The sequence below is a fragment of the Nycticebus coucang genome, chromosome 4 (assembly GCF_027406575.1).
Source record: "Nycticebus coucang isolate mNycCou1 chromosome 4, mNycCou1.pri, whole genome shotgun sequence".
NCBI classification, from domain to species: Eukaryota; Metazoa; Chordata; class Mammalia; order Primates; family Lorisidae; genus Nycticebus; species Nycticebus coucang.
Window position 1 is genome coordinate 103018367 of NC_069783.1, and position 111472 is coordinate 103129838.

At 38.6% G+C, this 111472-nt stretch overlaps 3 protein-coding genes and 1 pseudogene across 4 annotated transcripts in view; 3 read left to right on the top strand and 1 right to left on the bottom strand.

Annotated features, from left to right (window-relative positions):
- The window catches only part of SULT1C4 (sulfotransferase family 1C member 4), a 14773-nt gene extending 10499 nt beyond the window's left edge, over positions 1-4274 (top strand). Inside the window, exons 6-7 of the mRNA XM_053589078.1 lie at positions 1510-1690; positions 2918-4274. Coding sequence (XP_053445053.1) covers positions 1510-1690; positions 2918-3030 — 294 coding nt within the window. The 3' untranslated portion in view covers positions 3031-4274. The remainder of the gene's footprint in view (positions 1-1509; positions 1691-2917) is intronic.
- Positions 4275-32450: 28176 nt separating this feature from the next.
- On the top strand, positions 32451-82114 carry GCC2 (GRIP and coiled-coil domain containing 2). Of its 2 annotated transcripts, XM_053588173.1 has the most exons (23): positions 32451-32550; positions 32910-32966; positions 34041-34125; positions 35206-35273; positions 38712-38816; positions 39645-42119; positions 42919-42991; positions 47060-47160; positions 47262-47360; positions 50033-50152; positions 50922-51086; positions 51406-51510; positions 52109-52271; positions 52725-52825; positions 52923-53000; positions 53621-53758; positions 54742-54863; positions 56454-56630; positions 59289-59506; positions 61219-61413; positions 63152-63291; positions 65355-65556; positions 80476-82114. In XM_053588173.1, exons 1-23 carry the CDS (start codon positions 32545-32547, stop codon positions 80544-80546), a joined length of 5064 nt encoding a protein of 1687 aa, XP_053444148.1. In that variant the 5' UTR covers positions 32451-32544; the 3' UTR covers positions 80547-82114. The 2 variants fall into 2 exon arrangements, with proteins under 2 accessions (XP_053444148.1, XP_053444149.1); XM_053588174.1 differs by lacking the exons at positions 32451-32550; positions 32910-32966 and having other exon boundaries at positions 34041-34117.
- LOC128583704 (nuclear inhibitor of protein phosphatase 1-like) lies at positions 72914-75000 on the top strand. Its single transcript, XM_053588175.1, has one exon. The coding sequence runs from the start codon at positions 73434-73436 to the stop codon at positions 74061-74063; it is 630 nt and encodes a 209-aa protein (XP_053444150.1). The 5' UTR covers positions 72914-73433; the 3' UTR covers positions 74064-75000.
- Positions 82115-92495: 10381 nt separating the features above from the next.
- On the bottom strand, positions 92496-102274 carry LOC128584376 (beta-citrylglutamate synthase B-like; annotated as a pseudogene).
- Between the last annotated feature and the right edge of the window lie 9198 nt (positions 102275-111472).

A 111472-nucleotide genomic window follows, 5' to 3' on the forward strand; every position in this document is an offset into this window, starting at 1 on the left:
AAGCCTTGGTACTTAACAAGAACGTCACAGACTAGCCGTGTGGGCTCTCAGACTCTAAGTCTGGAGTTTTATAAAATTCTCAGGGGATTCAAGCACACATAACAATTTAGACACACTTCTCTAAGGCTCAATCACTGCTGGACCTTATTCTACTATTCCTACAAAATATCAAAGGAGTGAAACACACAGACTTGTTTTCAAATGTTTTTTTAAACAGATAAATTACTAAATCTTTAGGATTCTCAGAACCATAATTAAAGAGCCATCAGAATAACCTATGAAGTTATCAGTATAAAATTCCCTCCTTTGTGTTGACTGTTTTTTACTTGGTACAAAAGTGTTGTACCTTCATAAGAAGGCCCGTGCAGATGACATTCACCTACAACATGAATCACAGCAGTGTCGGAGAAAGGGTATGGTCCTGAGCATGGGGCCCTTTTGTTCAATTAGACCCCAGTGTGTTATGAATACCAGGAAGAAATCTCACTGGAAGGCAGTCTAACCTCAGAGTCCCTAACATCTTTTTTTTTTTTTTTTTAATATATATATATATTTTTTATTGTTGGGGATTCATTGAGGGTACAATAAGCCAGGTTACACTGATTGCAATGTCCCTAACATCTTTTTAAATATTTCTATGATCATGCTCTAGAATGTCCTCTGATTTATAGTTCGCACAGAGCTCATGATTATCAGCATTCTTTCTGATTCCCAGTCTGTGTAAAGCCAATAAAATTAAGCACTTTTGACACTCAAAGCTTTTAAATCAGAAGCTATAGTGATCAGAGCAGGCCCTTCCACTTTCCCTCCCCCGCCGCCCCCAGGCCTTAGCAATAGGGGATTCTCACAGTCACAGGAGTTTCATAGGGTGGTAAGTCCTTCTGATGAGGAATCCGTGGCTACTGCAGAACTGTGCTCCTCTCAGTCCTACCTGAGTCCATGCTGGGCACCAAGCCAATGGCCATGAGAGCTTCTTAGAGCATGCAAAAAATCCTTTCCTTTCCACGGCATTGAGTGGGGACTTGTATGTCAATGTCAGAAGCAGGATGCATTCACCTTTGAGTCAGGTCTTAAATCATCAGCCCCTGTGCTTTTGGAATGTCTTTGTTCTCACTATTCGTCTATGGACTCTCTCTGTTAGACATTTAGTTGACCAAGACCCCTCCCATAACTGACTTGAGCAGGACTTGTGGATATAACCTCGGCATATTCCCCTAGTGAAACATTAACCAGGCGCTATACACCATTGTCTGGGGAATGTCTCCAACCCTACCCAGTTGATGCTTATAATTAAGAGGAATAAAAGATTAGTAATTTCAACTGATGAAAAATAGAACAGTATGGGGCACCATGTTAAAATTACTCATTTCTGAAAAGTTGAGCATCTGTAAGATAATTTTTTAAATTTTAACTCATGGCATGTTACTGGTGACTGTCATTAATCCATTTCAATATTCTTTTTAAACTAATTATATTAACTCTTCACTTTTCTTTTCACTCTAATCATAGAACCCAAAGCGTGAAATTCAGAAGCTGGCAGAATTTATGGGAAAGACACTAGATGATAAATTTCTAGAACAAATTGTCCATCACACTTCATTTGATGTTATGAAGCAGAATCCGATGGCAAACTATTCCTCAATTCCTACTGAAGTCATGAACCACTCCGTTTCTCCATTCATGAGAAAAGGTTATTATATTTCATTTTGGTCATAATCTTAAAAGTATTGTCAAATATTTCAGAGCATTTCAGGAGTTTTCTATAGTTAGGAAAAATAACTATCTTTAATGAATGATTTGGGGGAAAGTAGTATTTAAGAAACTACTGATGAAATGAAAACAATATTTAATTAGCCACTGTGGGAGAGTGAGATTTGGTGTCTAAATCCAACCACCTAGTCCCACCTTCCCTCTAGAGTTCTGGCTGATAAGGTGAAAATACACAGAATTAAGTCAGATGGGACAAAAAATTCATTTTATAGGAAGCCCCACATTATCGGTTAAAGTCATTAATTCAAAAGTGCTAATTAAGGGGTTTCTATGTGCCAGGTGTTATTATATGCACGGTTTGGAGAGGTGAACAAAATAAAAAAAATTCTTTCTCTCATGGAAATTATAGTCTAATAATGAGAAAATATAAACAATAAGAATACACAAGATGATAGATGATGGTAAGAGAAATAAAACTGGGAAAGTTAACCCAGACAACAATTGCAAAATCTGAGGACTCTTTTTTTCCTCCTCAAAACTGTACCTTAAAACCTCCCAGAAACAGGTCCTTCTTGATCAGCTTATAGCATGGGAGCCCCGCTATGCTTAAAGGTGCAGAAGGGCACAGAGAAAGACGGGAAAGCTCCTCGGGCCTAATATTATAACACAGGGTCTCATTCCCCCACGCATGTGGCTAGGAGGTGGGTAACAGGCTCTCCCTGTCTCACCAAATCAGACAGTAAATTCCTCCCTACAGGATAAGAAAGTCACAGGTTTCTTATGCAGTGGCTCACACCTGTAATCCTAGCACTCTGGGAGGCTGAGGTGGGTGAATTGCTTGAGTTCAGGAGTTCGAGACCAGCCTGAGTAAGAGCAAGACCCCCATCTCTACTAAAAATAAAAAATAAAAAAAAAAAACTAGCCAGGTGCAGAGGCACACACCTATAGTCCCAGCTACATAGGAGGCTGAGACAAGAGGATCAATGACTCAAGCCCAAGAATTTGAGGTTACTGTGAGCTACACCATAGCACTCTACCCAGGGTGAGACTCTGCTTGGGGGGATTTTTTAATTAAAAAAAAAAAAAGTCTCGGGTTAGCAAGAGAAGTGCTTTGTCCAATACTGACCTTCCTGGAAGGTGGAGGAGAAATCATCACACAGAGGTGGGAGGCGGGAGAAGCACTGACTTTCCCACATGACTGTTTCAGGGACCGTGGGAGACTGGAAGAAACACTTCACTGTGGCTCAGAACGAGAGATTTGATGAAGACTACAAGAAGAAAATGGCTGATACCAGCCTAACTTTCCACTTCCAACTCTAGGAAAGAAGAAAAAAAACTAAAAATTTCTTAGTTATTACCAAGTATATTGGGTAAATAGTAACCGTTTAAGACTCAGACCAACTGATATTGAATTCAGGTTCTCAGACTAGTTGTGGATTATGTTTGCTGTCATTCACTCTACTAAAAAAATAAAATAAAAAGACAAGTGATGGAGCCAGTCTAGGTTAGGGGCAAGGAGGAAAGTGGGAACAGGGTGACAATGTGGAGGCAGGGAAACTCAGTAAATTACCAACTACGATCCAGCTTATCACTACATGTAAGTTTTCTACAATCATGTGTTAACATATTTTAAATGCTTCAGTCCTCATACGAGTATACAGTCACATTTTCAGACTAAGTTCTGGTTCAAGTTACTTTTAAATGTATCACTAAAATGTGTAATATAAACAGGGACGATTTCTTCCAGCAATTTCTTGGTAGCCAACTATCACATGCCTCAGTTTCCTCTTGGAACCTTCTAGTTCACTTCAGGGCTCTCATCTGTCCCCGTCTCCCACCAGCCTACATATTACATTGAACTCACTCTCCCACCCCCAGCTAATGTTACAGTCCACTCTGGAGTCATTTCTTGGCTCACTTTTCCCAGTGCCTCCAGAATCACATCCCAATTCATCAGCAACATCTGCCAGCTTTAACCTCTGAAGTCTCTTACAGGATTTTCATCTAACCATCATTGTTTTCCTTCTATTTCTGTGGCCATCCTCCTGGTTCAGAAACCTCATACCGCTTGCCTAGATTAGTTTAATAGCTTTCTAACTCATTTCTCTGTTTTTCACACATTTAGGAAAGTAATTTTTTAAAACAAGATACCAATTGTTTTGCTTTTTAGCTCAAAGCCCGTTAGTGATTGCATTTTCATTATGTGAAAGATAAATCCAAAGATTTTACCCATGAATTCAAAGACAGCTATAACCGTGCAACTCCAATCTTCCTTTCCAATTTGATGTTGCCTTCTACCCTACCTCCATATTCCAACAAATTAGCTTACTCACTGGGCCTTGATCATATCTCCCAGGTTCCTACCCTCCTGTTTTATTTCCACCGTGTTTCCACCTGAAATTTCCCTTGCTGTCTTTCTACCTATCCAACATGTCTAACACACATCAATAACCAGCTTCATTAGTCTTGCCATCTAAAAAGTGTGCTTACTTCTCTGAAGTCCTCTACACTTGGTGTAATTCTTTTGTAATTAAAATTAAAGTGTATTATGGAATTCTCCTGTATTTCTGTATTTAAATTTTCATTTTTTTCCCTCCAAGATAGGGACATTGCTGTATAATTCACTGCATATCACAAGGCATATAACATGCTCAAATATAAGGGACTGAGAAAGCATATCAGTAGAGGAAATTATAAAAAGTTAACTTTCATATTCTAAGTAGATAGTTTTTAATAACTGCTGTCATCTCTAGCTATGCTGTCCAATAGACTAGATACTAGCTCTATATGACTATCTAAATTTAAATTAATCAAAATCAAAATTAAAATTAAAATTCAGTTTCTCATTTTTACCAGCCAGATTTCAACTGCTCAGTAGCCCCATGTGGCTAGACGCTATTATACTGGACAGTGCAGATTCTAAAACATATCTACCATGAGAGAAAGTTCTATTAAATAAGGCTCTTCATTTCTATAACGATCATTTTAGTTTGGTATCATTATTCTCATTGTATAGCTAAGAAAACTAAAACTAAAGTTCAGAGATATTAGGCAAGCTGCGCAAATGAGAAATGTTAGACCCCAGTTTCAAACACAGCTCCCTGGCACCAAGCTTGAGCTTTTCTGGCTACAGTCTCATCATGACCACCATTCACTAAAGGCTGCCCACCATCCCTGAGTCAATGAGAGAACATATGGGCAAGATGCTGGCTCCTGCCTACTCGTGATCAAGTGAAGTTTAGTGATAGTCTACTCAAAGATTACTCCGTTCCCATGTTCTAAATACTCTGACGTAGAGCCCTAAGTCCACAGCAGCCTCCCACTTAGCACCTATTGCATGTGCCCAGTTTTGAAATCTGTCCTTTAAACCTTTATATCTCTAAGGTTCTGCCCTGGAACTGGGCACAGCAAGGATCTGCAGAGCCTGATCTCAACGTAGCAGCTTCTGTGGCTGTGTGCCAGTTCTTTCCTCTCATCTCATTACTTTCTAGGACTTCAAAGTCCATGACCTGACCTGCTGCCTTTGATAGACAACTCAGGGGGAGTAAGTGTGAGTTCTACCAATGGCTCTTAGGCCTTTGACCTTAATCTCTAGCTACTACTTCCTACTTTCCTGAAAATTCTTTCCATATTCCCAGCAGGCAAACTGATCTCTACATGGTAGTTGCTTAGCCCCAGCCCCAGAAAACCAAATCAAACTGACTTTCACTTAGCCTGTCACTCAAGTCTTGTGAAACCAGTGATTAGCAAATTATATTCTAGATCAGTGGTTCTCAACCTTCCTAATGCCGCGACCCTTTAATACAGTTCCTCATGTTGTTGTGACCCCCAACCATAAAATTATTTTCGTTGCTACTTCATAACTGTAATTTTGCTACTGTTATGAATGGTAATGTAAATATCTGGTATGCAGGATATATTTAGGCAACCCCCATGAAAGGGTCGTTTGACCCCCAAAGGAGTCGCGACCCACAGGTTGAGAACTGCTGTTCTAGATCTAGTCAATATTATTTCCATTTCATCTGAGAATTAAAAAAATGCATTTAGACTCTGGAGCCCTCCCAATAACACTGAGTCTATAATACAGGGTGCACAGTCAGTATTTTGTCACATCTGAATAAAATAACCTTTGACCCCTGTGGAAAAAGTCTGAACTTGAACCAAGAAAATATTAATGAAAATCAAAGCTGATATGTAGAAATGCAAGAATTATGATTCTATGTAAAACATTTTTTTAAACTCATATTCTTTAACAATGTCAAGAGGAGATTTAGTGTAACTGACAGGCCTCACAAGGTCACCTGACTCTTGTCTGTTGGTGGATAATCAATGATAATATAATGAAGAATAAATATTTGTCTTACTAATTCAAACTTAAATCCAACATTAAAGGTTAAAATCTCATCTGAAATAAATAAAAAAGTAAATATAAAAACTAAAAAAAAAAAAAAACAGGGTGGCACCTATGGCTCAAGGAGCAGGGCGCTAGACCCATATACCTGGGGTGGTGGGTTCAAACCCAGCACTGGCCAAACAAAAAAAAAAAACTTAACAAAATAAAAATTGGACGGCAACTTACCAAAAAAAGTTAACTGTATTAAGCAAGGTGTCCAAGCTTTATAAAAAAAAATAAATAAGTAAAACCTCACCCTAGGATTAGAAATACCACAATGAAACAGATAATTAGGAAGTAGATGGATTCTGTATCACCAAACTTAAAGTGCTAACAGAAACAGTTGCACACTTTGGAAGACAGGTTGGATGTCACTGAGAACAAAGGAGGCTGTTACAGTTGCCAAAGAGATGATAGTATTGGAAACACAAGGGGAACAAAGAAATTAAGAGCTCCTGATTTAAAAAAAAAAAAAAAAGTGCCTGTTGTCCCAGCTACTTGGGAAGCTGAGGCAAGAGAATCGCTTAAGCCCAAGAGTTTGAGGTTGCTGTGAGCTGTGACACCATAGCACTCTACCGAAGGCAGCATAATAAAACGATTAAAAAAAAAAAGGACAAATCACTTTAACTGGGAAATTTGGGAAATTAGAGTCTGTAATGACTTGGAGAGGTAACAGTTGTTTTGTGTGTTTGTTTGCTTTGCTTTGCTTTTTAATGTCCTAACCTTAACAAAAGATCACAAAGCATACAAAGACTCAGGAAACAATACATCAATCAAAAGAATAAAATAAATCTCTAGAAAATAACCGTACAGAAATGGAGATCTATTAATTACCTAAGAGAATTCAAAATAACCATCTTAAATATGCAAAATGAGCTAAAAGATAACACAGAAAGACAAGTAAATAAGATCAGGAAAATGATGCATGAAAAATAAGAACGTCAACAAGCAAATAGGAACTATTATGAGGACCAAATATAAATTCTGGAGCTGAAGAATAGAATAATTGAATTTAAAAATTCAGTTAGAAGGGCTCAAAAGCAGACATGATCAGATAAAAAAGAATCAGTGTGGTATATAAAGTATGTAACATATTACACATACTCATGGGTACTATGATGTTTTAATATCTTTAAAAAATCTTCCTGGCTGGGGAGAGATCGCCCCTCCTGGAGTTATCAAATTCTTAGAGGCAACAGGGCCTAGCCAGGAGAGTACCTCTGAAATACAAAGCCATACCTTCTCTATCCGGCCCATATACCATGGAAGGCCATATTCCTCTGCTTTAATCATCCAGGGCAAGGTACCAAACAACTAGATATCGTCAAGTAAGTTAGATGTCACCAAAAGTATTAAAACTCACCGACCTTAAGCTGCTTATTCTACCTGCCTTTGTCTTTCTCAGGTAAACCCCAATAAAGGTTCTGGCCTAAACCTTCCCCTCATCCCTACCTTTTACCTCCTGACCACCTATGTGTCTCTGTATAGCATGCTGTGCCCCTCTTCTAGGAGCTGTGAATAAAATGAGTCTCTCTTGCATCTACTCTTGTAACCACATCTGACTAACCATCACATAAAAGAATACAGAACAGTGAACCTGAAGACAAATCATTTGAAATGATTTAGTCAGAGTTGCAAAAAGAAAAAGAACGAAGTAAGGACAGCCTAAGAAATTTGTGGAACTTCATTAAGCAAAACAACTATGCACTATGAAGTCACAGAAGTAGAAGATAGAGGGAAAGGGGAAGAGAGATAATTTGAAGAAAAAAGAGATGCACACCAATCTGAGAAAAGAAATGGACATTCAAATTCAAAAGGCTTGATGAACTCCAACTAGGATAAACCCAAAGACATCTACCCAGAGACATATTATGATAAAACTATCAAAAGTCCCAGACAAAAACAATCCTGAAAACAGAAAAAGGGAAGCAACCCATCAGATACAATGAAGCCTCTATCAGATTATCAGTAGATTATTCAGCAGAAACCTTGCAGGCCAGAAAGAAGTAAGATGATGTATTAAAAGAACGGAATTCTTTTGAAAAACTACCAACTAGTAATACTCTACCAGCAAACTGCCCTTCAAAAATGGAGAAATTCAGACTTACTCAGAGAAGACAGCTGACTAGAGACACAGCTTGCCAGACCCTCCTGGCAGAGAGTGGATGGCTAGACTGTGGAGTAGAGAAGGGCAGAGCATGAGGAGTGATGACAGTGGGGTCTGGGGACCCCACTAGGAGAAACTGTAAAGCTGAATGAGCTGAGATTGGAGAAAAGGGAGTGGCACCAATGCCAGGGAGGCCCAGAGCCCAGTGAAAAGGTCAGGGGTCCCCTGCCCCCAACTGGGAACCTCCAGCCAGCAGTGAGACATAGGGTTCTCCTCCTATAGGAGAGTACCACCGATGGAACAGAGAGAACATTCTGGCATCTGTATGTCTACTCCCCCATCCCTGTCCCAGAAAATTTTAGCCTAAGTCAGCTTGCAGCCATTCCCCCCCACCCCCACCCATAGCAATAATGACAGTGCTCCGCACTGACAGACTTGCCTATCCACAAGGGGAACACATTCCCAGTACAAGGCCCCTAAGAGAACATAGCTGCAGCTGTGATAATTCAGCCAAGCAAGTAGATCCCCATGTCAAGCTGAGACTGCAGCTCCTCCCCCTGACTATAGCTGCAGCAGAGAACCCTGTACAGAGAAGGCAGCCTCTCAGTGGGGGGCAGGGGTGAGTTTGCTGCAGACAGTGGCAGTGTGCGATCTTCCTGCCCACAGGAGTCTGGCACATTTCCCTCCTTGTGCAAAGTCAGAAGGCTGAATCTGGGGCTTCCCTGGTCTCAAGAACAGGGTGGAAGCCATAGTGAAAGGACCAAGCTAACTCCATTTTGTTAAAACTAACTCCATTTTGTCTCACAGCCTTCACTGACCCCACTTGGCCCCACAGCCTTCAATTTGCAGCTGCATACCAAAAGTGATAGGCAACCTGCTTCCTCCTCCACCCCACCCCGGCTCCAGTATGTCTGCCCCGAGCAATAATGGCACTCACCCTCCACCCCAGTAGTAGTAAATCCTTCCCCCAGGCTAATTAGCCCAGATCAAACACTGACAACAAACATTGTCCAGTTCCCTAAGCCCTTATCCCCCCTCCCTTTTCCTTTCTGTATCCTTAAAACTGCTCTTCCCTCTGCGGTAGGGGCTTCTCTGCTCTCCTGCTGTGTCAGGAATGGAGAAGCCCAAGGTGAGCTTGTGAATAAACTACCTCTTGCTTTTGCATTGGACTTAGTCTTCGGGCCCTCAACATGGGCACAACAATAGGGGTGAGGTTACAGGTTCAGGCACAGGTGGCAAAAGAGCCAAGGCTAGGGTCTGGAGGAACATAGAGGAGCAGTTGTCTGCGAATGCACCCCAACTCTCAACCCCCACTGAAGATCTGCCTTATTGGAGAGGTGTGATTCTTGGGCTGAATTAGCACAGCCCTAGATCCCATGGCAACCCCGAGCCTTGGGCCCCTCTGGCCAGCTGTTATCCAAGTCTCCTCAGCTGCCAGAGAGGTCTGTGATAGGGAGGCCTACGACGCTGCCTACTAGCCTAGTGGTAGAAAAGGGGTGCTCAACTGGCAATCTCCCTACTCGCCAGTGCCATGTGGAGACGCAGCCAGTGGGTCGCACACGCCAACTGAGCGTAGCTGGAGAGGCGGACATGGGCAGAGAGGGAACACGCATGGACTGAACAGCGGGGTGAGCCGTGTGAAGGAGGGCTAGGTAGACAGAGAGGTCACACGTCCCACCCTGCAAAAACCAGGCTAGTGAGCAAAGACAGAAAGCCTGGCTCAGGGACAAAGTCATCACACAATAGGCCCCTCGCATCCGGAGCAGTGACTCCCCCTAGTGGCCAGACAAAAAACCTTCGTACCTTGATGAGGTTCAGAGAGAAATGAAAGTAATAAGCAGTTCATCTAAGAATGATACTCTCTCTCATCAAATGATATTAATACAACAGACACTGCTAAAAATCTGTAAAGCACCAACAAAACATGCAATAACATGACCAAGAAAAGAAAAAACAAATTCCTAAAGGACCTCAGTGAAGTTGCCTAATGACCTGTGTGAACTGCACCGCCCAGTACCATAAATCACTTGACATGCAGTGTCTCCATCCCAGGGATCATACATTTTGATAACAAATTTGGACCGTGCTGGCTGGCCTCGCTGGAATTAAAACTTCATTAACTTTCTCACCCATTTGAAAAATATAGATCCAGAACCTAGAACTTTAAATGCCCTTCATCACAAGTTCAGACTGAAAGTCAATGTCACTCGGACCATTAAGGAACTGGATGTCTGATGCTGCCTCCCAAGTGATCTCATCCTGCCCAGTCCATCAGCCACAGCAAAACTGACAGAGACTCCACGTTAAAGAAAAAGTCAACATAATGCTAACTTCTAAATCCAGCTCGCTCTGTCATTTCTCAACTCAACCATAAAAATCAAACACTATTTTTCCACCCATGCAACAATTTGTTTCTGCTGCCAGAGATGCCATGCACCATCCATACATCATCTTGCCTCATGGTTTGCATCAGAAAGAATGACTCAGTACTTCCAGGTGATGATGAAGAAGATGGAGAAGAAGAGGAAAATGCATCGTGTTCTTAGAGAAGGTGATGTGGCCGATCACTGAATTGCACATGCTAGAATTCTACCTGTGTTTCATTAGTATTAACTGGTATAATTTTACATATTTGCAAAACACAATTTTTCATAAAATGGGATGAATATGATTTCACAAATAGACAAAGGAGAAGAAAACTGCCTTCTGATCCTGTACTTTGAAAGATTGATGTCTGCATTTTATTTTACTAAACAATTGCTAAAGACATCAAAAAAAAAAAAAAAAGGCCACAGGGAGTTCCCCACCCCACCCCCGAAGCCCTGCTGTGACTCAGCAAATTTCCTCACTTAGGCTATTGTATACCAGCCACTATTTATCCTGCTCCTCCCCCATCTCAGGAGGAGCAGGGACCAAATAACTCCCTGGGAGCAATAGGGCCCCTCCTAAACTTTGGGGCATTTGTGTACCTCACCTAAGGGAGTTGAGCCTACCACAGGCACAAAGACTCCCTCAGAAGCTGACTCCTCCACGTGAATTACAACAACATGAGCAACCCAATAGTTCAATCTAGTGCTTTCCAATTAAGTCAGTTAAGGAGCAGAGTATACATACCCACAAATACAATCCACCATCTTAGGCTGGGGGACCAAATTCACTACATTCCATCAGAAAGAGGTAAAGACAATAGGGAAGAAGTAACCCAAGAGGCCCCTCGAACCTGATTATATACCCAAAGGCATCTCAGCACCAATGCTCCTCGTCTCAGCATGTGAAAGGCCCAGTCTCAGAGACAGGGCCATAAGCCAGCCCTAATACCCTCTGCTCTCCATGAAGAGGACAAATAAGAAAGAATTGGCAAAAGAACTCCAGAAACATGAAGAATCAGAATGAAAGGACACCCACAAAAGCAATCAACAACCCTCTTCCAATGAATACTAACTTAAATGAATGATTAAAATGACAGATGAAGAGTTTAGAATATGGATTGCACCCTCGTTGAAGGAAATACAAGAGAAAACAGAAACCCAGCACAAAGAAACCACAAATGGATACAAGAAGTGAAATCAAGAATTCCCTAAATAAATCAAAATATTAAAGAAAAAACAAACATAGGCGTTGTGGCGGGTGCCTGTAGTCCCAGCTGCTCGGGAGGCTGAGACAAGAGAATCGCGTAAGCCCAAGAGTTAGAGGTTGCTGTGAGCCATGTGATGCCAGGGCACTCTACCCGAGGGCGGTACAGTGAGACTCTGTCTCTTAAAAAAAAAAAAGTTTATAAAGAAAAAACAAACAATTCCGGAAATGAAAGACTCATTTAAAGAACTACAAAACAGAGTGGAAAGCCTTAAGAGTAGACTCAGGCAGAAAAAAAGACTCTCAAAAATTGAATGTAATACGTCTGTGCTAAACAAATCAGTTGAAGAGAAATAAAGAGAAACAAGAAGAACAAAGCCTACAAGAAATGTGGGATTATGTAAAGAGGCCAAGCATAAGAATTATAGGCATCCCTGAAGACAAAGAAGAAAATACTCAAGGATCAGATAATTTATTTGAAGAAATTATTGAGGAAAATTTACCTAGCCTTGCTAGAAATCTAAATATTCAGGTATAAGAAACACAAAGGATTCTTGGGAGATTCAACATAAAGAGGCATTCACCATAACATATTATCATTAGGCTGACCAAAGTAAACATGAAAGAGACCCTTCTATGAGTATCAAGGCAAAAACAGCAGGTAACTCACAAAGGAAAACCAATTAAACTAACTACAGATTTCTCAATTGAAACACTACAAGGCAGAAGGGATTTGGGTCCTATTCTCAGGCTTCTAAAACAGAACAACGACCAAACTAGACTCTTGTATCCTGCAAAACTAAGTTTCCTATATGAGAGAAAGCAAAGACTTTCTCAGACAAGCAATCACTGGAAGAATTTGTAAAAGACCAAACCTACCCTGCAGGAAGTACCCAGACCTGCATTATATATAGACAAACACAATAGACACCCACCAATGTAAAACCATTCAAAACCTAAAGTTCAGAACCCTAATACCACAGTGACTCATACTAATGTAACAAGGGTCTATCCAGCATGATCAATAGAAATCTGCCATATGGATTGATGCTTTTAATAAATATGAATGGCTTAAACTTCCCACTGAAGAGACATAGCCTGGCTGAATGTATTAAAAAATACATATAAACCAAGCATGTGCTATCTTCAGGAAACAAGGACTCATTTGGACTCATGATGAAAGGATGAAAAACAAAATTACATACAAATGGAAATCAAAAGAAAGCTGGTACAGCCATTCTCATATCAGATAGCATAGTCTTTAAAGTGTTAAAAGTTAAGAAAGAAAGAGATAGCCACTATATTATGGTAAAGGGGACAACAAGAAGATTCGACAGTTCTAAATATGATACAACCAACACAGGAGCAAATATGTATACAACTGTATACATAATATGTCGAGTCTAAATATGTATACTCCATATTTAAACTCGACAATTCTAAATATGTATACAACCAACACAGAATATTCTTAAAGCAAATTATACTCAATCTACACAAAACAATAAGTAGCAGCACCATCATTGTTGGGGACTTAATACGCCACTGACAGAATTGAACAGCTCCCCCAAATATAAATAAACAATGGACCAAAACAGAACCCTAGAACAAATGAGCCTACATGACATTTATAGAACATTCTACCCCAAACTATTAAATATATGCTCTTCTCATCAGCTCATGGGACATTCTCTAAGATTGATCACATCCTAGGCAACAAATCATGTCACAAAAAATTTTTAGAAAATAGAAGTTACACCATGTTTGTCTCAGACCACAGTGGAATAAAATTAGAAATTAATTCCAACAAAAACACTCATCCCTGCACAAAGTCATAGAAACTAAACAATGTATTGCTGAATGACAACTGGGTCTGTGAGGAGATAAAGATGGACATCAAAGGACTCTTTGAACTAAAAGACAGTGGGGTCATGGTTATCAAAACCTATGGGACACAGCAAAAGCAGTCCTGAGAGGAAAAACTCACAGTTTTAAATGCCACATCAAAAAGACAAAAAGGCCAGGAAAGGACACAACAAAAAAAGAAACTTCAGACCAATATCTCTAATGAATATAGAAGCAAAAAATTGAAACAAAATATTAGCACACCAAATCCAGTGGCAAATAAAAGAAAAAAATCCATCACAACCAGGTGTGCCTCATCCCAGAGATGCAAGGATGGTTCAACACACAAATCTATTAATGTAATTCACCATATAAACAGGAGCAAAAACAAAGACCATTATGATCCTCTCAGTAAATGCAGAAAAAGATTTTCACAAAATTCAGCACCCTTTATAATGAGAACATTGAGCAAAATAGGCATAAACAGAATATAGCTCAATATTATAAAAGCCATATATGACAAACCCACAATTAACATCATATAAAATGGAGAAAAATTGAAAGCATTCAAACTAAGGACTGGAACCAGACAAAGATGTTAAGCATCACCACTTCTATTCAATATAATACTAGAAGTCCTAGCTAGAGCAATTAGACAAGAAAAGGAAATCAAGGTAGCCAAATAGAGAAGAAGAGTCCACATTATTGCTCTTTGCTGATGATATGATCTTAAACCCAGAAAACCCCAAATATTTTGCCAAGAGAATACTGGAATTGATAAATAATTTCAGCAAAGTCTCAGACTGCAAAATCAATGTGCACAAATTAGCATTCATATATGCCAACAACAGTCAAGCTGAGAAACAAATCAAAGACTCAACGCTCTTCACAGTTGTAACAAAGAAAATAAAATACTTAGAAATATATTTAACCAAGGATGTGCAAGACCTCTACAGAAAGAACTGCCACCAATGAGGAAGGAAATTACAGTGGATGTAAACAAGTAGAAAAACATAACATGCTCATGGACAGCAAAATCAACCTAGTTAAAATGTCTATACTGCCCAAAGTGATCTACAAATTTAAAGCAATCCCCATCAAAATATCAACATGATTTTTGTAGATCTAAAAAAAATAATTCTATGCTTCATATAGAACCAGAAAAGACCTCAAATAGCCAATGCAACCTTACACAATAAGAACTAGGGCGGCGCCTGTGGCTCAAAGGGGTAGGGTGCCAGCCCCATATGCTGGAGGTGGTGGGTTCAAACCCAGACCCGGCCAAAAACTACAAAAAAAAAAAGAAAGAAAAGAAAAAAGAAATAAGAACAAAATGGGAGGCTCAGCACCTGTAGCTCAGCAGCTAGGGCGCCAGCCACATATACCAGAGCTGGTGGGTTTGAACCCAGCCCAGGGCTGCCAAACAACGACAACTACAACCAAAATATATATATATATCTGCATTGTGGTGGGCGCCTATAGTCCCAGCTACTTGGGAGGCTGAGGCAAGAGAATTGCTTAAGCCCAAGAGTTTGAGGTTGCCATGATGCCACAGCACTCTACCAAGGGTGACATAGTCAGACTCTGTCTTGAAAAAAAAGAACAAAGTGGGAAGCATCACATTACCAGACTTCAAGCCATACTACAAGGCTATGGTAACCAAAACAACACAGTATTGGCACAAAACAGAGACATAGATCTATGGATCATAACAAAGAACTTAGATATGGTTATGCTTATATTGCCACCTAATCTTTGACAAAGCAGACAAAGCATAGACTAGGGGAAAGAATCCTTATTCAATAAATGGTACTGGGAAAATTAGACAACCCCATGTAGGAAACTGAAACAAGATCCACACCTCTTACCACTCACAAAAATTAATTCATGGATGGATAATAGACTTAAACTTTATGCATGAAACCAGAAGAATTCTAGAAGAGGTAGGAAAAACTCTTATAAATATCAGTCTAGGCAAAGAATTTGTGGAGAAGACCCCAAAGGAAATCTCAGTGACAACTAAAATAAATAAATAAGACCTGAGTAAATTAAAAAACTGGGGGTGGGGCCTTGGTCTGTGTCACACTTTATGGGGGCAAAACATGATTGCAAGAAGGACTTTACCTAACAATTGCAATCAGTGTAACCTGGCTTATTGTACCCTCAATGAATCCCCAACAATAAAAAAAAAAAAATTTTACTTAATAAAAAAAAAAATTAAAAAAAAGGGTGGGACTAGGGCTATATGTGAGAAGTATCACTTCTACCCCACTCCTTTTGGTAGAACTAGGCGTAGTGTTATACCTAAATACAGGGATGATGAGAATTGTAGTCTTACCATATGTCCAAGAGAAAGCTGAACTGGTTTGTTAAAAACAGAGCAATTTGAGTGGTGATAATGGATAAAAATAGATATATTATACTTCTGTAGTATTTTACGCAACCTAATTAAAAACTCCTTTTTATTTTCTAAAAAAAACTGCACAGCCAAGGAAACAATTGAGTTAAATAGACAACATATAGAATGAGAGAAAATATCATATCCACATGCCATATATCCAATAAAGGGCTAATGACCAAAATCTATAATGAACTCAAGCAAATTAGCAAGAAAAAAACAAAAACCCCATTTAAAAAGTGGGCAAAACACATGAACAACAGCTTTTCAGAAAAGATAGACCAATGGCTGGGCACCCATAGCTCAGTGGTTATGTTGCTAGCCACATACACCGGGGCCAGTGGGTTCAAACCTGGCCAGGGGCCTGCCAAACAACGATGACAACTACAACAACAACAAAAAATAGCTGGGCGTTGTGGTAGGTGTCTGTAGTCCCAGCTACTCAGGAGGCTGAGGCAAGAGAATTGCGTAAGCCCAAGAGTTTGAGGTTACTGTGAGCTGTGACACCATAGCACTCTACAAAGGGCGACATAGTGAGACTCGGTCTCAAAAAAAAAAAAAGATAAACTAATGACAAATAAGGATATGAAAAAATGCTCCACATGTCTAATTACCAAGGAAATGCAAATCAAAACCACAATGAGATATTACCTAACTCCAGTGAGAATGGTTCTTACCAAAAAGATCCAAAACCATAGAAGCTGGTGAGGATGCAGAGAAAAAGGAACTCTTACATACTGTTGGTGGGACTGAAAGCTAGTACAATCTCCCCGGCAAGTAGTATGGAGACACCGCAAAGAACTAAAAATAGACCTAACATTTGATCCATCAATCCTACCACTAGATATTTACCCAAACTAAAAAAGGCATTCTATCACAAGGACACTTGCACTCAAATGTTTATAGCACAATTCACTGTCACAAACTTGTGGAAGTAACCAAGTGCCCACCAAAATATGAGTAGATTAATAAAATACGGTATATGTATACCATGGAGTTATGGAGTACTACTCGGCCATTTAAAAAAAATGGTAGTCTAGTATCTTTTGTAACAATTTGGATGGATCTGCAGAACATTTTTCTGAGTGAAATATCATGAGAATAGAAAAATAAACACCACATGTACTCAATACTAAATTGGAACTAATGGATCAACACCTATGTGCCCATATGAAAGTATAAACTCACTGGAAATTAAGCAGCTGGGAGGGAGATGAGGAGAATGGGTAAACTCACATCTAATAGGTATAATGCATACTTTCTTTGCATTATAAAAGAATAAAAGGGTGAAGGGCACACTTTGATCTTTGACTTAAAGTGTACAGAAGCAAACTATGTAACTAAAACTTGCATATCCTCATAATATTCTGAAATTTAAAAAAAAAGACTTTCCCAGAAAATCAAAAGCTGAGGAAGTTCATCACCATTAGACTTTCCCTGAAGGCACTATTAAGGAAGTCCTTCAAGTTGAAATAAAAAGTGCTATTCAGCAAGACAAAGCCACATGAGAATACAGAGCTCTTGGTTAAAGTAAATATATAGGCAAATATACAATCCTATAGCACTGTAATGTTGGTATTCAATGCACTTTTAATTCTGGTATGTTATTTAAAAGACAAAAGGATAAAACAGTATAAATCATTATTATTGGATAAGAAACATAAAAAGATATAATTTTTGACATCAATAAGTAAAGTTGGAAGGGGCAGAGATGTAAAGGAGTAGACGTCTTTTATGTAATTACACTTAAGTTTTGTATCAGCTTAAAATAACAGACTGATATTGTTAGCTAGCTATACTATTGTATCTCCAAGACATTTTATGTAATCCCCATAGTAAACTCAAAGAAAATAAGTGTAGAAGATACATGGAAGAAAATTAGAAAGGAATCAAAGAATGGCACAAAAACAACAACAACAAAGTACAATAGAAAGCAGCAAAGGTGGAAAAGAGGGAAAAACATACCTGAAAATAACAAAACAATAGTCAGCACTTCCATATCAGTAATTATCTTAAATGTAAAGGAAGTAAACTCCCCCATCAAAAGACATGCACTGCTCACGTTCGTTTTGGCTACACATATACTAAAAAGACATACATTGCTGAATAGATTAAAAAAAAAAAAAAAGATTACACTACATGTCCTATCACACCTACCCCCATACCACATCTAGTTTTCTTTGTTGCTTATTCTGGCCCCTTTCAAACCAGTCCAACTGAGGGGCCAGTGAAGAAGAGAGCCCTTGAGGGTTCTGGATTGTAGGATGCATTTGTTGCATTGCAGGAATCAGGTTTATAGTGTAGTTTAGGTCAGGCATTTCTGGAGGACTTGTTGACCAGAGTACAAGTTCTTGAAACCCCTCAAGGCTAGTGACAGCCTGGTGGTCTGCACGGGATGTCTGACACCTGGTGGGCTCAGGGCTAGAATTCTGCAGGTTTTATTGACCACAATCAGCTGAGAACAGAATGCTTAGCAACCAAAGATTACTATCCCCTGAGTCCTGTCTAGGCATAGACAGAAATCACTGAAGTGAGCTAGGAAAGTTTATCCCCAATTTGTAAACTTTAAATCGTAATCACCTGGTGTGCTTGCATGATTTTTTTTTTTGTTTGTTTTCCCTTCATTTCCTTTCTTGTGATTATTAATGATTACTTGAGGCACCTTGCTTTGAATAACTTGAATTAAGTTGTCAAATTGATTTGATTTTTGATTGAATAAACAGACCTGTGGGAGAATGGCCCAGTGCTGCACTTTCTGGCTGCACTTGAGATACTGCTGGCTTAGTGTATGCCTCTCACAGGCTCCCATCAGTTATTTCACCTGGGATAACTGAGTCTGAGTTTTTTCACACGTCAACTGCCCTCGGTGCAGATCTGAGCAAAGATTGTGGGGACCCAGGCCCCCACATCACGTGGTGGACACAACTGCTCAGGCTTCCAAGTTTATGGATGGAGGAGTGTTATGAAATGAACATTGGTTGCCAGTCTCAGTGAGTAGGTGGTTTGACTGAGCTCAAGTGCGAATGGCTGGGATTTAGGTGTTGCTTTTAGAAGCAATACCTACCTGTCTCATTCCAGTTTGCATTGGGAAGAATTCAAAAGCCTACCTAGCTCCGTTCACAAAGCCCTCTCCTTTGTGCTCATTCTTACTGAAATCCTGACTCCTCACCTCAGAAATGGAATTCCCATGGGGGAAAAAAGCATTTTCTGTTATGGTAAGTCTAGGCCTTGGGACAGAGGGGAACAAATAAATGCCTGGTGAATTTGCTCAAAAACAATCACCTTCTTCTTCCCCCCCCCCCCATCACTGTATAGTGTAAAACTTGACTAAAGTGGCATCTGAGAACCATTTAAAAGAAAAGAGAGAGAGAGGCCAAAAGAAGTTCATGACTTGCCTTCCCAGACCCTGGGTCACCTCCTCAAGGCTAGACCAGTGACACAGATGTACAGAACTCTGGTCTAGATTACAACAATTAACAACCTAAATATTCCTCTACAAGGAGGAAAAACCACCAAAATTTGTAAGGAAACAAAGCTAAATGAGCCAGTTCAATTTAAGAATAAACAAGAGAAATTCAACTAGTCAGTAAAACATAGGAAAGAAAAAGATTAAACTGAATTACTCTGAACTTACCAGATAATAAAACCAACTGTACCTGTCTTATAGAAGTGGATACAATGATATTCATTATAATACAATTTATCTTCAGAAGAACAAGAATGACCTGGCCTTTTTTTGTTGTGTCAAACATATCTCTACAATGTATAAGTGGGTCAGTGATAATTAAACACATACCTGGATATGGCTTACATAGTAAACAATCTGAACTTTGTCTTTATTGAGAATGTGGTGGCCTGCACAGACTAACAAAAACCTGAACAGCAGGTTCTTGTGAGAGCCAGGTGTCCAGAGTTGGACAAAAGAGTAATCATGTATGTTATATTTTAGCCTAGATTAGGACAAAATCCTGGACCAAAAGATTGAAAAGACGGTTTGAGTACTTGAACAAGTGTCCTGAAACCAGAAGAAACTGAATTGGAATTTTTTGATTAAAAAGTCAAAACCAAATCAGTAACAGTGGATTCTAACATCAGTCTTTTCCATGTATGTGTGATTACCTAATAGGTCTGGAGTCTTCACCAGTAGACTAGAACTATCATTGCCTCTAGAATTGTATTTAATACTAAACTCTAGAAGGCTGTATTCAGCCTGTGCTGATACAATCACATAAAATGAGAATGGCAAGTCTGGGGCAGCGCCTGTGGCTCAAAGGAGTAGGGCACTGGCCCCATATGCTGGAGGTGGTGGGTTCAAACCCAGCCCTGGCCAAAAACTACAAAAAAAAAAAAAAAAAAGGAAAGAGAATGGCAAGTCTGAATGGGATGAGTTAGGGAGCCTACTCCTGCTTACGACGTGCTGCATGCCATATTGTATGCATCCTTCATAATGTTGGATTGAAATCAATACAAGCATGCAAACAAGACACCCTCCAGTTCTTCCCACAAGAAACATCCAAGTTCTTCTCATGATCTGAATGAAGGTGATGAAGGAAGTAAATCATCTGGCAACCATCCAGAAGACAGGGTGCTGTTTATAATTAAGGACACTCTTTCTTCTTTAAAGTCCTACATACACACTCCAAAAAATCTTGCATTGTTTATACCATATTGTTTGTAACTATTATTCCAGTATTACTCCAGTTCTTTAAAAATGTCGTTTTTTTACCTACTGAGTTTTATAAATCACACACACATATCACATGCAATTTTAGATCAGATGTGTTGTAAGAATTACAAAAGTGTCTTGTTAAGAATAAATAAAGTACATTTAATGGACTTTACTGAGTTTACTGAGAATCACCTATGTGCAAAAAAGAGTGTGGGGCTATTCCAGGTGTGAAGAAATATCAATGAGACAGACATGGTCTTTACCTTCATGGCCCTAAGTGCCACCTACCTGGGGAAGTTCTTGATATTATTAGAAATTATTATAATTGGGAAATGAAACCAAGATTTTAAAAATACAAGATCTGACATTAAAGTTCATAAACTCATCCTAGAAAAAGTGCCATATACCTCATTGCTGAATATCACTACAGTCACCTTCAAAATACTACACCTGGGAAGCTATGCACCAGTGCTAGTGCCCAGTCCACCCTTCAGAGCAATATTGGAACTCTTTTTCTGAAATTGCCATCAGAGCTGTCATTGTACAAGGAGCTCACCAATGAACAAAAGCAAAGGAGAGTCAGAGTTTGCCAAGAACTTTTGGAGAGGCAAGATGATGTTTTGGGCCACATCATCCCTGGTCATCAAACATGGGCGTACCGATACAGCCCTAAAACAAAGCGTCAGAGTGCCTGGTGGAATTCGCCAATTTTCCATCACCAAAAAATTTCTGTCAGTCCAACTCAAAAGGCAAAATAATGTTGCTAATCTTTTGTGATATCAGAGGGATTGTTCATTATGAATTTGTACCAACTGGACAAACAGTTAACCAAGTTTACTATTTGGAAGTGCTGAAAGCTTCATGAAAAAGGTAGACAAAAGCCGGGCGTTGTTGTAGCCTGTAGTCCCAGCTACTCGGGAGGCTGAGGCAAGAGAATCGCTTAAGCCCAGGAGTTGGAGGTTGCTGTGAGCTGTGTGAGGCCACGGCACTCTACCAAGGGCCATAAAGTGAGACTCTGTCTCTACAATAAAAAAGAAAAAGGTAGACAAAAATGACCTGGGGCGGCGCCTGTGGCTCAAGGAGTAGGGCGCTGGTCCCATATGCTGGAGGTGGCAGGTGGTTCAAACCCAGCCCCGGCCAAAGAATCACCAAAAAAAAAAAAAAAAAATGACCTGAACTTTTCACCAACTCATGGCTCTTGCATCATGACAATGCACCAGCTCACACACCATCTGTGAAGGAGTTTTTAGCCAGTAAACAACTGTACAGGAACACTCTTGTTATTCACCTGATCTGGCCCCCAGTGACTTTTCTTTACCCAAAGATAATGGAAATATTGAAAGGAAGACATTATGATGACATTCAGGACATCAAGGGTAATACAATGACAGCTCTGAGAGCTATTCCAGTAAAAGAGTTCCAAAATTGCTTTGAGGGGTAGACTAGGACTGGGGTTAGGGCATTGCTTCCCAAAGGGAGTACTTTGAAGGTGACTGTAGTGAGGTATGAAGTATGTAGCAATGAGGTATGCAGCACTTTTTCTAGGACGAGTTCATGAACTTAATTGTCTGACCTCCTGTATTGGAGCCCAACATGGATGCAGTTTGTTTCATACTAAAATTACATGAATCAGGGCAATAAGTTGTCCTGCTATAATGAAGACAGGATAAAACAAGGCAATAGTATTTTAAAAATTTGAATCTCGTGCTCTTAACATTTAAAATTTTGAAAGTATTAAAAGTTGAAGTTCATGCATTTTTCCTTTACTTTGAGCCAGTGCACATAAATGTTAATCTTAGCTGAAGCATTGCATGTGCAAGTCTTGCTTTTCCAGGCCATAACAGCTAGCAGTGGCAATACAGGTTGTAACTAAACTAATTGTGTCTCTGAACCACTTTATTATTCTGTAGCTTTGGGCAATTAATCTTCTCTGAGCCTGTTTTCTCATCTATAAAATAGGAACAGTACCAGGGACTAAGAGTACAGGCCCTGACATATACTCAAGTATTTAAGAGTGAAATGACCATATCTACAATTTACTATAAAATATTGCAGGGGAACAAAAGACATACATAGGTAGAGGGGTTACAATAGCCACTATTAAAACGGGGTCATTGAGTACATGGGTAATCAAGCTTTGTGTATATTTTAATTTTTCTATAATATGAATACATGACACTTAATAATAATACTGGTTTAGGGATTGGACAGGGTTTTAATTCTAGCTCTTCTATTTGCAAGCTTTTGTGACTTCAGGCAAGTTACATGACATCTCTAAATTTAAGTTTCTTTGTCTGTAAAAAGAGTATAACAGTAATGCCTACCTGGGTTTTTATATCTATTAAACTAAATGAAATAATCTATTTGGAGTTCAAACCACAGTTCCTAGAAAGAAATGTCACTTTTCCCCACCAATACTAAGATTATTTTGCTAGAGTTGATTGTATTTACTGGGTTTAAGAAGATTCTTTGACTAGAGACCCTACTTTCCTAGGTTTGGTGGTAGAATGGGATGTGGGCTGTGAAATATAGAAAGGACCCTGATTCCCCAAATACAAATGGAGAGCTTGGACAAGACAACATGCAGTGTCCTTCCAACTCGTATGTTTTGCAGCTCTCTGTCCACATGACCTTTACAATTCCTTCCAGTTTAAGCCCACACGTTCTATTATTTGTATAGTATTTATGGGAAGCAACTTCTTTTTAATCTCCTTGTATTTATGTCCAGCATCCATTATAACACCAATCATATTTAATCACTTGTTGAATAAATGAATGAACAAATTAGCATCCTTGTGAAGGTCGCTTGTTCTGGAAGTCTCCCACTGAATCAGCAGAGTCTAAAAACCATGAATACATAAATATTAGTTGTAGTTGTCAGTTACAGGGTGAATTTTGACATCCAAAATTCATATGTTTAATTTGTAACCCCTAACACCTCTGAAGGTGACTCTATTTGGAGATAGAGGTAAGCACACAGTGGCAAGTTCGCTAATTGTCAGACCTTATAAATTCATAGTTTTTACTACATAAATAACATACAAACACATATAAACATATATTTTCCACTTCTGTACTAGTTTCCTATTGCCGCTGTAACGAATTAGCACAAAGTAGTTTCAAACAACACAAATTTATTCTGGAGGTCAGAAGTCTAAAATCCAGGTGTTTGGCAGTGCCTTCTGCAGACTTCAGAGGAGAATCTGTTTCTTCATCTTTTCCAGCTTCTAGAGGTCACTTGTATTCCTTAGCTTGTGGACCTCTTTCTCCATCTTCAAAGTGAGCACTACAGCATCTCCTTTCTAACCTCTTCCCGTCTGCTTATAAGGATGCCATGCCTACACGAGGCCCACCAAATAAGCCAGGGTAAGTTTGCAACTTCAAGATCCTTAAACCTCATCTGCAAAGTTCCTTTTGAATGTATGGTAACATGTTCACATGTCCCAGGGTTAGGAGATAGGAACCATTTTTTTCTATGTATCACAATGTGTGTACACATACACATACCTGTATATACATACACATATACACGTGCATACATACATTCCCTGGTTGTTACTCTTCTAGGCTGTGAGGGACTAGAAGCAATGATGCCCATTAAAAGAACCCAAGTTCCTCAAATAAATGGTTGATTCCAGGCCTGGGGTAGGGAAAGCATAAGGTGAACCTAGAATATCTTTTTATGTCAGAAAATGAGAAAAGGCTCTAGCAATGATGGGGCATGTTAGAAGGATATGGAATCTTGCTAAGGTCTGCCAGGGATCAAATCTGGTACAATTTGAACACTAAAATAAATAGCATTAATAATAAATCATAACTCATAGAATAAAATAAGAATCCATGAGTTTATATTATTATAAATAAATGAATAAATAAGGAAATAAATAAATGGGGGAGAGGAAAAGCTCTTTCTTACAGCAGAATGACTAAAATAAGTGTAGAAAGAATAATGAAACTAGAAACTCACCATAAAAATAATAAGTATTTCGGTTAGGAATTGTCAAGAGGTGTTAAAACTAGTGGACGAAAGTTTAATGAGACACAGAATATCTCTATAGTGTCAGAGCATGCCCCACAAGATACTTATTAATTTCAAAGGAAGGCAGGATATGGTGGCTCACACTTAACAATCCCAGCACTTTGGGAGGCTACGGTAGGAAGATCATTTGGGACCAGAAGCTTGAGATCAGCCTGAGCAACATAGTAAGACCCCAACTCTACAAAAAATGTAAATTAATGAGGCATGGTGGCACATGCCTATGGTGTCAGCTATTCAGAAGGCTGGAGTTTGACCTCAAACTGGAGTCAAACTCCAGCCTTCTGAATAGCTGACACCATAGGCATGTGCCACCATGCCTCATTAATTTACATTTCATTTCATTCATTTATGATGACACCACTGTACTCTAACCTGTGAGATAGAGCAAGACCTTGTCACAAACAAACAACAACAAAAAAAACTCAAAGGGAAAAAAAGTAACTTTATAGTGAAGAAACCTGGTAGACCCTGGTAGACACTACCTTAACCAAACAATCAGTTAACATTCAGCAATAATGAGCCCTACTAGCATAGGTCTCCTGATAAGACAAAACATGGCTTTTCACTGGTATCCCTGCCAAAAGTGCATAACCTGCAAACTCTGTGAGACTCTATAAAATTACTGGCCTGAAATCTTCAAAAACATCAAAATCATGAAAGACAAAAAGTAAGCTTTCCAGATTTGAAGAGATTAAAGAGCATGACAACTAAATGCATTGGACCCTGCAGCTTAACGACTTTTTTTTCCTCTTCCTTTTGCTATAAAGAACATTGGTGGGCAATGGGCAGAATTTAAACAAGATCTGTAAAATAGATAGCAGTATCAATGCTGACTTTCTGATTTTGGTTATTGTATTGTGATAATGGCAAGTATTGTCTCCTTGAGGGGAAATATACTGAAGTACTTAGGAATAAAAGAACATCACGTCTGCAATTTACTCTCAATGGTTTAGAAAAAATGAATTATGTATATACCCAGAGAATAATAAAGCAAATGTAGTAAAGCGTTAATCTAGGTGAAGGGTATATGGTGATTCTTTATTATTTTTGCTACTTTTCTTTTAAGTCTGAAGGACTAAGTAAAATAGTGGATTATGGAGAAGAAAGAAAGTCTTCCATGCTTGAGTGTCAGCCAGCAGCTGCCAGGGGCCTGTCTCTGCCTGCCCCGCACTCTGCTCACAACCATCAAGGTGCTGTCAGCACTGATCTTTGACTTTAAGGTTTCTGTCTCCCCTGTTTCCTTAGAGACATAATTTTCTTGAACCTCACAGGCTTAAAGTAAGTGAGAGACATAATTTTCTTGAATCTCAAAGGCTTATGTGCCTTTTTAAGACAGTAATTGCTATGGACTAAATTGTATCCCACCTCAAAATTCTTATGTTAAAGTCCTAACTCCCATTAACTTCAGAATCTGACCTTATTTGGAGATAGGGTCTTTACAAAGGTAATCAAGTTAAAATGAGTCATTAGGGCATATCCTAAGCCAATACAACTGGGGTCCTTACAAAAAGGGAAAATTGGCCACAAAGATACGGCTAGAAAGAAGACAGCCATCTACAGGCCAAGAAGTCAGGCCAGGGACAGATCCTTCCCACATAGCCTCAGAAGGACCCAACCCTGCCAACATCTTTGGGCTCCTAGCCCCCATTACTGTGAGACAATACACTTCTGTTGTTTAAGCCACCAAGTCTATGCTGTAGTCATTTGTTTAAAAGCCCTTAAATCTAGTAAAATAATTACATATCTGATATGCTATTAATAAATTCATAGAGGCTCAGGTGGAATCCAGAATTCACCAGTGTCAACATCTAAGAATCATGGATATTTATTTTCAAATTTGTTATAAAAATTTACTTAATAAATTAAAATGCACTGTAGGCTATCTAGAGCAGTCTTTTTAAACCTTTTTTTTATCTCATGGCTTACTTGAACCTATAATTAAACTCCCACAGAACACTTAAATTATGTTGATAAAAAAAAAATTTTTAAAGAATACCTTTTTTTGTTTGTTTGTTTGTAGTTTTTGGCCGGGGTTGGGTTTGAACCACCACCTCCAGTATATGGGGCTGGCACCCTACTCCTGTGAGCCACGGGTACCACCCAGAAGAATACCTTTTTTGACTTTTTTATTTTTATTTTTATTATTTTTTTTGAGACAGAGTCTCATTTCTTGCCCTCTGCACAGTGCTGTGCCATCACAGCTCACAGCAACCTCAAACTCTTGGGCTTAAGCAATTCTCTTGCCTCAGCCTCCCAAGTAGCTGGGACTACAAGAGCCCACCACAACACCTGGCTATTTTTTTTTTTTTATTGTAGTTGTCGTTGTTTAGCAGGCCCAGGCCAGGCTTCAACCTGCCAGACCCAATGTATGTAGCTGGCGCCATAACCTCTGAGCTATAGGCACTGAGCCTTTTGATTTATTTATTAACAAACGAAATGCACCATTATGGCCAAAAAATAAAATAATTTATTATAATTTGCAATAAAAAGATAGCAACTAAAATTCTTAAAAAATTTTGGTCCCAGTGTATGGTGCCCCATGATTGCATTAATGTGCACAGCTATGATTTAATTAAAATAAATAAACAAATAAAAATTTTGGTCTCAGCTCCTTGGGAGGCAGAGGCAGGAGAATCACTTGAGCCCAGGAGTTGGAGGTTGCTGTGAGCTGTGATGCCACAGCACTCTACCCAGGGCGTGGGCTTAAGGCTCTGTCTCAGGAAAAAAAAAATTATATTTATTTTTCCATTTATTATAATTTAACATTTAATGAGGTATCTGAGCTTGATTTTTTTTTCTTTTTTTGGAATATTTTCTTTGCGAGGTCACATTTTGGACAAGCATACCCTTAAATCTTCTTTCAGGGATTCTAGCCATAATCAGTTTTGTTTTTAATATTATTCATTGCAGAAAATCTTGCTTCACACAAATATGACATTGAGAATGGAGAAAGTATTTTTATTGCTTTTTTGGTAGTATTTGGAAATTTACCCTTGAGAGATAACCAAAAGGCTGTAATATCTGTCGTTGAATATTTTAATTGCCATCCTCTGTCATTTCTCATTTATGTGAGTTCTTCCTCTTCTGTAATATTTAAATTTTCTGACATACATGCACTTAAAACAAAGGGATTTCTCACCCAATCCAAAGATGTTATGTCAAATGTAGGTGCAGGAAAAAAATCAAGATTTTTGCTTGTCTCCCTCTTCTCATGGTCTGTGTGTAACCTTACTTAGTCAGTCGGCCACTAAATACAACTGTCTCCAGAAAAAGATCATCTCCTCACATTATTCTGAGTAACAATCAGGATGAACAGTCTGGCAATTTCCTTAAAAAGTTAAATATATACTCACTACACAATCTAGCAAATCCTAGTCCTAGGTATTTACCCCAGAGAAATAAAAACTTATGTTTGCACAAGAACCTGTACATTAATGTTTATAGTGGCTCTATTCATAAACACCCCAAACTGAAAACAAACTCAAATGTCTTATAGTTAGTGAATGGATAAAGAAATTGTAATACATTCATACAATGAATATTACTTAGCAATTAAAAGAAACAAATTATTGATAAATGCAACAACTTGGATGAATTTCAAAGGCATTATGCTGAGTGAAAGCAGATTCACTCAGCAGACTACAGATTTCTATCAACTAAAAAGAAATTCCTAAGTTCCTTCCCGACACTGACTGAACATACCCCCTCTTAGTCAAGGGAACCCCAAGGAAAACCTTAAAACTGAGTTCTCAGCCATGAAGGGAAGGGCGGTAACACATGCCTCCTTATACAGACTCCCTTTTAGAGCTTAGACACAAAAGCATTAATTGAAAACAGAGATCACAAGAATAACAAAACAGATTCTTCATGGCAATAAAATACTAAATTACAAACATGACCTAAGGCCCTCCAAGGAAAGGTATAAGTCAGGCCCTCCAAACCACAAAACCTCATTACACAGGTCTTTTTTTATTAGCCTGGTATAATGTTCCTTACTTTCCAAACTTACTCCAGCATAGCAATCACATGACAGATAGGAGACCATCTTGTCTTAAATCAAGCATTTCTTTCTACTAATTCTATGCTTTAGGCAAAGCTTTATTTCTTTAACCAATTACACATAAAAGAATCCCTGAATCCACCTACAGCCTGTAAAGCCTCCCACTTTGAGATGTCCCACCTTTTTGGCTGAACCAATGTATACTTTCCACATACTAATTTATGATTTTACCTGCAATTCCTGTCTCCATGAATGTATAAATCCAAACTGTAACCTGACCACCAGATGCAAATACTTTCTCAGGAACTTTTGGGATTGTGCAGTTCGGGGCCATGGTCACTCTTATTTGGCTCAGAATAAATCTCTTTAAATTATTTAGCAGTTTGTTTTTTTCTTATTAAAACTTCCTTTTTTTTTTTTTTTTTTTTTGTAGAGACAGAGTTTCACTTTATGGCCCTTGGTAGAGTGCCATGGCATCATACAGCTCACAGCAACCTCCAACTCCTGGGCTTAAGCGATTCTCTTGCCTCTGCCTCCCGAGTAGCTGGGACTACAGGCGCCTGCCACAACGCCCAGCTATTTTTTGGTTTGCAGTTCAGCCGGGCCCGGGTTTGAACCTGCCTCCCTCGGTATATGGGGCCGGCGCCTTACCGACTGAGCCACAGGCGCCGCCCAAAACTTCCATTTTTTTATGATACTCTTAAATTTAAAAGACCAAACTGTAGGGAGGAAGTATATAGTTCATGGTTGCCAAGAATTAGATATAAAAGGACAGTATGGCTATAATGGACTAATGAGTGGGATTTGAGGGCATAAAAGAGCTTTTCTGTAACCTGATTGTGCTGGTGGTTACATGAATCTATATATGTACTAAAATTCAGAGAATTCCATGCCAAAAGGAATGTCCACTTTACTATATGTTAATTGAAAAAGTAAAATAAAAGGCAGGGAGAACTACAGTCTTCATAAATGTTAATTTTATAAAATACCAAGAAAGTGTGTGGACATGCTCCAGATTAAAGGAGACTGAAGAGATATGACAATTAAATGCAACATTTAATCCTAGACTGAATTCTATATTGAAAGGGAAACACTGCTATAATCTCCTTTATATCAACAGGTAGAACAAATATCCCTTAAGTTTCCACACTAATTTGACACCTGGAAAAAAAGTTGAGACTACTGATCTTAAGTTCTTTTCTACCACAATTAATAGATTCAATTAAGTATTCATAGAGCACATGCTATATAAAAGGTAACATACTTGACGGAGAAGAGACACCAGAAAAAGTCCTTTTTCCTCTAACATTGCTCAAAGTCCTGAGGTTTTCCAATACTAGCTCCCAAACCATTAGTCCACTTTTCTTTAATAGTACTTGCTGCCACAAAATCATTACAATTTTTGGTGGCTCTTAAAAGTTACTTTTCTAAAATGTTGTCTGAGATTGTTTTACTAGTCCAGTAGGAAAGTTATCCATTTTACAACGTTGCACTGTCCAGATTTACAGATATTTTTTCAAGCCATCTCTTTATACAGATAATTTGTTTTCAAGTTAGAAAACTCTTCCTCCCAAAATATGTATACACTATTACAAGTAACAGCAAACCCCAATGCTAACTGGCTCACTTAATGAAAGGAATTTTTTGATTCAGTGACCATTGATCAGGACTGCAGTTTCATTCCTCTGCAGCTACTTTGGCTCCGGCTTTTTCTGCTTATCATTTGTTCTCCAGCTGCCTTCTACTATAGTGCCAAATACCTGCCAACAGCAATTAGGGCCATTTCTTCCATCTTATCCAAAGAAAGAAAACATTATCACTAAGCCAAAATATCAAACAGAATTCCAAACCTCCTGCCTACAGATACCTCTTAATTCACATGCACCATCCCTGAACCAATCCCACCCAAACACCAGGGGTGTTATGTACTGTCAAAGAGATGTTTAGGAGGCTAACACCAAATTCAAAATAACTGCCCTTTCTCATTTGATTCTATAACACTTCCTTTACCTAGTGATAATGGCTGCCACGTACTTGACACACACTACATGCTGCCTCTTCATCCTTTTGGCCATTTCACACTAAGGGGAAGTGAGTTCTACATTCAGGTTACTTTATGGGAGTGTATGGAAAACATCAATGAGAAGGTAAGGTTGACAGCAAACCATTTCAGCAGTTACACAGAAAGGCTTCTCAGAGAACTTGACTGCCAATCCAATCTAACAGTGTGCCCTCTGCACTGAAGGTTCTTGCTCTTTGGAGTGTACATCTCGTCCCATCACCGTCCCAATGAAGGGTTAGACCTTAGTGCCCTATAACGTGGAGCTAGGAATGGCCAAAGTTAGTCCATTTTGGCAACATTTGTTCCTTGTACGAACTGGGCAGCATAGCATAGCATAAATACAGGCTACAACTCTAATTTATCTGTTTTAAGTTCTTGTTTCCTGCATAATTATTATATTAATAACATGACCACCGGGGCAGTTTCAACATACATTCCGTGCTTTTTGACATCAACGGTCAGCCTTGTGTGATCCTGAGGGAACAGGCTGTAATCAGGTAATGGTCTGAGAATTAAGGATCCCAGTGGTTAGTTGGTTAAAGAATGACAGAAAGGGTCCAGTACATGATTGGTGGACAAGGTGGACGCTGCCAAAGAGTTTTAAAGAATATATGTAAGTGTTAAGAAGTTTTAGTAGGCGGTGCATTGTTTCAGCCACCCCTCCATGCTGGAACTGTTTTCTGTCTTTCAATAAACGCTTCCTCTGCTATTTATTATTTGTGTCGTTGAGATCAAGGACTCACGAGTAAACCACCATTTGCCTGTGTTTCACCAACTCCCTGACAGACTATTTCGCCTGCACCGCATCCCTGTCAACACAGGCGGCTCCGGGCAGGGCTCTCCCGGGGACCCCTCACAGCCTCCAGAGCCAAGAAACGCCTGCTTCAGGGACGACCCTAGCCCTGACCTGGACCGCAGGTGAGCTCACCGGCAGCGCTCGACTATGGCGCCCCCTAGAAGCAGCTATCTGCCCAGCCGGCACTCGCATGCTTACCCTGTAGTGCAAGGAGACTGCTAAACACCTTTTGGGGGAGACCTGTCCTCCAATGCAATGCATTCATCAACCTCCCAAGATTTTACAGATGTCGGCGGCGCCCATAACTCAGTGGGTAGGGCGCCAGCCACATACACCGAGTCTGCCAGGTTCCAGCCCGGCCGGGTCAGCTTAAAAAAAAGAAAACAATGACAACTGCAACGACAACAAATAGATAGATTAGATAGATAGATAGATGATAGATAGATAGATAGATAGATATAGCCGGGCGTTGTAGTGGGCGCCTATAGTCCCAGCTACTTGGGAAGCTGAAGCAAGAGAACAGCTTACCCCAAGAGTTGGAGGTTACTGTGAGCTGTGACGCCACAGTACTCTACCGAGGGTAACATAGTGAGATTCTGTCTCAAATAAATAAAAGATTTTACAGATGTGGAAACGGCCCTCTGACCGCTCCGGCCCAGTGGCCGCGGGGCACCGACACCACGCCGACCCCGACAACATTCTGGCCCCGAGTGCTGGCGGAGAAGGGTAGGAGGGGTGCGAGCAGGGAGTTCCACCCGGACACAGAGGCGGAAGCGGAAGCGTGGCCCAGACGTAGCCATGGAGACGCGGGGGGGCGGGACCGCCCCGGAGAACGCGCCCTTTGACCTGCAGCCGAGGCTGCGTCAGAGGCGGTGCAGACAGCGGTGCTAGGACTGTGGCGGCGGCGGCGGCGGCCGGGCTGCGGAGTACCGGCCGCACCGGGTGGGCGGCGATGGAGGTAAGGAGGGCGGGCGTCTGGGCTGAGGCTAGGGCTGGGGCTAGCCAACTAGCGACCCCCTGCCAACTCTCGCGCCGTGATGTGGGAGTGGGCCCCGAGGGAGAGTACGTCACCTTCCCCCTCAGTGCTCGGCTGCGGTCGCCTCGCCACCTTCCCCACACTCTGTCCCGCGCGATCGCCTTAGAAGCCACTGGGTACGATCTTCCACAGCGACAGCCACTGTCTTCCCTAATCCTCCTCCTCACTTAGAAAGCTTTCTTTTTCATTCCACAGAGGTTTTTACCTGTAAGGTTCCTCCCGTTCTGTCTGGAGTTAGGAAGAGAGTTCTTCTGACACCTGGGTTTGATTTGGTTTTGCAGGATCCTGTTCAAGATGGGGTCGCTTCACCAGCCACCCCTGGGACCGGGAAATCTAAGGTGAAGAGGATATTTGACTTGCAGACTCTCTGAAGAGTGGAAGGGTGATGAATTGGAAAACTTTGGCATGGGCAGAGGGGTGGCCCATTTTTAAAAAAATAGCCCTGCTTCAAGGGGTCTCAGCTTTAATTTGCACAATCACCCATCTATTTCTTTCTCTTTTCTTTTCTTTTTCTTTCTTTCAAGTTTCCTGATATGGAAAAGAATTGACTTTTTGTTTACTTCCTGCTCCTGATTGGCACTGCTGAGAGATCCGGCAATTTTTCAAATATTAAAAAACAAAGTCTCATTTATCAAGGTTTATATAGTGCTGTAGTGGAAAGAGCAGTGACATGGGGTAGAAATCAAGGGACGGTTCTGTAGTCTTCATTTCCTGAATTGCGAAAGAAAACCCAGTTAGCCAATTTTTATGGCCCTGTACAATGTTTAATATTTAATGATTCTGAAAGATGGTGGCTTATTGATAAGGTTTAATATTTGAGTTTCAGGCATTTACCTAAGCACTAAGTTACTTCATTTAAGCTTCATGATACCTGTGAGATACTCTTATTACACTCATTTTCCAGATGAGAAAACTGAGACCGCAGGGGTTAAGTAATTTTCCCAAGTGGTAAACCTTAATTTTTTAGTTAAATCCTAAACATTACCTGGTACATCTTGCTGCTGTGATTATGCTTAAATTTTTATGTGACTTTTAGCCTTGAGTAAAATGAAATAATTTTACAGCTCTGAGGAACTTTAAATAGCTTTAGTTCTAACCTCCTAACTTTATAAATAAGTCAAAACCTAGAAATTATTAGCTTATAACGTTATTTATAAAGATATGTGCTGGGTTTTATATTTCATAGTAGTTGCATAACTAATTTTTACATTTTTAGTAGTTGTATGACTAATAATTATTTAAGTTGATTTTCTAATTTTTAAAAAATGTGGAACAAAGAGAATGGTGTTTGGTTGGCATAAAGATATATTCAGTAGAATGTTTTTATTTTTAGGCAGCTATTATGTTTCTTTTTTGAGGTATACTAGAAACACAAGTTATATACAAGATGGTAACATGACCACATCTTTCAGCTGGAAACATTGCCCAAGGAAGATCTCATCAAGTTTGCCAAGAAGCAGATGATGCTAATACAGAAAGCTAAATCAAGGTGTACAGGTATTGGGTTGAAAATGCTCATCTTGATCAGTCTTATTTAATCACAGTTAAAGATGGTAATTTAAAAAGTTAAAATCTGTTATTAAATTAGAACTATATATGACTGAGGTTTTAATTATCCCACATCACTAAACAGCAGTTACCTTTGGGTAATTAAAATAAAGTCAAAGAGGAGGATTTTAAACATTTTTAAAATATTTTTCTAGATTCTTCTGAGTAAAATGTTTCTTAGAGGAGTCAGTTGAAGTGTTACAAACACAAGGTTGTAAGCCCAGCAGTTGGGGGGGGGGTGAGTTGCAAGTAAAGTAATAAGAATTTTTCATTCATGGAAATTTGAAGTATATTTATCTGATAAGGTTGATTGATTCCCTGTTCAGTTTCCTTTGCTTTTCATTCAAAAAGGAAAAATATGTTAGTATCCTTTTTACTATACATGTGTGAGCTCTTGAATTTCATGTGACTTAGAAAATGTTAACTGTTTAACTTAAGAGCCAAGACTTTTTTTCTACTTAAAAAGTACAAATGATGTTTTGAGAGGTTGGATCACCTTGCAATAAAGAGAATAATTTATTTGGAAAGGTATTCTAGGTTCAAGATATAGTCATGTGTTGATGAAATATTTAAATTAACATTTATGCTTAAGAGTTAGTGGTTGCTCTAAAATTTTACAGTATGAAGTATTTATAGCTGAAATACTATGATGTCTGGGATATGCTTCAAAATTATCAGGATAGATAAGAAAAGCAGAGAAGAAGAACATGAATACAGGCTGGGAGAAAACAAAATTGGCCATGTAATAATGCCAAAGCATAGTGATGAGTACATAGAGATTAATCATACTATTCTCTCTACTTTTCTATTTGCTTGAAGTTTTCCATAATAAAAAGGAAGAGAAAAGGTAATACTATTCTGTGGATGAAGTTAAAAATTTCCTCAAAGTATCTGCTTCTTAAATATATTCTAATTTGCAGGTTTGGGTGGGTTTTTTTGTTTGGTTTGGGGTTTTTTTAGAATGTACTAATCACTTCCTCGGTAATTATTTCCTTCATTTCTGAACTGGACTCATTTATAATTGTTTAGAATTAGAGAAAGAAATCGAAGAATTCAAATCAAAGCCTGTTGCTGGAGGAACTGATGATATTATTAAGGTAACAAAACAGTTGTGAATTTTTTTTAATTTTTATGTATTTACTTAGAGGAAATGTCTAATGCTGAAGCAGAATTTCCTTGAAAATTGCCAGCCTTCCAGAGGCTAACTGGCTTTCTGTTTCTGTTCTACTTCTTGCTTTCTGGCCCTGGTTATTTTTTACCTCCCTCATTCGTAGTAAAAACGGAGTGTTCATAATCTCTCAGTTCCTTTCTTTTCTGAAATGATTATTATTCTCTTCTTCCCACATACTCTCTAATTATGGTTGTTTTCTGTCATACTCTTCCCCACCCTCCTCAGAGAAACTGGCCAGGCTTAGGACTTCAGTGATTTTTAAGTATGCTGTATATAACGTATAGATCTATATCTCTAGACATGGCTACTGACCTAGATCTCACAGTTGTCTGTCTAGCTGCCTGGGGAAAAAATTCCTCACGCATTTCACCTATCATCTTCTCAGACTCGGTATGACCATAATATCTACCCTGTCCAAGTCAGTGGCACTGCAGTTTTTCCTGCCTTTTGACATTAGAGTCACTTTAACTTTCCTATGTCTGTTATCCTCTACATGTGTTAGTACTAGAAACCTATTTGCTTCAAGAAATATCTGCAATTTATCTTTTTCTCTCAATTGTGTGGCTATATGTTAAGCATATTGTGTCTTACTTGACCTATTTCAATAACCATCTAAATAGTCGTTTCTTTCTCTTTTAAGTCTTCAGAACCTTGCCAGATCACAAAATACCTATTTTATTCCCTGTTCAGAAACACAAGTTGCTTATTCTTATTTCCATTCGCTTAATGCTAACTAAAATGCTTTTTCATTCCTCTTCTTTTGCCTAATCTTAAAGTTCCTTTTGCTTCTTAGTATTGTTTTTCTCTGCTTTTGCATAATATCCTTTGATCATATTATCTTATTTTCTCATGAGGTGTCTCACAAGATGTGAGCAGTGACCACTGAAGGGCTGACTCTCAGAGAGTTGCTACAAAGAGTCTTTGACTCCATATGTATATTACACACTATCATTTTGTTCTTTATTTTGTCAAAACAACGTATGAAGCCTGAATGATGTGCACAAGTGCCATTTCAATTCATAATATATGGTTTCATTTACATATTACTAAGTTCAGAGTTTTGTTTCTATATTTGGCTATTCTATGTTTTCTTTTCTTTTCTTTTCTTTTTTTTTTTTTGAGACAGTCTCACTTTGTTGCCTTGGGTAGAGTGCCGTGGCATCACAGCTACAGCAACCTCAGACTCTTGGGCTCAAATGATTCTCTTCCCTCTGCCTCCCAAGTAGCCAGGACTACAGGCACCCACCACGAGGTCCAGCTGTTTTTAGAGACAGGGTGTCACTGTTGCCCAGGCTCATCTCAAACTCCTGAGCTCATCCAATCCACCAGCCTCAGCTCCCAGAATGCTAGGATTATAGGCCTGAGCCACCATGCCTAGTCCATTATATGTTTTCTTAATCGATGATAGCCAATATATGTAACTATATGTTAGCTGAGGAAGGACAGTGACTCCACCCAGACTGAGTCAGGTCTTTAATTCCTTGCTCCTCCACCAACCAGCTGTGCGACCTTGACTTAGTTTCTTAAGTTCTTTCTCTATGACTCAGTTTCTTCATCTGTATAATAGAGATAATAATACCTACTATTTATAGGGTTATCGTATTAAATGAGTTAATACATATACAGCACTTAGAACTGTGTCTGTCATGTAATTGCTCAATAATTGTTAATTATCTCTTTATAGTTATGTATTATGTCTAGGGGACATTTTTTATACACACACACACACACACACACACACACACATACACATATATAAGCCCACACGCTAAAGAGGGTCCTTTATATTTTAAAAAAGAACCAGCGTCTCTTCTGACTTTCTTGGTCTGTTAACTTTAAACCCTTAAATTACTTTTTAGAATAAGGACATCTAAATAACTGCCTTGTTTGCTTCTTACCACCAATCAATGCATTCTCATTGACAGAGGGGCTCTGTCAAAACTACTCTTAAAGACAGGACAAGAAAATTTCTCCAAGCTAGCAAACTTTACCTTTCAGGGTTTGTTTTTTTGTTGTTGTTCTTTGTTTTTCATTTTTAATATGCATAGTGTCCCAAAAGTCACCAAAATTTTATAAAATATTTACAAAATATTCTTTATTTGTTGGCCACCTCTTTGTAAAATTTTACAGTGAATATTTTGTAAATAAAGGTACATTTAGCTACAGTTTCCCATTTCCCTCTGTATGGAGACTTTTGGGACATCCTGTGTTTGTATACATTTTGGGGATACGTGTGAAATTTACATATGTATAGAATGTGTAATGATCATGTCAGGGTATTTAAGGTATCCATCACCCAAATCTTTTTTTTTGAGACAGTCTCACTCTGTTACTCTGGGTGCCATGGCATCATCATAGCTCATAGCAACCTCAGTCTCTTGGGCTCAAGAGATCCTCTTGCCTCAAGAGGCAGTTTCCCAAGTATCTGGGACTACAGGTGCCCACCATGATGCACAGCTAATTTTGTTTGTTAGGATTTTTTGTATAAATGGTCATATCATCTGCAAAAAAAAAAAATTCTTTTTTAATGCCGTGTGTCTTTTTTAAGCTTTATTTAACTGGGTTGGATTTTTAACACAGTGTTGATTAGAAAAATGGTAGTGGACTAACATTTTATTTCAGATTTTTGTATCTAGATTTGTGGTAAAATAGGTCTTTGATTTTTTTTCCTTTCTGTAAAGTACTTGGATATTGGTTTCAAGTTACGTTGATTTTGTATCATAACCAAGGAATTGTTTTAATATTTTGTCTGGATGAGTTTTATGAAATTGGGATAGTCTGTTCTTAACTAGAGCATATCTATTTTGTTAGCTTTTTTCAAGAATTGACTTTTGGCTTTTTAGTCTTTTCTATCTCATTAACTACTTCTATTTAATTTCAGTAGAGAATAAACATGTCTCTACTGAAAGGAACATAGGTTATTTCCTGCCTGTTCTTCAGATTGTTGACCAATCTCCAGTTTTTGAGCCCCACACATTATACCATGTTACACCTCCCTTAACAAAAGTTAATATTTATTTAATAAATCAATACCTGGTGCCTCCACTTCCCAAGCATTTCCTTTCTGAAGTGTATTTGACAGCTTCTGATACATGTTTTTCTGTGTAGACCCTTAGGGTATAGCTTTCTTCCTCTTTCTGATCCCATTCCTTTTCCTTCACTTTTAATTTTCTAAAACTATGTTGAAATTTCTCCTATTTTCATATCTTTTTTTCCTCTTTTTTTTCTTCTTATGTTTATACCTTTTAAAATCTTTCATTCTCACTTTAGCATGGTTTGGAAAAGGTCAGGCAATAATTATGCATTTGGTTAATCCACCATTATTTTTAACCTCAGTCACGTAAATCATCCTATTCCAAAACAGGCATTGACTGAACGTCTAGATGCTATTCTTCTGGAAAAAGCAGAGACTGAGCAACAGTGTCTTTCTTTGAAGAAGGAAAATATTAAAATGAAGCAAGAAGTTGAAGTAAGGCAACATTTTAATGTTCTTTTTTACTAACTTTTATAGTGTAGTTATGAATTTTAGAGCTAAGAAAGAATTTAAAAAGCATCTAGTCAATTTTAACGTTTTGTGAACAAAGAAACAGAGATTAAGAATTGAAAAGAAAAGTAACAAATCAACCAATTATACAGAGATAGAGAAAACATCTACTTGTTGCACATTGTTAATATTCCTTACAGCTATAGTGTCATTCTTTAATAAAAATGGGGCTCGGTGCCTGTAGCTCACACGGCTAAGGTGCCAGTCACATACACCAGAGCTGGCGGGTTTAAATCCAGCCCAGGCCTTCCAAACAACAATGACAGCTACAACCAAAGAAAAATAGCCAGGCGTGTGGCAGGCACCTTGGTCTCAGCTACTTAGGAGGCTGAGGCAAGAGAATCGCCTAAGCCCAGGAGTTAGAGGTTGCTGTGAGCTGTGATGCCACAGCACTGTACCCAGGGCAACAGCTTGAGGCTCTGTCTCAAAAAAAAAAAAGAAATGGAAAAAGGAAATTAATTTTCACATTTGACCCTAAATACCATTATGCTATATTTAGGTCTAGGATATTCAGAGGCATATTTCTATTTTCTTGCCTATTAGATCTGGGCTAATATGAGTAATAGATTTAGTATTGCTGATAAATATTGTTACACTTAGGGTAGACAGAGCCTAACCAGAATTTTTGGAATCTAGGTACATTTCTGCTAATTTAATTTACTCTCTAGTTAGTCTGTGGCTAATATTTTTCCTGAGGGCAGGGGTTTCTTTTGACACTCCTAAAGAATTTATGTGTGCTTATTTTTATTATAGGATTCTGTAACTAAGATGGAAGATATGCACCAGGAATTTGAACAATCTCATAGAAAATATGTGAAAGAAATTGAAAATTTGAAAAATGAATTGATGGCAATACATTCCAAACACAGTGAAGATAAAGCTAGCTTACAAAAGGAACTGGAAGAAGCAATGAATAAACAATTTGAGCTTTCAGAACAACTTAAATTTCAAAGTAGCTCTGAAGATAATGTTAAAAAACTACAAGAAGAGATTGAGAAAATTAAGTCAGCCTTTGAAGATGAAATTTTATATCTTCAGAAGCAATTAGAAGCTACTACGGATGAAAAGAAGCAAACAATTACTGATCTCCAAAAAGTCATTGAGGCTAATTCTCAGCATTATCAGAAAGATATTAATAATTTGCAGGAAGAGCTTTTGCAGTTGAAAGCTACACACCAAGAAGAAGTGAAAGAATTGGTGTGCCAAATAGAAGCATCAGCTAAGGAACACAAAGCAGAAATAAATAAATTAAACCAGATAAAAGAGAATTTAGTAAAACAATGTGAGGCAAATGAGAAGAACATTCAGGAGAAATATGAACATGAATTAGAAAACTTAAGGAAAGCCACCTTAAATGCAAACCAAGACAATCAGATGTGTTCTGTTTTCTCACAAGAAAATGCTTTTATAGAACAAGTAGTAAGTGAAAAAGTCAAACACTTAGAAGATGCCTTAAAGGAACTGGAATCTCAACATAGTATCTTAAAAGATGAGGTAACTTACATGAATAATCTTAAATTAAAACTTGAAATGGATGCTCAACATGTAAAGGATGAGTTTTTTCATGAACGGGAAGACCTAGAATTTAAAATTAATGAACTGTTACTAGCTAAGGAAGAACAGAGCTGTGTGATTGAAAAATTAAAATCTGAGCTACAGGATTTAAATGAACAGTTTAGTCGTACTATAGAACAACATAATAAAGAAGTACAGAATCTTAAGGAACAACATCAAAAAGAAATGTCAGAACTAAATGAGACGTTCTTGTCTGATTCAGAAAAAGAAAAATTAGCACTGATGTTTGAAATCCAGGGTCTTAAGGAACAATGTGAAAACCTACAGCAAGAAAAGCAAGAAGCAATCTTAAATTATGAAAGTTTGCGAGAGATTATGGAAATTTTACAGACAGAACTGGGGGAATCTGCTGGGAAAATAAGTCAAGAGTTTGAATCAATGAAGCAGCAGCAAGCCTCTGATGTTCATGAACTTCAGCAGAAGCTCAGAACTGCTTTTACTGAAAAAGATGCTCTTCTTGAAACTGTGAATCATCTCCAGAGAGAAAATGAAAAGTTACTGTCTCAACAGAAATCAGTACCAGAATATGAAAATACCATAAAGAATCTTCAAGAAAAGAATGAAGTATGTTTACTTAGCCTCAGTCAGAGAGATATCATGTTACAAGAATTAGAAGCAAAGATAAATTCTCTTACTGAGGAAAAAGATGATTTCATAAATAAACTAAAAAATTCTCATGAGGAAATGGATAATCTTCATAAAAAATGTGAAGGGGAAGAAAGATTAATTACAGAATTTAAGGAGAAAGTGAAGCAAACTACCAAGTACAACAGTGAACTAGAACAAAAGGTAAATGAATTAATGGGCGAACTCAAAGAGACTTTAAAAGAAAAGGATCAAAATGACCAAAAACTAGAAAAACTTGTGGTTCAAATGCAAACCCTGTCTGAAGACAAGGAAGCATTGTCATCTGAAGTGAAGTCTCTTTATGAGGAAAATAATAGATTAAGTTCAGAGAAGAACCAATTGGGTAAGGATTTGGAAGTTCTGCGTCAAAAAGAAGGAGAGGCTATCCTTAAAGAACATATTACTGAATTAGAAAAGAAACTTCAGTTAACTGTTGAAGAGAAAGATAATTTTAAAAAACTGTCTGAAAATGAGCAAGTTCAGAAGTCATTTGTCAAAACTCAGTTGTATGATTTTCTTAAACAAATGGGGTCAAAAGTTTCAGAAGAAACTGAAGAACAAGATGTTGTAAATGTCCTACGTGCTGTAGGTGAATCCTTAGCAAAAATAAATGAGGAAAAACACAACTTAGTTTTTCAGCATGACAAAAGGGTATCTGAATTAGAAAAAGAAATAAAGTGCCTTCAAGAAGAGAGTGTAGTTCAGTGTGAAGAACTTAGGTCTTTGCTAAGAGACTATGACCAAGAAAAAGTTCTCCTAAGGAAAGAGTTAGAAGAAATACAGTCAGAAAAAGAGGCCCTACAATTTGACCTTCTAGAAATGAAGAATGCTAATGAAAAAATAAGGCTTGAAAATCAAAATCTTTTAGTTCAAGCTGAAGAAGCATCTCAAACATTATATAACAAAAATGAAATCCATAATGAAAAAGAAGAATGTTTTATAAAGGAACATGAAAACCTAAGGCCAGTACTAGAACAAAAAGAATCTGAATTGCAAGATTTGAGAGCAGAGTTGATACTTTTAAAGGTACTATTAATTTAAACTATGTTCATTCAAATGCTTAGTTCCAGTCATGGACTAGAACATATATATATATATATATACACACATATATATATACATACACATACATTTTGACATTTTGGTGTCAGAAGTAATTTTTAGTGTTTAAGCTTGAATGATAAATTTCTGAAAAGTGCATTAAACATTTTCATGTTCTATATCCTATTTATACATTGATTCATTTTTTGGTTTTAAGTCATTTTAAAATCTTGAACTTACATAAGATTAAATGATTCAGGGTTTAAATGTCTTGGTCAAAAGTGAACTTACATAAGATTAGGTGATTCAGGGTTTAAATGTCTTAGTCAAACATAATATTTTGTCACTAGCAAAATTACACTTAAACACAAAAAAGTTCCAGTTTCAATTCTTATGTGATATATACAATATCTTTCTTAAATAGCACAAAAAAGTGGGCTGTAGTGGTATTTTACTTTGGATAAAATTTTAGTATTTCTCAGTCATGTTTGAACCTATGATAAAGTATAATCTTTTAACCTTTTACTTATTACATATGTATTTGATGTATATCAGGTTTATTGTGGCTTTGGGTACTACTGTTTTTTATAGTAAATGCTATGTTTGATAAGGTCAGTATTACCTGGTCTATTAAGAGAAGAAAAAAACTGTTGACCAAATTACTTTTAGAAATTCTCTTTGGTAGTGATTTTCTCATGCTTAACATGACAGATAATTCATCATGGGAAATGAAATGAATTCTGGTTTTGGTCTTTGTTTTGTGTTTTTTTCCTATAAAATTTAGGATTCCTTAGGGAAATCGCCTTCTGTAAAAAATGATCAACTCTCTTCAGTAAAAGAGCTGGAAGAAAAAATAGGTAACTATAGTTTTATATATGTCATCACAATTAATTAGACAAATTCTTGTTTGTACTAGATTGGGAAGTATAGTAGCTAAAATGCAGTAAGTGGCTGTCTTTTCTTTATGCCCCATCTTGTCCCTCTGCCATCTGTTTGTCTTCTCTTTCAAAAGTGTCACTATTGTGCTAAGACATTTACATTCCACATTTACCAAGTTTCACATATACCCTTGTAAGATGCACCGCTTAGCACGATAACTAAGAAAATGCCAGGAAGGCTATGTTAACCAGTGTGATGAAAATGTGTCAAATGGTCTATGAAACTAGTGTATGGTGCCCCATGATCACATTAATGTACACAGCTGCGATTTAATAAAAAAAAAAAAAGATAAAGTATTAAAAAGAAAAAAAAAGTGTCACTATTGTTTGATCCAAACAAAAAACTAGTGTGATTCCATTTAAAAATGGTTCCCTGGCTCAACGCCCGTTGCTCAGTGGTTAGGGCGCCAGCCACATACATCGAGGCGGGCGGGTTCAAACCCAGCCCAGGCCTGCTAAACAACAATAACAACTACAACAAAAAAATAGCCGAGCATTGGGGTACCTGTAGTCCCAGCTACTTGGGAGGCTGAGGCAAGAGAATCACTTAAGCCCAAGAGTTTGAGGTTGCTATAAGCTGTGACACCAGGGCACTCTACGCAGGGTGACATAGTGAGACTCTGTCTCAAAAAAAAATAAAATTGTTCCCTGATTTGGAATTGTTCATTCATTTAGCAAAGTTTATTGGTATACCCAACTATTCTAGACACTAATTAAGGTACAGACCACGTGCTCAAAGAGTTCACTGTTAGATGCGGCTTTAATTATAGTAGTTTGAGGTGTGGACAAGAAGTGTGCTCACAGCACAGGAAGTTGCCTGTTTTGAGTTAGGAAAAACATTCTTATTCTTCTTGGGTTGTGAAGAATAAGACATTTAATACAGGAAGAAAGGTATTCTAGCAAGAAGAAACAGTAGGTGCTCAACTGTTGACAAATGTAACATCAAGGAGCATATTAGGGAATTTCCTGGAGTGGAAGAAGCATGATCATAAATACATTCTAGTGACCTATATGCAGAGGAGTTGGGAATTTATCTTATCTATTCATTCCTCATAGTAACATTATGGGTAGCTGTTTCATTCCCATTTAAAGACGAGGAAATGTAGACCAGAAGTGTTATGTAATGTGATGATTTCCTCAATTTAGTGCTCATTATTAGTGTCAGAGTAGGAGAAATTGAAATGTGCCAGTTTTCTATAATGGATGATTGGGGCAAATTAGAATGCTCAGTTTTTGACAAATTAAGTTCAAATACCAATCCAAGTGGAAATGTCATGTAGAATTCTATGCATATTTGAAGTTAAGAGGACAGAGCTAAGCTAGAGATAAAAAATGGTAGTTAAACAGTGGGCATTAAAAGCCAAGAGATTGAAATGACCGAGGGAGTATAGAAAAAAATGAGGAGCAGAAACAGTTCTCCATCATTTGAAGATGGAGAAGATAAAAACAGCAGAGGAGATTGAAGAATAGTCAGTGAGGGAGGAAAACCTGGAGAATAAAATGCCTTGAAGACTAAGTCAAGTGAAATGCAAATAGAAGAAGGAAAAAATGGTAAGCCAACACTAAAGCTGCTGTGTCAAGTAAGGTGACTGCTGAGAACTAACCATTAGCTCAAACAACAGACGTCGGTTTCCATGAAGTGCTGGAGCCGCAACGTGATTACAGAGGTTCTAGGAAAAAAATGAGAGATACGAAATTTGAGAGCATGTATAGACAACTCTTTCAAGAGGTTTTGATATAAAAAGAAATGTGACAATATCTAGAGGAGCAGTATGGTTCTTTTTTTTCTTTATAGGAAGAAAAACAGCATGTTTGAGCTGTTGAACCTCTCCAATTGTGATCTCTCCCTACCCCTTTTCACTGCTTTCACTATTTGTTCCTGATCTTAATTGTTTGATGATATTCTTCTTGTGTGTTTAAAAACTGTTGGGAAAAATCTGCTAGAAAGTGGGAAATTGCTGCAGAAAAAGAGGAGAAAATTGCTGCTCTGATTTCTGAGTAGATGAGGAGGTGTGGGATGAAATGCAGGTGTGGAACAGTTGGTCTTTGCTACACACACAAACACTTCACCACAGCAGTCACATGGAATGTACAGTGTGAGTAAATAAGCAGGAACAGTAATTTAGATAATCCCTCAAGCAAAGATATCAAGAAGGCATCTTTCCTCCTTTTGGAAAGATGTTTGAAGATCACGTAGGGATCTAAAAATAGACCTGCCATTCGATCCTTCAATTTCTCTACTAAGTATATATCCAGAAGACCAAAAATCACTTTATAACAAAGTTATTTGCACCAGAATGTTTATTGCAGCCCAATTCATAATTGCTAAGTCATGGAAGAAGCTTAAGAGCCCATCGACCCATGAATGGATTAATAAATTGTGGCATATGTACACCATGGAATATTATGCAGCCTTTAAAAAAGATGGAGACTTTACGTCTTTCATGTTTACATGGATGGAGCTGGAACATATTCTTCTTAGCAGAGTATCTCAAGAATGAAAGAAAAAGTATCAAATGCACTCAACCCTACTATGAAACCAATTTATAGCTTTCATATGAAAGCTATAACCCAACTATAGCCCAAGAAGAAAGGGAAAGAGGAGAGAGAGGGGAGGGGACACCTACAGTGCATTTCACAAGTATAGATGTTAAATTTATTAAGTGTAGAATATAAATGTCTTAACACAATAACTAGGAAAATGTGGTGAAGGCTATGTTAACCAGTTTGATGAAATTATTTCAAATGGTATATAAAACCAGCACATTGTACCCCATTATTGCATTAATGTACACAGCTATGATTTTTTTTTTTTTTTTTTTTTTTGTAGAGACAGAGTCTCACTTTATCGCCCTCAGTAGAGTGCCATGACATCACACAGCTCACAGCAACCTCCAACTCCTGAGCTGAAGCAATTCTCTTGCCTCAGCCTCCCGAGTAGCTGGGACTACAGGCGCCCGCCACAACGCCCAGCTATTTTTTGGTTTGCAATTCAGCCGGGGCCGGGTTATGATTTAATAAAAAATAATAATAAAAATAACAAAGAAAAAGTCACATCTCAACAACAGAGTTTGGATAGGGGAGCTGCCTAAACAGGTTACAGGAGAGATCAAAATTGGATACATAAAACATATTACAGATTTAGTCGTAAAAATCAGACCCACTATCTAAGAGAAGGAGTGTTCCCATGGAGCATAAAGGGGTCATCAGCATTTGGGTATCCTACTTGATCCTGATTTGCAAAATAATCACCTAAAATCCTAGCATACCTGCATTTCTAGAAAATCTAACGTTAAAGGTTTCCTAAAAGCCTGTCCAATTCCTAGAAATTCATGAAATGGCTAAAAATAGTATACTATTTTGGAAGATTAAAGAAAATGGAAAGAGGCAGGAAAATCACTTGAGTCTAGGAGTTCAAGGCTATGGTGAGCTATGATTGTGTCATTGCATTCCAGCCTGGGTGACAGTGAGATACTGTCTCTAAAAAAAAAAAAAAAAAAAAAAAATTGGAAAATTTGTACATTGTTTGCCTCACATAATGAATAATATTTACTTAGTGTTGGGCGGTGCCTGTGGCTCAGTCGGTAAGGCGCCGGCCTCATATACCGAGGGTGGCGGGTTCAAACCCGGCCCCGGCTGAACTGCAACCAAAAAATAGCCGGGCGTTGTGGCAGGCACCTGTAGTCCCAGCTACTCGGGAGGCTGAGGCAGGAGAATCACTGAAGCCCAGGACTAGGAGGTTGCTGTGAGCTGTGTGATGCCACGGCACTCTGCCGAGGGCTATAATTATGTAAGACTCTGTCTCTACAAAAATAAAATAAAATAAAATATTTACTTAGTGTTTCTGCTAGTTATTTTAATTTCAAGTGGCTGAATTTGTTGTGTTCCAGAATAAAAATCAATTTCTGGGGCTAAAATAAGTAATTTGAATATTTTCCCTTTTTTTCTTTTGTGTTTATATATAATCCTTTCATTTTCTATTTTTAGGAAATCTGGAAAAAGAATGCAAAGAGAAGGAGGAGAAAATAAATAAGATAAAATTAGTTGCCGTGAAGGCCAAGAAAGAACTAGATTCCAGCAGAAAAGAGGTAAGCTGCCTTAAAAATGCAAGATTCAAGAATCTCACATTAGGAGACCAAGAGTTTTCTATCCCTAAAAAATTCTTAACTTTACTGCATATTTGAAATAGGCCCAGACTATAAGGGAAGAACTTGAGTCCGTTCGGTCAGAAAAGGACCAGTTGTCTGCTTCTATGAGAGAGCTCATTCAAGGAGCGGAGAGCTATAAGGTAAAAATAGTCATTTTAATAACAACCATGTTCACAACATTTAAATCAAGAAATGTACTGGAAATGTAAAACTCTTATCCAAAAAACAATTTATATTTTTCTAGTAAATCTTTATTTTTTCTATTTTTTGTTTAATGTAGTAGAGTCCTACTATCATATTTTGTGACAAATATTTTTTTAAAACCTAGAATAAAATACTTGATGCTTTCACTACTTCTAAATAGAAAAGGCTTTTCCAAACTTAAAAGGAATTTAAGTAATTAAAAAGGAAAAGTAAAGAAGTGTTTCTTAAAAATGGATTTGTAAAATTTCTCTACATATTCGGCATACTAATGTTTTATCATATTTTCACATAAATTTAAATTTACATTTCTACATGTTCATTGCCATATTTTTACATGAAATTTATAAATGTAAATATGACAAGGGATTTACGGTAGAATCAGAAGTGCTGAAATGTTTAAGAATGTTGACCACTTGTTAAAAAATACAAATAACTAAGTTCTATTAGGTTTCTCAAGGAGCATCATTATAAAGATAAAGAGTAATTTTATAATTCTTTTGTCTAGTTTTTTCATTGTTTATATCACTTATAATTATTACCAGTTTATTAAAGGTCCTTATTATTAAAAGGGCTTTGAACACACAAGAGTCCATAGGGACGGGAAATTTGTAAGTATTCAGAGATTTAGAAGCATCTACCCTACAAAGCATCAAGGAAAGTAGACCATTAATGAGTAGCATTCATTTTTTTGTCCCAAGCCTCTCCTCAGGAATAATACTTGATTAAAGTTAGAATTTCCTGAAGAGAGCCATTACTTACAAGAATCAGCCTTGGCACAAATAATTCAATTTTATAGCAACTGCCAACTATTAGAACCATAATGAGTAAAAATAAAGGTGGCTAGATGAGAGTCTGAGATGATAAAGATTTCTGATCTTTAGAAGAATCCACGCAAATACAAATCCAGCACAAAATCTTGTCTCTATGGAAAAGGAAAGATACTAATGATTTCTCAACCCTGTATTCATGTGTGCCCAGAAGTAACAAAATCCTAAAAAATAGCCAGGCATTATAGCATCCACCTCTAGTCCCAGCTTCTCCAGAGGCTTGAGGCAAGGGGAATCACTGGAACCCAAGAATTTGAGGTTTCCGTGAGCTATGATGGCATGGCACTCTACCAAGGGCAGCAAAGTAAGACTAAGTCTCAAAAAAAAAAAGAAAGAAAGAAAGAAAATATAAGCCACATTTTAGATTGCCACTTCCTGTGTTCTGCCACTCAAGTCACTAAATAGCCGGACCATAAAATCAAAATTCAGAATCTAACACTAGGCCACCAGCTGAATCAAATAATTGGCTATTTGTAAGTCAGATTTAGAAAAAGGCTGGGCATGGTGGCTCATGTCTGTAATTCCAGCACTTTGGGAGGCCAAGGCAGGAGGATGTCTTGAGGCCAGGAGTACAAGACCAGCCTAGACACCATAGCAAGACCTCCATCTCTCAAAAAAATTTTAAAACTAGCTGTATGTGTTGGTGTGTGCCTATAGTCCCAACTACTCAGGAGGCTGAGGCAAGAAGATCACTTGAGCCCAGGAGTTCAAAAGGTTGCTGTGAGCTGTGATCCTTCCACTGCACTCTAGCCTGGTGATAGGAGACTCTGTCTCTAAAAAAGAAAACGACAAAAATACGTTGGCTAAGAATCAGATTTGGCAAGCAAGATCCAGAAAGAACATAAATGCTACACTAGACCAAGAGAGATGCCTGGGAAGGTAAGCCAACGCTGTAGGCGCAGATACAGGCTACTTCCAGGCTTCATGAACTCTTGGTTCATGTAGTTTCTTATGTTTACACATAGTACATAGTATCTCAGTGGGACTTCCATCTCTAAAACAAAATTTAAATAAATTGAGTAAACTTTCCAAGAAAACACAAACATTTTCTAGTTATTTTGCATGCACATTCATTTATGAGAACAGTCAGAAGTTGTCCAGAAACAAAGGCAAAAACAGGACTTACAAGAGAATAGGGAGAAAAAAAAAAACTACAGGCAGTCAGGAAACCATGAACTTCTTTTACATAATTTGAAGGTTAACCTAATTAGCTAGTGTGTAGTAAAAAAGTCTGGGCAGTCTGTCCTTGAATAGGCCAAGTAGGAATATCAAAGAGAAAAAATAAGCTGGTTTTCCATTCCTCAGAAAATCGTGAAAAGTCTTGTTGCAAACTGTGAAAGAATAAATTTATGTACTATCTTCCAGTGTTCTTCCATTAGCACCTACACCTTATGGTAGACCAGGCCTGGAACAGTTCCCTCATCAGAATTCTTCAGGTGGCGTTAATAGATGTTTAGATTAAACTTTTTGTCCTCCTTAAATTTGGTTTCCATTTTGGAAGTTTATTTTTGCCAATAAGTAGAATATTTAACCTTGGAGCTATTGTATACATTTAAAATTTTCTTCTCTCCCACCCCTCAATACCAAAAGTCATCTGAATTATGATAATTTTATTATCTCATGCCAACTATGTATTCTATCAAATGTTGAACGTGGGTAAATATTTTAAGTATCTAGGATAGACTCCTAAACCTTATATCAAGGTGGCTTATTGATAACAGTCTGACCTGTTGAATGCATAAAAATATCCCAAATTTAAATCCTTATGTCTTTTGTTGCAGAATCTTTTATTAGAATATGATAAGCAGTCAGAGCAGTTGGATATGGAAAAAGAACGTGCTAACAACTTTGAGCACCATATTGAAGATCTTACAAGACAATTAAAAAATTCAACTTTTCAGGTAATTTTAAATTGAGTAATTCACAAATGAAAATTGCAATAAGTATATTTTAGGCCGGGCACGGTGGCTTATGCCTGTAATCCTAGTACTCTAGGAGGCCGAGGGAGGTAGGATCGCCGGAGCTCAAGAATTTGAGACAAGCTTGAGCAAGAGTGAGACCAGAAAAAAACTAGCTGGGCATTGTGGTGTGCACTTGTAGTCCCAGCTACTCAGGAGGCTGAGGCAAGAGGATCACTGGAGCCCAAGGGTTTGAGGTTACTATAATGCCACATTACTCTAACAGAGTGAGACCTGTCTCAAAAAGAAGGAAAAGAAAAGGAAATTATAATAAGTGCATTGTAATATCAGTACTTTTTGCATAAAAGATTAATAAATAGCCACAAACAGAATTTCTTCCTCTGCCCCCAGTCCCCTGTTGAGAAAAGAATATAACAAAATAACTAGCAACTATCCTGTGTTATTACTCTAATCTCACTTCCCCTGGGTTTTTTGCTTGCTTTTTCGTTTATACTCTTTGCTGGTGCATCTAGTCTCTTATAAGGTTTGCCATATCAATATCACAGTGATAGTTTTTTAAACTCATTTTTAATTTGACATTCTGTGGAACTGATTTTGAAATCTTTATTGTACATTCTGTGCCAAATTATGCTGATTTTGAAATCTTTATTATACATACTATGCCAAATTATGATTACTGTATCTTTTTAGTTTTTTCTCCTGTATTTATAGTAATGAATGTTTATAGTAATGAACCATTTGTCATTTCCAGTATGAAAAATTGAATTCTGATAATGAAGATCTCCTGGCTCGTATTGAGACATTACAGTCTAATGCCAAGTTATTAGAAGTACAGATTTTAGAAGTCCAGAGGGCCAAAGCAATGGTAGACAAAGAATTGGAAGCTGAAAAACTTCAGAAAGAGCAGAAGATAAAGGTAAAAAGGATCGATCCTGTGTGGGGTTGATTCACATATAGTGGTGTGTTTATCAAATTACTATTTAAATGAAGAAAATACTTACTAAAAAGCAACATTTGTGAATACAAAAGAGTTCATTAACTCTTTACATATGCCAAGCTATGGTTTTGGTGGACATTTATTTTAAACATAGAAATACTACCATTTTAGTAGTATTTTAATGTGTTCGATTTTATAGCCCCTTACAAATACCTTTTTAGTATATGTGCTGCTGAAGCAAGCACAACCTTTTTAATGTTGATTGAGTTGTAGAAATTGTTTTTATTTTTAATTTTAGGAACATGCTAGTACCATAAGTGAACTTGAAGAACTTCAGGTACAACTTCAAAAGGAAAAGAAACAGCTTCAGAAAACCATGCAAGAATTAGAGCTGGTTAAAAAGGTAAAGTAAAACCCCCAGAATCAAAACTGGTATCAGTTTTTACAGGTTAAACTATTCTGTACACATTGAAAAGAAACATTTTAAAATGTTATTTGTGGTATTAAAATAATTCTTTATAAATTGTTAGCCTCAAAAAATTGGAAATTTTACTTATTTATGTAAGTACCTGTCTATTCAGAAGAAACTAGGCTCACAAATTACAAGATTTTGATTTGATATTTTGTCTTCTGTCCATTGTTGTCAAAGTTGAAATTTGTATGATACTTAGAACTTTGGCAACTTTTCTCTGTTTTTTCAAAGATTCGGCTAAAAAAGAACCACTTAAGATACTAGTATTTTATAAATATCAAAGTTAATGAAAATTATAATGAAATACAACAAAGCTAAGAAACTTAAGTTAAAAGATTAGAAAATATTTTATGAAATTAAAAACTAGGAAGTATCCAGCTTCTCATTTCTTTGTTACCATGTAAACTATTTTTATGTTACAGAGAAGCATAATAGAACCTGTTTATTCCTGTGGCATCATTTTAGCAGTTTTATAAATGAAATTAAATGAAATGGCATTATGTAAATCTTTTATTTATGAAATGTGCAGGATGCCCAACAAACCACATTGATGAATATGGAAATAGCTGATTATGAACGTTTGATGAAAGAACTAAATCAAAAGTTAACTAATAAAAATAGCAAGATAGAAGACTTGGAGCAAGAAATAAAAATTCAAAAACAGAAACAAGAAACCTTACAAGAAGAAATAAGTAAGTTAAACAAAATTCACTTGATCTTCTGTTTATTTCATCATAACAGAATTTTAGTGGGGAGGGTATTATTTATTTCACCAGTCTTTGCCAGTCAGATGTTTAACACAATCCTAAATGTTAAGGTCCAGAAGGGGTATGAAACCATTTGCCATTAAGATGGTACAGTTCACATTCATTGACTTAAACATTTCTTAAATATTTTGGTGATTCCTTGTCTAGGTGAGGTAGGATTGCCTATGTGTTGGTAATTGTTAAAGTTAGGGGACGGGTATAGTACAGTTTGTTGTGCTAGTATCAGTACTGTCGTATATGTTTGAAATAGTCCATAACAAAAAGCTAAACAGTTTTCCTTAAAGGTAAATTGACGCAGAAAGACTCATCATTCATATATTTAAATTCACTCATAAAAATTGTTTCATCTCTTTCTTCTGAAACTATTTCTTACACTAGCTTCACTACAGTCTTCAGTACAACAATATGAAGAAAAAAACACCAAAATCAAGCAGTTGCTTGTGAAAACCAAAAAAGAACTGGCAGATTCAAAGCAAGCAGTATGTTAATTTCCCAGTTTCATATTTTAGTACTTATTTCATAGTTTATTTATGAATAACTTTTTTTTTTAACTTAACCAAGACTCCCATTCTGTAGGAAACTGATCACTTAATACTTCAGGCGTCTTTAAAGGGTGAGCTGGAGGCAAGCCAGCAGCAAGTAGAACTCCATAAGGTAAGTTTCTTTTTACTTTTTAAGATTTAAAGAAATTTTCCATGTAGAAGTAAGGTAAGGTACCACTTGGGGATTTTTCTAATTATCCTATGAATATTTATCTTATAAGGATATTTAGAAAATTTCCTCAACCTGTTGAGGAAGTAGAATAAATCAAGTGTGGCATATAACTGAAATCTACCATTTAGCTCAAGCTAGATTATTTTCATTTATTCGAAAATCTGTAATATGCTATACTATAGTACAAAATAAAATAAATATGCATCAGAACTTAATATTACAGTCATAAGAAGTTTATAAAATGATTTTATAAATTTGCTATAAGTATATTTTACATGTAATATCTTGAATTATTTAAATAAATGTTAAATATGTAATCTAAAATATTCTTCATGATTTTTTTTGATGTTGGTTTACAAAAAGGTAAACTTGTTTTAGTGAGAAAATGTTCTACTCATACTGTCTTTACTCTTTCAATAATTACATTAAAAATTCCACTATTTAATTATGTCCCTTACATACACTTATGTTTCAAACCTCAAGTTTGAGTTTTAAGGAAAATCTTTTTAACCTGTATTAACTGATTTGCTAAAGCTAAATTTAAAGATTTTTCCCCCCAGATTCAGCTGGCTGAAATTACATCTGAGAAACACAAAATCCATGAGCACCTGAAGATCTCTGCAGAACAGTACCAGCGCACTCTGAGCATCTACAAGCAGAGAGTGACTGTGCTGCAGGAAGAGAACTGTACTGCCAAGGTGCGTTCTTCATCAGCATCTTCAGGAATTTTCCTACTGGCCTTTTATTCTCCACTTTTAGTGGTTTGTGGTTAAGAGTACTTACTTACTCTTAGATGAAAGCCTGGTTCGGCTCATCTGACTCTAACCCTAACCCCATGCTGACCCAAACCATCACTTGGATCACTTTTTTGCTGAAAAGTAAACCATGAGCACATGTTTCCATTTCAACCTCATTTTTCAATTTATTTGTGTAAGAAATCACTTATTTGTAAAACCTAATTTTTAATCAGAAAAGTGTTATAGATCTTTCTGAGGGCTAAGTGATTATAAAATGATGTCATAATAGCATGGCTAGAGGCCTGCAGAACAGTGAGGTATTGTCTAAAGAGCAATCTTGGCAAAAGTGTCGTGGGAATCTATAGATCACTCAGAAAAGTGGGAAACCTAAAACTTAACTTTTACCATCCTATCTTGAAAACCCAAGTTCAAGTAACTTAATTTCTTTGAATTAATTTTTTCTTCTTTATAACAAGAGGGAGAGTATCATAAGTTAAAATCTTTATATATTTCCAAAAGCACATAATGCCATTATAAAATTTATGGGCAGTAAATTTGTATCAGGGTAGAAAACATGATAATATATCACTTTTCAGAAAAAAATTCCATCATTTGAAGGTTTTTAAAAAGTGAAAGACCTCCTGACATAAATGGTAAATGTTCAAGGTGATGTCTGTTCTGATTACCCTGATTGTTCATTACCTATGTTGTGCACGAATCAGAATATCACATGTACACAGTAAATATGTACAATTATACGTCAAGAAAAAAACTTTTTAAGTGCAAGGCAAACAGAATTATACTTTTCAGCAAAATTAATTAGGGGACTAAAAAGAATGTCAGTCATTTTCAAAAACAGATTTTCATCGCAATCTGTTAATCTCTGAGAGAAAACAGGAGAATTGTGTTAATAGAAAAATGTTTTTCTCTTTTAATTGTTACAGGCAGAACAAGCCGCTATAACCTCTGAATTTGAAAGCTACAAAGTCCGAGTTCATAATGTTCTAAAACAACAGAAAAAGAAATCTGTGTCTCAGGCTGAAACCGAAGGAGCCAAACAAGAAAGGTAAAAATCTAAATTAAAAAAAATATGGAGAGTTTTCTCCCTGCAGTGCAGATTCTCCACCCAGTAGACTGAATATCCTATTTTGATTTCTTTTAACTGTGGAATTTGATATATAATTAGCAATGAGAACAGACTTTGTTTTCACCATGTCTCCAGGCAGTAGCAGAGAACACTACAAAAGGTACTGCTGCAAACTCTAAAGGATGCTAAAAGATATTAAAGTGAACAGTAAGCCAGGATTTGGTGCTCTCTGAGATACAGGCTTAAAGGTCAATTTTGTCTTAGCAGGATCTTGTCATAGTAGAAATACAGGCATTAAAATTACATTATGACTAGTTTTCCCAATTTTGAAAATTTAGAAGTAAAAAAATAAAAATACTTCTTTAATATACTTAACTCACCGTTTATTAGGTTACACAGAAATTGTTTTAAAATATTTATTTCAAAAAGTTTTAAGTACTAACTTGGTTTCGAATCAAACTTTTCTTAAATTTAGGACTATCTCAATTCTATTTGAATAGTATACATTCTTGTGCTGCTTTAAAACTAGCATACAGTATTTCTTTTGTAAATTAATAAAAAAAATATGGAGAACAAAAAATAGAGCATTCCATGGTATTTGTGTTATTTTTACAAGTTAGAGGTTTGGTATTCAGCATTCTTATTGTTCTACGTAAGATTCATTTATTCTGCAGTGTTTGTATGTTTCTGCTACTTTTTGTTAAGGAATCTGTTAACTATGAGTACTGTACACTGAAATATTATGAGATTATTTGCTTTCCAGTAGCTCATTATAAAGCTAACGTTAAATGTTGATACATTGAATAAATAGTGTTATCATTTGCAAGAGCCATTTTTGATCATGCCTGAATTTGGGGTTTGAATTATTTGAATTGTAAATGTCTTTATGTTCCTTCTACTTTCTTATAAATTAAATGTATCTTTTTAAAAAGAAGCTGATAGTGTATTGTACTAATTGTGGCAGATTATTGGATTTTAACTGTTTCCACTTAGTTTTTATTCTGTGCCTAAAAAGACTTCCTGATATTTTTCAGGGATTATCCTTCACTGTAACTTGGTCTAACATATCATTCTCAAAACAGTTAGCTTAGAAGTATATGATTTTTTATAGTCTAATGGCATAGTCCTGTAACATAAAATAAGCTATTTCAATGCCACTTAATGGTCTACTCCATCCAAATATGAAATTTTTTTTTTTTTTTTTTTTTTTTTACAGTTTCTTTTTTTTTGGTTTTTGGCCGGGGCTGGGTTTGAACCCGCCACCTCCGGCATATGGGACTGGTGCCCTACCCCTTGAGCCACAGGTGCCACCCCAAATATGAAATTTTTTAACTTAAAGAAATTTTTTATAGATCTGTGGTACCAGAGATTTAAAATCTGTCTATAACATCTCTTGTATTATATTTAATCCTAGCCTCTGAATTCTTCTGGTTAGAAGTTCCTTGAGATTTATCCCTAATGATAGCAAGAATATAAAATTGAAATACTAAATGATTAAAATATATTTGAAACTGCAAAATCAGGTTAATGTCTTTCAAAAAAAATTTAAAGTGTTTATTTCTGTTTTAGGGAACATCTGAAAATGATGATTGACCAACTAAAAATCAAATTACAAGATAGCCAAAATAACTTACAGATTAATGTCTCTGAACTTCAAACATTACAGTCTGAACATGATACTCTGCTAGAAAGGCACAACAAGATGCTACAAGAAACTGTGTCAAAAGAGGCAGAACTCCGGGAAAAGTAAGGTTGCTAGCAGCACTAACTGTACCAGGCAGCAAAGTATTTCTTACTTGGAACTTTTAATGCTTTGCTATTTGAAATAAGAAATAGACACTTCTGCAGGCTTGGTAACTTTGCTATCTGTACCTTAAAGCTTCCCCTTTGGATTGCTTTTGTTATTTGCACTTTTAAGAACAATGTTTATCTGCTCATCCAATATTCTACCTTCATGGCCATGATGTTTCTTTTATAAAACAAACAACAACAACAACAACGACGAAACCTCACTACTTTACAACCCAGCTGTCATATTATAAGCACTTTTTTCTCTTTAGGAAAGCATTCAGTTATCTGCTGACTGAAAAAGAATATGAAACTTATCTTTGCAACTCTATCTTCAACTTGTCATATTTTGTTAATCACTATAATACCAAAAATAGATATTAGGAGAATTAGCAGAATAAGTAAATTATTGTGAACAATAATCTTTGAACTCCTACGATAAAGAAAGTGGATAGTAGTATTCATTGTATCTTAGACTGAAGAAAAGAATTCTTCATTGAGCATTTTTCAAGGATGTTAAAATACTTTTCATATCACAGATATGCTTGTAATAATATACCTAATCTGATGCTAATCTGAAAAGGGAAGCATTTGGGTTTTCTTGGCTTATGCTATCTGGTTTTCTTTGTTTGTTTTTTGTTTTTTTTTTAGAAACAGAGTTTCACTTTATTGCCCTCGGTAGAATGCTGTGGCGTCACAGCTCACAGCAATCTCCAACTCCTGGGCTTAGGCAATTCTCTTGCCTCAGCCTCTTGAGTAGCTGGGACTACAGATGCCTGCCACAACGCCCAGCTATTTTTTGTTGCAGTTTGACCCGGGCCAGGTTCGAACCCACCACCTTAGTATATGGGGCCTGCGCCCTACTCACTGAGCCACAGGCGCCACCCAAGCTTATGCTATCTGTTAGAAGTGTGATTTATATGTTAATTATGTAAACCAAAACTTCAGGGAAGCTCTACTAATTTTCTATTACCAAGATTTACCATGAGATTAACTTATACATAGTGATGCTCATATGATACTTACATAAGAAATTTCCAACACTTATTTTTCACACTAGAAAAATTACTGCAAATTACATTTCTAACACAAAGTACAATGGGTGCCTTTAAAGTAATTCCATCATTCAATAAATATACTTTGGGCACCTAATTGTCAGTCCTTCCACTAAATACTGGAAACTTTTCACAGCATTTTAAGGTATCTTTAGGAGTCTTTTTTCTTCCTTTTTGGAAATATTAAAAACTAATAGTATTATTACTATCTGTGCGCTTAGACTTTTCATTTATACTCTCCACTTTTTAAAATGTTTTAATGTTTATGCTTTTTCTATGTGAGATTGTAAAAATGACTCCAGGGGGAATGTGCTAATTAAGCCAATCAGGTAATGTCTGCATTACCCAGAGGCCACAGTTAAACACCCAGTATCAACTGGGACCGAGCAGTGACTTGTCATCAGCATAGTCGTTCTGATTTCAGATGGCATTTTCAGGCATCTGGCTCTCAAGTAGGTAAATTCAGAAATGTCATTGCTACTGCCTGAAAACTACAAACTACCTTACCTCTAAAATGTAACTTTTCCTCCCTTAGAAAACTTTTGTGACTGCCAGTGATCCATCGTTTACTTTCTTTGTAGATATTGTTTGAACAAAATGCTTATGAGTTCTCTAGGCTCATTAATTAATATGAACTTGGCAGTTAGAATACCTTTTCTAAAATATCTGGTATTTTTATTCATTTCTCCCTTCAGCCACTAAATCCTGTTTTAAACCATATGTGATTTGCATATGTGTAGTAGGTAGGAAAAACTAACTTGGAAAGGCACACACTATACTGTTAACAGTGTTTACCCTGGACTGGGGATGAGAGTGAGTAAAGAAAGGCTTTCACATTTTTCTCTACTTCTGAATTGCTTAGGTTTTTATGAGAGAATAGTTATGGATTCCTTATGTAAAAAGGAGGTATCTACACCAAACATGTAAAACACGAAAACTACAAATAAGCCAATAAAAGTAGTGGTCCCTCAATAGCAGATCCACTGGCTAATTTCAGGCTGGCCACATAAAAATCACATTGAAAACTGCTGGCAGTAAATTCTAGGACCACACTGGAGGTTCTGATTCATTGGCTATAGCATCAAAGCTAGATGTATGTATTTTCAACAAGGTACTCCAGCAATTCTGATATATAGCCACAGAAAACCAAGTCATCATGTTTGTTTCATGTTTAGTTACAAAATTCGTTTTTTCCTTTAAGGTATTTTTTTGTGAATCAAAATAAAATGATTTTTTTCATATTTTCAAAGTAAAATTAATTTATACTGTAAATATAGTCCTATTTTCTTATGAACCACAAAGTCTGAAAAACACAATTGTTTCTCAGCTGAGGTTCTTCATCTGAACTGTGAGACACAGAAAATGATTTAAACTAAATGATAACTGGAGTCAGTTCTCCCTAAGTTGTTACACAACTAGTACATTATAGATATTTAGGAGAGAAATGATTCATACGTTCAGTAGATACCTTCTCATTCTCTTGCCGAACCCAATTGAGAAAGCCTAGTCAACATGTAAAGCTGAAAGATCTTATGTGAACTCAGTTCCTCTCACCTTTCAGGTTGTGTTCAGTACAGTCAGAAAACATGATGTTGAAGTCTGAACATGCACAGACTGTGAGTCAACTAATGTCACAGAACGAGGTCCTTCAGAACGGCTTCCGAGATCAAGTGCGGCATCTGCAGGAAGAGCACAGAAAGACGGTGGAGACTTTACAGCAGCAGCTCTCCAAGGTGGAGGCACAGCTCTTCCAGCTGAAGAATGAACCTCCCACAAGAAGTATGTATGTACCCAAGGAAGTATAGCCGTTCATGTTTTCGTGTATTTGTGTCACTTAAATCCATTCTTCACAAATTCTTAAGGAGAAAATTGGGTGGCGCCTGTGGCTCAAGGAGTAGGGCGCCGGTCCCATATGCCGGAGGTGGCGGGTTCAAACCCAGCCCTGGCCAAAAACCAAAAAAAAAAAAAAAAAGAAAATTTACTAGGTGACAGCCAATGTCAATTCTGTGATAATGAATTTTGGATTCGCCTTCTGGGAAGATAATGAACCATTTCAACCCTTCTTTATTATGCTTAGAGAAGCCTATACATGTATAACCTCTGAAAATACTAATTTTCATTTATTTATTACCTTTCATGGAAAGGAGTATTTCTTTTTCTCTTAACTAAACATACTCTGTCATTTTCATCACATATGTCCAAATTCTACACCTGTTTGGTGTTCTTCATTGTTAATCATCAAATGTATCTTTTTTTTAATTAGAAACATTAGAGATTGAGCAAAGGACTTTAGAAACACTCAAGCAGTACTAAACTTGTAGACACAGCTTCGGCTTTTTCTCTTTCAAATGTCTAACTAGTTGAAATTTAGTTCAACTGCACCCAATATCTTCCATTCTACTTCCAGGAAAAGATAGGAAAGTGTCAGCCATGGCAGTGCTGTATTTTAGTTGTAATTCGATAGTGTTTTGTTTCACATGAACAATATTGTCACTAGAGCATTGGCAGCTGCAGGTCACTTGTTAGGGTCAGAAACCAACTTCAGAAAAATTTAATATATGCGGAGAGTCAATAAAGTAATTAATCAGCCAAGGACAAACAGGTTACACAAGAGATTGTAATCTAGGAATCAATAGTGAAATAAGCATTTAGGAAAGTATCAGAAACCCAGCAAAATGCTCCAGAGAGAGCAGGTAAGGCTAATAAGATTTGAAAGAACAGAGGAAGCAACTTCGTGGAATGAAAAATAAATGAAATTTGAAGTTAAAAAAACTTGGTTGGAATTCTGGTATATAACTCAACTCATGACTTTGGGTAAAGTCATTATATGTCTCTGAATTTCAGATTTCTTGGAGTCAATAAACTAATGTATCTGAAAGTATCTTACCAACTTTACAGTTCTGTGCAAGTGTTCAGTATGAGTATACAGGAAAGCCATCCCCAGGCAATATAATTGATTAGTTCCCTGCATTGGATTTTGTGTCTCAGTGCTAGGTGTGAGTGGCAACCTTAGGAACAGCAGAGACGAGGGTGTAAGGTCAATGATGAGAATGTGTGCAAGCAGACTTTATTTAGCAAGTGTGCTGTGTCTGAATGTATGCAGCAATCTGAAGTACTGAATCCACAAAAATAGCTAGAATCTAGTTTTTGAATTTCTACCAGTATTTAGCAGTATCATGACCCACTACCCTATATTAATAAAAATAAGCGGTGTTCTCATGAGCTTTGTGTTTATTTAGCAGTTTATCTTAGATAGCTAGTAGCAATTTATAGCTTCTACTGAAATGACTAATGTGGTTAAAAGTTCAATGACTGATTATAAGAACTGTTTTAGCAATTCTTTATATATGATTTATTTACTGGTCTTCTAATTATTTAAGTTCCCTACGTATCATTTGACATTGTAATTTTACTGTATATCTCTGTTAAGCAGGAATCCATCAGTTTTGAACTATCTCACACCTATCCATTAAAAAAAAAAAATTTAACAGGCCCAGCTTCTTCCCACCAACCTCTGAAGAACCTTCGAGACAGAAGAAATGCAGACCTCCCTCTTCTTGATATGCATGCTGTGACCCGGGAGGAGGGGGAAGGGATGGAGACAACTGACACTGAGTCTGTGTCTTCTGCCAGCACACACACGCAGTCTTTAGAGCAGCTGCTTAACTCTTCAGAGACTAAGCTTGGTATGTTACTCTGCCTAAATGTGTTGTTTCTTTTTACAAGGCTTTTTCATGAAACACAAAATGTTTCTTTTATTTTCTTTTTTTTTTTTGTTGAGACAGGGTCCCACCCTATGCCCCTGAGCAGAGTGCAGTGGGCGTGGTAGCTCACGACAACCTCAGATTTGGGCTGCAGGCACCCCGCTGCCTCAGCCTCCGGAAGCCGCTGGGATTACGGGCGCTTGCCGCAGCGCCCGGCTGGGGTTTTCCATTTTTTTCATGAGTCGGGGTCTCACTGTCGCTCAGGCAAGTCTCGAACTCCTGAGCTCAAGCGATTCTCCCTCCTCAGCCTCCCACAGTGCTGGGATTACAGGCTCAGCCTCCCACAGTGCTGGGATTACAGGCGTGAGCCACCACGCCCAGCTTAATTTTATTTTCTTAATTGAGAGAAATTTCCAAGTTATATATGCTTTTATTAGCCACTCCAGTAAAATTTGTTTCACTATCCTATCACCTTTTGAAATAGAAAGATTGTGAAACAAATCATTTTTGAAATAAAATGTTGGCTGTACTCCAGTCTTGAATGAGAAACAGGTGGTTGGAAGATCTATGGTGGTATAGAGCGTAGGATAAACTATTCTCTCACCCTTTGAAGAAACTGGCTATTTCTATTTATTCCTCTTGATGAAGTAATGCTAAATTTGCCTTTATAAATATGGTAAAGTTTTGGCATATTTTATTCTTACCTATAATGACTATTACTGGTCATGATTCAGAGAGAATCTACCTGATGGCTTCGTGAAGTTTCAGGATCACCTGGAATAATGACTATCTGTGTTCATGGTCACTGACCATGTGGGGTGGAGACTGCAAGCTGTGGCTCCTTCAGGCAAAGTTAATGGTGATGACAAAGAGGCATCATGATAGAGTGATGGTAGACTCCAGAATCAGACTTGGCTTTGTGATTTTTGCCAAAATTTTGTGACCACTCAGCCTGTTCCTTCATCTATAAATTTTGAATAATGATACTTGCCCCACCAGATAAAAGATTCTTAAGAGGGTCCATGATATGTGACCAGTAAATGTTAATACTTCTCTCATGTACAAGTGAAATAACATGAATTCTTAGAATATTAACAGATGGGAAGAGGATGTATAAAATGAATCCAACGAAATGGTATAAAAATGGAGTCATGATGTATGTCAGAAATGGGGCTTGTATTTGGTTAGAGTATGTGCTTTACAACAGAGATACTGTCTGTTTTTTTGTTTTGTTTTGTTTTTTGAGACAGACTCTCACTCTGTTGCCCAGGCTAGAGTGCCCTGGCTTTAGCCTAGCTCACAGCAACCTCAGACTCCTGGGCTCAAGCAACTCTCCTGCCTCAGCCTCCAGAGTAGCTGGGACAACAGGTGTCTGCCACAACAGCCAGCTAATTGTTGTATTTTTTTGTAGAGATGGGGGCTCACTCTTGTTTAGGCTGGTCTCAAACTCCTTTGCTCAAGTGACTCTCCCACCTCAGCCTCTTAGAGTGCTAGGATTCCAGGCATAAGCCACCATGCCTGACCCAGATACTGTCTCATTTGAGTTACATTCAACACGTAACCCTTTGAGGCATGTTGAATGGATGAATTGCAAAGCGATTTGAAGAAACCTATATAATACCATAGAGTAAGATATTTGTATTTAGATGTTTTTCTTATTTAGAATCTTTATATGTAATCTCTGATTTTGAAAATCACTTCTTGGAAAAACATCTTGCAGAGGCTCCTTTATGGCATGCCGAATTTACCAAAGAAGAATTGGTTCAAAAGCTCAGTTCCACCACAAAAAGTGCAGATCACGTAAACAGCCTGCTGAGGGAAACGGAAGCAACCAATGCAATCCTTATGGAGCAAATTAAGGTGAGGCCAAAAACTCTGGTCACCTTAGAGACTACCAGTTGGTTTTCTTTTCTTTTCTTTTTTTAGACAAAATCTCCATCTGTCACCCTGAGTAGACTGCCATGGCATCCGCCTAGCTCACAGCAATATCAAACTCCTGGCCTCAAGCAATCCTTTTGCCTTAGCCTCCTAAGTAGCTGGGAATACAAGCACCTGCCACAACACCCAGCTAGTTTTTCTATTTTTAATAGAGATGGGGGTCTCACTCTTGCTCAGGCTGGTCTTGAACTCCTGAGCTCTAGCAGTTCCCCACCTCAGCCTTCCAGAATGCTAAGGTTATAGGCATGAGTCACTGCACCCAGCCCTAGTTGGTTTTTTTGTTTGTTTATTTGTTTTTTGAGACAGAGTCTCACAATGTCACCCTCAGTAGAGTGCGGTGGCATCACAGCTCACAGCAGCCTCAAACTCTTGGGCTTATTAAGCCATTCTCTCACCTCAGCCTCCCAAGTAGCTAGGATTATAGACACCCACCACAACACCTGGCTCTTTTTTTTGTTGGCGTTGTCATTGTTGTCTAGCCCCAAGCGCCAGCCCCACGCTGGGTTCGAACCTGCCTGCCTTGGTATATGTGGCTGGCATCCTAACTACTGAGCATGGGCACCGAGCCCCCAGTTGGTTTTCTTGACCCCCCCCATACATATGCACTGAAGTTTAAAAATTCACATTTCCAATGCATCTATAACATCTTGATTCTTTATATTAGATTCCTGGCAGTGAGAAATATTGCTTTTATGTAAATATTCCATTATGTAAATATTATTTAATTCTCACTTTTTCTAAGAAACCATAATAGATTTAGAAATTAGAGAGATGTTCACAGGTCATCATTCTGTATACACTTAAATAGAACTTAAATGGGTCCTTCAGTTCTCAAGATGAACAGTGGAGCATTACTAATTCAAACCATTCATCTGATGTTTATGCTACTGAACCATTTAACACAGTTCATAGGTAGAGACAGCAAAGTGGACGGACACCAGCAGCATCTAGGAATATTGTGGAGCAGTTGAGCATTAGTCAAGTGAGACATTTCCACCGTGGCTCACTGATATTTCTCCTGCTGAATTATTCAGTTATTTACAGTAACTTGTGTATATCATGACATCCCACCACTTGAGCATGCATCCTGTAAAATTATATTTTCCCACTAGTCAAAACATTGTAACATCTAACAAATCACTAAGTAGTCCAGTGAACCTAAGTGACTTATTTAAATGTTATATTTCCACAAATACATAGTCTCTTACATATAACTTCTTAGTCTTTTTTTAATTGACGTTTTTTAAATAACCCTAGGTTTTTAGGACAAAGTTGGCTAACTTTCCTGGGCTAACCTGAAATAATGAAAATAAACCAAAAGCCATAGCTCTGTTTAGACTCAGAAATCTTCCTCAAAGACTTTAATGTGCTATTACCTTTTTCATGTCATCCTTTGTCCCATTTTTCTCATAATATTGTATATTGTCTTACATTTCTGAATTTTAACTGTATTCTGAACTCACCTTTTGTTTTTTTGTTTTGCATAAGTGCTGTTCATTGTGGACATCTTAACTGCCTGGGCTCTGGGCATAGGGGCTAATGGAGGCTGCAGATGTTCACTTCAGCCATTTTCAGGTTTATTCCTGCTCCTCACAGTGTATCTGTTATCCCAGAGACCCCGAACCCCACTGGCTCAGTTTCTATAGCGAGTAGAAGGCAGAGGGAGCACTATGGTACCAACCTATAGCCCCAGTTGCTCCTTATGTCAATTTTCCATCAGTCCTGGACCTTTCAACCCCAGTTTCCACCCTGCCCTTTGCTTCTGAGTCAGGAACTAATTGGCATTTACATAGCATGGATCCTCTTCACTTGTCAACGGTACTTGGTAAGATGCTGGATTGAGTCATTTCCACTTCTTCATCTGCTTCCCAGCTTCTTTATTGTCATTTGCACGGGGAGAGAGCCTTCCAGGAGAAAGAGGGGGAAAAGGCATGTGTTCAGTAAGCTCTTAAAACCTATTTTTAATTGATTTTTCCTAACACCAGCTTCTCAAAAGTGAAATAAGAAGATTGGAAAGAAATCAAGAGCGAGAAAAGTCTGTAGCTAGCCTGGAATATTTGAAGAATGTCTTGCTACAGTTCATCTTCCTGAAACCAGGTAGTGAAAGAGAGAGGCTTCTTCCTGTAATTGATACAATGTTGCAGCTCAGCCCTGAAGAAAAGGGAAAACTTGCTGCAATTGCTCAAGGTGGGTGAAAGAGTCTTACAACTTCCTCTTTTATAAATTTAACTGAATGTTGGCCTTGTGGCTGAGAATTTGTGTGTGTGCTTACAATCTTTTCTCTGACACTATGGCTTTTAAAATTACAACTTTTAAATTTTATTCATTTAGCTTGGTTCTGTTGTATATGTAAGCTGTGACTAGATTTGAAAAGCTGACTTTTTAACATCTGGAGGCAACTATCATACATTTATATAATTTTAATGTTCAGCAAAAACAATACAATGCTTAATTTGATCTTCCAGCTCTTTAAAAGTCGGATTTGTATTCTGGTATGAAGTACTGGTATTGAGCTGAATATGGTTTAGTTTTACATCATACTTTTAACATGTATTGGCTTGTTCCTTTCCTACCTCGCCCCTTTCACCGCTTCACAGACGATCTAGGTATAATGGAGTCATGTAGCACAACACATAGCCTGTATATAGCAGTCCAGTATCCAGACAAATAATGCTCTCCTGTTTTTAGAGCTTATATTTTCATGTCAAATAGATTTCATGCAGTGACACCATAAACTCCTTTGAAATGCTTCACATATAGCTGCTGTAGTTCCCTGATTTTGGATTATATCTTAAGAATTGTGGTTTCATTTTTGTTTTAGTTTTAAACATTTTTATTGTAGACATTTTTAAGCATACAGGGAAAGTACTGCAGTGTCCCTTGTAGCTAACAGCTATCATCTTTACTAGTTTTCAATTCATGAGCAATCTTTTGGCAGGGGTAGAGGAGAGCTAGAGATTTTAAAGCAAATCCCATACATCAGTTCATTTTCTTAGTGAATATCAGCATTTATTGGATTTCTCTGTCATCTATGCCTATTTCATGGTTTTTGTGCCTAGATTATCACAAATGCCTTTTTACAATAGCCCAAACAGTATATTGCATGTGGTTAATGTTGCTTAAACTTAGTTTTGTTGGGTTGGGTATGTTTATTTGTTTGTTAGCTGTAACAATTCCATGTTCCTTTTTTAAATACATCATTTATTGAAGAAATTGGTCATTTGTCCTATATTCTGGGTTTGGTACTTAAAGGTAGCATTGAACTTGTTCCAAGTGCTTATAAATAGGAAGTTAGATCTCTGATTAGATCCAGATATAACAGGGCCAGATGGGGCAGGAAAGTATCTTGTAGGTGGTATTGTGTACTTTCTAAGACATCAGTAGACCTAGAATGTCTGGATGACTGACCTCATCTTGTTGCTGCTCTTTAACATGTTTCTCCTTCCCCCATAACTCCTAACTAAACGGATAGATTTAAAGTCATCCTCAAAATTGAGCAGGCATCAGAATCAGTTGGTCATTAAAACTCCATCAAAACTCCCCGTTTCTGACGCAGGATTTTGTATTTTTTGCAATTAGATGCTGATATTCCTGGTCTAGGGGTCCATACCTGGAGCACTCCTGATCTAGAGGACTGATAAGATTCAGGCTTAATTTCTTTGCAAAAATACTTTCTGAATATAATAGTATTGATAGTTTCTTCAAATCTGTTTTCTTTTCTTTTTTTTTTTTTTTATTGTTGGGGATTCATTGAGGGTACAATAAGCCAGGTTACACTGATTGCAATTGTTAGGTAAAGTCCCTCTTGCAATCATGTCTTGCCCCTATAAAGTGTGACACACACCAAGGCCCCACCAAATCTGTTTTCTTACAGTACAGCTTTGTAATGATGAAAGAGAAATGTTTTCAATACTAATGATAATCTCAGTTTTGCAAACTATAGGTACATTCCCATAACCACGATAGCATTTTTGTTACAAGATTCAAAATAAGAATACATTATATAAATTTTTAGTAATAAATTATTCTATTTTTTTTTTTTTTGTGGTTTTTTTTGGCCGGGGCTGGGTTTGAACCCGCCACCTCCGGCATATGGGACCAGCGCCCTACTCCTTGAGCCACAGGCGCCGCCCTATTCTATATTATTAATTTGCTTTATATACTACTTCAATTCTGTCAAGACTAGATCCTTTTTATCATTGTAAAATTAACCAGAATAATAAAATGCATATATCTTTTAAAGTGTAGCTTTGCACAGAATAGTGATATGATTTCTAAATGTGTAGCATGTCTCTTTTAAAACCCTAGCATGTGTAATATAATATAGATGTTGCTAACACCCAAGGGGCTCCTGTAAGTTGAGGATCCATTGATTGAAAGGTCTAAAATACTAACCTAAGGTATATCAATAACAGAGAAATTTTTAAATAATTTCATAAAAGATATACATACACATGTACTATATAGAAGTTCATAAGAAACCCAGAACTCTAATACATGGTTTTTCTACGTCCTATAAACATATAGGAAAACTACACTTACTAAACTTAAATTAGTTTGATTTTTAAGGTTATTTACTTCTTGCCTCTTAGCTATGTGAGTAAATAAAAGGGAACTTATAAAAACTGAAAATTATGATGGTTAGAGGCAGATTTAGATACGGCTTAAGAGAGAATATAAACCAGAAGATAGGTCAGAAATAATTATGCTGAATTGAGCATGGAAAAACAAAAGACGAAAGAAATAGAAAAGTGAGCAAAAGATATAGAGGATAGAATGAAGGCATCAAACATATATTTACTAATTGAAGGTATAAAGAGGGGAAAGAATGGAGCAGAGATAATACGTGAAGAGAATGGCTGAAAATCTTACAAAACTGATGAAGTATATCCATCCCCAGGTTAAGAAAGCCAAAATCTCAAGCAGGATAAAAACAAAAACAAAGAAATCTACCTCTTTTCACATAAAGTGAAACTTCCCCCCGAAAAAACAAGACAAATTTCTAAAGCAGCCAGGGGAAGAAGACATGTTGCTTCACCTTTGAAAGAGTAACAGATTCAAAGTTGAATTCTCAACATCACTGGTATAAGACCATCTGCACTGTGCTGAAAAAAGTAACTGCCAGTCTTATATAAGTATTTTTTAAGATCTTTCTGACAAGTTTGTAAGAAACCCAGAACAGGGCGGTGCCTGTGGCTCAGGCGGTAAGGCAACAGCCCCATATACTGAGGGTGGCGGGTTCAAACCCGGCCCCGGCTGAACTGCAACCAAAAAATAGCTGGGTGATGTGGCGGGCGCCTGTAGTCCCAGCTACTCGGGAGGCTGAGGCAAGAGAATCGCTTAAGCCCAGGAGTTGGAGGTTGCTGTGAGCTGTGTGATGCCATGGCACTCTACCTGAGGGCCATAAAGTGACACTCTGTCTCTACAAAAAAAAAAAGAAACCCAGAACATACAGGGGACAGGGTGAGAGTGAATAAACAGAAACTAAAAGTTTGCCTCCATTGGAAATTCTCAACAATGTACTTAAGGCAAAAGGAAAATTCCCTAGGAAGAAGGTATGAGGTACAAGAAGGAAAAACATGCAGAGGAAACTTGTTGCCATCTTACAGATAGGAGCTCAAGACCTTAACACCAGGGACACTGCATTACCAGGGCCCTGAAGAGAATAACCAATGTTGCACACATGTGGGATGCCAGAAGAGAACATCTGAGAGCCACTCTTTCTAGCACCGGAGGGGGCAGGGCCATCAGAGCAAACAACACAAGTACATCTTGCCTCTTATGTCCTTGGAAGCAATGTTTACAATTTCTGATTTTGCATAAAGTTTATAACAGCATTTTTCATTTAGGTTGCTACCCTTTAGTGAGTAGTGAAATCAATTTAGTGGATCACATCCGAAATATTTTTTTAAATGAAAAGGAAAAGTCAAACATCAGAATATATTGGATGTAGGAAGAGTAAGAATTGTTTCTTGAAACTCTAGGTATAATGCATCAGTGTGGGTATCTAGTCTGACTGTATCAGATCATGATGTAAAATGTTTTCTTTCTGGGGGTTTGAGTGTATTTGTGAAATATTAGTTTAGGGAGTAAAATAGGTTACCCAACTCTGATAAGCAACATCAAACTCCTCATAATAAATACATATTATGAGCCCAACTTAAATTTCAAGCAGGTGTCATGAGCTGCTCAGAGCAGCCTGTCAGTTCTTTGTGTAAGGTGGAGTGCACCAGTAGTCCCCAAACAAGTAACATCAAGGAGACACTGCTGGGAAGTATTGGTTGTTCCTCTGCTTGCATCACAAATGTTCACTCACTCTGTCCCCTGCCTGTTAAATCTCAACACAGTTCACATTTGGATGTCTCTTTTCTGAGATAGAACTTTTTCTTCCCAGATAAGTTAGCCACATAGTACACATACTTCTCTATGCAAAATTAGAATCTCTACTTTGCTGCTCAAACAAGAGCTAGAGGTTGCTTCTCTATGTCTTCTTTACTCCCAAACTAGGTCACAGTTCACAGAGCTCAATACTTCCCCATAATGTACATGATACACACACCACAGTCTGTGAGTCTTTAGAAGTAAATAAAGTGAAAAAAGGCCAAAAACCCGATAGGAAAATAGGCCAAGCGAGCCATAAACTTTTTGATCGTGTCCAGACTGGCAGGAAGAGAATTCATGCTCACATTCCCACTGCAAGTGCTTGATTTGATTTGAAGAGGATATAGAACATGATCAAAAGAGAATAACCTCTCAGCGCAGGAGCAATGCAGCCTGTCTCAACACGGCTTTTCTCTTGGTCCTTGTTTAGCTAAAGAGGTAAATACCTGCAGGAACGTTGTCAACACGGTACAGTTTCTTTCTGAGATAGAACTTTTGCTCCCCAGATAAGTTACCTACACAGAACATATACTTCTCTATACAAAATTAGAATCTCAACTTTGCTGCTCAAGCAAGAACTAGAAGTTGCTTCTCTCCATTTTCTTTACTCCCAAACTAAGTCACAGTTCACAGAGCAGGATACTTTCCCATAATCTACAGGATCCTGCCAGATCTGAGCGCAGCTGAATTTTTATTACATTACAAGAATGAGTATAGCATTTATTCCGTATGAGCATAGGACAGTCTGCATTTCAGTTTAAGGCAATTGGTTCTCTTTATTCTTGGGATTAAAGCTCCTCTCTCAGAACACCTAATCAGTGCCCAGTTGTCCATCTCTAATGACATCTCTTCCTCTAGCTTCCTAGAAGCTCTTCATGCAGATTGTGGAAGATAGACTTCTACAAAGTCTTTGCCTTCATGATTTTCTCCTTCAGAAATAGTCCTTTGTGTAATCCTCTCTCCTAGAGGGTCAGGAGACTGAGCTACTGAGTTATTTTTAACTAGCAGACTACAACAAAGGTGGTAGGTTACGAGGGAGTGTGAGTTAATGTCTTGCTAGCAGACTCTCTGCCTTCTCCATTTGTACACTTTGATGAAGCAAGCTGCCATATAGGAGAGGTCCATGTGGTGAAGAACCAAGGCTGTCCTTAGCCAATAGGAAGCAAGAACTGAGACTATCAGTTCAGCAACCTGGAGGAACCAAATTCTGCGAACTACCACATGAGTTTGGAAGCAGATCTTTCTCCAGTCCAGCCTTCAGATGAGATTCCAGCCTGCCAATATCTTGATTGCAGCTCTGTGGGATTACCCTAAAACAGAACCATTCTTTTTTTTTTTTGGACAGAGTCTCACTATGTTGCCCTCTATAGAGTGCTGTGTCGTCACAGCTCACAACAACTTCAAACTCTTAGACTTAAGTGATTCTCTTGCCTCAGCCTCCCAAGTAGCTGGGACTACAGGCCACCCGTCACAACGCCCGGCTATTTTTATGTTGCAGTTGTCATTGTTTGGCAGGCCTGGGCCAGGTTCGAACATGCCAGCCCCCATGTATGTGCCTGGCACCCTAGCTGCTGACTACAGGTGAGCAGAGCCATTCTTGATCCACTAACCAGTAGAATACAACAAAGATGGTAGGTTACAAGGGATTCACGGTTTCATAGAAACTGTGAAATAACAAATATGTCTTATCTTAATCCACGAGGTTTGTGGTAATTTGTTACCCAGAAGTTCATAAGTACTGCATGGATAAAACAAGATAGTTAACAAAAAAACAAATGAAACTGGCTTTTAAACTATAGAAAGAGTTTCTCCATTTAAAAGGCTGAAAATGGGGCCTGGTACGGTAGCTCACGCCTATAATCCTAGCACTCTGGAAGGCCAAAGCAGATGGATTGCTGGAGCTCACAAGCTCGAGACCAGCCTGAGCAAGAGTGAGACCCCGTCTCTAAAAATAGCCAGGGCGGCGCCTGTGGCTCAGTCGATAGGGCGCCGGCCCCATATACCGAGGGTGACGGGTTCAAGCCCGGCCCCGGCCAAACTGCAACCAAAAAATAGCCGGGCGTTGTGGCGGGCGCCTATAGTCCCAGCTACTCGGGAGGCTGAGGCAAGAGAATCGCTTAAGCCCAGGAGTTGGAGATTGCTATGAGCTGTGTGAGGCCACGGCACTCTACCCAGGGCCATAAAGTGAGACTCTGTCTCTACAAAAAAATAAATAAATAAAAAAAAAAATAAAAATAGCCAAGTATTATAGCAGGCACCTATAGTACCAGCTACTTAGGAGGCTGAGACAAGAGGATCACTTGAGCCCAAGAGTTTGAGGTTGCTGTGAGCTATGATGTCACAGCACTCTATTGAGGGTGACAAAGTGAGACTGTCTCAAAAAAAAAAGTTTTAACACTTCTCTGCATGAGGTCCAACTATGGTACAAATATATGTATGAAAACACAAAGATGTCTGGAACGGTGATACTAAATTTAATAATGGTCACCTCTGGGGAGAAGAGGAGGGAGGAAAAGTGTATGTAATTAAAAGAGGTGTTTGCGGGCGGCCCCTGTGGCTCAGTGAGCAGGGCGCCGGCCCCATATACCGAGGGTGGTGGGTTCAAACCCGGCCCCGGCCAAACTGCAACAAAAAAATAGCCGGGCATTGTGGCGGGTGCCTGTAGTCCCAGCTACTCGGGAGGCTGAGGCAAGAGAATCGCCTAGGCCCAGGAGTTGGAGGTTGCTGTGAGCTGTGTGACGCCACGGCACTCTACCAAGGGCGATAAAATGAAACTCTGTCTCTACAAAAAAAAGAGGTGTTTGCTTTTTTTAAGGTTACGAAAATGTCATTTTATATATATAGAGAGAGAGAGATAATATTAAAAAGCAAGGAAGACCCATTCTGAAATTTTTTTGGAATTCCAGAATTTTTCTGAGCTTTAAGCCAAGATTTTATAAGAAAGATAAAAAGAATAACTGGAACAATACAAAGTGATACAACCACCTTGGGAAAGTTTGGCATTTTGTATAAAAAGTTAAACATACACCTGGCATACGGTAGTCTTACTATGTGGTATTTAAGAGGAATGAAAAGGTTTTGTTAATACAAAAACCTCTGCACAGACCTCAATAAATATATTTAAAAAACATTGAATTGGACGCAAGATGGCGGCAGCCGCGAACTCAGGTTCCAGGCCTCCCGCTGTTCGACTGCCCGACCTGGGCAGGTAAGCCTCCTCCTGGTTTACATCTAGATGTAGTCAAAGGAGACAAACTAATTGAGGGCTGAAGCTGGGCGCGGTGGCTCACGCCTGTAATCCTAGCACTCTGGGAAGCCAAGGCGGGTGGATTGCTTGAGCTAAGGAGTTCAAGACCAGACCAGCCTGAGCAACAAAACTGATTATTGATGAGAAGAAGTATTACTTATTTGGGAGAAACCCTGATTTGTGTGACTTTACCATTGACCACCAGTCTTGCTCTCGGGTCCACGCTGCACTGGTCTACCACAAGCATCTGAAGAGAGTTTTCCTGATAGATCTCAATAGTACACATGGCACTTTCTTAGGTCATATACGGTTGGAACCACACAAGCCTCAGCAAATTCCCATCGATTCCACGGTCTCTTTTGGTGCATCCACAAGGGCATACACTCTGCGTGAGAAGCCTCAGACATTGCCATCAGCTGTGAAAGGAGATGAGAAGATGGGTGGAGAGGATGATGAACTCAAAGGCTTACTGGGACTTCCAGAGGAAGAAACCGAGCTTGATAACCTGACAGAGTTCAACACTGCCCACAATAAGCAGATTTCTACCCTCACCATTGAGGAGGGAAATCTGGACATTCAGAGACCAAAGAGGAAGAGGAAGAACTCACGGGTGACATTCAGTGAGGATGATGAGATCATCAACCCAGAGGATGTGGATCCCTCAGTTGGTCGCTTTAGGAATATGGTGCAAACTGCAGTGGTCCCAGTCAAGAAGAAGCGAGTGGATGGCCCTGGCTCTCTGGGCCTGGAGGAATCAGGAAACAGGCGCATGCAGAACTTTGCCTTCAGTGGAGGACTCTACGGGGCCCTGCCCCCAACACACAATGAGGCCGGCTCCCAGCCGCATGGCATCCATGGGACAGCGCTCATCGGTGGCTTGCCCATGCCATACCCGAACCTCGCCCCTGACGTGGACTTGACTCCTGTTGTACCATCAGCAGTGAATATGAACCCAGCACCAAACCCTGCAGTCTATAACCCTGAAGCTGTAAATGAACCCAAGAAGAAGAAATATGCAAAAGAGGCGTGGCCGGGCAAGAAGCCCACACCTTCCTTACTGATTTGATATTTTTGGTCATGGAGAAGGGTGGGATTGGGTGGGAATGGGGTAGAAGGGTGATGGGGGAGCTAATGAACTAGGGAGAAAAACTTTCCATGTGTGCAGTTTCGTCTTTCAGAATGTCTCCTGGGGTCCTAACCATGTATCATTAAAACTGGGGTGGGGTCGAAGTGTCCCATAAAGACCTGTCTTCAGAACACTTTCAGTGTAGAGAAAGTTTTTGTATTACCTCTTAAATAGACTGCCCAGGCTCTTTCCCCAGCCTTCCACTACCTCCTTCTTTTCTTTCTCTCTCTTTCTAGGAAATTTTTATGGAAAAATCAGATATCCCATATCCCAGCCCCTCAGGTTGACTCCAGAGCTGTGGAGGTTATAATAGTGTCACTAGCCTTGGGGTCCAGCAGCCTGATTTATATCTACTATCCTTCCAAGTCCCAGGTAGCAAAAGGGTTGCCATGGATCCCAGGTTGATCAAAAATAAGGCTTAGAATTCTGTAGTTAAGCCAAGGTTTAAATTAAAAAAGTTCTCTTGGTTAGTGGTTTTGAGGTCCAGTAGTTAGGGTTTTCACTTTTGTCCTTTCTGTTGGAATGAAAACATTTTGGTTTTTCTTCGTCTGTGACCAGTGCCATAGACACAGGTTTATAGTTTTTAACTGACAGTATTGTTTGAACTTCACCTGTTTTTCTTGTCAAACCTGAGCACTCCATTTGCTGAAGTTTCTTATTTAATTCCAGAGTACTATCCTCTATTCTATGGCATTACTTTCCTTTTTAAGGGTGTTATGAAGGCAATTTTTAAAGGGTATGACAGTGAGGGCAATTTAAATTAAAAAGGAAAAGATTTTATTTTGCAAGTAGCTGATGTCTCTAAGAAGAATTTTTAGATGTTGACTTGGAGGCTTTTCCCCCCTGGATTGAGAGCTTGTTATCCAGATCCTTGATCACTTCTAAAAGTTTTGTAGTAGAATCCCTAGTGTTTTCCAGGTATATGATCACATCATCTGTGAAGAGTGAAAGTTTGACCTCTTCTGACCCTATGTGGATACCCTTGATCGCCTTTTCTTCCCTAATTGCAATGGCCTGCCAAACAATGACAACTGCAACATAAAAATAGCCGGGCGTTGTGACGGGTGGCCTGTAGTCCCAGCTACTTGGGAGGCTGAGGCAAGAGAATCACTTAAGTCTAAGAGTTTGAAGTTGTTGTGAGCTGTGACGACACAGCACTCTGTAGAGGGCAACATAGTGAGACTCTGTCCAAAAAAAAAGAATGGTTCTGTTTTAGGGTAATCCCACAGAGTTGCAATGGCTAAAACTTCCATTACGATGTTAAAGAGCAATGGAGACAATGGGCAACCTTGCCTGGTTCCTGATCTAAGTGGAAATGATTTCAATTTAACTCCATTCAATACAATATTGGCTGTGGGTTTGCTGTAGATGGCCTCTATTAGTTTAAGAAATGTCCTTTCTATACCAATTTTCTTAAGTGTTCTGATCATGAAGGGATGCTGGATATTATCAAAAGCTTTTTCTGCAATTGAGAGAATCATATGGTCTTTATTTTTTAGTTTGTTCATGTGCTGAATTACATTTATAGATTTATGTATATTGAACCAGCCTTGAGAGCCTGGGATAAATCCCACTTGGTCATAGTGTATAATTTTTTTGATGCGTTGTTGGATTCTGTTTCTAAGGATCTTATTGAGTATTTTTGCATCAATATTCATTAGTGATATTAGTCTATAATTTTCTTTTCTTGTTGGGTCTTTCCCTGATCCCTAGGGATCAAGGTGATGTTTGCTTCGTAGAATGTGTTGAGTAGTTTTCCTTCTTTTTATATGTTTTGGAAGAAGTTTAGTAATATAGGTACTAGTTCTCTTTAAAGGTTTGGTAGAATTCTGACGTAAAGCCATCTAGTCCTGGGCTTTTCTTTTTAGGGAGAGTTTGTATAATTGATGCTATTTCAGAACTTGATATAGCTGTTCAATATTTCCACTTCATTCTGGTTAAGTCTTGGTAGGTGGCGTACTTCCAAGTATTGGTTGATTTCTTTCAGATTTTCATATTTCTGAGAGTAAAGTTTCTTGTTATATTCATTAAGGATTTTTTGAATTTCTGACGGGTCTATTGTTATTTCATCTTTACCATTTCTGATTGATGAAATTAGAGATTTTACTCTTTTTTTTCCTGGTTAGGTTGGCCAAAAGTTTATTTTATTGACCTTTTCAAAAAACCAACTTTTGGATTTATTGATCTGTTGTATAATTTTTTTGTTTTCAATTTCATTTAATTCTGCTCTGATTTTGGTTATTTCTTTTCTTCTGCTGGGTTTGGGGTTGGAATGTTCTTCCTTCTCCAGTTGCTTGAGATGTCCCATTAAGTTATTAACTTCCTCTCTTTCCGTTTTCTTGAGGAAGGCTTGCAGTGCTATAAATTTCCCTCTTAGGACTGCCTTTGCAGTATCCCAGAGGTTCTGATAATTCGTGTCTTGATTGTTGTTTTGTTCCAGAAATTTGGTGATTTCCTTCTTAAGATGGTCTATACCCCATCTATCCTTCAGCATAAGGTTATTTAGCTCCCATATTTTTGTATGGGTATGCAGATTCCTGTTGTTATTGAGTTCAACTTTTATTCCATGATGGTCTGAGAAGATGCAAGGAATAATTTCTATTTTTTTAAATTTGCTGAGGTTAGATTTGTGGCCTAGGATGTGGTCAATTTTGGAGTATGTTCCATGGACTGATGAGAAGAATGTGTACTCAGTTTTGTTGGGATGAAATGTTCTGAAGATGTCTGTTAAGTCCAGATGTTGAATGGTTAAGTTTAAATCTAAAATTTGTTTGCTTAGCTTCTTTTTGGAGGATCTATCCAGCACTGCTAAACTGTGTTAAAATCTCCAACTACTGTCGAACTAGAGGAAATCAAGTTGCTCAAGTCTGTTAGAGTTTCTCTTATAAATTGAGGTGCATTCTGGTTAAGTGCATAAATATTAATAATTGAAATCTCATTGTATTGAGTATTACCTTTAACAAATATGAAGTGTCCATCCTTATCCTTCCTTATTTTGGTTGGTTTAAAGCCTATTGCATCTGCAAATAGGATTGCAACGCCTGCTTTTTTCTGCTTTCCATTTGCCTTGAGTATAGATGACCATCCCTTCACCTTGAATCTATGTTTTTCTTTTAATGTAAGATGGGATTCTTGTATGCAGCAGATATCTGGCTTGAGTTTTTGTATCCAGTCAGCCAACCTGTGCCTCTTTAGAGGACAATTTAAACCATTCACATTAATTGAGAATATTGATAAGCCTTTTGAGAGTCCGGTGGACATTTTTAATCCTTTTGCGACTGTGGAAGTTGGAATTTCATCAAAATTTTCTGGGTGGGTTTACTTTTGTGGTGGAGGGTTATGCTGGTCTTTATGAAGGATAGGTCTGAGAATATCCTGGAGAGCTGGTTTAGTTATGGCAAATTTCTTCAACATGTGAATGTCATTAAAGTATTTAATTTCTCCGTCATAAATGAAACTCAGTTTAGCTGGGTACAGGATCCTGGGTTGAAAGTAATTTTGTTTTAGGGCGGCGCCTGTGGCTCAGTGAGTAGGGTGCCGGCCCCATATGCCGAGGGTGGCGGGTTCAAACCCAGCCCCGGCCAAACTGCAACAAAAGATAGCCAGGCATTGTGGCGGGCGCCTGTAGTCCCAGCTGCTTGGGAGGCTGAGGCAAGAGAATCCCATAAGCCCAAGAGTTAGAGGTTGCTGTGAGCCATGTGACGCCACGGCACTCTACCCGAGGGCAGTATAGTGAGACTCTGTCTCTACAAAAAAAAAAGAAAGTAATTTTGTTTTAGATTAAAAGTCGATGACCGTCCCCCTTTTCTAGCTTGAAAGGTTTCAGCAGAGAGAACTGCAGTTATTTCAATATTCTTCCCCTTGTAGGTGTTGGTTTTCTTTCATCTGGCTGCTTTCAGAATTTTCTTCTTCATATTAACTTTAGTGAAATTGATTATGATGTGTCTGGGGATGTCTTATTCGGTTGAGTCATGCTGGAGTTCTGAAACTGCTATCTGAATTTCAGAATCTCTTGGCATGTCTAGAAAGTTCTCCTTCATAATCTCATGGAGAAGAGACTCTGTGCCTTGTGAAGCCATTTCATCACTTTCACGGATCCCTATAAGACAAATATTGGTTTTCTTTGAATTATCCCAGAGCTCTCTGAGAGAGTGATCTGTTTTTGCCCTCTATTTCTCTTCCTCTTTGAGAGTTTAGGAGCATTCGAAAGCTTTGTCTTCGATGTCAGAAATCCTTTCTTCTGCTTGCTCCATTCTGTTACTGAGGGATTCTACTGTGTTTCTCAGATCTTTGAGGGCTACAACTTCTTGTCTCAATGTGTCAAAATCTTTGGTCATTTATTCTTTGAATTCATTGAACTCTTGAGACATCTTTTGGGTTACTGCTTGGAATTCTAATTCGATCTTATTTGCTTGGAATTCTAATTCGATCTTATTTGCTATCCAGATTCTGAATTCAATTTCCGACATCTCAGCTATTTGTTTATAAATGGGATCTTGTGCTGTGTCTGCCCCATTGTTCCTTGGGGGAGTTGATCTACTCTGATTATTCATATTGCCAGAGTATTTCCGTTGATTTCGCCTCATGATTGTTTTTCACTATTTCCTCTGGCCGTCCTCAGAGTTGGGGAGGTGTCTCTCCAAGATTAGACCCCAGTGAGATCACTCTATTGTTGCTGGATCTTTGTAGGGAGTGACCCTGTGTAGCTCCTCTGGGGCTTCCCCAGCCAGGTAGTTCTGGTTGTAGGAGCAGCTCCAGTATCCAGCAACAGGGCGGGAGGTGGTACACACGGTTCTGGGAGTGCCTGGCGCCCAGTGACTTTGGCACAGAGAGCCCAAGGGTGTAGCAGTCTCTGGCCAGGAGAATGGCTCCATAGGGCACGCAGCTACCAGAGTCCCTGGCCAGATGAGCCGGCTGGTGTGGAGGCAGGGAAGGTACAGGAGGGAGGACGCGGGTTTGAGGCGGCTCCCGGAGTTCCTCTTCAGGGCGTGCAGAGGCCCAGCAGGCGCTGCTCTTACCAGGGTCCAGCAGGCGCCGATCGAGGGTCGTGGCAGGCTAGGTTATAGAGAAACAAGATACAAGACAGGCCTGCCCTCAAGGAAGTTCCATTTTGGTTACTTGTTTTTGTCAGGCACATCACTAAACATGTTCACTTACATTAAACCTATGGACCTCCTAGATTTAATGTTAACCACAGCAAGGGAATCTGAGTTAACCATTACAAATGACTGTAAAGCTGTTAAGACCGGCAGCTCAGCGAATGGCGACAGAAAAGCCTGCTGAGAGGGACGGGCGCCATCCTGGAGGCACCGCCACTGTTAACCCAGTGCTGCTCGCAACTCCACACTCCAGGCCGCGTTGTCTGGCCTCCACCACTCCGCTGAGTAACACAGACCAAGGTTTCTATTTTACAAGAATTTAAAAAAGAAAAAAAAAGTCCCTATTACAACAGTACTTACTTGTGCTGAGAACTTTATTTTGGGATTGTCTAATAGAGGAAGACAATAAATTTCGAATGTTCAAGAATAGACATTGATTCACAACACCAAAATATGATATGAGAAGATGGTATTTCAGAATAGTGGAGGCATTTCTTATATACTGGTATGTAACATTATTTGTAGAGAATTATTTCTGCATAATTTTCATAGTTAGGTTTCTTTTTTTTTTTTTTTGAGACAGAGTCTCACTTTATCATCCTCAGTAGAATGCGGTGGGGTCACAGCTCACAGCAACCTCCAACTCCTAGGCTTAAGTGATTCTCTTGCCTCACCCTCCCAAGTAGCTGGGACTACAGACACCCACCACAAGGCCCAGCTATTTTTTGTTGCAGTTTGGCCAGGGCTGGGTTCGAACCCCCCACCCCCACCTTCGGTATATGGGGCCGGTGCCCTACCCACTAAGCCATAGCACCACCCATAGCTAGATTTGTTTAAACCATTTGATGGTTCTAGATTGCTTCACCTTGCATATCAGTGTTTTAGAGTTAAAATATACATATAAATGTAGCTATTAAATTGGCTCAATATATCCTTAAAAAAAGAGAAATTTAGAATAATAACTGTCTAAAGGATGGAATGTAATATAATATAGTACAACCTCTGTAAGCTGACCATCCAAAGGCCTGTAATAAATGGGTCAACATAGGGAGGTGGTCAACATAAGAAAATAGACCTACTATACTGATAACATACATGTGTGGTTTATAAAAGTTAGGTCAATTTAAGGAGGTGGTCAGCTATGGAGGTTTGCTGTATAAAATATATTACTTGCTTATAGTATAGAATGATTCTAGAATATAGATTTCGCATTGAGAAAATTTGTCTTTTTTTTTTTTTTTTAATTTTCCAAGGTGAAGAAGAAAATGCTTCCCGTTCTTCTGGATGGGCATCCTATCTGCATAGTTGGTCCGGACTTCGATAGATTGGTGGAAAGAAAATTCTTCATTAACCAAATAGAATCCATTTTGCAAAAATCGTTCATGTATATATTACTGTCATTTTTTGTCAAAAAGTATGTATACAAGGTCACATCTACATATGTTTGTACATATATATGACAAATAGGTTTTTAAAGTCTCAGCTGGAAGTGGAAGTATAGCAGCTGTAGAGTTGATACCAGTCCGCGGCCCTCTGCCTCAGGTGCACTCCAGGCACGCTGCCAGAATGAAAACATGAAGAATGACTCCACTCCCCCTTCTCTGGAACCTCAGTACTGTGAATTTTGAAGTTAAACTAAATTTTGGTCCTGTACCAACTGGAATTTAGGCTTTTAAAATAATGCTTCAAGACTATTTATTGCAATGTCAGATTTTGCAGATAGATTTGTTACTAGTTATAAATTTCTGAGAAAATGTGATCGTACTATGAAGGAAAATGCTTTATTGGAGAGTTGACTTATGTTTATTTAGGTACTAGGAAATAAATATAGTTAATTATGCTAAGTTAAAAGAAAAGTTATTTCGTTTAAAATGAACTAAGGGTTTTTCCGTCTACAATACATTTTCTCAGAACTCATTATGTTGTCAGAAGCCCTAGTACTAGCTGGCATGACACTAAGAAAAAACACCACCACCACCTAGTTGGGGGGCTTTCAATGGTGTCTCTCCAGGCTTTTGGTGTGGGACCAGTACTTTCAAGCTACATAGTAGGAGTCTGTTTTAAGAATTCACTTCATCTCCCCAAATAAAAACATGCCACAGCAGCCACTGTATTTTTCAACATTGTATCTAACTATGAAATTGGTGCTCTAATGCTTCGGGGCAGATGATGTCGTTCTATGGCTTTCCATCGGATGGACTTTAGAAAGTGCCACGTTTTCATGGTTTTTGTGAATAAGCCTAGATAATAATGTTACTTGCCTTTGATGCCTCTGAATATGTTTTAATGACTAGATCAAAATTGTGTCCTTAAATCAAAAATTTTAGAATTCTATTTTTAATATTTGTTAATAAATCACCACACAGTATGCTCTTGGAAGTTCTCTTAAGCCTTCCACTAGACTCTTGATTTTCAGTCTTACTGGAGAACTTTGTACTTTGGTTACATAGAACATTGGTTTCCAACTTAGTTTAACTGAAACTTGCTGCTGACTTAAGTTTGTTCTTTAAAGAATATTTCAATATTTCTTTCTTCCTGTCTTAGAAGAACAGACTTAATTAGTGAATGTATTAATGAAAATGCATCTATTTCAGAGCTGAGTTATAAGAATTTAGTTTTTTTACTTTATAAACTGTGAATATGAGTATGCCAGCAGCATACAGTAAACTATAATAGTATTTAAATCAATTTCACTTTTCTTTGAGTGTAGCCTTTTGAAGTCTATATAAACTTGTTTTGAAATAGTCTCTACTTGAATGTAATAACAAAAATATCTTTTGCATGATAAAAAATTATTAATTTGATTACAAAAGGCATATTCTTTCATGGTTTCAGCAATAAGAGGAGATGTAATGATTATTTTAATATTTCTATTAAATATGTTTAACTGTATATTATAAATTTATGACTGCTCTTTTTCTGTTAGATACTGTCTCTTTGGGGTTTTTAATTGGTTTAGAAGTTGGAATTGCAAAGTCCTTTACTACAGTCCTGCCACCACTGGGACCTGTGAGATGCTTGAGAGACTGTAGACTGACCCTTACATGCCACATAGACCTGCCATGTCTGACACGCTCCTTCCAGCTGAAGATGGAAACAACACTGGGCCTTTCTTAGGACAAGAGAGCATTGATTCACCCCACAGGCAGGTATCTGGCTGAGGCTGCCTACCTAAAGGTGACCTTAGATGAAGAGCTTTGTTTAGTTAGAAGCAGATCCTTAGAGTTCTTTAGAAATTTGTACTGGGAAATGGGAGAGGCAGAGAGAGAGAGTAATACAAGAAGGAGGAACCAAACTGACCCGGGAAAGGATTGGATGTGGCAGCCAGACAGTGGGTGGCCTCGGGAGAAGCAGCTTTCCAGCCCTGGACTGGGTGCACTCATTAATCTTTTTATTTCTTAAGAGCTGAATTCATACAATAGCTGAGGAGTGGAGACTGAAGCACCGTCCCCAAGTTCCAGTCGTCCTCTGTGGTTTTAAGGCATCTCTTGTATGCAGTGAACTTTGTTTATGCTCCATTAAACAAACTTTGGCAGAATTGTAACTGAACTGCAAGTTAACGCTACAGTCCTAAAGGCATACAGTACTTTGTGTTCTTCTTAAACTCCCTTTTAGCTAATGATAGAGCTGGAAATGTATAGTATTGAGTGTATTGAGTATTGAAGGTTCCCCTACAGATACATTTTGGTACTTGGTGAATGGTATAACGCACCAAAAAAGCATTCATGTATGATTAAATTGCAATATAGTCACTCCAACTTGATCAGACTCTTATTTTGCCTGGGTATCTGAAATTCAAGTTTGCTTCACAATTAATACTCACCAAAGGAAACAACCTGATACAGTTTTGCAGGCATCTTTGAGCTAATTCTCATCCATGGGTGTTAGAAAGCATCTGGTTATGTATAAGATACATAGGGGGAAAAAATCTTTTCACTTTCAATAAAAAAATATAACTACATGAAAAAGAATCAAGTTGTGACCTTCAAATTATTCCTTTGAAAAAACAGAAAAATTGTATGAATGAACACAGAATATGGTTCTAAGCTACCCCTTTGCACATTTGGTAGTTTAAGTCAATGGAAAGCAAACAGGTGGGAGGGGTTAGAGGGGAGAAGTAAATTCACACCTCATGGGTATAATGCACACTTATCTGGTTCAGGGGCACACTTATAACTTTGATTCAAACTATGTAAGCAAGTCATATAACCAAAACATTTGCACCCCCATAGTATTCTGAAATAAAAATAAAAAACAAGGCACAATATAAAGGTATATGGCAGACTCCTGGGAATGAGACACAACTACAATAGGGACCTTACCTAACATGTAAATATTGTAACAATCCTATGTACCCTCACATTAATCTGAAATTTTTAAAAAAAAACACTAGAAATAATGAAAGTAACCAACTTGGTTTTCCTTCGAGGATGGGCTCACTCTGAACATGTGGTCACCGCTCCAGATGTTGGCCTGGCATTTGAGACGACAGTCTCCCCAACTCCTACGTTTCTGGGAACTTTTGCCTCACCACCATACAGAGGTGCAGGTAGGCCCAGCAATGATCAACTGACGCAGATGCAGAGTTTTGACCCAATTCTAGTGGATTAGATTCTCTCAGGAATACGGATTTGGGACTAAAGAGCACAGAAGCCCTGATACGTCCAGGAAGAGCAGAGAAAGGCAGCCAACAGAGAGTGCAAAGAGATAAACAGAATCCTGGTGTGAGAACTCTAGGGACCTGAGAATAATCAGTTTTCCTGTGCCTTTAAATTTCTTGCTAATAACTAATGATGTTGAGTACCTATGTTATCACCCATTTCTGTCTCCTAGTCCATGGAATGTCTGCTTATTTGCAGGCATACATCTTTTCATTCCACTTCACTTTATCTTACTTCACAGACATTGCCATTTTTACAAATCAAAGGTCTCTGACAGCTCCAGGTTGAGCAAGTGTATTGCCACTGTTTTCCAACAGCATGTCTCTGTGTCATAGGTTAATAACTCACAGTATTTCATACTTGTTCATCGTATCTATATAGTGCTTTATGATCAGTGATTTTTCATGTTACTCTTGTCATCGGGGATGCAACAAATTTTACTCATATAGGAAGATAAACTTAATAAATGTATGTGTTCTGACTGCTCCACTGACTGCCTATTCCCCTGTCTCCCTCCCTCTCCTTGGGCCTCCCTATTCCCTGAGACACAACAGTATTAGACCAATTACTAACCCTACAATGTCCTCCAAGTGTTCAAGTGAAGGGAAGAGTCACACATCTCTCATTTTAAATCAAAATCTAGAAATGATTTAGCTTAATAAGAAAGGCATGTTGAAAGCCAAAGTAAGCTGAAAGCTAGGCCTCTTGCACTAAATAGCCAAGTTGTGAATTCAAAGGATAAAGTTCTTGACGGAAATCTAAAGTGCTACTCCAGTAAACACACAAATGTAAAACAGCCTCGCTGCTGAAAGAGAGAAAATTTTAGTGTTCTGAGTAGAGTAAAACAGCCTCAAGATTCCCTTAAACCAAACTATAATTCAGAGTAGGACTCCTAACTCTTCAATTTCTACAAAAACTGAAAGAAAACTACAGAAAAAAAATTTTTGAAGTTAGTGAAGTTTTATTCATAATGTTTAGGGAATGAAGCCATTTCCATAACATAAAAGTGCAAAGTGAAGCAGCAGATACTGATGTAGAAACCACAAGTTATCCAGAAGATCTAGCTAAGATCATCGATGAAAGTGGCTGCACTAAACAACAGACTTTCAATGTAGACAAAATGGAAGATGTAATCTAGGACTTTCATAGCTGAAGAGGAGACATCAATGCTTAGTTTCAAAGTTTCGAAGGTCAGGCTGACTCTCTTGTTAGGGCCTAATGCAGTTGGTGACTTTAAGTTGAAGCCAATGTTCACTTACCATTCCGAATATCCCAGGTACCTTAAGACTTTATGCTAAATCTACTCTGCCTGCGCTCCATAAATGGAACAGCAAAGCCTGGTTAAGAGCACGTCTGTTCACAGCATGGTTTACTGAATATTTTAAGCCCACTGTGGAGACCTACTGCTCAGGAAAAAAAGATTACTTTCAGAACATTACTGTTCATTGACAGAGCATCAAGTCACCCAAGAGCTGTGACAGAGATGTACAAGATTAATGTTGTTTGCTTACCTCTAACACAGCAACCATTCTGCATCCAATTAATTAAGTCTGAATTTGAAGTCTTATTGAAATATGTATCATAAAGCTATAACTGCCATAGATTGTGATTCTTCTCATAGATCTGGGCAAAGTGAAAGTCCTACTCCGGTAAACACACTTGCCTTCTGGAAAGCAGTTATCATTTTATGTGCCATTAAGAACATTCATGATTCACGAGAGGAAGTCAAACTATCACCCTGAAAGGAGTTTGGAAGAAGTTGATTTTGAAGTTGATTTTAACCCTCTTGGATGACTTTGAGTGCCTCCAGATTCCAGCAGAGGAAGAAACCGATGATGTGGTGAAAGTGGCAAGAGAAATAGAAGCAAAGCCTGGAGATATGACTGGGTTGCTATGATGAAATTTGAATAAATGAGAAGTTTCTTCTTATGAATGAGCAAAGAAAGTGTTTTCTTGAAATAGAATCTACTCCTAGTGAAGATGCCATATTGTTGAAATTACAACAAAGGATTTAGAATATTACCTAAACTTAGTTGATAAAGTAGCAGTAGGACTTGAGAAGATCATAATTTTGAGAGAAGTTCTACTGTGGGTAAAATGTCATCAAGACAGCATCACATGCTACAGAGAAATATTTCATGAGGGAAGAGTTCATTCATGTGGAAAACTTCACTGCTGTCTTATTTTAAGAAATTGCCACAGCATCCCTCCCCAACCTTCAGCAACCGCCACCCTAATCAGTCATCAACCATCAATAGTTAGGCAAGACCCTCCACTAGCAAAAATATTACAAGCTGAGATTATTGTATTTTCCGGAAATTAGTTCTTTATTGGATGTATGGTTTGCAAATATTTTCTCCCATTCTACAGGTTGTCACTTCACTTTGATGATCATTTTCTTTGCTGTGCGGGAGTCTTTTTTTTTTTTTTTTTTTTTTGTGGTTTTTGGCCGGGGGTGGGTTTGAACCCACCACCTCCAGCACATGGGGGCCAGCGCCCTACTTCTTTGAGCCACAGGCCACTGCCCTGTGCAGGAGTCTTTTAGTTTGATATAATCCCATTTGTCTATTTTTGCTTTTATTGCCTGCGCTTTTAATGTCTTCTTTACAAAATCTTTGCCCAGACTAAAGTCCTAAAGCATTTCTCCTGGGAGTTCCATAGTCTCAGGCCTTGCATTTACATCTTCAGTCTAATAATCAAAGTCAGTGATATCAACTTCTGAGTGTATATTTTTGGTGAGAAATAGGCACCTCATTTTATTTTTCTGCATATGCATGTACAGCTTTCCCAGCCTCACCTATCGAAGAGACTGTCCTAACCTTGAACGTTCTTGGTACCTTTGTCAAAGTAAGTTGAATAAAAAATAAATAAATAAAACAAGTTGGCTGTAAGTATGTTGTAAATTTATTTCTGGGTTCTCTACTCTGCCCAGCTCATCTGTGCATCCGTTTTTAAGCCAATACCATGTTGTGCTGGTGATTATAGCTTTTGTAGTATATTTTGAAGCCTATTAGTGTGACACCTCCAACTTTGTTCTTTTTGCTCAGGATTGCTTTGCCTATTTGCACTGACCTCACTTAGCTTACGATATTTTTGTATCTAAAAGTTTCCAAAAAGCTAAGCCTGGTTTGTCACAGGCAAAGCTGAACACTGTAAATGAATACTGGAAAAAATCAGTCTAATTCTCAAAAGCAAGTATATATTCAACCTACTGTAGACAATAATAATTTGTTATGATAATGAAACGAAACCTTGGGAAGAACACGCAATTGAAGCTGGAAGTCACAAAATGAGGCACCCACTATAATAAAGATGCCATTGTAGAGTGTTAAAGTAAAAGACTGAGTCGTGTTCACGATGGATGGACAGGCACAAGAAACCTCTGAAGTCTCAATGCCTTTACAGTGCTAGCCACATACACCGAGGCTGGCGTGTTCGAACCTGGCCAGCGCCAGCTGAACAACAAAGACAACTGCAACGAAAATAGTGGGGCATTGTGGTGGGGGCCTCTAATCTCAGCTACTTGGGAGGCTGAGGCAAGAGAATCGCTTTCGCCCAAGAGTTTGAGGTTGCAGTGAGCTGTGATGTCACAGCACTCTACGGAGGGCAACATATAGTGAGACACTGTCTCAAAAAAAAAAATTAGAAAGGATAAAGTTGGGTGGCGCCTGTGGCTCAGCGGGTAGGGCGCCGATTCCATATGCCGGAGGTGGTGGGTTCAAACCCAGCCCCGGCCAAATTAAAAAAAAAAAAAACAAAAAAAAAAGAAAGGATAAAGTTGACAAACATTTTATATTCAATTCCTTTTTCTTTAGCTCGTGGACTTGTGCTGGTTTAATACATTGTGTATTAGTCTCTTACTTTGGAAAGCCCAGACAAATAATTTTGTGTTTAGGAACTACTGAGAAATGAAATAGTCTATGCAAGTGTAGGTAAATGGGATTATATCAAACTAAAAGAAACAAAATAGTCCATGCAAGGTAAATCATTTTACCTTTTATAAGGGTAAATAAGACTATGAAATTTTTTGATACTGGATGACAACTATGGAAAGAGTATTCTTATTTCCTTTTATTATGGAGGCAAAAGTTTCCTTTTCAAAATCGTGTCACAAATTGTTGAAGGCACCATGTTGTATGATATGATTCTGCATTTTTTTAAAAAGTAGCCAGAACTCATCTAGGTAAATTCCAATTCTTAGGTATAATTCATATTATACTCAGAGTTGATGGTTATACAAGGAAATGATTGCTGGTTTCAGTTGCAACTTTTTATAAAAGGTGCCGAAATTTAAAAGCCTTTTCTCAGGGAACACTTCTACTCTGCTGGTGGGAATGCAAATTAATACATTCCTTTTGGAAAGATGTTTGGAGAACACTTAGAGATCTAAAAATAGATCTGCCATTCAATCCTATAATTCCTCTACTAGGTATATACCCAGAAGACCAAAAATCACATTATAACAAAGATATTTGTACCAGAATGTTTATTGCAGCCCAATTCATAATTGCTAAGTCATAGAAAAAGCCCAAGTGCCCATCGATCCACGAATTGATCAATAAATTGTGGTATATGTACACCATGGAATATTATGCAGCCTTAAAGAAAGATGGAGACTTTACCTCTTTCATGTTTACATGGAACATATTCTTCTTAGTAAAGTATCTCAAGAATGGAAGAAAACGTATCCAATGTACTCAGCCCTACTATGAAACTAATTTATGGCTTTCACATGAAAGCTATAACCCAGTTATAACCTAAGAATATGGGGAAGGGGGAGAGGGAGGGGAGGGAGGGGGGAAGGATGGGCAGAGAGAGGGTGATTGGTGGGATTACACCTACGGTGCATCTTACAAGGGTACATGTGAAACTTAGTAAAAGTAGAATATAAATGTCTTAACACAATAACTAAGAAAATTCCAGGAAGGCAATGTTAACCAGTGTAATGAAAATATGTCAAATGGTCTATAAAACCAGTGTATGGTGCCCCATGATTGCATTAATGTACGCAGCTATGATTTAATAATTTAAAAAATAAAAAAGTTTAAAAATAAAAATAAAAGCCTTTTCTCTTGTTGTCTTTTTCCTAAAGTAAAACTTTAAAAGTATACAAACTGTGTATATTGTTGTACATTGCACAGAATAAAAACTTTGATCTTTAAAATAAGTAAACAACACTGGATGTGGTGGCTCACGCCTATAATCCTAGCCCTTTGGGAGGCGGAGACGGATGGAGCTCTGTCCTGAGCTCACAGATTCGAGACTAGCCTCAGCCAGAGCGAAACCCCACCCCTGTCTCTAAAAATAGTTGGGTGTTGTGGTGGATGCCTGTAGTCCCAGCTACTCGAGAGGCTAAGGCAAAAGAATCACTTGTGCCCAAGAGTTGGAGGTTGTTGTGAGCTATGATGCCACGGCACTCTACCAAGGGTGACAAAATGAGACGCTGTCTTCAAAAACAGTAAAGTAAAATAATTAAGCAAATAAACACATACAGTTATGTTTTCTGTTTGGAGACTGCTTTGAGAACTGGCTATCCTTTCTTGCTCTTTTTCTTAACCCATAGGTTACCAGCCGGTCACACTCCCTTAAGAAACCCCTGTGGCTTCTGCTTCAGTCCACTTTCATCAGCTTTCCTGAGAAAAATGATCTGTTAATGAAGGCTGGCTTGCCTGATTTCAGAATATCCGCATTTATTGAGTTATGTACTGTTCTGGTTACTTTGAGCATAACATAAATGTCACCTGTTGCATAGTAACGGCAGTAAGTCTAACCCGGCAGAGGTCCTCAAACTTTTTAAACAGGGGGCCAGTTCACTGTCCCTCAGACCGTTGGAGGACCAGACTATAGTTAAAAAAAAAACTATGAACAAATTCCTATGCACACTGCACATACCTTATTTTGAAGTAAAAAAACAAAACGGGAACAAATACAATCACACCGCCTCATGTGGAGTTTGAGGACCCCTGGAATGGAATAAACATCAAACAGAATATAAGCCGTACTACAGAATGTATCTCAGTGAAAGGAACTCTTGTTAACTGCTTATAAAACTAAAAAAAAAAAAAGCTTATGAACACAGACAACAATTATTGAACTGACCTTTTACCCATACTGATATAAAATCATGTGCCACGTTCTAGAGTTACCTTTGGTGAGAGCAAAAGGCTAGGCTTGTTAAGCTAGGCTTGTTACCATAGCTGACTGTTCGAGATGTCTGATGTGTCACAAAAGCATGAATTATATTACTTTCCTGTAACCTACTCTGAGAAATGTAATAAGTAGTTTATATTATTTATTTTAGTGGCGTTTAAGATTACAGAAAGGGCCAGGCACAATGGCTGACACCTGTAATCCCGGCACTCTGGGAGGCCCAGTTGGGTGGATTGCTTGAGATCATAAGTTTGAGAACAGCCTGAGAAAGAGTGAGACCCGGCCTCTACCAGAAATAGAAAAAAATTTAAAAACTAAATGGGCGTGTGGTAGGCACTTATAGTCCCACCTACTCAGGAGGCTGAGGCAGAGGATTACTTCAGTCCATGCTTTGAGTGAAGCTGCCACAGCTCTACCCAGGGTGACAGATGAGACTCTGTCTCAAAAAAAAAAAAAAAGATTACGTAAGTACAATTCCCAAAGAATGAAATATAATTTTTCCCAAAATATAGAACTGTGGTACTCTAGAGCAATGTCTCAGTATACCTTCTACATGGAGCACAATTAGGAAATAGCTATTATATTCTGTGGCAAATTTGGTTTTATAAACCAAAAACTCAGACTAAGCACGGACATTGTGCAACGTCTAATTCATATGATTCATTCTGAGTTTCTGACTGAGATCATTCTTTTCAGCTATGTGCACCTCTCTTGGGACCCATATAATATGTAGCTAACTTGATTTCATGGTTACTTCCTCTCCTGGAAAGGAGAAATCATTCATATCGGTTTTCAAATTGCCTTATAGACTATGACTTTGAAATATTTTTAAAGGAACTCCTTTGTTCTAGAACGCTTAATATAGTGGCCACAAGTGACGTGTGACTATTGAAAGATTGAAATGTGGTTATTCCAAATTAAGAGTTACTGTAAAATATACACCAGATTTCAAAAACTTAGATGAAAAAAAGTAAAAGATCTCATCAATCATTTTGTAGTGATTACATGTTGAAATTTATTTATTTTATTTTTATTTTTTTTAGAGACAGAGTCTCATTCTGTCACCCTCAGTAGAGTGCCATGGCGTCACAGCTCACAGCAATCTCCAGCACTTGGGCTTAGGCGATTCTCTTGCCTCAGCCTCCCAAGTACCTGGGACTACAGGTGCCCACCACAAGGCCCAGCTATTTTTTGTTGCAGTTTGGCAGGGGCTGGGTTCGAACCCGCCACCCTCGTAATATGGGGCCTGCGCCCTACTCACTGAGCCACAGGCGCCGCCCTATATGTTGAAATTTAACATTGTGAACATATTGGTTGAAATAAAATATATTTAATCCTTTCTATTTACTTTTTGTAATATTGCTGCTAGATAATTTAAAAATTACTTGTAGTGGGAGGCGTCTGTGGCTCAGTGGGTAAGGCGCCAGCCCCATATACCGAGGGTGGCAGGTTCAAGCCCGGCCCCGGCCAAACTGCAACCAAAAAATAGCCGGGCGTTGTGGCGGGCACCTGTAGTCCCAGCTACGCAGGAGACTGAGGCAAGAGAATCACTTGAGCCCAGGAGTTGGAGGTTGCTGTGAGCTGTGTGAGGCCACGGCACTCTACCGAGGGCCATAAAGCGAGACTCTGTCTCTACAAAAAAGAAAAATTACTTGTAGTGTCTAAATTTGTGGCTTGTATTATATTTTTGTTACATAGTAGTGTTTTGAAGAAACATTCTGTTAAATCCTGAAATTAATTCTAAATACCTTCCTGGAATAAGGTGGCAAGTTAAAACTTCAACTTCTTCTTCTCTTATTTTTATTTTTTTGTCATTAAAAAGCCTATATTTATTGGATTATGTTCATTTGCCCTCCCACCCAAATTAAAGAAAAGATGACAAAACACAAAAAATAAGAAACCCCAATAAAAGAGCCCCTTGAAATCTCATAAACAACTATGAACTAAAGCTGCTAATTAATAGGGAAATGTCAGAATTTTTAGATTTGTAAATAAAAATGTGTGGAATTTAGGCAGATGTTTTCCTCACCCACTGCTAATCTTGCAACACACTGTGAAGTTATGCTACTTGAATATTTATACCAAAACAATTTTTTTATACAAAAACAAAAGTGAAAGACCATGACAAAAATTTTGCTCCTCATGGCCTGACAGCATACCAACTTTTTAGTAATTTAAAAGGGTAACTATGAGAGTGTAACATGTTCTATATCCCACCATTTCTGCCTATCTGTAGGATTTGTAAACAAAAAGTCAGTAACATCTTTACTAGCAAAGAGCTCATCAATCTTCTCCTTCTCTCCAACTAATCCTACTAAATTTGTCTCATCTTCCTGAGCATGCTCCAAGAACAGCATTGCAACTTGGTTGTTTAAAAAAAAAAAAAAAAGTAAGGAAGAAAATAAAAAGAAGGAAAGAAAGTTCAGTTTTACCCAGATTTTGTTGGTTAATTATTGGTGGACTCACTCCACCAGGAGTTTGATTTCATTGGCAAGTAGCTGGTTCGTGTTGAATAGGCCCCCGGAAGCTTGGTGAGCGTCTCTCGCTCCGTGCTTTCAGGATCACTGTTGACAGAGCTGGAACTTGCGCTCATGTTGTCCATAGCAGTGCTGGCTGGGGGACCTAGCTCTGGCTCCCTAGTCTCACTGGCCATGGACACCACGGAGAGCAGGGACATACACCAGGTGAGCCAGCCAGAGGGCAGAAGGGAGGCAGCATAGTCCGCAATGATACCAGCTACATCTAGATTACAAGCCTTATCGAAGGCCATGAAACCTACATTTGCATTGGCCTTGCAGACACAGAAGGAGCCGTCATCTTTCATCAACAGGTCAATGCCACACACATCCATCCCCAGGATATTAGACACCTGGATATCTAGCTGTTTCCTTTGTTCACTCAATGAGCACATCATCCCCACACCATCTAGTGAGCTTTGCATCCTCCCATCTGTTGAACAACATAACATGGTGCCAAACACACAACTTCCCACAACAATGACACGTACATCTCATCCATGAGACTCTTCTGGAATAGGTATAGAGCTTCATGTCGAATAAGATGGCTTAGATCAGCCAAATGGTGCTTATCTTGAGCTAAGAAAACAGCTTTGCCTCTAGGACCCCGTGTGTGCTTCAGACCATTGGGAATTCTAGTACTTCTGCTTCATCAATCATTTTAGCAAAATTTTCATGGCCACCATAAGAGAAAGTATCTGGCAGAGGAATGCCGTGGCCAGCCAACTCTTGAAATGTCCAGAACTTATTAACACAGTTCAGGATAGCTTGAGGTCGATTCATCAACCGCACCCCATCTTCTCCAGATGGCGCAGAACAGTTGTGTCCTTATCATTTTGCACCCACGGGGTTGGCACTGTCACTACCACCACTTGGGGGTAGGCAGTGATTAGTTCTCCATTGATTCGAAGACCTAGGTTTCCTTGCTCTATTGTCAGCACCACGTCATCATTTACCACAGCCCTAAAGTCCAGTTCCTCCTCACAACATTTGGCCTTCAATGCTCGTAAGATCTTTTGGAGGATGCGACGATCTGTCAAAAACCACAACTTGGGGTGGCGCCTGTGGCTCAGTGAGTAGGGCGCCGGCCTCATATACCGAGGGTGACAGGTTCAAACCCAGCCCCAGCTGAACTGCAACCAAAAAATAGCCGGGCGTTGTGTCGGGCGCCTGTAATCCCAGCTGCTCAGGAGGCTGAGGCAGGAGAATCACGAAAGCCCAAAAGCTGGAGGTTGCTGTGAGTCCTGTGACATCATGGCACTCTACCAAGGGTGGTAAAGTGAGACTCTGTCTCTACCAAAAAAAAAAAAAAAAAAACAACTGCAACTTGGCAGCCACAGAGCTACACATCTTGATCTGCTTGTTCTTTTGCATAGATTATTTCTTCTTAAATGTAAAGTGTATCAGTTTAGTGCAGAGGATATTATAAAGGACAGATGGACAGAACTTCAACTTCTAAAAGGCAGGAATGATGAGAAATATCTTCTGCTTTGAAAAATATTCACTTCACAACTGCAGTACACCAATTACATATTCTTTGGGAGCTACTCTTCTCCTATTTTAAATGCAAATTGAAAAAATTAGGCCACGATTATTCCTATCTTATGCCAGTTATATAATCAGATAATTAGATGACTTTTTCCTTAAAACCTAGCCAAGACAAATTAGCTCTCAGAGAAACACAGGACCTCTTTTGTAATGTGATTTATGAATTATAGCCTAAACTCTCACCTTCTCCTGAACAGTAGAAAACATGTGAAAATTCTATATCACCCCTTGGAGTAATTAAAAATTCCTAAGCTTTGAAATAAATACACAGAATAAAATCTTTGCATTTTACAAAGCAAAATTTTAAATTGGCTTTGTAAATTCTTCATAAGATAGTGAAAGCCGTGTTTCTCACTATAAGAGAGAGAAAGTTGTAAATAAGCCAAGGGGGAATTTCAGAATGAATCCTGTGGTGCCAGATTAGACTAAGAGGTATCAGTATAAATCATATTTTTAAAATAAATGTAGGCTACGCCTCACATGGTGGTTCACACTTGTAATCCCGCAATTTTGGGAGGCTGAGACAGAAAAATCATTTAAAGCCAGGAGTTTGAAACCAACCTGGATAACATAGCGAGACATCTTTGTCTGTACAAAAAAAAAAAAAAAAAATTAGCCAGCCACAGTGATGCACACCTGTAATCCCAGCTACTTGGGAGGCTGAGGCCAGAGGACCAGTGGAACCCAGGAGGTCAGGCTTCAGTGGGCTGTGAAGCATTTCAGCCTGGGCAACAGACTGAGATCCTGTCTCTAAAAAAATAAAAATAAATATATTCATGAGATAGAAATATATTTTTAATATATATTTATTTATGTTACATGTTTAAATATATATGCATATGATATATATGCACACATATATACATATAGGCACAGAAATATAGATAATTGTATATACATGGGTCAGGATACATACATGTATTTCTTTTTTTTTTTTTGCAGTTTTTGGCTGGGGCTGTGTTTGAACCCGCCACCTCGGGCACATGGGACCGGCACCCTACTCCTTGAGCCACAGGCACCACCCTCTTTTTTTTTTTTTTTTCAAATTAATATGAGGGTACAAATTTTTAGGTTACATTGTTTTCGATTATACTGTAAAGTTCAAGTTGTAGTGGAGCCCTTAACCAAGGGGGCATGCTGAACACGGCTCACACTGCACATTAGGTGAAATATCGTCAACTGCCCTCCCTCCTCTCCCCTCCCTTCTTCCCTCTCCCTCTTCTTCCTTACTAGACTATATTTTTGCTTTATCATTCGTGTTGGTGTGTAGTTATTTATATCTTGGTTTCATATTAATATTGAGTACAATGGATTTTTTTTTTCCCATTCTTGAGACACTTTACTAAGAAAAATGTGTTTCAGCTCCATCCAGGTATACATAAAAGATGTAAAGTCTCCATCTTTTCTTGTGGCTGAATAGTACTCCATGGTATACATATGCCACAGTTTGTTAATCTATTCCTAGGTTGATGGGTATTTGGGTTGCTTCCATGACTTAGCGATTGTGAATTGAGCTGCAATAAACATCCTGATGCAAATGTCTTTGTGGTAAAACAATTTCTGTTCTTCTGGGTAGATACCTAGCAATGTGATTGCAGGATCAAATGGAAGGTAGACTTTTAGTTCTTTAAGAATTCTCCGTACTTCTCTCCATAAAGGTTGTACTAGTTTGTAATTCCACCAGCCGTGTAGAAGTGTTCCCTTCTCTCCACATCCCCACCAGGATGTGCAGATTTGGGACTTTGTGATGTGGGCTAATCACTGGAGTTAGGTGACATCTCCAAGTGGTTTTGGTTTGCAGTTCTCTGATGATTAGGGATGATGAGTATTTTTTCATGTCGTTGGCCATTCATCTGTCATCTTCAGAGAAGTTTCTGTTCAAGTCCCTTGCCATCCTTGTATTTCTTTTTTTTTCTCTTTTTTCTCTTTTTTTCTCTTTACTGAGTTTCAAGCTATTGCCCTGGGTAGAGTGCCATAGCATCATAGCTCACAGCAACCTCAAACTCTTGGGCTCAAGTGATCCTCTTGGCTCAGATTTTCTATTTTACTAGAGATGGGGGTCTCACTTTTGCTCAGGCTGGTCTTAAACTTATGAGCTCAGGCAATCCACCCCCCTCAGCCTCATAGAGTGCTAGGATTACAGGTGTGAGCCATTGCACCCAGCTCCATCCATGTATTTCTTACCTCAGTTGACTGAGAAGGTCTAGATGAATACAGCCAGTGTTCAACTCTTGGTTCATAAATATTATACTCCAATAAAAGAAACCTTGTCTCTTTCCAGGCAGAGGGCAAGGGAAATACATGATGAGCCTGCAGCATCTTGTGGTACTAGAAAGTAAGGAAGTGCTCAAAACACAAAAGGATGGAGGAACGTCAAAGGAACACAGAAGCCAACCTGGAAGAGCTCTCAATGGCCACAGCTGAAACCATCTGAGATTTGAGCAAGATAAATAACAAAAGCATAGTCAACCCCTCTGTATCAACAAGTTCCTCGGATTTAACCAACCGTGGATCAAAACATTAGGAAAAAACAATAAAAAACAACAATAAAAATAATACCAGTAAAACATGCAGTTTAACAACCATTTACATAGCATTTACATTGTATTAGGTATTACAAGTAATCTAGTAAATCTAGAGATGATTTAAAGTACATGGGAGGATTGTGGAGGTTATGCCACATATGCAAACACTATTATCATTTTATATGAAGGACTTAGGTATCCTGGGATTTTGGTATCTTGAGTGGGGTGGGGAAGAGAACCCATCCCCAGTGGATACCAAAGAATGACAGTATTGGATTATAACTCAAAGGATAAAGTAAATACCTGTCAGTCCTATGGGTGAATTTAAAAAAAGGGTGGAGGGAAGGAAGACTGTTCCACGCAGAAAAATTCCAATTAATACACTTGTTAGAAATGAGAAATATAAAAAAAAAAATCACCATTAGAATACCAAAATTAGTAATTGCTTAGGCAAGACCAAACACTGAATGCCAAAATTAGTGGATAATAGTTTAAAAAGAAAGAGAATATTGCATAGCTTAAAGTATCTCCCCCCAAATATGTGTTCACTACAAGGAATAATAGTAACTCTACACTGGAGAAATCTGGCAGATACCATCTTAATCGGGGGACAAAGGTCAATGTTAATAATACCAATCTTAAGACATGTCAATGTCAGCGCTGGCTGCCCCAAATCCATGGCTTCTGTCTAGTCATGAGAAAACATCAAACTCAACTGAGGGGCCCTTGACACAGTATTAGGTATCAAGGATCATGGATTGAATCCTGAAACAGAGGGAGGACACTGAAGGAAAGACTGAGGAAACCTGCCTGGGATCTGGAGTACAGTTGGTGATACTGGACCCAGACTAATTTCCTAGTTCTGATAATTGTACCAAAGTCATGTTAACAGTAGGGGGAGATGTGGGAGGGGTGGGTGGGTGCTCTCTGTCCTATCTTTGTCACTGCTCTGTAAGTCTGAAATGATCTCAGAATGAAGAGTTAAAGCATCTGCGTGGTATTTACTTGGCAGGGGGACACCACGATTCCAAGGCCCAGGCTCACACCCACAGCACTCGGGGTGCGCTGGTCCCAAATGGCTGATCCCCAGATGTAGAAAACACGGGTGTGTAATTTGTGGTAGAGGAGTATAGGAGTTCCCCCTTCTCTGTGGTTTTATTTTCTGCAGTTTCAGTTTCCACAGTCATCTGTGGTCCAAAAATATTAAATGGAAAATTCCCAAAGTACACTATTTGTAAGTTCTAAATGACTCACCATTCTGAGTAGTGTGACGAAATCTTGTTCCATCCTGCTCCATCTGGCCTGGGACATGAATCCTCTCTTTGTCCAGTGTGCTCACATGTACGATGTTACCTGGCATTCGTCACTTAGCACTCTCCCGGCCATCAGACTGACTGTTGTGTTAGTGCAGTACTTGTGTTCAAGTAGCTCTTATTTTACCTACAATGGCTCCAAAACCCAAGAATGGCACTACTGGCAATTGGATATGCCAAAGAGAAGCCCTAAAGCAGTTCATTTAAGTGAAAAGGTGGAAGTTCTAGACTTAATGCAGAAAGAAAAAAAATGGTATGCTGAGGTTGCTAAGATCTAAAAATCTTAGAATGAGTCTTCTACCCATGAAATTATTATTATTATTATTACTATTTTTATTATTTTATTGAGACAGTCTCACTCTGTCACCCTCTGTAGTATGCCATTGTGTCATAGCTCACAGCAACCTCAAACTCTTGGGCTCAACCAATTCTCTTGGCTCAGCCTCCCTAGTAGCTGGGACTACAGGTACCCACCACAACGCCTGGCTACTTTTGTTGTTGTTGTTGTTGAGCAAGCCCGATCCAGGTTCGAACCCACCAGCCCTGGTGCATGTGGCCAGCATCCTAACCACTGAGTTATGGGCGCCCAGCCTATCCATGAAATTATAAAGAAGGAAAAAGAAATTCATGCTACATTTGCTCTTACACCTCAGACTGCAAAAGTTACAGCCATACTACATGATAACTGCCTAGGTAACAAGGAAAAGGCATACATTTGGGCGAAATACAGGAACAGAAATATGTTTGAGGTTTCAGACATCCACTGGGGGTCTTGGAATGTGTCCTCCACAGACAGAACGGGACTACTGTACTGCAGCCTCTCTTTCTCTTGGGAGAAGGAGACTCTGCATAAATGCTGTCAGCAAAATATCAGACAATTGCTAAAGAAAGCAGATTAGGGGCCAAATTACCAGCTTACATTAGTTTGCCTGCCTTCAGAGATAACTAAATCATTTGCACATAGCTCTTATGTATGAACTCAAGCTTGACAATGAAGTCAGAGCACAGATGCCACAGGCATCAAATAAAACATGGGATGATATTTATTTGGAATCTGATAAGTGATCTTTGTTGTACTGCCAGGTAATTTGCTTTCAATGCTAATGTTTTGGACTTCTGGTCCAACATGAAAAGAGCTTAAAAAGCATCACTCTCACAATGAAAAAGCTCAACAAACTGAAAAAACAAATCCTCTTAGAACAACCCACTGCCCTGAAACCTTGAGAGAGAGAGAGACACAGAGCATCACAGTTTATAGGACACAGCAGCCTGCCAGAGCCAGCAGGGACACTGTAACTGACAGCAATTGAGTATACCACTATACGCTCAGCACTCACTAGTGTGAACATTAAAAGCTCCCGTGTTGAGGGACCCCACATTTTCATGGTTTACCACTAGGAGTCCAACTAGATTCTCAATATGAAGATCAGGGAGAAAAAATCTTAAACATGTTGCAAGCTGGGGAAAAGGAAAAGTAGCCTATTTTACATATGCCAGAGCATTCTGTTCTTAACAGTGCCCTACCTTCAATAGAAGTTAATTTTTTAGAGCCTACTCAACTCCAGCTATCTGTGGTCCTCTTTCATTGAAGAGAGAGGAGGAGAGCTGAGAAACATTTGTACAGGTCATAGCAAGAGGCCTGGGCTCCCTAAAAGACTGAAATCTGACCATAAAATTATAGAATGCTATCTCTCCCTGATGCTTTGGCAACACATCAACAAGGCTTCTGAATAGTTACAGGGGATTACACCAGAAAGAACTGCAAGACTCAGAGCCAATTTAAGAAGAAGACTTTAGGGAAACCCAAAGAAAACAGGGGAGACAAAAACAGGGACACTAGAGGGAATTTTAGCCTCTGGTATCTACCGCCACGGCAAATAGTAAAGATAACCTAACTCCTAGCCAGATAAACATAAAACTTCACACTACAGGCCTATTTAACTTGGTTTTTTTCACCCAGTACATATGCCTTCAAAGAAAATATTATGACCACACACAGAGAGAATATTTTAAGAGACGGAACAAGTTTCAGAACCAGACTCAGATAGGGCAGGGGTGTTGGAATTATCCAACCACGAATTTAAAATAACCATGATTAATATGATAAGGACTCTGACGGGAAAATAGAGCAAACAAGCAAGAACAGATGGATAAAGGAAGCAGACAGATGAAAATCCCTAGAAGGAATCAAAATAAAATGCTAGAAATAAAACAATACTATAGCAGAAAGGAAGAATGGCTTTGATGAGTTTATCAAAAGAACGGACATGGCTGAGGACAGGATAAGGGAGCTTGAAGAGATGTCAATAAAAACTTCTAAAATGGAAACACAAAGAGAAACAAGAATGAAAAAGAATGAATGGAGTGTTCAACTGTAGGACAACTACAAAAGGTGTGATATACGCATTTTGGAAGTACCAGGAGAGAAAAGAGAGTAAGGAACAGAAGAAATATTTGAAGCAATAATGACTGAAAAATTCCCAAAATTAATAATAGCCACTGCTGCGGTCTGAATGTTTGTGTCCCCTCAAAATTCATATTGAAATATAACCCCCAGGGCGGCGCCTGTGGCTCAGTGAGTAGGGCGACGGCCCCATATGCCGAGGGTGGCAGGTTCAAACCCAGCCCCGGCCAAACTGCAACAACAACAACAAAAAAAATAGCCGGGTGTTGTGGCAGGCGCCTGTAGTCCCAGCTGCTTGGGAGGCTGAGGCAAGAGAATCGCGTAAGCCCAAGAGTTAGAGGTTGCTGTAAGCCATGTGACGCCACGACACTCTACCCGAGGGCGGTACAGTGAGACTCTGTCTCTACAAAAAAAAAAGGAAATATAACCCCCAATATGATAGAATATTAGCATTCTATGGGGCTTTGGGGGACATTAGGTCATGAAGGCTCCACACTTATGACTGGGGTTAGTGCCCCTGCAGGAAAGGTCCCAGAGAGTTAGCTAGCCCCTGGCACCACATGCAGACAAAGGCAGAGACACCATCTAGGAGGAAACAGGCCCTCACCAGACACTGCCAGTGCTTTGGTCTTGGACTTTCCAGTCTCCATAACTGTGAAAAATAAATTTCAATTGTTGATAAGCCACCTAGTTTGTGGCACTTTTACTATCGTAGTCCAAACAGACTAAGACAGACACGAAAGCACAGATTTAGGAAGCTCAAAGAACACTAAGTAACAAAAACAAAACACTACAGTTAGGCAAATTTGACAAACTTCTCACACCCTTCACAAAAAAATAACTCAAAATAGATCATAGACCGAAATGTAAAATGCAAAACTAGCCGGGCATGGTGGCTCATGCCTGATCCTAGCACTCTGGGAGGCAGAGTGTGGATTGCCTGAGCTCAGGAGTTCAAGACCAGCCTGAGCAAGAGCAAGACCCCATCTCTACTAAAAATAGAAAAACTAGCCCGGTGTTGTGGCAGGAGCCTGTAGTCCCAGCTACTTGGGAGACTGAGGCAAGAGGATCATTTGAGCCCAAGAGCTTGAGGTTGCTGTGAGTTATGACAGTCTAGCAATGGTGACAAAGAGAGACTCTGTCTTAAAAATATATATATGTATGTATACATATAAAATGCAAAACTGTAGAACTTATAAAAGATAAAATAGAGAAAATCCAAGTGATTCAGGGTTTATTGATTGAAATTTACCCAAATGAATTGAAAACTTACATCCACATAAACCCTAAACACAAATGTTCACTGCATTTTTATTCATAATTGCTAAAACTTGGAATCAGCTGTGATGTCCTTCAATAGGTGAATGGGTAAACAAAATGTGATACATTTATACAATAGAGTATTATTTTGCGTAAAAACGAAGTGTTGTCAAACCATGGAAAGACATGGAGGGACAGCAAAACATATTTCTAAGTGAAGGAAGACAATCCAAAAAGGCTACTATGAAATAATCAGAAATATACACATTGGTCTCTGCCCTGAGTTCTTGACACAGAACCCCTAAGGCTTTGGAATTTGCACCTCTAATGAGGTGACTCTTGGTAGATTCCTAAATGAGCGCTGGTCACCAGAAGACCAAGCCATTAGAAACGTAGAACTTTCAGCCCCATCTCCTGTTCTTTGCATCCCTGGGGAGGAGGGCTAGAAGTGAACTGTGGGGTTCCGAGAGCTCCTGGGTTAGCAAACACATCCATTGCCAGGAGGGTGGTGTACCCTATTAAGTCTGCAGAGACAGAATCTCCTATGCTTGGAACCCTCCCAAACCTCACCCTGTGTACCTCTTCATCTGCCCAGTCAACTGTATCTGTTATCATTTTCATTACTAATATAATAAACTGGTAAACATCAGTGTTTCCCTCAGCTGTATGAGTCATCCTAGCAATTTAATTGAGCCCAAGGAAGGGTTACTGGGAACCTTGATTTAAAATGAGTAGGTCTGACATATAGGTGACGTCTGGCTATTTGCAAGTAGAGTCTGAAGTGGGAGGCAGTCTTATAGCACTAACCCCTTACCTGTGGGATCTGACTCTAACTTCAGGCAGATAGTCAGAATTGAATTCTGGGACACTTCAATGGTTTCCGAAGATTGATAAATTGTTTGGAAGTGTTCATGGAAAAATTCCTAAACTCTGCACAATAATTTAAAGAGGTTAATTCTGAGCTGTACATGTGTGACCTCATGATCCAGGGAGCCACACCAAAGAAGTCTTGAGCTAGTGATTTCGAGGTGGTCAGATTACAGCTTGTTATATACAATTTAGAGAGATAGAAATTGCAAGTAAAAATCATAAATCAATCCTAATCAATACATAGAAGGTGTACATTGGTTTGGCCTGAAAAGATAGGACATCTTGAAGTGGGGAGTTTACAGATTATAAGTGAGTTCAAACATTCTTTGATGTGTACTTGGTTAAAGAAACTAAGCTTATTTAGACAAAAGGCTGAGAATGTTTTATGTTAAGATAACAAAGACTATTAATCAGAGACAAGCCACAATATACCACCTCAAGCGATTTGTTTAACAAATTGATGGCTTGAAGGTTACTTAACCTTGGGTCTGTGTGGTCTTAGATCCTGTTAATAATTTATTGTCAGAGGTGTGTCCAACCTCCCTTCCCTTCATAGCCAGCTTCTCAGTTTTAAGGTTTTGCTGGGAGCCCCTTTTAGCCAAAGGGATTAGTGGGAGGGGGCACTTAGGATTTTGTTTTAGTTTATAATATGGTAAAAACCCATACCTTTGGTTACAGAAGTGTTCTGTATTGAGTGTTGAGAGTGTAGTAGGAGGAAATGGTTGTCTAGTTGGTTTGTCTTTCCTACCACTCTCTAGCTCTGTGCTGTATGACTCCAACTACATGACATTCTGGAAAAGTCGTAACTATGCAGATAGTAAAAAGTTCAGGGGTTGCCAGGAGTTGGGGGAGGGTGGCCAAAAGGGTGGAGCACAGGTGATTTTTCAGGTCAGAAATCTACACGGTATTATATTATCATGGTGGGTACATGTCACCACACAATTTTCAAAAACCATGGAATAGGGTGGCGCCTGTGGCTCAGTCGGTAAGGCGCCGGCCCCATATACCGAGGGTGGCGGGTTCAAACCCGACCCCGGTCAAACTGCAAAAAAAAAAAAAAAAATCAAAAACCATGGAATATACAACACCAAAAATGAGCCCTAATGTAATCCATGGACTTCAGTTAATAATAATGTATCAAAAATGGGTCATCATTTTTGGGATGGGAATGAGAGGGTGTATGGGAATTCTCTGTATTTTCTGCTCGTTTTCCTGAAAAGCTAAAATTCCTCAAAAACAGGGCGGTGCCTGTGGCTCAAAGGAGTAAGGCGCCAGCCCCATATGTTGGAGGTGGTGGGTTCAAACCCAGCCCTGGCCATAAACTGCAAAACAAACAAACAAAACAAAATCCTCAAAAACAATAAAGAATATTAATTTTTTTTAAAAATTCCCTTCTTGGTGGGCAGCACCTGTGGCTCAAGGAGTATGGTGCTGGCCCCATATACCAGAGGTGGCGGGTTCAAACCCGGCCCCAGCCAAAAACTGAAAAAAAAAAAAAAAAAAATTCCCTTCTTGGGCTAATGGAAATAACAATGAAAAAAATGAACTTGAAGGCAAATAAATGGAAATTTTCACACTGAAATACTGTGAACTAAAGAATAAAAGAGAACAAAGTTTTAGGGAACTGTGAGATCATTTGAAATAGCCTAACATATTTTAGGAGAGGAGAAAGGTTGGTGCAGTAAAATTATAACATTTGAGGACATCATGGCCAAAATAATCCCCAAACTGGGGAAAGGCATAAATTTACAGATTTAAGAAAATCAGGGCCAGACCTATGGTAATCAAACTACTAAAAACTAAAGATAAAGAAAAACATCTTAGCTGGGCATGGTGCCTCATGCTTATAATCCTAACACTTTGGGACACTGAGGCAGCAGAATTAATTGAGGCCAGGAGTTCCAGACCAGCCTGGACAATAGGGGGACAAACCCTGTCTCTCAAAAAAATAAAAAAATTAATTGAGTGTGGCTCTCTAGCTAGGGCAATAGAGTGAGACTCTGTCTCAAAAAAAATTTTTTTTAAAAAAACATCTTGAGGGTGACGCCTGTGGCTCAGTGAGTAGGGCGCTGGCCCCATATACCAAGGGTGGCGGGTTCAAACCCAGCCCCGGCTGAACTGCAACCAAAAAATAGCCAGGCGTTGTGGCAGGCGCCTGTAATCCCAGCTGCTCGGGAGGCTGAGGCAGGAGAATCCCGGAAGCCCAAGAGCTAGAGGTTGCTGTGAGTCCTGTGACATCATGGCACTCTACTGAAGGCGGTAAAGTGAGACTCTGTCTCTACAAAAAAAAAAATCTTGAAAGCAAATTGAGTAAAATGACATAATACATATACAGCAACAATAATTTGTGGATTTCTCATCAGAAGCCAGGAAGGCCAAAAAGAAATGAATATTTTTACCTTTTTTTTTTGAGACAAGAGTCTCAGTCTGTTGCCCAGGCTAGAGTGCCTTGGAGTCATAGCTCATAGCAACCTCAAAGTCTTGAGCTCAAGCAGTTCTCTTGCCTCCGTCTCCTGAGTAGCAGGGACCACAGGTGCCCACCACCATGCCCAGCTATTTTTTAGAGATGGGGTTTTGTCCCTTCTTACAGACTGGTTTTGAACTCCTGAGCTCAGGCAATACACCCGCCTTGGCCTTCCAGAATGCTAGGATTACGGGTGTGAGCCACTGTTCCCAACCTATTTTTGACATCTGTAAAGTGCTGTAAGAAAATATTTGTCAACTCTGATTTCCATATCCAGTGGAAATATCAGTCAGGAATGAATGAGAAAGAAAGCCATTCTTCATTTTTTAAAAAAATGAAGTGAATCCGCCATCAGCAGACGTGCCTTAAATGAAACGTTCAATGCTGAAGGGACACAAGGTTAAATAATACTGGAGGGAAATTTTAAACTTCAGGAATGAAGGAAGAGCAATAGAAATGACAATTATCTGAAACATTTAAAAATGATTTTTCTGGGCGGTGCCTGTGGCTCAGTGAGTAGGGCGCTGGCCCCATATGCTGAGGGTGGTGGGTTCAAACCCAGCCCCGGCCAAACCGCAACAAAAAAATGGCCGGGTGTTGTGACGGGCGCCTGTAGTCCCAGCTGCTTGGGAGGCTGAGGCAAGAGAATCGCGTAAGCCCAAGAGTTAGAGGTTGCTGTGAGCCATGTGACGCCACGGCACTCTACCTGAGGGAGGTACAGTGAGACTCTGTCTCTACAAAAAAAAAAAAAAAAAAATGTTTTTTCTATTTGAAGTTCTTTAAAACATGTACATAGACTTTTCAATATATGTAGATAAAGATGTAACATATTGCAATGATAGTGTAAAGGGGGCGGGATTAAAGAACCTGTATGATCGTAAGTCTTCACAGAAAGGAAGCACAGGCAGCCCACAAACACACGTAGATATAGTTAGCATCTGTAGCACATGTAGAGATAGTTACCACTGAGCTGGACGTTGAGATGTACGTTTTATACCCGTGTGATTGGCAAAAGTGAGGGCCACACCGCCAAGGGTTGGAGAGGCTGTGCACCTGCAAGATCTCTTGTACTGTGCTGGTGGCAGTGCAATCTGGTGCAGAACTTCAGAAGCTGTCCTGATCTTCCTCTGTCCACCCCAAGATATAATACATAAGCGAGATTCATCCTTATATACAACAGGAAATGTGTTCAAGATGTTCTTAGAACTACTCACAACAGCAAAACCTACAAACAATTCAAATGCCCAGCAGGAGAATAGGCTAAAAAAATTGTGGTATATTCACATTGGAGTCAAATAAATTAATCACCAGCAACATAGAATAATATCAACAAATCACAGCAATAAAAAAAATCTGAAAAAGTACATATCCTTTTTATAAAATTAAACCAAACTAAAATTATATATATTCACACACAGACACCCTTATTTACAAGTATGTGTATATATAGGTGTGTGTGTATATATATTTAAGAATATATGCAGATACGATAAAGTAAACAATTGACCTTTTAACAATGCAGGTGATAGGCATACAGTCAAAAATCAATGCCTAACTTTTGACTCTCCAAAAACTTAAATTACTAAAAGTTTACGGTTGACTTCCCAATAACATAAATAGTCAAACAACACACATGTTATGTGTATTATATACTGTATTCTTACAACGAAATAAGGTAGGGAATAGGAAATGTTATTAGGAAAATCATAACAAAGAGAAAATGTATTTACCATTCATAAAGCGAAGTGGATCAAAAAGCAAAGTCGATCCTGAAAGTCTTCGTCCTTGTCTTCACATTGAGTAGGCTGAGGAAGAGGAAGGAGAAGAGGGGCGGGTTTTGCTGTCTCAGGCTTGGCAGAGGCAGAGGAGGTGGAGGAAGTGGAAGGGGAAGCAGGAAAGGCAGGTGTGCTCAGGTAAATTTTAGTGAAAAAATCTGCATATTTAAATGGACCTGTGCAGTTCAAACCTGTGTTGTTCAAGGGTCAACTATAAAAAGAAAAGCAAGGGAATGATAAACAAGAAATTCAGATGACAGATGCTTGGGTGGAGGGGCAGGATGATGTCCCCAGTAGGCAACCATATTTTTATGAACGTTGCTGGGAAAGATCTAGTTTTATTTATTTATTTATTTTTTAAAACTTTAATTTTTTTTTTGTAGAGACAGAGTCTCACTTTATGGCCCTCGGTAGAGTGCCGTGGCCTCACACAGCTCACAGCAACCTCCAACTTCTGGGCTTAAGCGATTCTCTTGCCTCAGCCTCCCGAGCAGCTGGGACTACAGGCGCCCATACAACGCCTGGCTATTTTTTGGTTGCAGTTTGGCCGGGGCCGGGTTTGAACCCGCCACCCTCGGTATATGGGGCTGGCGCCTTACCGACTGAGCCACAGGCGCCACCCAATCTAGTTTTATTTTAAGTGGCATTTTCAGAAGTACTTATTACATAAAACTAAAAACCAATTGCCTAACGAAACAATAACTAAACTGAGGCATTCATGGACCATTGATGAAAGAAGGTCACGAACTAAGAATTATGATGAATCCAACTTTCCCCTGAAGTTAAAAAATACAAAAACGTGTAAAGGTCACTGGGAGAACTCGTTAGCATTTTGGTATCCTCTTGTCAGTGTTTTCCTGTATGTATACAGCATGCATACACATCACTCAGCATTGATACAACTAGCCCCTTTCACAGTAGTGCTATAGTGGAGTATAAATCATTGCAATAGAAAAGTAGAGTGGCTTCTTTTTTTTTTTCTTTCTCGAGACAGAGTCTCACTCTGCTGCCCAGGCTAGAATGCTGTGAAATCGTAGCTCACAGCAAATTCACACTCTTGGGCTTGAGTGACCAACCCTCTTGCCTCCCAAGTAGCTGAGACTACAGGCGCCCACCACAATGCCCGGCTAGTTTTTCTATTTTTAGTGGAGATACGATCTCACTCTTGCTCAGGCTGGTCTTCAACTCCTGAGCTCAAGCAATCCCCTCCCTCCTTGGCTCCCCAGAGTGCTAGGATTACAGGCATGAACCACTGCACCTGGCCCAGAGTGGATTCTTTTTTTTGTTTTGAGACAGAGTTCTCACTTTGTTGCTCTTGATAGAGTGCTGTGGCATTGTACCTCACAGCAACCTCAAACTCTTGGGCTTAAGCAATTCTCTTGCCTCAGCCTCCCTAGTAGCTAGGACTACAGGCGGCAGCCACAATGCCCGGCTATTTTGTTGTTGCAATTGCCACTGTTGTTCAGCTGGCCCAGTCCAGGTTCAAACCTGCCAGCCTCAGTGTATGTGGTCAGTGCCCTAACCACTGAGTTCCAGGTGCCACCCCCCGCATGGTTCTGAGACTTTAAGGACCTTGTGATGTGTAACAGTATGGGAGGGAGTGATGCGATCTTTCCTGTACAGCTCAAAGAAGACAAATGTTAGGAACATTTATAGAAGCGAGATTCTCCTTTGCCTTGAACCATCTTGTACAATATCCTTTCTCTTACCAACATGCTATTAACAGGGGAAACTAGAAGAAACTAGGAGAAACTAGGCACAAACCTTGGAAACTTACCCACTGATTCTCAACCCCATGATTCAAAGAGTGAGCCAGTGGCCCATCAGCATTACAAAGCTCCTCAGGGGTCAGAGCAGCTCTGTTCTGGCTCCAAGGATGCTTCTCAGAGCCACACCTATCCCTTCCTCTATAACTAGTATCACATACAAGGTGACTGTCAAGATCATAAGGAGCCCACTGAGTGAACGTAGGAAAGGTAAAGATTGACAATGTTATGTATACTTTAAGGAGATGGTAAATCATTTCTAAAGACCAAAACACGCAGAATATGAGCTGAATGCAGACAGTGATGCATAAAGGCCGTTTAGTAGGTGGCTAATGGTGTTTGAAGCCAGGTCAACCTGACTCCCATGATTTCACTTTCAACTAGTACACAACATTGTCTCACTTTATAGTAAAACTTTTCTGTTATGTAAACAGAAAAGAGATGAAAATATATTAAAAATCAATTAGTGTGAAGATGCAAGAGAGAATTATCTATTATTTGGGGACAGGAAAATACTCTTTCCCCTGCCCTTTTATTATGTATTCCTCTATTAGGCAAACCGTATTAGCTAAGTGTTTATTGTGACTATAACCTTCAAAATACCCTGTTTCCCCGAAAATAGTATTAATTTAAGGTGTGCTCCCAAAGATGCGCTAGGTCTTATTTTCAGGGGACGTCTTATTTTTCTTGTAAGTAGGTCTTATTTTTGGAGGATGTCTTATTTTCGGAGAAACAGGGTACTTTCATTATTTTGCATGTAAGTGTGGCTTATAAACATAACACTTCATTTTTCTTTTCTTTCCTTTTTTTTTTTTGAGACAGAGTCTCACTTTGTCACCCTCAGTAGAGTGCCTTGGAGTCACAGCTCACAGAAAGCTCAAACTCTTGAGCATAATTGATCCTCTTGCCTCAGCCTCCTAAGCTGCTAGAACTATAGGTGTCTTCCACAATGCCCAGCTATTTTCCTTTTTTTTTCTTAGAGAGAGTCTCACTTTATCGCCTTCGGTACAGTGCTGTGGCATCACAGCTCACAGCAACCTCCAACTCCTGGGCTTAGGCGATTCTCTTACCTCAGCCTCCCAAGTAGCTAGGACTACAGGCACCTGCCACAATGCCCATCTATTTTTTTGTTGCAGTTTGGCTGGGGCTGGGTTCAAACCTGCCACCTTCGGTATATGGGGCCGCCCACCTGGCTATTTTTAGAGAGAGGGTCTTGCTCTTGCTCCAGCTGGTCTTGAACTCCTGAGCTCAGGCAATCTACTTGCTTCAGCCTCCCAAAGTGCTAGGATTACAGGCATGAGCTACTGCACCTAGCCCTACACTTCATTTTTAAAAGTTGGGTAATGAATGAAACAGTCATGGAGACATCTGTGTTTTCATCCTGAGACATTCTGTAGAAAGTTGAGCAGTAAGAAATTAAATTTTGCATTCAAAATCCATACACTATATTTTTTCCAAGTTTTCTTTGTGACTGACATTGGTCAATCACAGAAGCAGGCTCACCCTGACAGCACATTCCACAGACAGGGTAACTATGAAGACAATGCATTACTACTTTAGAGCCACCAATTAGGAACCAAGAGGTTACCATAGTTGTTAGCCAAGTATCCCGAAACGACAGCAAGATTAGCTGATAATAAACTACAGGATGTTGGAAGCAAGCCACGGTGAGGAAAAACTTGATTTACAAAATACAAGCCTAACAACTACTACATCAGGCAATTTTCATCCAGTAATTAATCTTTCACCTCGGTTTAAAAAAAGGGAACATTTGGTGTACATATGCAAAAAAATTAACTTCTTCCAAAAAGTTGGAGGATGAAGGTTGTTGGAAGATAAAAGATCAAGACATACAATTAACTCTCTAAATTTTTTGGTGTTTATTTTTTTCTCTAAAAATGAACACAATGGATTAATGTAGAAAAATACTAGGGTCACTACAAAAGTTTTGAAACAAACTGTGTTACAGTCCATTATTTCACTTCCAAGGAGCACAGCTGACAGCGTCCTTTCTGATTCACCTGTGCAAGTTTCAAGTTGCTTGCCTTACTGGGGTGGATGGGAGGGCTTCATTTGTTTCTGACAGCATGGATTTTGTTTCTTGATTTTTGTGTTTCTCAAAACTTTCATAATGACCCACGTATATCATATAGACTATTCCTCAAACAAAATACAAGTAATGGTAATGTTTCAGCATTTTTCATCTATTAGTAGTTATAAATCATGCATTGTATATAAAATTTTAATTCATCCTATAAAATTACCATATTGCATAATCCTTAAATTTGTAGTCCCTTTCAAATATAATTTTATCATATTTTAAAAACAAAGAAAAATATTTATACATAAAATACATATTTGCATGTGAATAGAAAAAGCTCACATGCAAATATGTATTTTATGTATAAATATATGAAATGAAAGAACATATATCAACCTATAAATAATAGTTACCTAGAGAGGGAAGTGGTCTTATGGTATTTTTAGTTTCTATTTCCCCAAATCCTTGCTAAAATTTATATATATATTTTTAATATTAGCCATCCTAATGAGTGGGAAAGCGATTTGCATTTTCCTGATGTCAGTGAGTCAGTGATTTTGAGCATTTTTTTCCTATGCTTATTGGCCATTCTTATTACTTTCTTTTTTCTTTCTTGCAGTTTTTTCTTTTTTGGCCAGGGCTGGGTTTGAACCTGCCACCTCCAGCATATGGGGCTGACGCCCTACTCCTTTGAGCCATAGGCGCCGCCTTCTTATTATTTTCTTAACCTGCAGAGAATTATATGTAGAAATAGTAATTTATTTATTCAATGTCCTAGATAAATAAGCTTTCTGAGTTTTTCTTAAAAATAAGACTGCAATGACTCCCCTTGTACATTCTACTGTTTTCCATTAGAAACAATTTTATTATACTATACACTAAAGTAGACACTATAATATAAAGTGTATCATGTACCTCTGAGGCAGTTTCAAGAGTTATCAACTTATGGCCAATCTT

Bases quoted from the DNA above. Each gene is read 5' to 3' on its own strand.
- GCC2 (XM_053588173.1), top strand. The intron at 63,292-65,354 runs GTGAGGCCAAAA...TCCTAACACCAG, and splicing joins TCCTTATGGAGCAAATTAAG to CTTCTCAAAAGTGAAATAAG. The intron at 65,557-80,475 runs GTGGGTGAAAGA...TAATTTTCCAAG, and splicing joins ACTTGCTGCAATTGCTCAAG to GTGAAGAAGAAAATGCTTCC.
- LOC128583704 (XM_053588175.1), top strand. From the start codon at position 73,434: ATGGGTGGAGAGGATGATGAACTCAAAGGCTTACTGGGACTTCCAGAG.